Source organism: Tursiops truncatus, chromosome 4, assembly GCF_011762595.2.
Source record: "Tursiops truncatus isolate mTurTru1 chromosome 4, mTurTru1.mat.Y, whole genome shotgun sequence".
NCBI lineage: Eukaryota > Metazoa > Chordata > Mammalia > Artiodactyla > Delphinidae > Tursiops > Tursiops truncatus.
In genome coordinates this window covers 27,770,953-27,915,131 of record NC_047037.1, presented here as the reverse complement: position 1 = coordinate 27,915,131, position 144,179 = coordinate 27,770,953, and the positions used below count along the sequence as shown (strand labels likewise).

Here is a 144,179-nt window from a genome sequence, read left to right as displayed (position 1 = left end):
CGTCTTCTCCTGAGGCCTCCATGAAGAGAACCACACTTACTGCTTCATAATTTTTGTGTGTATAAATGGAACATGTGTTCATACTCTAAGTGAGAGTAATATTAAATTACAGTTGATCCTTGAACAACATGGGCTTGAACTGCATGGGTCCACTTATATGCAGACTGCTTTCAGTACTAAATACTACAGTAGTACACTGACTCTTGGTTGGTTGAATCTGTGGATGCAGAACCGCAGATACAGAGGAACCACAGATTGGGAGGGTTGACTATAAATTATACCCACATTTAAAAAAAAATTGAAGTAGAGTTGATTTGCAGTGTTTCAGGCTTATAGCAAAGTGATTCAGTTATATGTGTCTATTCTTTTTCAGATCCTTTTCCATTATAGACTATTACAAGATATTGAATATAATTCTCTGTGTTATACAGTAGGTCCTTGTTGTTTATATATTTTCTATATAGTAGTGTGTATCTGTTAATCCTCAGTTCCCAATTTATCCCTCCCTCCACTTTCCCCTTTGGTAACCATAAGTTTGTTTTCTATGTCTGTGAGTCTATTTCTGTTGTATAAATAAGTTCATTTGTATCATTGGTTTTTAGATTCCACATATAAGTGATATCATATGATTTTGTCTTTGTCTGACTTATGTCATTCAGCATGATAATCTCTGGGTCCATCCATGTTGCTGCAAATGGCATTATTTCGTTCTTTTTTTATGACTAACGTTCCATTGTGTGCGTGTGTGTGTGTGTGTGTGTATAAAATACATCTTCTTTATCCAGTCATCTGTTGATGGACACTTAGGTTGTTTCCATGTCTTGGCAATTGCAAATAGTGCTGCTGTGAACATTAGGGTGCATGTATCTTTTTGAATTAGAGTTTTCATCTTTTCCAGATATATGCCCAGTAGTGGGATTGCTGGGTTGTATGGTAGTTCTATTTTTAGTTTTTTAAGGAACCTCCATACTGTTTTCCATAGTGGCTGTATCAATTTACATTCCCACCAACAGTGTAGGAGGGTTCCCTTTTCTCCATACCCTCTCCAGCACTTATTCTTTGTAGACTTTTTGATGATGGCCATTCTGATTGGTGTGAGGTGATTCTTCATTGTCGTTTTGATTTGCATTTCTCTAATAATTAGTGATGTTCAGCATCTTTTCATGTGCCTGTTGGCCATCTGTCTTCTTTGGAGAAATGTCTATTTAGGTCTCTGCCCACTTTTTTTTTTTTTTTTTGCGGTACGCGGGCCTCTCACTGTTGTGGCCCCTCCTGTTGCAGAGCACAGGCTCCGGACGCGCAGGCTCAGCAGCCATGGCTCACGGGCCCAGCCGCTCCACGGCATGTGGTATCTTCCCGGACTGGGGCACGAACCCGTGTCCCTTTTATCAGCAGGCGGACTCTCAACCACTGCACCATCAGGGAAGCCCTCTGCCCACTTTTTTGATTGAGTTGTGGTTATTGTTGTTTTTTTATATGGAGCTGTATAAGCTGTTTATACATTTGGAAAATTAATCTCTTGTTGGTCATGTCGTTTGCAAATAATTTCTCCCATTACGTAGGTTGTCTTTTTGTTTTTTTTTTTTATCATGCCTGCATTTTTGACTGCATGGAGGGTCGGTGCCTCTCACCCCCATGTTGTTCAAGGGTCAAGTGTATTGGGAATATCCTATTGGGAGTAATCAGGCTCTGTGCCAGGCACTCTATCTTTTTGAATTCTTCCTATAATCCTATGAGATGCATATTATAATTATTCAGATTTTCCAGAAGAAGAAACTGAGTCCAGAGATGTCAAATCACATGTCTAAGAATATACACTCAGTAAGTGGCAGGGAGCTTAATCAACCACCTGCCTGCCCTCAAGGAGGCTGCCGCCTGTAAATTACCCTGAGGGAGAGCTAGCTTGGGGCACCCATTTCCAATTGTATATATTGTCTGGACTTATCACAGGTGTCTTGGAGTGAATTAGGGCTTAAAGTTTACCCTGGTAGGATTGGGGGGGTGTCATGTGCATGTGCGCACATGTGCACATGTGTTTTAGAAAATGATGCCCAAGGTAGAATCCAGAAGGTAGTGGCCCTTCCCTGAAAGCAGGACTATCCCTGCATGGTACCCAAGCTGGAGACCAGACCTCCATCACCCCTGATGGACTGTATTAGTCAGGGTTCTCCAGAGAAACCAACAGGAGGTGGATATATGTAGATAGACAGATAGATAGAGAGATAGACGATAGAGTTTTTTGTTTTTTTTTAAGGAATTGGCATGTAATTTTGGAGGCTGGCAAGTCCAAAATTTGCAGGATAGGTTGGCAGAGTAGAGACCAGGGGAAGAGGTTTCAATTTGCTTCTGAAAGCATTCTGCTCGCAGAATTTCCTTTTCCTCACGGGAGGTTAGTCTTTTTATTAAGGCCGTCACCTGATTGGATAAGACTCACCCACATTCTGGAAGATAACTTGCTTCACTCAAAGTCTACTGATGCAAATGTTAACCTCACCTAAAAAACGTCTTCACAGTAACATTCAGACATGTTTGACCAAACATCTGAGTACTATAGCCCAGCCAGGTTGACACATAAAACTAACCGTCACAGGGACTAACTGGCCTCTCTCCATCCTGGTCATTGGAAGACTTAGGAAACCTTTTCTGTGTGAGGGGGTTCCCTCCACAGAAAAAAACCCAGCAGGCAAAACAATATGGCTGACTCCCCACTGCCAAGAGAGAGCTGGGCTGTAACCAAGGGTCAGGAGGAAGAGCCTCTCCCAGGACCATGCATGCTGTAAAGTCCCCGGACCTGGGGCTGCTTCCTTTTTGGTGAGCTGGGTAGTGGGTTTGGTGGAATAGTCCCTCTAGATCAGCCGAGCAGCAGATGTGTTCTTAGGGAGCCCTGCTCTATTAATGGAAAGCCTGATGAGACTGCTGGGTGTTGGCAATACCTGCAGCCCTTTCTTCTTCCCACAGAGGGTTAATGGCACATGGGATTTCTAGCCCTGGAATGTCTTCTTTCCAATATATTCTCCAGACTTTCCTATTGGTGGCTGCGAGTCTGCTACACTTCCTGGTGGGCACTACCTTGCAGGCTCTGATATACTCTTGTGGCGACTAGCTGGAACCACTACAGGAACCTGGCCAGAGCCCTCTCGGCAGGAGGGGATGGCCTAAGTAGTGGGGAAAAGCTTTGGCTATGGTGCCTGACTCCAGAGAGTGGGGGATGCCTACAACCTTGCCTGCACAGCCCAGCCCAGCATCTTTGGTTCTCTGAGCCCAGTGAAGACTGGACATGCCACACAGATGCCGTGCCTTTGACGAAAGGCTCAATTGTGTCCTTATCTGGTGGAGACCATCACAGCCTACTAGTCATGTGTTCCAGGGAGGGGTCTGCTCCTATAAGCTCAACTCTTGAGGGCAGGTTTTGGAAGAACGGGGGACCCTGAAAGCATAGAAGGGAGGCACCTAGTGCAACCTGGGGATTCAGGGAAGGACATTTGAGAGGAAGACGCAGAGACAGTCATAGTCAGGTGAAGTTGTGCATATCTGAATGTCTGTGCATCCTTTGCAAAGGCCCTGAAGCAAAATGGAGGAAGCATGGCCCAATCAAAGCCCTGTGGGCGGCTCAATGTGGTGGGCGCCTAGAGTTGTAGGGGAGAGAGGCAGAGGGGGCAGGACAGAGAGCAGGCTCTTAGGCATGCGGGGTACAAGCCAAGGGAGTTTAGACCCCATTTATTGGCAGCAGTACTGGCAGCTTTAAGTTTTTGAGAGATCGCAGTGTGGAGTGAATGGGGTGATGCTGGGGGCCAGCAGCCGTGAGGCAGCTGTGGTGGTCACCCAGGTGACTGAGAAGAGGACTGTGGCCACAGAGGTGTGGTTGAGGGGACAGAGCAGGGTGTCATGGATAGGTTATACTGGTTGACTGATGGAGCACGTGCAGCACGATAAGACGTCAAGGGTGATGGAGGCCTGGCCTCTAGCTTGGGTACCAGTGGGCGGTTGGCGCTGTTTTCTTGGCAGGGCCACTGCCTTCTTCAAGGGTGTTAGGCCCCCCTTTCCCAGGGACACCCATCCTGCTCCCATGAATCCCCTTACTTCAATGGCTCATCTCATGAACATGAGCTTGACTGGGGTTGCGGGATGCCATTGTCAGCTCCTTGACACACAGCCCCAAAGTCCGTCTGGGCTTGGGGGCCTGACTCAGGGGTGAGTGGTTTGGAATGCGGCTCTGGGCAAGTCTAGCTGCAGCTCCACAGCTCTGCTAGGACACTGGGGCCACACACGGGCTGCCCTTCCGAGGCACTTAGAGCCCTTTCTTGCCCCCTGGCTCTGGTGCCCCAAGAGCTGTTGCATCTTCCAGGAAGATGCTGGAGTGCCTCTGTCTAGGCTGTTCTCAGAGCTTTTCCAAATTGTTACCTGGTGGCTGGAGAGTCTTGGGGTTGACGGTTGCATGTCAGGAAAATTTACATGGAGCGCCTCCTCTGTGTCTGTTCCTATGCTGGGTTCTGAGGGAAAGGAGGAACTGCAATGAGTTTAGAGTGAACAGGGAGACCAGCTCTCAAGCGGGACACATTAGGAGACCAACAGCTGGCACCCAATTATTAGCAATTGGTTTGGTTGGCAGCTTAGGGAAGGGACAGGGCAGTGTGGACTAAAGGGTTAAGGATGCCTCAGGTAGGAGGGACAGCCTGAGGTGCTTTGTCCAATGCTCATATAAAGGAAAGGGGTGGAGGAAGTGTTGTCCATGATGGGGGAAGGGCAGAAGCCAAGGAGTGGGCCATGAGTGAGGGGTAGGGAGAGACAGGCTTTGGGCGTGAATGTGCATATGTGTGAGTGTGTAAATTGCCCAAATAAAGTATAGCTTCTTTATATATTCTCCTAAGTCGACAATGTACAAATTATACATTTCTGGTTCTAAAGGGGTCCGGGTGAGGGCACAGTTGGGCGCACTTTTTCTTTTGAATCACAAGTTGAGGCCGACGGCTTCGCTTCCCCCAGAGGCCTCAGCATAGCTCTTCTCGTGGTGCCACAGACGAGAGCAGGGATGAAGAGTGTCAAGGACTCCTCGGCCCAGTGACAGAGCTGCCTCTACCGGCACCATCTCCAACTGGGCTCCGTAACCCGACACTCCCCACAAGGCCTCTCACCCCAGGCCAGGCCTGGAGCACTCCCGTGTCATCATGGCAACCATCCAAGATCTGGGTATATTTAGGGGCACCCGCGGGAACCTCAGAGGGGCTGAAGTCATTAGCTGGCCAGTCACGAAGACTGACACCAGGGAACTGCTCTCCAGCCCCGAGTCCACAGCTGGAGAGTTTATGGCCCAGATGGCTGTGGACGGCAGTTCTGTCATCAGGCAGGTGTGGGGCTGACACCCGGGGAGAGGCTTGCGGCTCGTTCAGCCCACGGTAGTGGCAGGTGGGAGGAGAGCAGCGAGGAAGGTCCTGGGTCACTTCTGAGATGGGAGAAGCTCTGGTCTGGTCCCAACAGGGTGGAAGGCCCAGCTGGCAGAGGCGCTGTGCTGGGTCAGATGTGGCCCACACTTTGCTGTCTCCTGAGGCCCGTCTGCAGCTGCTGCCCAGTGTGATGGCCTGTAGCCAGGGCCTGTGTAGTTGGGTCAGCCCAGGGCTGGGCTCACGGGGCCTCAGAGGGAAGCTGCCTCAGGAAGGAGGCCAGGGCTGTGGCTTATCCGACTCGCCTCTTAGGTAACTTGATTCCTGGACGTGAGACTTTTTCCATTTGTCATATTGGTGTTCCCCTCTGGTTCCAGAGTGAAGAAAAGCCTGGCCCAGCCGTCAGCAGGCCGCCAGGCTGCCCCCCTCCGTTGAACGGCTGCCTCCACCTCCCCCTGGTCATCAGAGTCCTGGCTCTCACCTGTGTGGTCCCTCTTCCTCACCCTGGCTGGAGTCATCTTCCTAAACTAAATCCACTCCAGAAGCATGAGCTCCTTAATGCTGCCCTGGAGACTTGGTCCTGCCCACAGCTCCTGTCTCATCACCTCTGAGCCTTTGCTCATCCCATCCCATCCGCCCAGAAACTGCCCCCTCACTTCTCTGTCTCCTCCTCCAGGAAGCTGTCCCTGGTCTCTCCTCTGTGCTTCCCAAAGCATCTGGACACACGTCTCTCATTGTCCTGCTTAGGAGGTGCTGGGTTTACCTGTCTATTGTCTCCCTTCAGAGTGAGCACCTTAAGAACGGGGGCTTGTGAAGGGTTTTCTGAACCAAACCCATCACGAATGGCACCAAGGAGGGGTGGGAGAAGCCCTCTGCAGCTGGTGATTGCTGAGTGGTCTGAGGAGAGGAGTGTTCTACATCTCAGCCTTCACATCTCCTGGGACCCCTGGGCAGACCAGGCCGCTGAAGGGCCAGTAGACTCAAGACTCACACTAGAGTGGGAAGGCAGATGGCGATACCACTAGCCTTCCATATGGAGCACGTACTCTGTGCCAGCGCTGGTTTCCAGTGTTTACACATCTTCTCTCTAACCCTCACAGAGCCCTGTGAGGTAGGTAGTATAAAAAATCCCTCTGAAGAAGAAACTGAGGTTCAGAGAGGTGAAGTGACTTGCCAGAGTCCTGATAACTGTTGGGGCAGGGATTAGAATTCACGTTGGTCTCATCTCAGAGTCCATTTCTTTCCATGGCTCCACCCAGGGCTTTGTAAGTCTGGCCCGTGGGAACAAGCCTACACCAGAAAGGTCCATTCCAGCCTGAAGAGCATGTGCTGTTTGTTTCTTACCCAGCATTCTGTCAGGGTCCCTGGCACGAGCATCTGACAAGTCCTGTAAACTCTTACGGGCATGAGCCCTGACGTCAGGGCCAGCTCTTCCTCTGTTAGTGTTTCCTAATTGGTATTATCTCAGCAGTTGCTTTAGAAATTGACTTTGATGAAAAAAATTTAATTACATAATGAATTACTCTCTGAAGAGCAGGCCATTGTGTCATGGCTCAGCCACTTGTGGGGCAGGGAGGAGACTGAAGTGGAGTGTTTGGGATGAGTTGTCATGCGTCCCCCCCACAGTGTGTGCCTCTGCATTTTTCCGTGGTGACTACAAGATGGATCTGGGGACTTGAATGGCCCGTGGGGATAACACACAAGTGTATGGGTCACAGGGAAACATCTGCACCATTTTGCTTCGAATGGACCAGAGAAAGTTGAGTGCGTAAGACGCCTTGTTTTGAAATGTGTTTTCAAAATAAAGGGTTTCATAACAACCACAATTGCAGAAACAACTGCTGATGGGAATAACTTCCTGGAAAGCAGAGGCCTCCATGAGAGTGAGGATTTAAAAGGCCAGGCCAAGTTACAAAACAGGTTTACCTAATCGAAGCTTAGCATTGCTCTTTGCATGTGAGACACACACACACACACACACACACAAACACTCAGACATGCGGTTGCCTGCCTCAGGCTACAGGCTTTGTTGTTAGTCTCTGATGCTCTGCCCAGGACCATGAAACCTCAGTTTCAAGGTCCGGGGCAACATGGGGGGCTGAGGTGGACTCCCTACTCTCTCCTGCCCCCAAGTCCCTGGTCTAAACAGAGTGTCTGGAGGCAGCTCCTTTTGCATTGGTTGCCTAGAGCTGAGTTGTATGTCCCTGCCCTCTGGCCACATGATTGGACCAGGGATTGAAGCTCTGCCAAAGACAGCATCTCATAGGCTAGCAAGTGGCCTGTGGGATGGCCTTCTACAGGATACTGACCAATAGAGATTCAGGATTTGGTATCATGGCTACTGGGCCCAACAGATCCTATCCTCTGTGGGTACCAGAGAGGAGTGATAGATGCCAGCAGGCAGGAAGAAAAAAGGTGGGAGTCAAGAGATTCTTGGAAACCCTGGGACAGTGGGACAGCAGGGACTATTGAGAGGGCAGTTCGTGGCAACAGGAGGAGACAAAAGATGACTGAGTCACGAGAATGTCAGAGCCCTGGAGCCACAGTGGCCTCCTGAAGGTAACGCCTGCTCCTCACGGCTGAGCACTTGAAGTGTCTCCACATAACCTTGCCACAAACACGAATCCCTGGGGGTTCCTTGAATCTGTTTATTTTCTTGCTCCCTAATGGAGCCCGGCTGGCCAAGGGCCCACCCACGTTCTTGCTGGTGGAAATGGTTCTGCTGAGCACCACAAACAAGCAGAAAGAGAAGATTCTGCCCAGGACAACTGCCAGCCTTGGCATGGTATCCATTCAGCCCTTCACTGGGCTTTTGGGTGGGGGAGGATGGCCGAGGGAGCTCCTGCTTTCCGGTCAAAAGGAAGTGGGTAGGGGGTGCTCTGCTGAGGCTGGGGGACTCTTGGCAACCCCAGGAGACCTGGTTTCCAGACCAGAAGAGTTTCCCACAGAGGTGGAAAGACACGGTTCTGCTTTTGATTTGGAAAGGGTCTTGCTGCATTTTTCCAATGTTGGTTCAACAAAACTCAAAACCGTTTTCCCTAACACTTTCCCCCCTTCATTCTTAAGTCACTCTGTATACACAAAGGCAGTACATGTGCTTTTGATTCATTTACCCTGAAATCATCACCCTGTCTCCCTTGAGAGATCCCATGTCTCAAAAGCCTTCGGAGACATTTAAGCCCTTTCACCCCCCTCTTAAAACCGGGACCTGCGGGTGCTAAAGCAAAGGGATGGAGGGTTTCAACCAAGGCAAGAGACAGTCCTCCCTGCCTGGTCCCAGTGAGGTCAAGGCCGACCTCAGCAGCAGACACGTTCTCAGGAAGCAAGTCCTAGGAGAAATCAGCACCTTGTGTGAAGACACTGCAGGCTGAAAAGAAGAGCACTGGGGTGTCAAGTTGTAAATGATTGTCAAGCGTTGACTTGTGTATGGTGTCCTTCAGCTGCAACACGCCGTGTTCTCTCTCCCCAACTCCAGGGACCGGAGGCTCGCACCCTGCACACTGGCCCTACATTCTGCCCTCAGCAGAGGCTCCAGGGGGACGGTAGGGCTCACCCTTCCTGCCTTGTGGACAGCAGCGCCTCTTAGGTAACCTGGTGGTGATGGTGCTTTAAAGTAACCTGGACATTGGGAAGTGGGTTGGGGTACAGAAGAAGCAGGACTAATCATGAGCTGACAGTTGTTAAAACTGGGTGACAGTCGTTAAAACACAGGTGTTCATTATATTATTCTTTCTACTTTTGTTTTGAAATTTTTCATGATAAAAAGTAAGAAAAAAATTTATAATGGAAAGTTATGGGCATGTGTATATATATATATATATATATATATAACTCTCTTTATATATATAAAAGAGTAATGTCTATAACAGGGCTTCATTAGATATGTTATGTGGTATGCAGTGCACAAGCTGATTTTAAGTGATATGGCAATGAACTTTTAAATTCAATCATTGTGTATTTAAAATTTAATTAATTATGGGCTGCGATAGTGCCAAGTGTTTCCTTTTAAGATAAAGTTAAGGAGAAAAATCAAGTTGATTTGATGAAAGGAATTAAGAAGATAATGTGAGAGGAAGAGATATGTGGATATGGCAAACATAATGGAGGTGGAAACTGAATTGCTGAAGTTTTGGAAAAGGGCTCATGTTCATTACTCTGAGTACACACTGTGTCAGCCTTATGGGATCATTTATCTAGAAGTTTCAGCATGAGGGGCACAACAGCAAGAGGCAGAAGTGGGCTTTTGAGGCACACAGACCGTGTTTCAATTCCTGACTCTGTCACATAACGGCTGTGTGACATCTGGCAAATGGCTTACCTGCTCTGGGCCTTGTCTCCTCATCTGCAGAACTGGGATGTTATTGTACATCTTGAAGTGTCCTTGTGAGTGCCCAGCATATACCAGGTGCCTAACAAATGGCAGTGCACTCGAGAAAGAAGTAGAAAAGGCGGGTGGACCCAGAGTCCACATCCAAGGTCTGGGCACCATCCTCACAGGTTCAGACTTTCATCCAGAACAACTTTACTCCTACTTTAGACACAATTCTATGAGCATGTTTCCTGTTTGTTTTGCTGTTTGCCTAGTCTGTGTGCCTCCTGAGAAATGGACAGGAGACAGGTGGGGACACGCTGAGCAGACGGAAGAGGGAACCCGTCAGTTGACACGGTCAACACGTCATTAGCCCCAGTCGTATGTATGGCTTCTTGGCTTGTTCTGATAACACTGTTGGCAGTTTAGCAACTTTGTTGCTTGAAACAGCTCCCCCAAGTCAAGCTAAACTTTACTGCCTGTAATTCACTAATAACAGCTTTTATTGAGTGTATACTGTGTGCCAGGGACTGTGCTAAGCACTCCACATTCATTGTCTGACTTAGCTGCCCTGACAGCCCTCCAAGGGAGGTGTTGCTGGTCCCCCCATCAGATGAGGAAGCTGAGGCTGAAAGGATGTAGTGACTTCCTGAGGGCACCGTGGCAAGCAAGTGGCTGGGTCAGGATGGGACCAGCTGTTATGCTGAAGCCTATGTACTTGGTCACAGGACTCCATCGGCCCTCTCTTGGAGGGGTCCTGTGCACTTCTGAAAAGTCCCTTGGATCCTCAGGAAGTGCACATCCTCCTGCCCCCAGTATGTGGACCCAGTCCTGGTGTGGTGGCATGAGGCAGGTCAGCTTGTGGGGAGAGCTGCCTGGTGGTGAGTGTGCCAGCCTGAGTGTGCCTGCAGCCTGGCAGAGATGTGACTCTTCCCAGCCTGGAGACCCGTTAGACATTTGCATTTAAAAGTACCAGCTCTGGACATCTTCAGGGGAGAATTAATGACAAGCAGGCTTTGAACATTTGCAAACTGTATTTTTAGGTCACAAGGACCTTCCCTTTTTGTGTGTGATTGGGGTAGGAATGGAAAACATATGCCTTGGTTTCTGCCACTTGTGCCCAGAATCCCAAAGATAATGGCTCTTTGAGCTTCATGGTAGTCTAACAGATTTTCAAACAATTTTCCATGAATCCAACAGTTCTCTGAAGATACTCATAGGCCTCTAGCACTTCCAAAGAGAAAAACAGTAGCCCATGGTTTAGAAATGGTAATATCCATTCACTGAATTGACCAGACTTCTAAACGGGACCATCTCCTGTACAGAAAATAATATTGTTGTTTCTAGCAGTCACACTAGGAGATACTCAGCAAATATGAAGTTATGACCACAGGTAAAGGGGTAAATATGCCAGCATTTACATGTCCACATGTGTGTTGCCTTTTTAAAAGCAACTCCCCAGAGGGCTCTTCAGTTATTCCAAAGATACTATCATTGCTCCATGCTTTTGGATAGTTTCTCCTAAGTGACTGCCTTCAGAACCGATTACACGTTCATTCAGTGTCTCTAAGGCAATTCTTTGTTCTTAGGGGAAGATGTGGCCTTTAGAAAATCCCCAAATCAATCCAAGCTCAGATCAATGAAGTGTGTGGGTAATTGTATAGGTTATCAATTGCCCAGTATTGCTGCAAAGGAACCAGACACAAAAACCTCAGGGACCCACAACAATGAATATGATTTAGCTCATGGCTCTGCAGAGGTTCAGCTGATCTGGGCTGGGTTTGGCTGATCTTGGCTTGCTCATGTGTCTGTGGTCAACTGATCTCAGATGAGCTTACTCAGATATCTAGAGAGCAGCTGGATGATGACTAATCTATAATGGCCTCATCTGGAATTCCTGGGGGACTCAGTTCTGACTTGTCTTTCATCCTCCAGCAGGCTAGCTGGGGCATAGTCTCATGGTGATGGCAGAGGCATAAAGAGAAGGAAACCTCAGTGGGCAAGTCTGTTTCAAGACTGTGCATCATTTCTGCAAACATCTTTTTGGCCAAATCAAGTCATAAATCAAATGATATGGACACAAGGAGGAATGCAGAACTGTGACTTTCTTTTATTTATTTTTTGCCATCTATTACGGTGATTAAATTGGAATGTGTTTTTTTCCCGAAGGGAGCTGTGGCATCAAAATCCTGACAATGATTTCTTGGGTAGTCAGTGAACTGCCCCAGATAAGCATTCCAGACAATTGCCTGAGGGAACAATTCCAAATGATCTATGACAACCGTGGCATCTTTAGAAGGAAGGGTATGGCCCCTGAGGTGACTACTGGGGAGGACACTGCGCTTTTGGTTGAAGTGCTGAGAGTTTCACCTTGGGCTTGTTGAATTGAACTGAATTTGCATTGAAGATCTTACCTTGCAATCCCCAGGTGATAAACTGGCCTCTCGTGTGTATATTGCCTTTTACTTCTCTCTGCAACAGCCAGGCCTTCAACAGTGAAGACTTAATCTCTCAATAACTCTTATTTCCTTGGCAATTTGAGGTTACTAGACTGCAGCAGCTAAACCATATCTTTTTCCACTTTGGCTGCCCAATGTAACCTGCAAAGAGTGAAGTTAAATAGGATTCATTATAAATTTGTCACCCATCTCCCACACCCAGCTACATTTCCTGAGCATCCTTTGTGCTCTGTGTTTTTGCTAGGCTCTGGGCATGCAGAGAGACACAGGAGGAGGAGGAGGGGAAAGGGAGTGGGGATGGAAATAAAAGGGAGAGGGACCTTTGTGGACCAGTGATGATGAAGTTCCATGAAACTGAGAAGCACATGAAGCCCTCTGCACCTGAGGTTAAACACATATTCACACACACTCACATACATGCTCACACACACAAAACAAAATGCCAAAGACAGATAAGAGACAGTCCCTTCTTCCAAGAAACTCATGATTAGTGGGGGTGAAACAGGCACATACTAAACTATTGCACTAGTGAGTGACAAAGGACATGAGAGAGGGCTCTAGGATTCTGTGAGAGTTCAAAGGACGGGCACCTATCCCTGCCTGGGAGGGTGAGGGAGGGCTTCTTAGCAGAGGTGACATTTAAACTGAGTCTTTAAGGATGACCAGGAACTCACAGGCAGAGGCTGGGGGCAGCAATGTAGGCATATGTGGGGTTGCGAGGAAGCAGGGCTCACTTAGGAAGGGGCAAGACTATGACAGACAAGCAGGTTGGGATTTTGTGGGGAGGGGATAAAGAGGTGACAAGACTGGAAGGACACTGAACCAACCTTAGCCACTGGGGACAGACACCAAAAATAACGGGAACTATGAACCTGCAGCCTGTGAAAAGGAGACCCCAAACACAGTAAGTTAAGCAAAATGAGAAGACAGAAAAACACACAGCAGATGAAGGAGCAAGGTAAAAACCCACCAGACGTAACAAATGAAGAGGAAATAGGCAGTCTACCTGAAAAAGAATTCAGAATAATGATAGTAAAAATGATCCAAAATCTTGGAAATAGAATGGAGAAAATACAAGAAATGTTTAACAAGGACCTAGAAGATCTAAAGAGCAAACAAACAATCATGAACAACACAATAAATGAAATAAAAAATTCCCTAGAAGGAATCAATAGCAGAATAACTGAGGCAGAAGAATGGATAAGTGACCTGGAAGATAAAATAGTGGAAATAACTACTGCAGAGCAGAATAAAGAAACAAGAATGAAGAGAATTGAGGACAGTCTCAGAGACCACTGGGACAATATTAAACACACCAACATTCGAATTATAGTGGTCCCAGAAGAAGAGAAAAAGAAAGGGACTGAGAAAATATTTGAAGATTTATAGTTGAAAACTTCCCTAATATGGGAAAGGAAATAGTTAATCAAGTCCAGGAAGCACAGAGAGTCCCATACAAGATAAATCCAAGGAGAAACACACCAAGACACGTATTAGTCAAACTATCAAAAATTAAATACAAAGAAAAAATATTAAAAGCAGCAAGGGAAAAACAACAAATAACATACAAGGGAATCCCCTTAAGGGTAACAGCTGATCTTTCAGCAGAAACTCTGCAAGCCAGAAGGCAGTGGCAGGACATATATAAAGTGATGAAAGGGAAGAACCTACAACCAAGATTACCCAGCAAGGATCTCATTCAATTTTGATGGAGAAATTAAAACCTTTACAGACAAGCAAAGCTGAGAGAATTCAGCACAACCAAACCAGCTTTACAACAAATGCTAAAGGAACTTCTCTAGGCAGGAAACACAAGAGAAGGAAAAGACCTACAATAACAAAACCAATACAATTAAGAAAATAGTAATAGGAACATGCATATCAATAACTACCTTAAATGTAAATAGATTAAATGCTCCAACCAAAAGACATAGACTGGCTGAATGCATACAAAAACAAGACCCGTATATATGCTGTCTTCAACAGAGCCACTTCAGACCTAGGGACACATACAGACTGAAAGTGAGGGGATGGAAAAAGATATTCCATGCAAATGGAAACCAAAAGAAAGCTGGAGTAGCAATTCTCATATCAGACAAAATAGACTTTAAAAACAAGACTATCACAAGAGACAAAGAAGGACACTACATAATGAACAAGGGATCAATCCAAGAAGAAGACATAAGAATTGTAAATATTTATGCACCCAACATAGGAGCACCTCAATACATAAGGCAAATACTAACAGCCATAAAAGGGGAAATCGACAGTAACACAATCATAGTAGGGGACTTTAACACCCCACTTTCACCAACGGATAGATCATCCAAAATGAAAATAAATAAGGAAACACAAGCTTTAAATTATACATTAAACAAGATGGACTTAATTGATATTTATAGGACATTCCATCCCAAAACAGCAGAATACACTTTCTTCTCAAGTGCTCATGGAACATTCTCCAGGGTAGATCATATCCTGGGTCACAAATCAAGCCTTGGTAAATTTAAGAAAATTGAAATCATATCAAGTATCTTTTCTGACCAAATGCTATGAGACTAGATATCCATTACAGCAAAAAATCTGTAAAAAATACAAACACATGGAGGCTAAACAATACATTACTTAATAACCAAGAGATCATTGAAGAAATCAAAGAAGAAATCACAAAATACCTAGAAACAAATGACAATGAAAACACAACAACCCAAAACCTATGGGATGCAGCAAAAGCAGTTCTAAGAGGGAAGTTTATAGCAATACAATCCTACCTGAAGAAATAGGAAATATCTCAAATAAACAACCTAATCTTACACCTAAAGCAATTAGAGAAAGAAGAACAAAAAAACCCAAAAGTTCGCAGAAGGGAAGAAGTCATAAAGATCAGATCAGAAATAAGTGAAAAAGAAATGAAGGAAACGATAGCAAATGTCAATAAAACTAAAAGCTGGTTCTTTGAGAAGATAAACAAAATTGATAAACCATTAGCCAGACTCATCAAGAACAAAAGGGAGAAGACTCAAAACAATAGAATTAGAAATAAAAAAGGAGGAGTAACAACTGACACTACAGAAATACAAAGGATCATGAGAGATTACTACAAGCAACTATATGCCAATAAAATGGACAACCTGGAAGAAATGGACAAACTCTTAGAAATGCACAATCTTCTGAGACTGAACCAGGAAGAAATAGAAACTATGAACTGATCAGAAGCACTGAAATTGAAACAGTGATTAAAAATCTTCCAACAAACAAAAGCCCAGGACTAGATGGCTTCACAGGCGAATTCTATCACACATTTAGAGAAGAGCTAACGCCTATCCTTCTCAAACTCTTCCAAAATATAGCAGAGGGAGGAACACTCCCCAACTCATTCTACGAGGCCACCATCACCCTGATACCAAAACCAGACAAGGATGTCACAAAGAAAGAAAACTACAGGCCAATATCACTGATGAACATAGGTGCAAAAATCCTCAACAAAATACTAGCAAACAGAATCCAACAGCACATTAAACGGATCATACACCATGATCAAGTGGGGTTTATCCCAGGAATGCAAGCATTCTTCAATATATGCAAATCAATCAATGTGATACACCATATTAACAAATTGAAGGAGAAAAACCATATGATCATCTCAAAAGATTCAGAGAAAGCTTTTGACAAAATTCAACACCAATTTATTATAAATACCCTCCAGAAAGTAGGCATAGATGGAACTTACCTCAACATAATAAAGTCCATATATGACAAACCCACAGCCTACCTGGTCCTCAGTGGTGAAAAATGGAACCATTGCTACTAAGTTCAGGAGCAAGACAAGGTTTCCCACTCTCACTTCTATTATTCAACATAGTTTTGGAAGTTTTAGCCACAGCAATCAGAGAAGAAAAAGAAATAAAAGGAATCCAAATAGGAAAAGAAGAAGTAAAGCTGTCACTGTTTGCAGATGACATGATACTATACATAGAGAATCCTAAAGATGCTACCAGAAAACTACTAGAGCTAATCAATGAATTTGGTAAAGTAGCAGGCTACAAAATTAATGCACAGAAATCTCTGGCATTCCTATACACTAATGATGAAAAATCTGAAAGTGAAATCAGGAAAACACTCCCATATACCATTGCAACAAAAAGAATAAAATACCTAGGAATAAACCTACCTAAGGAGATAAAAGACCTGTATGCAGAAAATTATAAGACACTGATGAAAGAAATTAAAGATGATACAAACAAATGGAGAGTTATACCATGTTCTTGGATTGGAAGAATCAACATTGTGAAAATGACTCTACTACCCAAAGCAATTACAGATTCAATGCAATCCCTATCAAACTGCCACTGGCATTTTTCACAGAACTAGAACAAAAAATTTCACAATTTGTATGGAAACACAAAAGATCCCGAATAGCTAAAGCAATCTTGAGAAAGAAAAATGGAGCTGGAGGAATCAGGCTCCCTGACTTCAGACTATACTACAAAGCTACAGTAATCAAGACAGTATGGTACTGGCACAAAAACAGAAAGATAGATCAATAGAACAGGATAGAAGGCCCAGAGGTAAACCCACGCACATATGGTTACCTTTCCTTTGATAAAGGAGGCAAGAATATACAATGGAGAAAAGATAACCTCTTCAATAAGTGATGCTGGGAAAACTCGACAGCTACAGGTAAAAGAATGAATTTAGAACACTCCCTAACACCATACACAAAGTAAACTCAAATTGGATTAAAGACCTAAGTATAAGGCCAGACACTATCAAACTCTTAGAGGAAAACATAGGCAGAACACTCTATGACATAAATCACAGCAAGATCCTTTTTGACCCAGCTCCTAGAGAAATGGAAATAAAAACAAAAATAAACAAATGGGACCTAATGAAACTTCAAAGCTTTTGCACAGCAAAGGAAACCATAAAGAAGAAGAAAAGATAACCCTCAGAATGGGAGAAAATATTTGCAACTGACAAAGGTTTAATCTCCAAAATATACAAGCAGCTCATGCAGCTCAATATCAAAAAAACAAACAACCCAATCCAAAAATGGGCAGAAGACCTAAGTAGACATTTCTCTAAAGAAGATATACAGAGTGCCGACAAACCCATGAAAGAATGCTCAACATCATATACCCTGAGAATACCATAATTCAAAAAGAGTCATGTACCAAAGTGTTCATTGCAGCTCTATTTACAATAGCCAGGAGATGGAAACAACCTAAGTGTCCATCATTGGATGAATGGATAGAGAAGATGTGGCACATATATACAATGGAATATTACTCAGCCATAAAAAGAAATGAAATTGAGCTATTTGTAATGAGGTGGATGGACCTAGAGTCTGTCATACAGAGTGAAGTAAGTCAGAAAGAGAAAGACAAATACCGTATGCTAACACATATATATGGAATTTAAGAAAAAAAATGTCATGAAGAACCTAGGGTTAAGACAGGAATAAAGACACAGACCTACTAGAGAATGGACTTGAGGATATGGGGAGGGGGAAGGGTAAGCTGTGACAAAGTGAGAGAGTGGCATGGACATATATACACTACCAAACGTAAAATAGATAGCTAGTGGGAAGCAGCCACAGGTGTGTAGCACAGGGATATCAGCTTGGTGCTTTGTGACCACCTAGAGGGGTGGGATAGGGACGGTGGGAGGGAGGGAGACGCAAGAGGGAAGAGATATGAGAACATATGTATAACTGATTCACCTTGTTATAAAGCAGAAACTAACATACCATTGTAAAACAATTATACTCCAATAAAGATGTAAAAAAAAAAAGAATGCTCAACATCATTAATCGTTAGAGAAATGCAAATCAAAACTACAATGAGGTATCACCTCACACCGGTCAGAATGGCCATCATCAAAAAATCTAGAAACAATAAATGCTGGAGAGGGTGTGGAGAAAAGGGAACTCTTATACACTGTTGGTGGGAACGTAAATTGATACAGCCACTGTGGAGAACAGTATGGAGATTCCTTAAGAAAGTGAAAATAGAACTACCATACGACCCAGCAATCCCACTACTGGGCATATACCCTGAGAAAACCATAATTCAAAGAGTCATATACCACAATGTTCATTGCAGCTCTACTTACAGTAGCCAGGACATGGAAGCAACCTAGTGTCCATCGACAGATGAATGGATAAAGAATATGTGGCACATATATACAATGGAATATTACTCAGCCATAAAAAGAAATGAAATTGAGTTATTTGTAGTGAGGTGGATGGACCCAGAGTCTGTCATACAGAGTGAAGTAAGTCAGAAAGAGAAAAGGAAATACTGTATGCTAACACATATATATGGAATAAAAAAAAAGATCGTGAAGGACCTAGGGGCAAGACGGGATAAAGATGCAGACCTAGTAGAGAATGGACTTGAGGACGTGGGGAGGAGGATGGGTAAGCTGTGGCAAAGTGAGACAGTGGTAGTGTATATATGGCCATATATACACTATCAAATGTATAATAGATAGCTAGTGGGGAGCAGCTGCATAGCACAGGGAGATCAGTTCAGTGCTTTGTGACCAGCTAGAAGGGTGGGATAGGGAGGATGGGAGGGAGGGAGAGGCAAGAGGGAAGATATGTGGGGATATATTTATATGTATAACTGATTCACTTTTTTATAAAGCAGAAACTGACACACCATTGTAAAGCAATTATACTCCAATAAAAATGGTAAAAAAAAAATACTGGAAGGGTGGGTGGAGGGTTGGTTGGGATGGGAATCCAGTGAGAGATGATGAGGACTCTCCCGGGCAGGGCAGGGGGGCTGGGAATGGAGAGAAGGGAATTGATGGGGGAGGAACTGGGGAGGTGGTGGGAAAGGACTCGGGGGCTGACCAAGGTGTGGGAAAGGTCAAGGTCAAGGCTGCCACCTGGCTTTGGATAATGGGGGGAATGAAAGAGATGTGAATGGAGAAGGTCTCATGGACAAGAAGGCAGTGATGGTTAGTTATGTGCAAAGATTAATGTAATTAGGGCAGTGGACCAGGAATAGCGGACGTTGGAATCAGGAGGACCTGGTATGAATTCTGGTTTCACCAGTGTGTGCCTTTGGGTGAGTCACTTAACCTCTGTGAGGCTCAATTTCCTTATCTGTAAAATGGAGCTAATACACAGAGGACTCTTTTGAGCGTGGGCTTAAATTACATTGTGGGTTTAAAGCTCTTGGCATGGTGCCTGGCCCATTTCAGGTGCTCGAGCCAACTGAGAGAGGCAGACAGGCAAGGGAGGAGCAATCTGGGGAGACAGGGCTTCCTACTGAGAACCATGGTCATAGCCAGGGGATCACCTGTGAACGCCCTGAGCTGCACCCTCAGCTTCGGCATGGGTAAGATGCGCCGAAGGCTGACTGGGTGGAGAAGACAGGTTGGAGGAGTGTGGGGTGGGAGGTATGACTTGTGCCAGAGTAGACAGAAGCACAGATGACACAGCCTCCGGAGGTGGTGACACTTGAGTTGAACCTTCAAGGCACAGCAGGATTTGGGGCAGGCTGCGGAGAGGGAGGGTGTTGGAGGGAGAGCCGTGAAGGGCGCAGGGGTCAGTGGTCTTGATGGTCAAGGCCAACCCCATCCGTGATCACTGATATACCGCCTCCCTCTTTCTCCTGAGAACAGAAGCAAATGTGGGAAGAGAGTAGGGTGAGATCACAGGAAAACTCCTCAGTCCTGAGGAGGTAACTGAGGTGGCCACCATGGCAGGGGCTCCTGGGCGGCTCCTAAACCACGCCCCAGGGCTCTGCTGAGATTCACAGCTGGCCAGGCCAGATCCCACAGAGATGGAAGGGACAGGGCCTCAGCCCCTGGGAGCTCACAGTCTGACCAGGCGGTTTTCAGAAGGGAGAGGGGAGAAAAGAGCAGGGTTGAAATGCTGGTTCTGCAGCTTACTACCTTGGGAGCAGTAGGCAAGTCGCCTCACCTCTCTGAACCTCAGTGCCTTTATCTCTAAAATGGGAACAATAATAACTGTCTTCAGAGTTCTCTGAAAAGATTGTTACAAGAGTTGAATGAGGTCACGTGTGTAGGACACTTACCCTGGGGTCTGTGGCGAGGCGGACGCTCACTGCCTGGTGAATAGCAGGACTCAGGTGCCGTGGGAAGGGCAGGACCTGTCCTGTGGCAGGAGACAGTGAAGGGAGAGCCAGCCAGAGTCTGCAGTGGGAGGGGTCCTTAGCCTGGATCTTCTTCAGGGAGGGGTTAATCAGGCAGCTTCTGCTTGCCCTCAGGTAATGGACAGAGGGGAGCCAGAGACTTGTAGTCCTTGCCCTCAGCGCTGCTCTCCACGGTAATTCGACTTGGAGAGCAGTGGGCGTTGGTATCCCTGCTTAGGGATCAGTTCCTGAAGCCCCATCCATCCTCAAAGCCAAGTTTGCAGTTACAGTGTTGTAGGTGGGCCAAGGCCTCTGGGGGCAGGAGACCACAGTGAGGGTGGGGCCTCTAGGGAACGGGATGAGGGAGAACTGTGGGCACCCTGGTGCTCTGCTCAGATCTCCTCTCTGAGGAGGACATCCCTATGTTCCAGCTGCTGGGAATATTGGCTGATGGCTCACAGCCATGTCCCTCACTGGGCTCTGCCCTCTGCAGTAGAAAACGGCTCCACCTAAGGTGATAACCCCTCTTAGGGACAGCCCATGGGCCAGTGACTGGCCAGTGCAGGGATACCGGGGACACGCCAGCAGGATCAGCTGAGGTGTCAGTTGCAAAGTATACTGTGGGTCAGCTTCTTCCTCTGCCCTGTCCTGTCTTCCTTACTTCCTACTCATGTCTCTCTCGGGAGCAACCCTAGTAGAATTTCTGCACACAGGTCTCTGTCTCAGAGTCTGTTTTTAGGGAGCCCAGTCTAAGTTGGTACCCAGAATGGTCTTGAGAATCGGGCTTTAAAATGTGACCCCTTGCCAGCTGGCTGGTAATGAGAACCCCATCACTGGTGGGAGGCGAGCACAGATGGCCCCTGGTGTGCTGTAGAGGTGCAGTTGCTAAGACTTTTGCCTCGGTGAACTGCGTTGGGATACCGATGGCAGGCAGTGCAGGCTGATGTACCATCTCTGGCAGTGAGGGGAAGGAAGAGGGAAATGGTAACTATAGGATTAGGTGACTGTTGCCGAGTGTCACCGATCTGTTGAGGAGAGATAATGGCGGGCTCTGGGTAATTAATCACCAATTTAAGGCAAAACGGGAAGGCAAGAGAGCCTCGCTGGCATCATTTAAGGGAACACTGATCTTATGCATCCAGAGGACAGAGAGAGCAGAAGGCTAGACTTAACTGTCGGAGCAGTAGAGGCTCGGAGGCTGAATTCTCGCTCCAGAGAGCCGGGCACAGCAAGTTGAGGGCACCGGAGAGAGGGATATCTGGGTAGATACAATTGAGAACCTTGAACTCCCAGGTTCTCCTGAAGATCATGTGAAGGGCTTGAAGAAAATAAGGCGGGTGCTTTATAAAATGATTCTTAACTCTCTTGGGATTGATCCCCCTTTCTCTTCCTGGCAACCAGACCAACAGCAAGGATCAAATCCCAGAGGGCATGAGTGGGGAGGGGCTGGGCCTGCTGTGGGCCAGGATCTGGCTGATCTGTTGTCTGAGTGGAAGGAGTTGGGAGGGTACACATGGGATTGGATCAAGATGCTGTATCAAGGGAGGTGGAATGGAAAGCTAGATAGACAAGAGTTTACTGATACGGTAACACAGACAGGATTGAACGTCCTGGCAAAGAACCTCAGGAGACTGTGCTAATATGCTGCTGGGTTGGCTTTGAGAACATTGGCAGATGTGACGGCCCCCACAAAGCGAATCGGGCACGACACATTGCCGTGGCAGACAGCATGGAAGGGACCAAAAAGCTTAGCGAATAGAGTGGATGTGCTGCATAAAGTTAGAGAAAGTCGGCTGTATTCCGCAGAGAGCTAGAAGGACATTCTGTTTCTCAAAGTGATAGGGAAGGCACTGAGAGGGGCACTGGCATCGCTGAGAAGCTCGGCGGACCCGGGCAGACACTAATAAGAGATGCTGTTACAGTACTGGGCTTCCTGTAGCAATGAGGAATGATAGAGTCCCAAATGCCAGAGGCCAGATGGTAGTGCTTCAATCTCAGGAGCCAGGTGGGCATAACTATGGCAATAAGTGGCAAAGTCTGAGTGAGGTAGGATGGCCCCACCTGTGTAATACTACAGAGGTGGTTAAAGGACCACAGTCTTCCTTACAAGACAGATGGGCAACCAACAAGGGGAGGCTGGGTGCCTATGAAGAAGGACCCTGTAACTCTGAAGCAACTGTAATCAGTAATAAGTACCCCAGACCTTTCTCAAAGTTGCTTATGGTCGTTTGCTCAGGGTAACCACTCACTGAAGAGAATACTCAGATGTTTCCAAGATATGAAAAAAATGTCAGGCTTTTCACAGAGCCTGAGCCGACATTGATACCCAGAGCCAAAGTGCCATGATGGGTCCCCTAGAAGCGGGGCACATGAGGTCCACGTAATAGATGGTTCCTGGACCAGATGTAGCCCACAGGGGGTCCCGTGGACCTGTGTATCCACTGATGGTTATTTCCCCAGGGCCCACATGTACAATTGGAGTGGGCTTGCTTGGTAGTTTGCAGAATCCTCACATCAGCTCCTTGGCCTATGAGGTAAGAAATTGTAGTGAGCAAAGCCAAGTGGAGTCTCTGAAACCACCCTCCTCCCGGCGAAGACAGTACGTAAAACAATAACACCTCATACTGGGAGGGCTGGCAGAGACTCATGCTACCCTCCAAGACCTAAAGGATGTCATATTCCCATTTCCTTCACCAGCCTGGCGCCGACAACACCTTGTTGGATTCTGATGGACAACAGTGGCCTATCCCATACTTAACCGATGGTGAGCTCTGACCTGGCCAGTTAGGCTGTCCACCTAGCCTGTTGATACTGGTCAGACACGACTGGGTGACATAACCCTAACTCAGACACATCATAGAGCAGCTGGACAGTGTAATCCCGAGGCAGGGACTGCAGATACTAAACAGAGGCACCTGGATGATGTAATTCCAAAACATGCACGTGTATACAGCGGACCACTTCCAATGCTCACACAACAGAAAAATCCATTTATTGTCGGTGAATCAGTTTCACTTAGACTTTGCTTTCCCGTTTAGGACAAAACCAACTCTCAGTCTTTTGGCTTTGACAGAGCTTCCCTATTTCTCTATCCTTGCACCTTATTTCCAGGAGCTTACCTAGAATTTGTGCTGAATCAGGTTCCCTGTTTGACAGTAAAAGCTTTTCGCTTAGCCGTCACATTTTGGCCTTGAATAGTTTTTATTTTAACACCAAGATGTAGCCCCATTGCAGCTGTTGAGGCAGACGTGCTCTCCTTGTCGGAGAAGATAAACAGCATCTCCAGCGGGTGATACATGAATATCAATCGGGCAATTTGTTCTTGTCCATACCCATCATGAAGCAGGAGCGGGATTCACATGGCATGATAGGCAACAGTACACACTTATAGTCTTGCCCCAGCATGATGCTACTTGTCTTACTTTGTGTTACAATATAGTGCAAAGGGGACCTGGACTTTCTGGACATTCGAAGAATGTTATATTGGTTCACTAGATTGATGGCAACCTGTTCATTGAACTAGATGTTCAAGAAATGGGAGGTTCATTGGAGGTGTTGGTATGACATGTATTCTCCATGTGATTAGGGTTAAATCCTGTGAAGACACAGGAACTTCTATATCCGTGAAATTTTTAGGGGTTCAGTTCTCACAGGCATGCTGGAGTATCCTTTTCAAAGGACAATTATTGTATCTTGCACCTTCCAGCAAAAGCAGCACAGTGCTTGGTAGGTTTTTGTGGGTTCTGGAAGTAGCATACATTGCATTTGGAGAGACTAGCCTGACCCATTTATTGAGGATAAAGAGAGTGGACAGCTTTTAGAGGGACCAGAGCATGAAAGGGCTTTGCAGCAGGTCCAGGCTGTGGTGCAAGTAGCCTGCCAGGTGGAACATTTGACCTGGTAGATTCTCTGGAGCTAGCAGTTGGGCAGCCAATGACGGAGGCTGGCTGATGCAAGATGGCCAAGTAATTCTTCCACTTGCTTGTTTAATGCCTCTTCAGTGGTACCCTGGGCCTGACATAGCCATGAGCCAGGACACCTGGCTTGGTAGGCAGAGCTCAGACCTGATTCCAGATTCCACTCACGCCTTTGTTCGGGTACCCTTGAGAAGTACAGCCAAGGATGCTACTGTATCCTTTGAATGCAAAGTGTTCACAGCCCTCTGTTAGCAGTTCACAGTACCTCTGTAAGGGAGGTACAGCACAGATCTGCGTTTCCACTTAGGTAAGAAAACTGAGGCATAACTGACTTGTAACATGAAGATGTTAAGGGTCCCGTTAAGGATAATCCAGTGAGTTATTCACTTATCCACTCACCAATTATTTACTGAGCAACTTTTGGAAACCACACTGTCCAACGCCAAGTTATCCCGGCAAAGTAGACCTAGTGCCTGTTGTCAAAGAACTCAGTGTGGAGTGGGTATAGGAGGAAAGGAAAGTGGGAATCAGCTGGTCATTCCACAACTTGGAATAAATGGAAGCAGAGGTATAAGTACCGGGTGCTGGGGGAACTGGGAATGGGGAGGGGGGAGAGGGAGAGAGAGGAGACTGGGGCACTTGATGAGATTTTGAGTGGCTGGAGTCGAGGTGGGGGATGCAGAAGGTTTTGTTTTTTTTTTTTTGCGGTACGCGGGCCTCTCACTGTTGTGACCTCTCCCGTTGCGGAGCACAGGCTCTGGACGCGCAGGCTCAGCGGCCATGGCTCACAGGCCCAGCCACTCCGCGGCATGTGGGATCTTCCCGGACCGGGGCACGAACCCATGTCCCCTGCATCGGCAGGCGGACTCTCAACCACTGTGCCACCAGGGAAGCCCACAAAAGGGGTTTTGAGGAAGGCCCTTCAAGTCCCAGACCCCCTTCCCTGTCAGGTGCGCCTGCTCCCTGGGCAGCTGTCCCCAGAGCTACAATCGTGGGTGAGGCCCCAGGCCATTTCATTAGGGAGGTTTGTTTCCAGATTCATCCCCTAAGCCCTAGTAAGTCTCTTACTTAGTGGGGAAGCAGCAAATCAAGATGACATTTCAAAAGCAGTGGCCCAGCCTATTCCTGGAAGAACAGCTAAATCCTCACCCATATTAAATACCTTCTCCTCAACAGCAGCGGCTGGGCCATTTAGGAAAATTAAAAGGAGAGGGACGAACGGAGGGTGGGGAGATTAAAAACAAGTGTAATAGTGTTTCCAGTCCTGTGGCCATTCAGAGACCTCACATATGGCCTTTTCACTTTATCCTTCTCTTGGCTTATTCAGAGGGTTGGTCATTAGGAAAGTGGTTTTGCAAAGAGGTGCTCGGGTTTCCAGCTCTCCATCATTAGGCCAGCCAGGTACCTGGCTGATGGCCGGCCCAAGACCGCGTGTCCCACAGCACACATGCTGGAGACTTTGTATGGAAAAAATCACCCTGTAGAGATTTCTGTAAGGCAGCACAATTCAGGGTTTGTCTTTACTCAAGTAAAGCCAATGTCCAGCAAAGGAACTGGCTGACAAATGTGGGAAAGAAGGTTTACCACTGCTGTTCATCAAACCGTGCTAAATTAAAAGAACAGTGACGTGGCGTTTTTAACACATTGGATTAACACAGGTTAAGAAAAGAGAAAACTTCAATGCTACTGAGGACAAAGAGCATGCTTGTGCATTGCTGGTGGAAGTATAAATGAGGCCAACTTTTTGGAGAGCACTTAGGGCAAATACATCAAGATTTTTAATAGGTATTAAGAATTTTAAAATGTGGCAATAGTTGGTATAATAATTCTACTTCTAAAAATAGGTCATAACGAGAGATCAGAAATGTGGGCAAAGAATTAGCCAGGAATGTGTTCATTGCAATGTAATTTCTAGCATTAGGAAAGAGAAAGATGCCTAACAATAAGAGTTTACTTATGTCAAAAGTGGTACATCTGTAAGAAGAAATGGTAGTCAGTTGTTTCCATTGATTGTTTTTTTTGGCCACACCATGTGGCTTGCGGGATCTTAGTTCCCTGACCTGACCAGGGATCGAACCTGTGCCCCTGCCTTGGGAGCTCAGAGTCTTAACCACTGGACAGCCAGGGAAGTCCCTCAAACGATCTTTATGAAAGATAGGCGTATGGGAAAATACTAAGTTAAAAAAGGGTATAAAACACTTTATATACTATGAATTCTTGCAACTCTGTCTCTCACATATCACCACACCTCTCTCCATCATACGCACACCCACACAATCAATCGTCTTTATAGACCTTCGCTTAACTGACCACTCAGTTGAACTGACTGACGCTCTCTATTTTTTCTGTAAACGAAGCAGCTGATGCCCAGGGCACTGGAAAAGATAGTGGAAAATATTGGGGAAAAGTCCCAAATATTTTGCTTTTGTGGAGCTTTACAAGGTGATTCTAAAATTTATATGGAAATGTAAAGGGACAAGGACAGCAAAGACAATCTTATAGAAAGAACAAGTATGTAACGCTTCTTTGACACATTATAGAGCTACAGATATTAAGACAATGTGACCGGCACAAGGATAAATAGATATGGTGATGGATCCAGAAACAGATCATGCATGTGTAGACATTGATTTATGACAAAAGTGGTACTGCAGAGCAAGAAAGAATGGTGCTGGGGAAATTGGGTATCTATATGAAAAATAAAAGAAAGAAAGAAATTTGACCTTTACCTCATATCACACACAAAAATCAAATCCAGATACACTGTGTATATAAATGATAAATGCAAAACAAAGAAGCTATGGGAAGATAAGATGGGACAATATGTTCATGACTCTGAGGATAAGGAGATTTTCTGTATGGCCCATAAGAATCACTAAACATAAAGGGAAAAGACTACGTTAAAATCAAGGACTTCAGTTCATCAAAAGATATTGTAAAAACAGAGGGAAAAGTGAAGTGACAGAATAGAAGAAGACACTTGACACACATGTAGCCGTCAAACAGTCAATCTCCAAAATTGATAAAGGACTCCTACAAATCAATAAGAAAAAACAGACAACCCAATAGAAAACTGAGCAAAGGACTTAAACAGGCACCTCACAAATGATGACACCCAAATGTCTAATACACGTATTAAAAGCTGGGCAATCTCATTGCTAATGAGGGAAATGGAAATTTAAACCACAATAAGACACCCACCAGAATGGCTAAAGTTAAAACATCTGGCAACATCAATCTTGGTGAGGATGTGGAAAAATGGGACTCCCTACATTGCTCGAGGGAGTGCTATATTAGTACAGCCACTGTGGAGAAGAGTGAGGAATTATCTAGCAGAACTGAAGATACTCCGCCTAAGACCCAGAAATTCCTTTCCCACAGATATACCCCGAATAAAGGTGTGCCTGTGTGTGCTATTGTGATATAATAAATACATATTTTGGTCTTCCTCCTCGGCTCCTGAATAGAGGTCTTAAAACCTTTGTAATTTCCTAAGAAATAAAGGTTCTAGGAGCATCATTTGTTCTAACAGTTGGTCTTTGACCCAAGTTCCCAATACAGAAATCCTAAATCCTTGGAATTTCCTGTGTAATAGCAGCATCATTTATTCTAATGAGGTAACTCTTGTTGGGCTCCTCCTGGATGGGAGGTGGTCACCACAGAGACCAAACAGTGATTAGAAGCTTGGAACTTTCAGCTCCACCCTGTGCCCCCCACCACCCATCCTCTGAGGAGGGGAGAGAGGCTAGAGATTGAGTTAATAATCATTTCTACATGATGAAGCCTCTATAAAAATCCCTGGGGCTTCCCTGGTGGCACAGTGGTTGAGAGTCCGCCTGCTGATGCAGGGGACACGGGTTCGCACCCCGGTCTGGGAAGATCTCACATGCCGTGGAGCGGCTGGGCCCGTGAGCCATGGCCGCTGAGCCTGCGCGTCCGGAGCCTGTGCTCCACAGCGGGAGAGGCCACAGCAGTGACAGACCCGCGTCCCACAAAAAAAAAAAAAAAAAAAAAAATAAAAAAATCCCTGAACAAATCCGTGAATGGGTTTGGAGAGCTTCTGGGTTGGTGAACACATCCGTATGCCGGGAGGGTGGAGCACTCCAACGCCATGGGGACAGAAGCGCCTGTGTGGGCCTCTTCTGGACCTCACCCTGTAAACCTCTGGCTGTTTATCTGTATCCTTTACCATATGAGAAACTGGTAACATAAGTATTTCCCTGAGTTTTGTGAGCTGTGATAGCAAATGACTAAACCTGAGGAGGGGTTCTTGGGAACCTTCAATTTGCAGCCAAGTTGGGCATAAGTGGGGGTAACCTGGAGACCCACTATTTGCAATTGGTGTCTGAAGTGGGGGCAGTCTTGTGGGACTGAGCCCTTAACCTGTGGGATCTGATACTAACTCGAGGTAGATAGTGTCAGAATTGAATTGTAGGACACCCAGCTGGTGTTGGAGAATTGGTTGGTGTGGGAAAAACACCTTCACATTGGGTATCCAGAAATGTTCTGTGTGTGTGTAGAGGAAGAAGAGTTTTTCCTTTCACCGTGCTCTGGGATAGACATAAGAATACTTATTAACAGCTGAATAAAAAATGATGGGGGCTTCCCTGGTGGTGCAGTGGTTGAGAGTCCACCTGCCGATGCAGGGGACACGGGTTCGTGACCCGGTCCGGGAAGATCCCACATGCCGCGGAGCGGCTGGGTCCGTGAGCCATGGCCGCTGAGCCTGCGCGTCCGGAGCCTGTGCTCCGCAACGGAAGAGGCCACAGCAGTGAGAGGCCCGCGTACCGCAAAAAAAAAAAAAAAAAAATGATGGTAAATTCCTATACTGGAATACTATGCAGCAATGAAAAGGGATTAAGTTACACATAACAACCAATCAATTTAAAACATATAAGGTGATCATTAGATGCTGGACATACTGTATGATTCCATATATTTATACTGTGAGGGTGAAAGGGAGATCTATGATTGGAAAGTGATCTATGGTGGCTTCTGGAGTCCAGGCAGTGTTCAATTTTTTTTTTTTTAACTTGGGTGAGAAGCACATAGATATTCATTTTACAGTAATTTGTTGTCATATATTGATACTTGGAGAATTTTCTGAATGTGAATTTTGTTTAACAATAAAAGTGTTTGAAAAAGTCTCAGTATTTTAGAAATACCTATTTCGTTGCCTGAGCCAGGTGAACTGTAGGAAGTGAGAGGCTGGACATGGGGCCAGGGGATTTTGCACAAGACTGATCCTTACAACATCCCTACGAAGCTGGTCAGTGGCATGCCTGTTTTTTAGGTGAATTAACTGAGACTCGGAGAGGTGAAGTCATTCGTCTGAGTTCGCACAGCAAGTTTGCAGCTGAACCACAGTTAGAATGTAGACCGAGGTCTGTGCCTGTTCACAGTAACACAAACTCCCCTGAAGCCTCCATTCACAAATACTTTCCTGTTTGTCAGTAGCACACTGACAGTTGCCAGAAATGTTATGACCGCAGCTGACTCGGCCTCTGCTAATGGCAGGTGGTCTGACAGGGCTATTGTTGTCTGCAGCTTCTGGCCCTGTGGAGGCTCTGCTAGCGCTCTTCTGCCCGGCTTGTGCCCGGCCCCAGCTTCGGGTCTGTGACAGGGAGGAAGGTACGTCTCACCTCATTCCTCCTGGTCGATAAGCTCGGTAAGAGGAAGGTGCTGGCTTCTGATACTGAGTTCTCTTCCAAATCCCCGTGGAGCCCCCTGACTTGCAGAGCCACTCTTTTTTTTGGAGACCCGACCTGGCCATGTGTTTATAAACAGCCCTGTGGCAGGTGGAGCCCTGCTGGCTGGTGGGGCCTGCCCGGTGCGGATTATACCTGTACTTGCAACAACGGATTCCCAGCCAGCAAAGCACTCCACACAAACCCCTGCCCCTTGGCCCCTCTGTTTGTTTTGCTTTGCACTGACCTGAAATGGATACCTTCACGGGTCCCTGCAGCAGGACAGACAGCAGTTGGGACCTGTGGGGACAATGGCTGTGCCCACCTGCAGGTCATGGGTCAGGCTCGCCAGGGCAGCCCTGTCAGTGCTTCAAAAGCTGAGGCCTCAGTCCTGCTGGGCTCCACCCATGGATCAGTGGCTGCCTGGCCCACAGGTGCGCCTGGCTATTCAAGTCCCGGTGACCAGGATGGGGGGTGGAGCTGGGCTGTGTGCGTGCGGCTTACCTGGGATTACAGCCCAGTCACAGGTGTCCACTCAATGCCCAGGAAGGGAAGCTGGGCTGGGGCCTCACATGCATAAAGCAGGATGGGGAGCAGACGGTATACCCGTGTCTCCCCGGAAAGAATATCTGCTCACAGGCTGTCCCTGTGTGGCATTTCATGGGACAACTTGGCAATTCTTGGTCCGTGTTTTTGAGAAGAACTTCTGGAAACTTTATAAATTTGAATATATTGTTTTTGGTCTAATGAGTCAATACTTACCAAGAGGTTCTTTTAGAAAAGTGGAAGGAGAGGGATGGAAAAGTGTGTGTGTGTGTGTGTGTGTGTGTGTGTGTGTTGGGAGGGGCTGGTCCTGAAAAAAAAACCAAACATAGAAGGCCAGTGGACAGGTATCTTATTCAGGGGTTCACACAGCATTATTCACTGTGCCCCGACTACATGCCAGGATCACTGGGACACAGACATCCTGCTGTTCGTCCATTCGTTGGTTCATTTTGCCAACGGACCAACCAACAGGCATTTCCTGAGGGACTATTATACTGTGTCCCAGATTCTGGGCTGGGCACTGGGGATACAGAAAGAAACAGATGGTTCCAACCCTCAAGACCTCTCAGTCCTGCAGCAGAGACAGGGATATGAACAGACAATTGTAGGAGACTATAAAACAGGCTTCTCAGGGTATCTGGGGAGGCGTGCCGCAGAGCGGACCGGAACTGAAGCAGGTTTCCCAGGATGGAGAGCTTTGCACAGGGCACAGGGGAGAATGAGCTGCAGGCAGAGGTGTACAGACTGGAGCATTTGGGGGGCTGCAGGCTCTGGTTAGGGTGGGGAGCGGATGGGGGTGATGACACGGTTGGAAGGAGGCTGGGAGCGTGGGTCTATGACTGTGTAGGGTGTGCTAAGTAGCTGTACTTAAGAGTTTGGGTTTATCTTCAGGACAAGTGAAGGCAAGGTTGGGTTTTAAGTATGGAAGTGACCTGTCTAGATTTGAATATGGAAGGCTCATCTGGGGAGAGGTGGTAGGGGGACTGATTGCAAAAGGATTAAGAATTGTTAGAAGGTAGAAGTTCCCTGGGAATGACATGGTTTTAGACCCCCGGGGTGAGGAGGTGGGTGGCAACAGGATGGTCTGTGAGCGCTCTGAGGGGCACACTTCTGAGGCCCAGCTGAAGGCTGTGTCCTGGGGTGGGCAGGCCCTGGTGGGCATGTGTCTGAAGCTAAGAAAGTCTGTGGGGATGAGTGGGTGACCTTGGACCCAGCCTCACCCGGACCTGCTCACTGCCTGCCTTTGGGGCCTCCAGGACCTTGAGAAGCCCCATGACACAGGAGGACCAGCCCCTCCAGTCTGCCCATTGTAGTTTCATACAGTAGACATTAGTTGAACACCTCCTATGTGCCAGGCCCTTTGCTAGACACTGGGGCCGTGAGATAAGCAAGTTGAACAGTTTCCTGCCCTGATGCACTGGTTGGCAGTCTAGTAGGAGATCTAGATAATTAAATGAATGATAATGCTAATAGTAAAATTTATTAAATGCCAGGCACCGTTCTAAACACTTTATAAGAATTAAGTTGTTTAATCCTAATAATAACGCTTTGAGGTAAGTACTATTATGATGCCTATTTTACGGATGAGATAACTAATGGACAGAATACTTTCCCATGTTCACACAGCTTGTAGGTGGCGAGAGCTAAGATCTGAACCCAAATCTGTCCTACCAGCGTCTGTGGTCTTAACTGTTATGTAATACTGCCACTTCCTTGGGGACCACACCTGCTCAAGCCTCCCCAGGGTTCCCCAAAAGCTTCGGACTAATGCACAAATTATTTAGCTTGCCCACACCCCCCCGCAAGACCCTCCATGACCCGACTGTGCTCGCCCTTGGCTCTCCACCTCCCTGCTTGCGGTTCCCTACGCCTGCACGCTGCTCCACCCTGCCCTACCTTTATCCATGCTCTTCTCTCAGGAGGGAGTGAAAGGCAAGTGGGTTCATCTTTCCAGACCCAAGTGTCCTGTCCCCTGAGGAGGCTGACCTCTCCAGGCAGATGAGTGATCCCTTCTCTGAGTACCAGTGAGGTTGGTTCATCCATTGATTGTAGCCCGTTCTTACAGACATCATATAGACTTGATGTGCCTGATCTTCCCCACTAAGCTGTCAGCTTCTTGCAGGTGAGACAGAGTCTGACTCATCTCTGCACCCTCCATGGGTTTCAGGCAGCACATAATATTGATTAGTGAATAATCACAGAATTAAGTTAAATGACTGACATGGTTTTTCCTGCATACTTACTGGATGCTCGAAAGGAACGACCACCCTGTCCTCATGGACTAACATGCATATTAAATAATTGATGAATTGTGACAACTTGTTCCACTTAGGGCTGTGGTGGCCTGTGATCTCCTTGGAGGAAGTTTGCCCATTTTACAGATAAGACAACTAAGGCTCAGAAGCCTTAGGTAACTTTCCCATGTTTACATAGCTTATCCTCTACTTTTTGAAGCATCTCCTGCTTCGCGGTGGCCAGCAGTTAGCTGGCATATGGTTGGTGCTCAAAATAATTGAATTTGAGAGGATAAATGAATCTATTCTTTTGGGAAGATAATTTTCATGTTGGAAAGCTCACTTGGGCAGAGGTCTGGAGGATGGGATGGATGGGGCCTAACTGCAAAGGGGCTGGGAATTGCCAGTTTGTTTGAACAGCAGATAACAGAAAAGCAGAGGGTTCCCTGGACACAGGATAGGACCATGGCTCTGGGAGGACTGGAGGGCTTCCTAGGGAGGGTCCCCGGGGGAACGCTGATGTCAGGGAGGATGAGCAGAGGCCGGGGGGGATGCTCAGAGCCCTTCTGGCTCTGGCTGGACCACCCACCAGTAGTCCCTTTCCCCTGTTATTGGGGGTGGCAGACACAGTTTGTCACACACGTATCCCTTGACCTTTCCAATGTCAGTAGGCAAGCAGGGGCCAGACACAGTAGGGGCTTTTAGTTCAAGGATAAGGCTTTCCACTGAGATGGAAGCATTAGAGGGGTTTGGGGCAGAGAGGAGTGATTTCATGGGATTTATGTGTTGCTGTGTGCATTCACACTGTGGGTGTCAAGGGTAGGAGGGGGAGACCCACTGGAGGCAACTGCGATGATGCAGGAGTGAGCTTTGTGACTTGGGCCAGAGTGGTGCTGATGAAGGTGGTAGAAAAGTGATTAGAGTCCAGATATATTTAGAAGATAGAGCCTGTGGGAATTAATGATTTGAAGAATTTGGGCCTGAGCAAGTGGAAGAATGGAGAGGTCATTAACTAAGATGAAAGGACTACAGAAATAGCAGGTTCGGTGGCTACTTGGGACATGTTAAGTGTGAGATGCCAATCATCTCATCAGATCCCCATAACTTCCTGCCAGACACAATTATCCCCATTTTACCAACAAGGAACTCAGAATTCTAGGAGGAGGGGCTGCTTCCTCGAGGTCACTGAGCTAAAGAATGGTGGGGATGGGAGGTTTTAGGCCTGCTTCACATCAAAACCCCTATTTGTTTTTGTTTTTTTGGAAAGGAAGAAATAAAACTGCCTTTATTTTGCAGACAACATGATTGTGTATAAAATCCTGTGGGACCATCCAAAAAGCTACCAGAGTTTAGCAAAGTGAAGGATATAAGATCAATATATAAAAATCAATTGTATTGTTGTGAACCTAAAACTGCTCTTTTTTTTTAATTTATTTTTTTTACATCTTTATTGGAGTATAATTGCTTTACAATGGTGTTAGTTTCTGCTTTATAACAAAGTGAATCAGTTATACATATACATATGTTCCCATATCTCTTCCCTCTTGCGTCTCCCTCCCTCCCACCCTCCCTATCCCACCCCTCTAGGTGGTCACAAAACACCAAGCTGATCTCCCTGTGCTATGCGGCTGCTTCCCACTAGCTATCTACCTTATGTTTGGTAGTGTATATATGTCCATGCCACTCTCTCACCTTTCCCCTCCCCATATCCTCAAGTCCATTCTCTAGTAGGTCTGTGTCTTTATTCCTGTCTTACCCCTAGGTTCTTCATGACATTTTTTTCCCTTAAATTCCATATATATGTGTTAGCATATGGTATTTGTCTTTCTCTTTCTGACTTACTTCACTCTGTATGACAGACTCTAGGTCCATCCACCTCATTGCAAATAGCTCAATTTCGTTTCTTTTTATGACTGAGTAATATTCCATTGTATATATGTGCCACATCTTCTTTATCCATTCATCCGATGATGGACACTTAGGTTGCTTCCATGTCGTGGCTATTGTAAATAGAGCTGCAATGAACAATTTGGTACATGACTCTTTGAATTATGGTTTTCTCAGGGTATATGCCCTATTTGTTTGTTCAAAATCCCTGTTTGTTTGGGAAGCTGGCTTTCCTGTAATTTGTCCTAAACTTCCCTCTCTCAAGAGTCCTCTCCCACCCCAGAGCCCCCATATTATGGACAGCCCCCCTTTGTACACTACTGCTGTTGACCCCGCCCACTTCTCAGTGGTGGGTAACTGAGTTTGAGATTCCATGGGTGGGGTTTTGTTTCCACTACTTAATGCCTGTGGTTGTTCTGTCCTGCTTTTTCCAGCTCATTACTGGTCATGGATATCTTCTCTTTAGTTCCTGGTTCTAGCTCATGAACCCAACCTAATTTTAACACTGCTCCTGGGGAGAATGCCATTCCCATTGCAACAGTCTGCTTTGCACCCAATTTCCTGGAATGCCCCATGGACAAATGAAGGCCATAAGGGTATGGAATCTTCTAAAGAATCTCCTGAAGAGGAGCCATATCCTCTTGGAGTTATGACTGATTTCAGATCTAGGACAGGAAAGGCACCCAGATGATACAGAATCATCTTACCATATTGCAAAGAAGGAAAGCATCAAAGATGCATGGGGTCGTGTCCAAGTTATAAACTAATATTTTGAATTGTTGCCATCAGGAAAGAAAAAATTTGCATAAGCTTTATTGGCTCATGGGTAGGATGCTGTTGCAATAAATCTAACAGTTTTGAAAACATCAACTCAATCACAGAGAACTGATACCTGCAAATAAACGAAGAGGTTCAATTACACTTAGTTCCCCTAACCGACTCTCTTCATCCAACTCTGCAACTGCATTTTTATGGCAATGATCACGGCAGTAAAATCATTTCTCAGCTTTTCCTTGCAGTTGTTAAGAGTATTGACTTTGAAAAAATATGCTAAATAAAACATCTCAGAGCCACTTGACATTTCAGTGAACAAAGACTTTTATTCACCTTGATGAGTTTTTTGCACTTAGTCGTGGCACGGTTGATATTTTCCTTTATGACAAAATCAGCCTCAAGTTTGGAAACCTAGACCAGCACCTTCTTCCTATTAAGCCAGCACACATATGCGGGGTGAAGCAAGTTTAAAAAAAAACCACACACAACTTTTTATTTTGTTATAAAGTGGCCTTGAGAGACAAGTATGCAAACTGTTAAATTTTCTAAACTAAATTTGATGAAATGTTTACCACTTAGAACTCAAGAGCAGACCTTTAGAAGTACACTCCGTGTGTGAAGCAGGTTCCAGGAACACTCACTGTGTGAAGTAGTCCCCTAGGCCAGTTTTCTGCCAGCATTTTGCCCATCAGAGTTTTGGCTCACCTGAGCAGGAGGCTGAGCTGCTTATTTCCAGTTGATATTGTTCCTTTTGGACTTACACATCTTGTTGAGATGTTTTCCCTTGTTACTTTACCATCAACCACTTTAGGCATTGACATGTCTTCACAGACACTCATTAGCGTTATGGTGAAGAAAGATGGATAAACGGGCCAAATCATCAATATCTGTTTTCATAAAGTCGTTCTAGTCTATCTTTTAGAAACCACTAAAATGCATTCGTGGATAGTGCCACTCTGTAAGGACACCTTTTCCAAATCAGTTGCCTCATTTTGATGCAAAAAGAGGTGTGGTCCTATCTACAGTGAAACCGTTCAACTTGACTCCTACTACTCAAGCTGTGATTTCTGAAACAGACTAAAGAAATCTTTAAGAGACCCTTGAATTTGCTTTTTTTTTTTTTTTTTTTTTTTTTTTTCGGTACGTGGGCCTCTCACTGTTGTGGCCTCTCCCGTCGCGGAGCACAGGCTCCGGACGCACAGGCTCAGCGGCCATGGCTCACGGGCCCAACCGCTCCGCGGCACGTGGGATCCTCCCGGACCGGGGCACGAACCCGCGTCCCCTGCATCGGCAGGCGGACCCTCAACCACTGCGCCACCAGGGAAGCCCTTGAATTTGCTTTTTTGCATTTGTTTTTCACTAATGTTCTCAGTCAAGTCTTCTTTCTTTTAGGTTTTAAAATTATTTTGTGATTTTTTTTTTCTTTGAAATTGCATACTTGACTTTTTCAATGTCGTTGCATGGGAGATGGCTTTTATCCATTATTTCATGTGCTCATCTGTAACTCCGTTAAAATAAAACTTCCCTAAAATAAAAGCCATCTCAACTTCCACTGTTCAGTATTTTAGGGAGTTGCTTGCCACCAGTTCACTAGGTGTGGCTAGGGTGGAGCTCTGGCCCTGGTAGCTGTCATGGGCATGTGGTGGACCTCGAGGTCAACAGCTCATCTGTCATAACCACGTGACTCATTTTATTGTGAATTTGCCTCCATAGCTTCATAGTTTCACTGGTTACAAGTTTATGCTTCCGATCTCCTATTTTTAACCACGGATCCGTGTTCTAAATTGAACACATAATTTGAAAATTACTATACTTTAAAAAGAGAAACGAAAAATAACCAACACCCCAGAACTTCTGGTCTCTTTGCGTTTGGGGAAAATTTGCTGTGGTGGGAAGTGGAAAGATGCCCGGTGATGTTTGTAAACAGAGCATGTGATCAAGAGGAACAAGAGTAGGGCCGCTGAACAGATTTAGGAGCTTCATGGCTTTACGGAGTCAAAGTGAAAATAAAACTGGTTTCTAAGTTGGCAAACTCTTTTTTCAGAACATTTCAGAGCATTGCTGAGAAAATACATGCCCTGCCCAGCCCTGGCCTGCGGCTGAGACATTGGCCGAATCTGTTTTTGCTGCAGCAGTGAACTTGATTCCCTTTAACTAGAAGGCATTGGCTTTCCAAGAGAACTGAATTGCTCCATGTCTCACTGCATATACCACTTTTCCGTTATCTAGCCTTTGGCAACAATGACTCAGATCAGCAGAGATCAGTAAGATTTTGCTGATTTTACTTGTGCATATAGGACTTAAATCCTTTTCATTTTGGAATTTGCTTAAAACACATTCAAGTTTTTAAAAAAGAATACAGGCTTACTGTTAAAACTCCATACAGAACTCTGTAAGGCAAAAAATTGAAATTCTTCTCTTTCCATTCACTTACTAATCTCATTCCCCCCCATCCTCCTCCTTCAGATTAACCACTGTCAATAATTTGCTATTTATTTGTTCAGATCTTTTTATCACTCCGCTTTCTTTTTAATCATACACACAAACACATGCAAGTATATCATCTTAACTTAGAAAACAAATATAGGATCATATTATTTTACAATTTGCTTTTTTTACTCAGCTATATGTCTTGGCAACTCTCTTTATTGTCTGACTTATATCAGTGTACCAGAATTTAACCATTCCTCTACCCATTGACCCTTGTTTCCAAGTGTTCGCTATTACAAAAAAGCCCTCAGTGGACATCCTTTGTTTTCATGTTCTGTGTCCTTGTGTGCACCTTTTTTCTGTGGGCTAGAGTGCAAAAGTGGACTTGCTGGGTCAGGGAGTGTGCAGACTTAAGAAACTGATAGATGCTGCCAGATTGTCTTCTGAAATCATCGTATCTATTTATGTTGCCACCAACAACGAATGAGAACATCATTCTTCCCAAACCCTTGCCATCTGTAGTTATTATCAATCTTTAAAATCTTCCCAAGCTGATAAGAGAAAAATGACATTTTCTTGTTATTTGGATTTGTGATGATCTGTTCATTCAGAAAGCCGAGCCTATTTTCATATGTTTATTAACAGTGGTTCTCAACTGGGGATGATTTTTGTCCCCACAGGACTTTCGACAATGTCTGGAGACATTTTGATTGTCATGACCCCGGGGTGGGGGGTGGAGGTATTACTGACGACTAGTGTGTAGAAAGAATTACTGGCCTCAAATGTTAATAGTGCTGAGGTTTAGAGATCCTGGTTTATTAGCCATTTGTGTTCCTTCTGTGAATTGCCTATCGATTATCTTTTTGTTGGGAACTCTTTATACACTGGAGATATCAATCCTTTGTTTATTTGTATATATTACAAACATTTTCCCCAGCTGATATTTGCATTTAATTCTGTTTTTGATGTCTTTTGCACTAGAGAATTTAAATTTTTATGTAGGTAAATCTACTTGTTTTTTTCCTTTGAAAGGGCATCTTAATTTTGTCCCATCCTTGGTTTTCTTAACCCAAGTGTATATAAGCATACTCCTATATTTTATTCTAGTATTTTCAGTTTCATTCATGTCCATGTTTAGTTCTTTAATCTATGTGGAATTTATTTTTGTGTCAGTATGACAAAACCTTTAAGAACTTTCTAATTAAAAACCTTTCACTTTCAAATCTATAAGTAAGATTGATACTATAGGAAGATAAACCATGTTTATCCAATGGTACCCTCTGAGTATGCCTTCAGAGGGGACGAGTGAAGGGACAAATTTAAGCTCCCAAGCAGTGCCTTGGAAGCCCTGCAAGGTCTGTCTCCAAACCTCCTTTCCAATTCCTTCCTAACGTGTCACCACCTTCAGAAAGCCTTCAAGGATTCTCCAACTTGCAAGGATGCCTTTTGCCTTTAATCTCTTAGAGGATTTTTTTTTTTTAACATCTTTATTGGGGTATAATTACTTTACAATGGTGTGTTAGTTTCTGCTTTATAACAAAGTGAATCAGTTATACATATACATATGTTCCCATATCTCTTCCCTCTTGCGTCTCCCTCCCTCCCACCCTCCCTATCCCACCCCTCCAGGCTGTCACAAAGCACCGAGCATGTTGTTAAGTGCACCTGTTCTGCCTAGTTGTTTTGCTTTGTTATTATTATTTTTTAAGGAAGGCTTTTCCATCCAACCAGCCAGCCAGTTTCTGGGGGACGGTTTCCGTGCGCCCCAGTTCAGTGCTCCTGTACACGATTGGTATTCAAAGCATTTCTCCATGTGAATGAGAACACACTGCCATCCTCAGAGCCTGGGGGTAAGTGCAGACTCCAGGCACAGCATCTGTGTGTGTGTGTCGGGGGAAATGGGAAGCTAGGATCCCTTTGCTGCTTCTTTGAGGGAAGGACAGGCTGGGGAGGGGACAGTGAAGGAGCTCTAGCCAGTTTTGCCACTGACCCTCAGTATGGCCTTGGGCAGCCCCTTCCCTGTTGTTTCCTCCCCTGACAAGGAACTTTAGAGATGGCAAATATAAACTCCGTGAGATCAGGAACTGTGTTTTTTTTTCTCCTCACCGTACCCCAGCCCCTTGCATGGCGCTTGACACTCACTAATCATTTGCAGAATGAATGACGAATGGATAGAGGGGCCTCTTGTGCCTCATGCCCTGTCCCATGCCCCTGCCAGGCATTGCTAATCGATTAGAACCTTTTTTCCTCTCAATTAGGATGTGGCTTTTTTTTTGAGTATGGCTACAACAGACGCTGGTGGTCAGTTTGTGCTGGTGTCAGAGAGGACACCTGTGTGCCAGCTCTGGGTTGGGGGTTTCCGAGCTCCCTTGGGGCCCTTCCTGAGAGGCAGAAGTTATCTTTTGTGTTCTGGTTGCTGCTCTTCCAAAGCACAGAGGTGCGGGTCCCCGGTGCCCCTGCAAGTGGTCACCACTCATCCCACCAGGGACCTGCTTTTCTTTATAAGCTTGGGTTTCTCATAAAATCAACTCACTGCAAGGGGCCCCTGGGGCTGGGCTTTACGTAAGGAAATGGGAACAATTAATGGGCTTATCTGATGAAAAGTAATGCTGCTAATGATTTATTAATTATCATGAGGCTTATCTTTCCACTTCTTATTAATCAAAGATGTCCTGGAGCTCTGGGGCTCCACATGAGGGGAGCAGACCTAGACGCAGCCTGGGGGAGGGGGGCGTGGGCTGGAGCCAGGTGCCCCTAGCTTCCCTGATCCTTCCCTGGACCATTCCATCCTGGGGGTTAAGACCCTCGGATCGTGGGCAAGGAAAGCCGAGAGGGACATTGGAGAGGAGCGCCATGTTGGGTTGGTCACCTACTGTGTGCCCGTCATCGTGCAGGGTACTTTATAGTCATTCCTCATTCCAGACCTACAAAGGAGGAATTATTATTCTCACTGCTTTAGACGAGGAAACCGAGGCCAAGAGATGTTCCGGAGTTTGCCCAAGTTATACTGTTAGAAATGGTAGAGCTGGGATTTGAACCCGGGTATGTCTGCCCCCAGACTGGATGCCTTTCAATTGGAAAGGCTTAAATGAGAATCGAAGGAGTCTGGGGCAGCACCCCTGGGCAGAGCTGAGCTGAGGGCCCAGTTCTACAGTGTGTGTTCCGGGGCCGCAAGAGAGCGAGGGTAGGGAGACCGGGGAACAGTGCTTTCCTCGGGCCTCAAGGCTTTTGCTGTCTCATGAATGACACAAGATTCATACCCAGGAGACAGGTGGGGACCCCTGGGCTCAGGGCACACCTGCATGGGTGAGCACTCTTCCCAGGGCACAAGCTTCCTTACACGAGGTTAGTGCTTCATGGGAACAGGGATGTGTTGGGGTCTTGTAGGTTGGGTAGAATTGGGTAGACGGGACACTATGGGGAGGGTTTTTGGGCAAGGGAAACAGCTTGATGAAGGTGAGAAGGGGCAGAAATGACCATACTTACTGAGGGGATAGCAAAGAAGAGCCCAGACTAACCGCCACTGGGAAAGGAGGGAGTCCGGGGGAAGCAGCCATGGGAGGAAGGGAAGAGGGACCCTTACCAAGTTGAGGCCTAGAAGCTGGTGGCTCCTGCCCTCCACGACCCCTTTCTGACCCCAGTGAGGAGAGAAGCAGATATCTTGAGTGGTAAAACATGTGAGGTTGTGAGTTTGTGTGTGTGTGTGTGTGTGTGCGCGCGTGCGTGCGTGCACGAGTGAACGTGCATGTTTATGGGTGAGGGTGTGTGTTCCTCTCTAAGAATCTAGAAGGCATGTGAATAACCACTTGGGTGGGAATATTTTATGTGTCTAAGTGAGAGCATGCAAACATCTGTGGGTTCGAGTGAGTGTGCATTGGTGTGAGTGTGTTTAAGAGTTAGAGTGAGAGGGAGCTCTGGGAACATGTGTGGGAGTATATGTGGACAAGGCAGTGTGTCTGTCAGTCTTTGTTCTGGTGTGAAGGTGTGTTTGCGGGGCGCTGTGGGGCTTAAGGCAGCCCGAGCCCTTGTCTGGTGTGGCAGGAAGGGCAGGCGGAGCTGTGGGTGGGCGGGGAGGAGGGACAGAGGGCTCTGCCGGGCTCTGGGCAGAAGAGCTGAACACCCCGCCCTTTCCGGCGCTTAGCTGAGGTGCTGCTGCGGGCAAGGAGCCAGGGCAGGGCTCCTCAGTCAGCGGAGCCGCGTATTCTGCCCATGAACTGGGAGCCTCTGCAGCCTTGGCCTTTTAGGTGACTGGTGGACACTCTGGGGGCCCCCAGGGAAGGGAGAGAGGCCTGCCTAGGAGCTCAGAGCCACCATCTTTGGGCTGTGACTCAAACTGGCCCCATCGCCTTCCTGTAAGCCCCACCCCCCATGGCTCCAAGGCTGCTGCCTCCCTGCCTCTGGTGTGCTGTGAGTAACCACATGGCCTTTGTGGCAGAAGTGAGCTTCATGGGACTTAGCTGGTGGCGCAGTGGTTAAGAACCCACCTGCCAATTCAAGGACACGGGTTCGAGCCCTGGTCTGGGAAGATCCCACATGCTGCAGAGCAACTAAGCCCGTGTGCCACAACTACTGAGCCTGCGCTCTAGAGCCCGTGAGCCACAACTGCTGAGCCCACGTGCCACAACTACTGAAGCCCGCGCGGTCCACCCGGGCCGGGCAAAGCCCTTGAGGTCACCTCTGTCAGCCAATCCCTATCCACATGGAGGTCAGCTGGGTCAAAGACCCCCACGGCTGAATCCCGCTTTCTCAAGAACACTTCTTCCCACAATGGCCAGCCATCCAAAACATTTCCTAGGATGATAACTCCCTTTTATTCATCAGAGAACTTAAACACTTCCTGAGAGCTCATCTCGTGGAGAAATAGAAGGTGGGGTAGGAGAGGCTTTGGGAGCAGGACCGCGGGGGCCCCTCCTAGAGATTCATGGCAGGCCCCCCTTCGGCTCCATCCAGGGCCCTCTTGTCCTTTCTTCTTCCGTCTGTCCCCGTCCCCCTGCTGTCTATGGGCCTGGCCCCCCTACCCGCTGCATCCTACTCTGAGCCAGCCTTGTTGACTCAGGATCTGGGTCTGCTCCAGTTGGCATGGGGTGTCCCACGTGGAGCGGTCCCGGGTCCACCGGCCCAGGTCAGGTCCCCTGCTCTCAGAGATGCTGCCCCGTCTGCTTCTGGCCCAGAGGCAGGAGTGGGAAGGGCTGCCGCCCACCTGCATCCGGGTGGGCCTGGCTCTCTTCAAGCAGTTGGGCTCCAGCTGCAAACTCCCAAACACATACTTTGGGAGGTCAGCCTGGCCCGCGGCTGGGGCATTCCATTATTTCGGTGACATATCTTTGAACATGCTGCAATTCCTGCAGCCCCAGCTCAGGCCCCAGTCCCAGCTGCAGAGCTGTCTAGATACTTGGGGAGCGTTGGAGGAGTACTCAGCCTTAGACTAGTTCCTAGGCAGAAAGAGAAGGTACTGAGGCATGGGGACTGTGCCCTGAAGCCCCTAGCACCCTCTTTTGGCCTGAGCACTGTCCTTCGCTCTTTTTTTCAAACGCAGATTCCTTGGGGGAGTAGCAGATGAAAGCGACATAATGAGATTCTTAATATCTGAGCATGGGAAACATTTTCTATCGTTTCCTCCAACAGTGGGAAGATGAGGGAGCCCTAGACAGGGAGGAAGTAGCATTGGCCTGCTCTATGGTTTTTATTTTTCCTTTTCCTTAATCCATCCCTGTTTTTACTTCTGATTCCAACAGACCTATCTATAAAAAGTCCTTTCCAGGTGGTCTATTTTGAAGTATTTGAAAACGGTACCCCAGACAGGGAGGCCAGGGAAAGGATGGATAAGTCTGTTTTTAAGCCCTGCCTGTTATTTGCTAGGTGACAAGCAACCAACTCCTTAACCTCTCTGAACCCCGGTTCCTCAAGCTGCCGTATCACCATTGCCAAGCCCCCTCCTGTCTGTTGTGTCTTAGGACCACCATACGCCAACTGTCTGCACTCATGGGCCCACGGCACCCTTGCTTGTGATCGGGGTCCCTTCTGCTTGCTGGGCTGGAGGGAAGGCGTGCTGCCTGATGAGTGTGCAAATGCACTAATGTGAGAATGGTGGTGACCACAGCCCCAGCCACAAGACCCTGGCCAGACTGGCGGCTCCTATGTCCCTGGGGTGTGCCGAGCTGGGGCTGGTTGGGAAGCAGCTCTTTCCCTGAAAACTCATCATTTTTGTGTAATAAAAGTGCTAGAATTCTGGAGATGACTCCCTACGGTAGACAGGGTTGCTTTCTTCTGAGCAAAGGGAACAGATTGATTCAACACCTGCTATTTACTGGGTGATTTACACGCTCACTGAATCCTCATCACCAAACAGATATTTGTGCTTTCAATTCACCGGTGAGGAAATTGAGGCCCAGAGAGGTTACATAATTGGCCTGGCATTATCTAAGAGGGCATTGGCTGGAATAGGATCTGAACCCAGGTCGGCCTCACTTTGTCCCTCGTGATTTCTTTGGGACTATCTGATACCCTATCAAGCTGTGACTTGAGAAGAAAGGGAGAAATCTGTCTTCTCCCATGGTGTCTGTGCCTTCTCCTCCAGGGTTTTATGAGCACCCACTGTGGTGCCTCTTCATCCCTAGGACAGTAGCTCTCAGGCTTCCCTGGGGTCCTCTGGTCTGGGAGGAGGGTTTTGGGCAATTTCTTCCCATGATGGAATTAGAGGTATAGGATGTCACTACCACCCAGTGGCGTAGCATTTTATTTATTTATTTATTTATTTTTATATTTATTTTTGGCTGTGTTGGGTCTTCGTTTCTGTGCGAGGGCTTTCTCTAGTTGCGGCAAGCAGGGGCCACTCTTCATCGCGGTGCGCGGGCCTCTCACTATTGCGGCCTCTCTTGTTGCGGAGCACAGGCTCCAGACGCGCAGGCTCAGTAGTTATGGCTCACGGGCCTAGTTGCTCCGCGGCATGTGGGATCTTCCCAGACCAGGGCTCGAACCCGTGTCCCCTGCATTAGCAGGCAGATTCTCAACCACTGCACCACCAGGGAAGTCCTGGGGTAGCATTTTAAAAGAAAAGTCTGAAGAAGGAGGCAATGTGTAATCTAGGAGAAAGATACTTCATTGGTGGAATTTCAGGTAGCAGAAAAGGCAGAGGAGATTGATTCGGACAATGTGACTTTCCCAGGCTCTCAGATGACACCAAAGCACTTCACCTTCATGGAAAGCTAGTCTGTTCCTGAGTGTGCGCTGGCCTCCTTCGGCTGAGTCTCGGGAAACTTCTTTCCACTGTTTCTCCCCTGCCTAGAATTCTCATTCACACGCAAAAATCAGTCAGTCTTAGCAAATTAAAAAAAGGATACGGAGAAGTTAAATATGCACAGGTCATTGCTATGGAGAGCTGGCTCCTAGTCGTGGCCCCCAACTGGGATCCTGCTGACCTTGGGTAATGCTCCTTCCCCTCTCTGGGCTTTAGTATCTTCCTGTGTAAAATGCAGGGGTCGGATCAGTCACAACGGCCTTGTTGACAGATGACAAAGTCCATCCAAATTGGTCTGGAGAAGGAAATTGCATTGGCTGATGTAAGTGACACATGCAGGGTAGCTCCGGCTTCATGCATGGACGGATCCCAGCAGGCTCCCGCCTATCCTCTTAGAAGACCTAACACGAAAGAGACCACCTCTCCCTGTCCAGTCCCTCTAGCAGAAGTCTTGGGAGTATCTCTGATTGACCCTACTGTGGTCACCTTCTATCTCTGAACCAATCACTGTGGCCGGGGGTGGAACGTGCTGATTGGCCAGGCCTGGGTCATGTGCCCTCTGATTGGCTGGGGAGTGGGGGAAACGGAGGCCTGCTCCATCGCAACCAGATCGAGGGAGAGAGGGAGGGCTGTGAGCAGAAAAGGGGAGAATGGATATTGGGCAGGTCCAACCCCTGGCACCCATTACTGCTGGGTTAGTGGTTTTCCATCTCTGCTCTGGGGAGCCCAGACCTCTGAGGAGGAACTTCAGGGATATCTGTGAGCAATAAAGCATTTTCCAAAAGTCAGTAAGGATTTAAAGGATCAGAGCAACCTGTTTATCACTTTTGGCTCCTTTGATATTGGGATTTCACTTAAGTTTTCATTTTGGTAAATTAAAAAAATTTTGATGATTAAAAAAAAAAGCCTGGAAACCATTGGACTAGATTATGGCTAAGGTTTCTGTTTAGAATGTTCTAGTGGATTATATGCCAAAGTGAATACTTTTCTTCGATGAGGGGCACACTTAAATAGTGAACCTTTAGCCCTGCTTTTCCCACTTTCTTGACTCTGCATTGTCCCTTCTTCTCCTAAGTGATCCTGCTGGCTTTAATGTCTCTGTCAAAGTAGACATAAGCCTGCCCTCCCACACTCCCAAGGACCTACCTGCTTCATGCTTTGCAAATATTCTTACAGACGTGAAAGGAACACCCTTTTAGTGCAAGCACAAACCAGGTGCTGGTTCTTGCCTGATTGCTGAGTTACTTGGAGATGTAGGTAGTTTGTAAATGCCGTTTTCTGCTCTGAATAACATGGGGCGAAAAGAAAGGAGCTCTCAGGGGAGGGGCACTCCCAACATTTGGAAGCCTATGTTTTTTGGGTTTTTTTTTTTGTTTTTTTTTTTGCGGTACGCGGGCCTCTCACTGTTGTGGCCTCTCCCGTTGCGGAGCACAGGCTCCGGACGCGCAGGCTCAGCGGCCATGGCTCACGGGCCCAGCCGCTCCGCCGCACGTGGGATCTTCCCGGACCGGGACACGAACCCGCGTCCCCTGCATCGGCAGGCAGACTCTTAACCACTGCGCCACCAGGGAAGCCCTGGAAGCCTATGTTTATAAGTTATAAATCAAGCTAACAAAGTTAAATAAAATATGTTTTTCTCCTCTACCTTGACACATGCTCCTTTGTAATGATCTAGAAGGCTGGATTTAAATTTAGAGTTTTCAGCTTCCTTAGAATTCTGCACTGGAATGCAAGCAGACTCGAGCTGTTCTCTTCGCACCCTGGCTTGACCCTGCTCTATGAGGGATCTTGAATACAGGCATGTGGACACTCTGGTCCCCGTCCAGGCTCTGTAGGCACCCTCGCACAGCCACCCTTGGTCATCTCATGGGCCAAGAGGTATACACGCCAGGGGCTTATTTTGCCTTCGGAGGACAGAACCCGGGAAGACCCTCACTCAGGCCCTGGAAGGAGGCTCAGGGAATTCCAGATACCTGGGGACCCAGAATGTGTTCTAGAAGGGGGTCATGTGTGGGAGGTCATGTCCTGTTGGACCTGTGGACTCCTCACTCTGGGAGCAGGGGTGCAGCCAGAGGAGGGTCAGAGCAGTGCCATCTAAAGTAGGGTTGGGGGGCCCAGTAGGAGCCCCCCTTGCCTGAGTCTAAGAGCACATGGGTGGGTGGACTTGGGGTGACAGAACCTAGCCTCTCAGAAATCTGAGATGGAGCTCCAGGAACTATGGTGACTGTCAGTTTTGGGCGTTGACCCCCAAACTGGTCATCAGCGTTACCATTCAGTGTTACCAGTGACATCCAGGGCTTGGATCGTGTATTTACAATTGTCCATGGTAACTGGGTCTCAGTGAACTGCTAACAATAGCAGATGACCAGGATGGAGATAAAATACCAAAGTGAGTGGTGAGGCAGCCCAGACTGTATACAAATTTTTCAAAGGGAATTGGAGAACTGGTTTCATAACTCTAAAAACACTTCATCCTAGAGGCAGTAGGAGAGGAAAGGGAGATTTTGATGAGGAGGGTTTTGGAGAAGCCCGCTGGAGTGGGTGAGCCCTGAGCAGGATGGTAGGGCATGTCTGTCCTCACCTGGAGCTGGTGGGAGGGCTTCAAGGCTCACTCAGAGAACCCAGAAGGGCCACGTGGCCTGTGGCAGCAAGAGGGGTTTGTGTCTGGGAAGTGTCAGGTCAGGATTTGTGAGTGCTTCTTGTGGACCAGGTTGTGCCTGGAGCCATTTGGAGTGCCGCCCAAGGGCTCTTCCCGGAAGGGGTCTCTGAAGTCAGCCCCAGTTATGGAATCTAGACCTCATCTCCTGGGCACAATCCCCTCAGCAAGTCTGGGGACAGAGGCTGCTAGTTGTCCCAGTATCCACTCTACTCTTATTCCACAGCAGTAAGATTTGTAGTTGGGGACATGACAATACAACTGGAGACTGTATTTCTTAGCTTCCTTTGCAGCTAAGGGGTGAAATGTCACTAAGTTCTCACCAATGGATTGTGAACAGAAAAGATGCATGAGGGCTATGCTCTTCAGGGAAAATAAAGCCCTGATTGTAGTGTTTGCCAATTTCCATGGTGTAAATAGTCCCACCACAGCTGATTTCGAGCTATGCACAATCATCTCTTGGAACGAGTGAGATCCAGCTCCGGCACATCATTGAAGCAACGTCTGGCTCATGCCCTTAAGGGCACAGCTGTGCCCTTCTTCCCGCTTCTTCCTCCCAGCTGGCTGGAATGCTGACACGGTAGACAGCCATCTTGTACCAAGCAGATGAGGGCAACTCTCCAGGGATGGCAGACCAACAAGAGAAAAACTTGGGCCCCAGTGACTTTGGGGAGTAGAGAGGCCATTTGGGTTCAGACCTTTACACGAAAGCAAAATAAATATCTATCTTAAGTCTTTTAAATTTTAGGGTCTCACACACAACTAGAAGTATGAAATGTAATTTACCTAGGAGCCCATAACGTCAGAAAGAGAGGTTGTCTTTAAGTGGCATCTGCCTGTCTAGCAACATACACCTCTCTCGAAGATACGAAGGGGACACCAGGTTTAGGGCCAGGCCTGGGGAAGGAGAAATGGAGTGAGAGGAAAACGTGGACTTTCTGTCTCAGTAAAACATGTTGCCCTAATTGCTTGTAGTTTATCTCTCCATTAGACTTCACGTTTCTGGAGAGACCCTGATACTCAGAAAGTGTACCTGGTCGCACCCTAGACACCAGGGATAGGGGACAGATCTGGGTTTGGCCTCATTATGCTTCATGAGGAGAACAGGCTTGACCTTTTCTTTGTGCTGCAGAGTTCAGTCACTGTGTCTCTTCCCACTTCCTGTCTTGGCCCTGTCTCGGTCTGTCCTTCCTCAGGGAACAGCATCCCTGACTGAGGTCTCAGGGCACCCCCATAAACTCTGCTCACGATCACGCAGCAACCCTACGAGCTGGATAACCATGGACCATTCTTACCACTTGACATATGAGCACACTGAAGCCCCGATCGTTCATCTCGCCCTTGCAATCTCTTGTTTAATAGTCTGATTTCCTCAACCGACTGTGGACTCTGGGAAAGCAAGGATCATGCCGGGTGTGTTTGATGCTGCAGTTCAGCTCAGAGCCCTTAATGAGTGTTCGTTGATTCCCTGACTAAAATAACCCCTCATCACAAAGGGTCAGGGGTGGTTTGCAGAGTTCAAGCTGGAATTGTGGTTTTCAACCTGTTACACCTTTAAACGCAAGAATTTTTGGCAACCCATTGGAGGTGTTAAAAGATTCAAACCACACTAAACATGCCAGCAGTAACTATGTCAGTACTGTGGTGGTGTCCTCAAATGCTTGTGAGGGCCCCAGAGCAGAGTGTTCTGGACTCCTTGCATGCCATGTTCCTTTATGGCTGTGCTTTTGGGAACTTCTTAGTCACAGATACGCTTATCATGGGTGTCGGTGGATGCTCCGTCTTTCTTTGATGCCAGTCTGCCAGACAACCTTCTCACCGCTTACAGCCCTTTCTACCTCTGGTTGTACAACCTACCCAATTAATTCTGCACTGAACCCAATTCTGTGCTTCTTTTTTTGGAATTGAGCTATTCCTTATGCAGGTGATAGGTTAGGCCAGTGGTTCTCAGTCGGGGCTGAGTTGGCACCCCCAGGGGATGTTTGACATTATTTAGACATTTTTGGTTGTCATACCTGGGGAGCAGGTGCTACTGGCATCTAATTAAGTAGAGGCCAGAGATGCTGCTAAACGTTTTATAGTGTGCAGGATATCCCTACAACAAAGTTTATCCATGCTCAGACATCAATGTGCAGAGGTTGAGAGACCTGGGCTAGGATTTGCAGCCTTTGGGGATGGGAGCCTCAACAGCAGCTGCAGTAGCAGGAGTAGCAGGCCTTCTGCCATCAGAACCGGTCCCTCCAAGGCTCAGATCACGAGCAGGCCTCCTTGCCAGGGCAATCCTGGGCACAGTGACCTTGGACGGGCAGTGGCTGACTTAGCCCCTGCTTCAGGAAGTGACCCGTAGGTCATCCTGACTACCTGCAACTGGTAGAAGTCTCAGTGGCACAGTATACCTGCATGGCCATTTAAAAGATGCATTAAGAGGTTAAAAACAAACAAATAGAAAATCCCGCAACCTACAGTAGTCCCCCCTTATACGCAGGGGATACTTTCCAAGACTCTCAGTGGATGCCTGAAACCACAGGTTGTACTAAATCTTACATACACTGTTTTTTCCTTATAATACGTACCTATGATAAAGTTTAATTTATAAATTTGGCACAGTAAGAGGTTAACGATAATTATAAAATAGAACGATTATAAAAATATACTGTAATAAAAGTTATGTGATTGCAGTCCTTCTCTCGCAAAATGTCTTAACGTAGAAATTTAATGCCTTTTCCAGCTTAACTAAGCGCTTATCATGCACTGTGGCCATAACTTTTGCAGTTTGAGGTGCAACAGCAAGAATAGCACAAATTTTTTTCCTTCTTCACATTTTCACAGAAAGAAGACTTGTTCTCACCATAGATCTTAGCAACCTCAGCATAGAATTTTGTTTTCTTCCCTTATTAAGTCTAGAACTTTCACCTTTTCATTTAAAAGAGGCACTTTATAGCTTCTCTTTGGCGTATCTGAATTGCCAAAGTCACTACTCTTGCACTTTGGGGCCATTATTAAGTAAAATAGGGTTACTTGAACACAAACACTGTGATACCATGATGGTCTATTTGACAACTAAGGTGGCTACTAAGTGACTAATAGGAGGCAAATGCTAGACAAAGAGATGATTCACGTCCTGGGTAGAACAGAGATGGAGGCTGTGAGATTTCATCGTGCTACCCAGAATGGCGCGAAATTTAAAACTTATGAATTATTTCTGGAATTTTCCATTTAATATTTTTGGACCACAGTTGACCACGGGTAACCGAAGCCATGGGAAGTGAAAGTTCAGATAAGGGGAGACTACTGTACCTACCCTTTGGACCAAGAATTCCTTTTCTAGGAATAAAGCCAGAGTAAATAATTAGAGAAGTGTCTAAAAATGTGTTGAGGGATATTCACTACAATGTTATTTATGGTAGCAGTAAATCAGCAGTGAATTTTAATATTACATTGTGATACATTCATATCATAGAATGCTATGCACTTGGGTTGCATTCATCTGCAAGGAATTGAAAGTGTAACTACGGTAGCTTTAACACGCTGGGATTTCCTCAACACCCAATTACAAGAAGTCTAGAAGTAGCCAGTTCCAGGCTAATGCAGCAGCCCAAGGATATGGTTAAGAAACCAGACTCCATTTAGTTTCCTTCTTTCATCCTTACAGTCATGGGATGGTTGCTGCCCCTCCGAATATGCCTTTAGCATTCCAGAAAGGAAGAAAGAAGAAACAGCAAAAAGGCGTGAATGAGTCTATCCCTTTTTATAAGGACCCACCCAGTGAGTTCTGCTTATTCCTATTGGCCAGAACTGTGTCAAATGGCCATTCCTAGCTGCAGAGGAGTCTGGGACGGTAAAAATTTGTGACTTTCCAGATTCTTTAATGAGGAAGTTAAGGGAGTGGCCGGGGGGGAGGGGGGCGGGTTGTGGGATCATCAGACCAAATGGCTATTGAGTAGCCAATCTGCCTTGTCTGCTACACAAAGCAGGCTTCAGAAACTGTTAAGTAACATGACAAATTTCAGGCAATGTAAAGTTTATTAAAAAAAAAAAAAAAAAAAAAAAACCCGGAGGCTTCCCTGGTGTCCGTGCTTAAGAATTCGCCTGCCAAGGCAGGTGACAGGGGTTCGAGCCCTGGTCTTGGAAGATCCCACATGCCACGGAGCATAAGCCTGTGCACCACGACTACTGAAGCCCGCGTGCCTAGAGCCCGTGCTCCGCAGCAAGAGAAGCCACCGCAATGAGAAGCCCACGCACTGCAACGAAGAGTACCTCCCACTCGCCGCAGCTAGAGAAAGTCTGCGCACAGCAACGAAGACCCAATGCAGCCATAAATAAATAAATAAATAAACAAACAAACAAATTTGTTAAGAAAAAAAGTGGGCACAAAATTGTAGCCACAATATTATTCTAATTTTTAAAACAAATGATATCATTAACCCCCCAGTTTTATTGAGATATAATTAACATGCAGTATTGTATTAGTTTCAGGTGTACAACATAATGATTTGCTACATGTGTATATTGCAGCTGATTGCCACAGCAAGTTTAGTTAACATTACAATTTTTTTTCTTGTGATGAGAACTTTTAAGATCTACTCTCTCAGCAACTTTCAAATAAACAATATAGTATTATTAACTTTAGTCACCGTGCTGTACATTACATCCCTAGGACTTATTTATTTCATACCTGAAAGTTTGTACCTTTCAACCACCTTCACTCCTTTCATTCACCTCCCAACTCCCACTTCTGGCAACCACTAAACTGTTCTCTGTTTCTATGAGTTGTTTTTTTAGATTCCACATATAAGTGAGATCGTACAGTATTAGTTTTCTCTGTCTGACTTATTTCACTTAGCATAATGCTCTCAAGTTCCATCCAGGTTGTTGTAAATGGCAGGATACCCTTCTTTTTTGTGGCTGAATAATATTCTATTGTATGTGAATACCACATTTTCTTTATTTATTCATCTGTCTGTGGACACAGGTTGTCTCCATGTCTTGGCTGTTGTAAATAATGCTGCAGTGAACATAGGAGTACTGATATCTTTTAGAACAATAAGGAGTGTTTTTATTTTTTAATCTCAAACTGATAAATCTTCATCTACCAAAAGTCCTGAGACCAGACACCATCCCAGACTCAAGGATTGGTGGTATTTGAGCTGGTGGCCCCGGGCGTCGACATTCCCAGGAGCTGGGGCTGGTCTGGGGAATTCCAGAAGACCTTCCAACCACCTCTGCCCCTGGGATGCTCCTGGGAACCCTCTCTTAGAACTTTACCCCCTACCTGTCTCCAGGACTGATGTGATCCTACAGAGAGATCTCGCTAAGCTGTGGTCAGTCACTCTACCAGAGGGGGTGGGAATCCTGTGTTTTCCTGAGAGGTAGGGCCTTTGACCTTGGGGAGAGGAAGTGAGCCCAGGAGGAGTCTCCAAGGCAGAAGGGGAGAAAATGAGGAAAGCAGGCAGGTAATCGGTTGCCCTTCTGGCCTCGGCTGGGGCTACCTTGAGCTGAATGAATGGAGGGAGCAGCAGAATGGAGGTGGGGAGGGCACTGCTGTCAGGGTTGGAGACCTGGGTCTGCTACCTCACCCCTCTGAGCCTTAGTAGGAAGGGGAAAATGATAATGATAGTGAGACAAAGAGGTCACACCCATTGAACACGTCTGTGTGTTGCATGAAGTTCTCTACCACCCATCTTATGCTCACAGCGACTCCCCGAGGAGGGCGCTCTGCTTATTTTCATGTCATATATGAACAGCAGCTCTGGAGTTGTGCCGGGTTGAAGTTCCCCACCCATTAGCAGCAAGACTTGGAAAGTCATTGGAACATCTGTGCCCCAGTTTCCTCTCTATAAAAGGAGACAAGAATAGGATTTTCCCAGAGGATTGTTGTGAGGATGAAGTGAACTGATACATGTAAAGAGCCTGGCACAGAGTCTGGCTAGTAGTAGACCCTCATAAAACATCAAGCTCTATTAACAGAAAGTTTTTATACAGATCAAAAGAAATAATGTACATAAAACAACAGGTACATAGAATGCATCCAGGAAAGTATACATGTACTTTGTTACGTATAATACCTGCTTCCTTCACTCCTGTATTTGATACCTGCGTAAACTGAGGCCTGGAGAGCGAAAAGGGAGCTTCCGAAGGTCACACGGTGAGAGTGCGGAAAATCTAGGACCTGAACACACGTTTCCTGGCTTCTAGCAAAGACCTAGGATACACACGGCAAACCTCCCTGGAAAACTTAAAGAAGGTACCAGAGGCACTTAGCAGAGCATCTGGGGGCAGGATGGGAAGTGGGCCTCAGGAAAGGCTGGGAAAGCCCTTGTACCACAGGGGCCCTTCCTTTCATGGGGCCTCCCCCCAGCGCCCCCTTAGCCTCAAGTGGCCCTTTCCTGGAGACACACCAGGTGTCTCTGAGCCATCTCAGACCTGGTCTCTCCTGGAATGAAAGGAATGCTCCTCGCTGTACTCCTGTCCCCAGGCAGCTGCAGACTTTCGTTCTCCACATCCTGTTCTCTCAGGCTCAGCCCTGGCCGATGGGCGTTGGCTCAGACGACAGTCCCAGAGCCCCACCACCTGGCCTTTCTCAGTGGCCTGGCCAGGAAGCCAGATGGAAAGTGAGATTCGCAGCCACAGGCTTCAAAGAGACCAAACTGGTGTTGAGTGAGAGAGCTCTGGGGAAGGCTGGGTCTGTCCCCAGCCCTGGCCCCAGCCCTGGCCCTCCCCAGGGCCGATGGCCACAAGACTAACCTCCTTCTGTGGGACACATGGCCCCATGCTGCATGGTTTCAGGGCTGCCATCCACAGTCTTCACACGCTCCGGGATTGCTGGGCAGTCCCTGAGGTTGGTTAGGCCAGGCCCGAAATGCTTTGGGGCTGATGAATGGAAATAAATGTAGCATGAAGCTGTTTTTAGCATTTTGAGAAGCTGGTCAGAAATCCCGTGTTTAGCCCAAAGGAGGAGTACCAGGTTATCTGAGTCAGTTTGGTATTTGGCTGAAATTGTACCAACCCTGCACCGTCCCAGGGATTAGCCTGTCCTAGTCACCAGTGCTGACTGGCATCGATGTCATCAGCAGATTTCCTAGGAATAATAAGAAGGGCCCTTAAGATGACAAGGTGATGACTGTTATACTGAGTGACCCCTGAGAGTCTTTCTATTTCTGAGATTCTAAGCCCTAAAATTGGTTCTGAGCCATGGCCACTCCACCAGAGACGCAACACACACGAGCACGGAGAGGTTCTCCATGATCATCTGTCTCCGGTGTCAGATGTACCCGGAGATAGCTGGTTGAAAGTTAATTAACTGTTAGGTCATTAAAAACATGATTTTTCTATTAAAACTTAACCCAAGTTCTACCTTGGAATGTTTGAAGACCTTCTCATCCTTTTAAAATACACTGGCCCTTCACCTTTTCCCTAACCCCTCAGAATTACCCTAAAGAGAAGAGCTAGCTAATTCACATTGGATTTAACCCAAAGGAAAGAATTTCACAAAGTGAAATTTCAGGCTCCCATCCCCTCCTCTCTGCAGACCAAGGGGTGGGTATGTGGTTACCTCTAGCTGGGGTGGATGTTGGATGCCCCTGTCTTTCCATGGTGGTCGCTGGGTCCAGGGCAGGTCTTAGGGGGAGCTCTGGGTGTTTGATGAACTCCCCCTGGGCTCTGAGGTTCAGCCCCTCTTCCTCCCTCCTTTTGGGTGGTGAGAGGGAGATCCATTTCCCTGAAGGGGCTTTAGGGCCTGGTTAGTGCTTCCTATAAGGGGCACTCTATATGGAGCTCCTAAAAAGAGCCTCTCAGCTCAGCTCATACCCAGTCATCAGCAAAAGGCCAAGAGAGTTGGCTGGGTTCATGCCCAGAGTTGCCTCAACCCTGTGGGCACCTCCCTGATGTAGCTACCAACCATCCCTGTGTCTCTCACAGAGGGCAGGCAGGCTTCTCTCAGAAAGGCAGGGGGACACAGGGAAAGGACGCCGGACCTACTACAGAGAGCTGGGGCAGGACCAGTGGGACGCACTTCTCTGGGAAACAGAGTGGCAGGGTGGGTGGGAGAGGAGGATGGAGTGCTACCAAAGCACTTGCTGGCTCATCCCTGTCTACACCCTGGGATGTCTTCTGAGGGTTTTGGTCCTGTAGATGGAACGTGCAGGGTCTTCTCAGGGGCAGAGGGGCCCAGTGTTTTAGCACACAGGCTCTGAGGCCGACTGATAGGGTTCACATCCCACACTGCCACTGGTTACAAGTGTGACACTGAGTAGGTTGTTTAATGCTCTGTGCCTCAGTTTCCCCATGTGGGGGTAAAATAGTGCCCTGCTTCACCATTAAGGATGGGGAGGATTGCTTGAGATAATTCAGCTGGAATATAACATGGCGGCAGTTCCATAAATGTTGACCCCACTAGCCTGACCACTATGCGTAGCATAAAGAGGGCCAGGACTGCAGCGGCACAGCCCCTGTTGTCCTCCGTGTGGATACAGCCTCCTGGAGCCACGTGATCCAGTGGCCCAAGTAGGTGCTAACAGCAGCTCATTGGGGATGGGCATCATGCTCCCCTGATTTCTAGATGAGGTCCTTGGAGTCTATTATGAGCCAAACAGCATGCTAGATGGTGGGCAGATATGCCCTCTGCCCTCTGCAGGGTAACTGGGGAGTCTGGACCACACTGAACACTGAAGGCGTCAGATAAGGCATGACAGGCATGGGTCAGATTCTCTGTTGGCCCAAGAGTTCCCTGGTCAGGGGAAGGTCAAGACAGGCCCCTTCCCCCTGCCAATGCCTCCTCCTTCAGATTGGTTTCCTTTCTCAGCACCGGCAAGGAGCTCTAGGCTCTTACGAGGCAGCTCCTGGACGCACAGGAAGAGAAACCTCTTCTGCTCCTGGTCATGACTGAGCTTGGATATGATGCGCAGAATGATGGCAGTCACTTTTCAAGGCAGCTTGAAGACAAGGCGATACCAAGAATGGATGCACAGAGAGTGGGAAAGCACCTGGTCCTTGATGTTGTGCTTTCCCACTTCCCCACGTTTGCTCAGGCCTTTCCTGCCGCCTGGAATGCCATCTCCCCATCTCAGTTTGTTTAAAACCTAGCCCGTGTTTCAAGGCTCAATTCCAGCACGTCTTCTTCCACGTTGCCTTCCCCGATCTCCCAGCAGAGGGGACTTCTGACCATCCGAAGCCTCCACGGCGACATTCTCAGCATGTCTGCATCCAGATGGGACGTCTTCCTGCACACACTGAGGCTTTCTAGAGGGCAGGGGGCTGTCTAGCCCATCTTCTGCCCTTCAGATGGGACTCTGTTTTATCTGGCAACCTCACAGGGAGGGGAGGGTGAGAGTGGCTGTCCCAGAGGAAGCAGGGTTTGTACTCTCACTGATGCTATTTGCCACCCTGAGAGTGCGTACGCTAGAGGTGCTGGCCGCCATATTACCATTAGATCAATGGCTACAGCCTGGATACCTGAGAACATGTTTGACTAGAAATGTCTTCTCTGCTCCCAAGCCACTCTCCTGCCCCAGACTCTGCCCATGGGGCCCAGGCAGGGGCACTGAGGTATGTCCCGGCCTTCTCTGCGACCCTAGCCGTGGCTGATGGGAGCTGACAGGCGGCCTAAAAACACGCAGCAGCCTGACGCCCCACTAATCTCCACATCATCTGTGGGTGAATGTTTCCAACAGAAGTGGAAGAGACAATAAAAGGAGCAGTGTTCCTGCACTCAGCACTTTTACTGAAGCACGTTTGCATGGTGATTCACATCACATTTTTAATATCCATAAACCCATGCCGGCAAGGACGGGAGCAGCCTTGTGCCAAAGCTCCTGGCTTTGCAAATGTTCTGGCCTTAGGAGACAGTGGCCAGTGAGCGGGAAGCCTGGCTGTCTTGCTGGCTGGATTCCTCTGGCATGCTGTGTGCCACATGCGATGTCCATGCCACACGCCCTTCGGGGGTTTCCTGAAGCCTCTGGCCCAGCCCCTCAGACTTGCCACACCTAGACGAAGGCTTATCCAAATAGCCACTCCTGGAGTTTGCTCCCAGGCAAAGTTGTTCCTCACCCAGAGTTAGAATAACAGCTTCCCACTGCTTGATTAATGGGTCTGACAGTCAAAGGACCTTGCTACCCAATGATGGTGTGTATCCAAGGTGCCAGCCCACAGGACATCCCAGGCACGGCGAGGGGGCAGGAATGATCCAGGAGGCAGTACCTAGTCTGTCAGTCTTCCCATAATGTTCCAAGAAATGTTCAAGGAGCAGAAGTTGTTACCAAGAATAGGAAAACCTGGCCCCTGGTCTCAAGAAGCACAAATAGAACAAAACAAACAGGACAGTTACAGGACAGTGTGTATTACGGGAAGAGAATGGCTTGGTCCCTGAATTCAGGGAGTGGGTTGCTGCCGCCACTGAGGTTATCAGAGAAGATTTTGGGGAGAGGGACCTCTGAAGGATGGGCCACATTCCAATGTCGAGGAAGAGGGGTGGGGCTCATTTGCTGAGGATGGGCAGCTACCAGTTGGGACCCTTGGCTCAGTGTGGGTATTGGGTTGGGATCTGGGAGAAGGGATGGTGATAAGCGAGGAGAATTCCCAGCCCCAGGATCTGAGGGTGGACATATAGACTGTACCAGCAAGACTGGCAGCTCCAATAGGAGCTTGTCTAGTTTGGTTCAGTTTGGACACCAGACTCTTTCCTGTAACACACAGGTAGGACCCACCTGGTCCAGGCATTGTATTTAACAGTGTCTAGAGGGAGAGGCTCTTTAGGTCAAGACTTGATGAAGATGACAAATGGTGTAGTTGGGAGTTACTGAACACGGAGTGCTATGGGGTCAACTCCCAGTGGCTCAGAGTGAGTTTATGTCAGCACCCAGACCTTCCTCACTAAGAAAGTGCTGGTGGCCTTGAACTAGCAAAGCCTACAAAGGAGCTCTGATTTGGTCGGGGCAGGAGGTCTTGTCCCCCCAATTCTGCTGACCCTCTTTGGTCTCTCCTAAGACAATTTATACCCAGATTGCAGCATCTGAAGGTATAAGGAGGTTGATTAATTGATAATTCTTGAGCCCTGCTAATGAGGTTGTTTGAAGTTCCCTCAAGTATGACATGATCTCAGGGAAGAAAGTGTTCAGGTTCCTGGGTCTGGGCTGGGAGGGGCACCCTGCATGGTAGGCTTTCCTAGACCTCCAGATCATTCAGCAGTACATCCCATCCCACCCCACTCTTGTTCCCACCCCACTAAGTGATGCCCATCTCCCGTGTCCCGCTCTGGGTGAAGGGAGGTGAGGGAGCAGGAGGACGGGGCTTGCAGAGCCCATTCTGAATGCTGAGGGGGCACCTGGAGGTCCCGGGGACCTTCTGGGAGGAAGGGGAGGTCCTTTCCTGATTCTTCTTCAGGCACAGTTCAACCACCTGCCTCAGGGGAGGCTGGTGATGGGGGAGATCTGGGCCCCTAGAGAATCCAGTAGCCTTTTTTCCCAAGGGCAGGGAGACCCAAGAAACACAGCTCTGGATTTAATGCCTGGGTAACACCAACGTTAGCACAAAGTAGTTAATTAAAAACTGACACCAAGATAGTAATGTTTGAGAATTTTGGACTGGAAAAAGGATACTTCTTCTTAACCTCTAATAGGCAAAGTCCTCTCAGTAATAGACTTTCACTGATGCTCTCCCAACTCCATCATTTAGTTTTTCCATGTCCATAAAGACTAACATTTCCCAGCATCTTTCATTTTAAGGCCCTCCAAAGAGTTTATCATGATGTGAATTGTGGTACTACTTATGCTCAGTAGATGTAGAAAAAAAAGTATTTGATGAAGTTCAGCATCCATTCATGATAAAAACCCTCAGCAAACTAGGAGTAGAAAGGAATCTTCTCAATCTGATAAAGGGTATTTACAGAAAAAACCTATAGTTAACAAACAAACAAAAAAACCCAAACCAAACAAAAATCAAAAAAACTCTGTAACATTATTCTTAGGGATAAAGTGTTGGACACATTCCTCCTGAGGTTGGAAGCAAGACAAGGGTGTCCATTATCATTACTTATTTCACCTCTGTACTGAGGGGTCTGGAAAGCACAAAAAGACACAGGATTGGAAAGCCAAAGAAGATAGGTCTTTACTTGCAGATGAAGTTACTGTATATTGGAAAATCCAAAAGAATCTATAAAACATTAATAATCATTAGTATAATTAATAGTACATTTGGTAAAACCACAGGATATAAAGACATATAAAATCACTTGTAATTCTATAATCAGTAACCAGCAATTGGAAGATGAAATTTAAAGAGTGATACTATTTTATAATTGCATCAAAAATTAAATATCTAGATAAGTCTAAAATGTATAAAAATGTATAAAACCTCTAAACTGTAAAACAGTCCTGAGGAAACTTAAAGAAGACCTAACTAAAAGAATAGATGTTCATGGATTGGAAAACTCAATATTTAACAATACGTCAGTTCTTTCCAAATTGATCTATAAATTCAATTCAACCCTAATCAACTTTCCAAGAGAATTTTTTGATGTGAATATTGACAAATTGATTCTAAACTTTAAATGGCAAAGCAAAAGACCTAGAAGAGTCAAGCAATCTTGAAGAATAAGAACAAAGTTGAAGGATTTTCACTACCAGATTTCAAGATTTACTGTAAAGCCACAGTAACTAGGACAGTGTACTATTGGCATAAGAATAGAAAAATAAACTAATGCAACAGAATAGAAAGACCCAGTATGTTGTTCCTTGATTTACAACAAAGGTGCCACTGCCATTTGGTGGTGGAAAGGATCATGTTTGCCAAAACTGTTGCTAAAGAAATTGTATATCTGTATAGAAAACAAAAATAAAAATAAAAACTTGCTCCCTACATCACACCATGTAAAATTAAGAAAGAGCAGCGACTGGGCTTCCTTGGTGGCGCAGTGGTTGAGAGTCCGCCTGCCAATGCAGGGGACACGGGTTCGTGCCCCGGTCTGGGAAGATCCCACATGCCGCGGAGCGGCTGGGCCCGTGAGCCATGGCTGCTGAGCCTGTGCGTCCGGAGCCTGTGCTCCACAACGGGAGAGGCCACAACAGTGAGAGGCCCGCGTACTGCAAAAAAAAAAAAAACTTAAAAAAAAAAAAAAGAAAGAAAGAGCAGCGACCTCAATGTGAAAGGTTAATCAATAAAACTTCTAGACATCAACAAAGTGAAAAAGCACTCTACTAAATGGGAGAAGTATTTGCAAACGATATATCCAATAGGGCATTGATACACAAAATATTTAACAGCTTTTACAATTTAACGGCAAAAAACCAAACAACCCAATTAAAAAATGGGTAAGAACCTGAACAGATGTTTTTCCAAAGAAGACATACAGATCCCTAACAGACACAAGAAAAGATGTTCGGTATCACTAATCATCAGAGAAATGCAAATCAAAACCACAATGAGATATCACCTGTCGCCTGTCAGATAGCTATTATCAAAAAGACAAGACATAGCAAGTGTTGGCAAAGATGTGGAGAAAAGGGAACCCTCATGCACTGCTGATGGGAGTGTAAATTGGTAGAAACACCATGGAAAACAGTATGGAGCTTCCTCAAAAAATTAAAAATAGAACTACCATACAATAGAACTTTCCACTCCTGGTAATTTATCCGAGGAAAACAAAAGCATTAATTCAAAAAAATATGTGTACCCCTATGTTCATTGCAGCATTATTTACAAAGACATGAAAACGTGTCTCTCAATAGATGAATGGATAAAGAAGTTATGGTATGTATACAATGGACTATTACTCAGCCATAAAAAAAGAATGACATCTTGCCATTTGTGACAGTGTGGGTGAGCCTAGAGGGTATTATGCTAAGTGAAATAAGTCAGAAAAAGACAGATACCATTTATATGTGGAATATGCTTTCCTATTCCACATATAAATGCTTTCATATATATGCTTTCATTTATATGTGGAATAAAAAACAAAATGAACAGACAGAACAGAAACAGACTCATAGATACAGAGAACAAATGGGTGGGTGCCAGAGGGGAGAGCGGTAGGGGGACAGGTGAAATAGATGAAGGGGATTAAGAGGTACAAACTTCCAGTTAGAAAATAAATAAGTCACAGGGATGTAATGTACAGCATAGGGAATGTAGTCAATAATATTGTAACAACTTTGTATGGTGACAGACGGTAACTAGACTTATTGTGGTGATCATTTCATAATGTATAAAAACACTGAATCACTATGTGTACACCTGAAATGAATATAATGCTGTATGTCAGTTATAATTCAATAAAAAATAAAAATAAATCTTCTAGAAGAAAATAGAGATTTTCATGACGCTGGAATAGGAAAAGTTTCTTAAACAGGACACAAAAAGCTCAAAAAAGCATATTTGTCAAAAGAAACCCCAATATTTAAGCCTTAGATTGGGAGAAGATATTCATACTATATATATATATATGAAATATAACAAAGGACTTATATCTAGAATATATAAAGAACTCTTTTAAATCAATAACAAAAGACAAACAATCCAGTTAAAAAATGAACAAGACTTGGGGATAGATATTTCTCAAAAGAAGGTCTTCAAATGGCCATAAACATATGAAAAATTTGAACATCATCACTCATGATGGAAATGTAAATTAAAACCAAAATGAGAAAGCTCTTTACACCCCCACCATGGCTAACAAACAAACAAATAAGCAGATATACAAACAATAATAACAAGTTGATCATTCCAAATGCTGGCAAGGTCGTGAAAACCTATACTGCTTGGTAGGAGTATTCGTTGGTTTAGCTACTTTGGAAAACTATTTGTCATTATCTGCAACAGCTAAGCATGCATACAGATGGCCAACAATTTTACTCTGAGTTATACATCCAAGATAAAGAGAAGTACAACAACATTCATAACAGCTTTATTCATAATAGTGCAAAACTAAAAAAAGAAAACCCCTAAATATCCATCTACAGAGAGGAGAGACAAGTAAATCAGAATATAGTCAGACGAGGGAATACCACACATCAATAAAAAGAGAGTGAAATTTTGATACACAAAACGACATGGATGAATCTCACAGATATTATCTTGAGTCAAAGAACTCAGACATAAGAGAGTACATGCAGTATGATTTACATGAAAGTCAAAGAAGAAGATAAACTGCTCTGTGGTGACAGATATAAAAATAGTAGGTAGCTCCAGTGGGACGGAGAGTATTAACTAGAATGGAGCATGAGAGAACTTTCTGGGATGCTGCAAGTGTTTTATACCTTGATCTGTATGGTAGCCCCAATGTGTAGACAAAAGTAAAAATTCAAGAATAATGGACTAATCCCAAGACTTGAATTTCCCATGACAAAACTCCAGAATGATATTTTTGGGGTGGTCCTCATGCCTGATCATTATTCCAAGTAGATGATCCCATATCCACTGAGAAGTTAGATTGTTTCTAATTATTACAGAGGTTCGTTTTCTTGATTCATAGAAACACACTTCTAAAATGTGAATAGATAATGTCCAATTACACCCCCCCCCACACACACACACAAAAAGGATATACAAATTTGTTCCTCCACCTCCTGTGTGAGAATTGGGTGGCTCTGGTTAGAATTCATAATGCCTGGCTTTGGGGTGAACCACGCGCAGGGCTCTTCGCAACATTCCTGATGGTGTCATCTCCGTGCATGACCAGCCCCTGAGTGGGAATGAAGAAGGAAGGACAGGAATCAGACTCCATGGCCTGAAGATGCATTCCTTATGTAAGCTTCAGATACCTGAAAGCTACACCACTCCTAACAAGAAAGTGAGGGCTGGGCCTCTGAGAAAAATGCCTCTGTGGGAAAGAAAAGCATTTTCTAAAAGGATCAGAATAAAGAATAAGGGCACCACCTTTGGGATTGGCATAGACTCAAGCAAATGAAGAGGTTGTTTTACGTGTTTAAAGATTTACTTGCTATCCTTTCAAAGAGGACATCAGAAATTTGACAGGATCTATTAAATTGAAAACTGCCTTATCCTTCGATTCAGGAGTTCCATTTCTAAAAATACTCACTCAAGGGTAGTCACATATATGCACAAGTACGTCCAGGGTTTGTTGGAAAAGTGAAAAACTGGAAAACCCCTAAATTGTTCGTCAATAGGGGAATGAAGAAATACATTTTAATTCGTCCATATACTGGAATACTATGCAACTGTGAAAAATAATGGTGTTGAGGTATATTTGATGACATTTTTCTATGTCTACACCTTCTTGTGAGTAAGAAAGCAAGTTGCTGAGCAATGTTAGAGCATGTTCCCAAATGTGCAAACGATATAATTTATAGTGCAAACTAAAAAAATGTTCCTAAATATGCAAACTATATAGTTTATACTGTTAATTTTAGTTTGCATATTTGGGAACATTCCCCAGTATTACTCAGCAACTTCTTCCTCACAATACATAAAACATGTGCACTAAAAATATCCAGTGTTCATGGTAATTGTCTTTGAGGGGTGTGGTCACAGGGGACTCACTTCCTGTCTGATCTGTTTCTACATCCAACGGATGTTTTCCAAAGAGTGTGCACTATCATACTTTTGTAATAAAAAGCAAAAAAAAATTGAGTGAGAGGGTGTGACATGTCTAGGTTTGTTCTTCTTTCTCAAGATTGATTTGGTTATTCATGGTCTTTTGTGGTTCCATATGAACTGCAGAGGTTTTTTTTTTTTTTTCTGTAAGAAATGACACTAGAATTTTAACAGGGATTACATTGAATCTATAGATTGCTTTGGGTAGTGTGGCTATTTTAGCAATATTAAGTCTTCCAATCCATCAACATCAGATATCTTTCCATTTTTTTGTGTGTCCTCTTTAATTTCTTTCATCAATGTTTTGTTGAAACATCAGTACCCAAGCCTTTCACCTCCTAGCTAATTTTATTCTCAAGTATTTCATTCTTTTGGTTGCTATTGTAAATGATATCGTTTTCCTAATTTCCTTTTCAGATAGTTTGTTGTTAGTTTATAGGAATGTTAGTGTATGTTTATTTTGTATCCTGTAACTTTACTGAATTTGTCAGTTAGATCTAACAGTTTTTTTGGTGGTCTTTAGGGTATTCTATACATAAGATCATGTAATCTGCAAACAGGGACAATTTTACTTCTTCCTTTCTTATTTGGCTGCCTTTTATTTCTTTTTCTTGACTAATTTCTCTGGTGAGGACTTCCAGTACTATGTTGAATAGAAGTGGTGAGAGTGGGTATCCTTGTCTTCTTAATTTTAGAGGATAGACAGAATGGTACTGGCATATAGACCAATGGAAGAGAATACAGAGCCCATAAATCCACACACGTATGGCCAACTGATCTTCGACAGCAGTGCCAAGAATACACAATAGTGAAGGGATAGTCTCTTCAACAAATGGTGCTGGGAAAACTGGATATCCACATATAAAATAATGAAATTGGACCCTTATCTTACATATACACAAAAATCAACTCAAAATGAATGAAAGACTTAAACATAAGACCTGAAACTAGAACTCCTAGAAGAAAACATTGGGGAAAACTTTCATGACATTGGTCTTTTCAATGATTTCATGGATATGACACCAAAAGCAAAGGCCACAGAAACAAAATAAACAAGTGAGACTACCTCACACTAAAAAGTTTCTGTACAGCAAGGGAAATAATACAGGTGAAAAGGCAACCTATACAATGGGAGAAAATATTTGCAAACTGTATATTTGATAAGGGGTTAATCTCCAAAATATATAAGGAACTCCTACAACTCAGTATATAAGCAACAAAAGTAAAAACTCGATTAAAAATGGGTTAAGGATTCGAATAGACATTTCTCTGAAGAAGACATACAAATGGACAACGGTTATGTGAAAAGATGTTCAACTAATCAGGGAAGTGTAAATCAAAACCACAATGAGATATCACCTCACACCTTCAGGATGGCTATTATCAAAAAAAAAAAAGACAAGTATTGGTGAGCCTGTGGAGAAATTGGAACCCTTGCACACTGTGGCTGGAAAGGCAAACGGTGCAGCCACTGTGGAGGGTTCCTCAATATTTTAAAAGTAGAACCAGTAACCCCACTTCTGGGTATTTACCCAAAAGAATTGAAATCAGGATCTTGACAAGATATTAGCACTTCAATGTTCTCCCCAGCACTCTTCACAATAGCCAACAAGTGCAAACAATCTAAATGTTCATTGACAGGTAAATCAATGAAGAAAGCATGATATATACATACAATGGGACATTATTCAGCCTCAAAATAGAAGGAAATTCTGCAATGTGTGACGACATGGATGAACCTAGAGGACATTACGCTAAGTGAAATAAGCCAGCCACAGAATGACAAATACTGCATGATTCCACTTATATGAGGTATCTGTCATAGTCAGATTCATAGAATCAAAGAGTGGAATGGTGATTGCCAGGGGCTTGAGGGAGGGGAAATGACGAGTCACTAATCAACAGGCATGAATTCACAGTTAAGAAAGATAAATAAGTTCTAGAGGTCTGCCGTATAACATTGCACCTATAGTCAACAGGTCAGTCTTGTACACTTAAAATTTTGTTAAGAGTGTAGTGTCATGTGAAGTGCTTCTACCACAATAACAAAGCACACAACTTTTGTTTTTAAGGGACAGAAACAGGGAAAAACAGCATAGGTGGCCCCTCTTCCCCTCATCTGAGGTCTCTGGGGGTTGGGAACGTGGAGACCTGGCCGATGACTTCTGACTGGGAGTGTCCAGTTAGGTGGGGGGAAGGGCGATGGCTCCCTCAACCCCACCCCTACCATCCTCCCACCTACAGAGGGAAAAATAAGAACCAGAGGCCCCAGGCCCTCCCGGGAGGTCTGGTCCTGACAGCTTCCTCCTGGAACAATGAGCTGACACTGGATAGTCTGCAATCACCCGCCAGTTATTCTTCCTGTCGCAGCTCAATCAGCTTGTCAGGGCCTGGGAAAGGAGGTGGGTCGCTGGATGTGCAGGTTCCGTCTGGACAACCTCAGAGCCCCTAAATGCATTCCAGCTCCCCGGGTTCTGAGCCAATTGCTTTGCCTGCCTGTGTTTTAGAGGGATGTTAAAAAAAAAAAAAAAAAAAAAGGTGGCCAACTGAGCGAGTTGGTTTCAATTTCCTTTGTGTAAAGATGTCATGTGTTGTGTTCATGCTGGTGGTCTCCAGTGCTCGGGTGGTTGCAGTCACATGCTCGTCGGGAGAGAAGGGGTGACTAATGGAGAATGCCCACCTTGCACTGCAGTTTAGGCTTCCCTTTCCAGGGCTGATTTAAGCGTTCACGTCATTCTTCCCAAGTCTCCGTCTGCTCGTGCTGGTTGCCGGAGATAGCAGTGAAGGGGCACAGTCTCTACCCTCCAAGAGCTCAGAGCTGAGTGGAAATGAGCATGCGCAATAGCAGGGGTGTGGGATAGTGGGATGGGAGGGAGGGCAGGTGCCTGCCTCTCTAGTTAGTGGGACAGAGCTCTGGAGGGGCACAAGACTCCTGGGTTGCAGGCCTACATCTGCTACTTTTTATCCATCACTGTGCAATCTGAAACGGATCGCTTAATTTCTGAGGGCCTCAGTTTTCACCTGTGTAAAGTGGGAGGAAACCCCCTGTTCTGGCAACCCTCTAGAACCATTATGAGGGGCAAAAACCAGCTGTGAAGTTGCCTGGGAGAAGGGGGTACAAATGTGGCTTAGGTGCTGCTGTTTATGTTTGTTCTGTTTGCTGCTGCCAGTGAACAAAAGGCTATGACTTTGCACTTGGAGAAACCATACCTGGAACTTCTTTGTTTCTCTGAGTATACCCAGAGACCCCCCCCCAGATCCCCAAGACCACTGTCAACTCTAACACAGCCCTGTTGCCCTTCACGATGAAGGTATGTTTGGGTAGTGCTGGCTGGTGGACCAGCTGTCCCGATTGAGCCCTCCTGGGAGCAACTGGTGCAAGCCCACTTGACTTCAGACTTGATGGTACCCACCACAAGGATGGAAACTGGGAGCAGAGATAAGAAGGGGCTTTGCTGTTGTACAGAATGAGTCCTAGCCTATAAGTCTCATAGTTCATAGTAGAGCCTGTGTTTGTTTCCCTGTTCCTCTCCCTGCACCTTGGATGAGTATTAGAATGTCCCTACCTGGATGTAGCAATATTACAGGAAGGTGGAGTTGGAGGGTCACAGAGTAAGCAGGGTGACAGGATGCGGACAGAGGCATCCCGATAGGGGGTGAGCCTCAGGTCACAGGGTTCAGGAGGCAGGGGCTGGCTGTCCTCCCCAGGACACTATTCTCCAGCCACTGGAACCCATGCACTTGCTGCCCTACACTTTGCTCATCACTTTTCTCTCTCTTCTCCTCACTTCTCCCTTTTCTTTTCCTTCCTTTTCTTCTCCTCCCTTCCCCTGTCTTTCTGTCTTCACTCAATCCCAACTCTGCTCAGGTATCCCATCGTCTCCAGGTGCACCCAGCCCAGAGGCAGCAGTGCAAATTTCTGTTCCCATCTTCATTCATTACTAGCGTATTTTTTTTTACATCCTTGATCATAATTATAATAACCACCTTAAAATCCTTGTCTGCGAATTCCAACATCTGGATCTCCATTAATTGTCTTTTCTCTTGCAGGTTGATAACACTTCCCTGTTCTTCCTATGTTGGGTAATATATTTTTAATTGTATCCTACAAATTGAGAGTGTAATATTGTGGAGTGACTGGATTTTGTTACATTCTTATGGAGAGTGTTGATGATTTTTTGTTTTAGCTGGTCATTAACTTGTTTGGATTCAAACTGCAGACTCTTTTTTCTGGGGCAGCAACACAAATCTCACTGAGTTCTTTTATCCCCAGCTGGGCAGCTTTGAGCCTGCTCCATGAATGCATGGGTCAGCAGTCACCAGAGGTTTGAAAGAGTTTAAGTATAGAATTCAGGGCTCTTTGTCTTCAGATCTCTCCTTAGGAAGGAGATTCCCCTTTCACTTTCCAGCAGCTAAGGTGTCCCTGAGCTTTATTCTTTGGTTGTTTAAGTCAGAAAAACTATGCATTTTCTCTAAGAACTTTGGTCACACCTCATGGTGCTTACTGCTCAGTGTCTGTTCCAGCTGACCTTGAACTGTCTTCAAGCTAAAAGCCATAAAAATGGGAAACAGCCTGTGTCCCATCCCTTCTTCCAGATGCCAACTCCCTTCCTGAATCTGCCTGCTTTTGTTCACTCTCCAGTGCCTTTAGATGGTTGTATTTTTACTTTGGTCCAGAGTTAATAGTTATTATCACTGGGTCCAATAAGAGTTCACCTGGCCGTATCAAAGGTGGAATCCCTATTTTTCTCTCTCACCATTTTTAGAATGTGGCCTTCTTTTTAAAGATTGTCTCATGGTTGCAGGATGACTATGGCAGCTCAAGCCATCATATCAACATTCCAGGCTGGAAGGAGGATGAAAGAGGAAGGGCAACATGTGCTTTCCAGCTGCATCAGCCACCCTTTAAAGGATATTCCCATAATTCTCCCCCGGCAACTTCCAGCTACATCTCATTGGTCAGAATTTAATGGCAAAGTTATGAGTGAAATGTAATTATTAAGCTGGGCACATTGGTATTCCCAACAGAATTAGAGTTAACTTAGTAAGGAAGGAGAGAGGATGACTCAGGAAGGCAGCTAGAAGCTATCCCATTTCATAGGTATATTACAAAGAGTAAAAACGTTAATACATGTTCACTGCTCAGTACCACTCCTGGAACATAGGAAGCGCTCCATAAATGTTGGTTTTAGTATTGCTACAAGTTTCACAATAGACATAACCCAAGACACAATGGAAATCCTAAAGAGAGACACCTAGCCCGACTAGGAAAGGAAGGGTGACAAAGAAGACCTCCTTGAGGCAGTGGCACCTGAACCAAACCTGAAAGACTGACCAGGCAAGAGAGGAAAGGAATTCCAGGCGGGAGGAACAGCTCTGAGTAAAAGCTTGGCAGTGAGAAACAGCCTGTCGTGTGTAGGGATATTTCATAGAAAGTACAGAAGGGTGCGTGAAAAGGCACGAGAGGGAGTCAGGACTAAGACATGGAAAGGAGCTCGTTCATCTCCAGTGTCCAAAAGAGTGCCCAGCATATAATGGGAGATATATTTTTTTTTCTTTTGCGGTACGCGGGCCTCTCACTGTTGTGGCCTCTCCCGTTGCGGAGCACAGGCTCCGGACGCGCAGGCTCAGCGGCCATGGCTCACGGGCCCAGCCGCTCCGTGACATGTGGGATCCTCCTGGATCAGGGCACGAATCCGTGTCCCCTGCATCAGCAGGCGGACTCTCAACCACTGCGCCACCAGGGAAGCCCGGGAGATAGTTTTGTATGTGGTCAAGTAGCAGCCAAGTTGGAGAGCGCCTGTGTGTGCGCATGCGCATGTGCCCACACCCACACTCACGCTCACATGCCTGATTTACCTAACCCTGCAGGCCTCCTGTGGGAGAGAAGCCTGGTAGGAAACAAGCCCCGTGGTCCAAGAGCTGCAGACCTTCCCGTCTCCGGGCGTTCAGGGCAGAGGTGCAGAGCTGTGGGCTGGATGGTCACTGTGGCCCACTGAGAGAACAGGACCCTCACTGCCCATGCCCATAACTCTTCCCAAAGATGGGGGCTTTCAAAAACACGCTCGGCAAGTTTGGTCAAGCAGGAAGACAAGGGCTGATTGTGTGGGGAGGAGGCGAGGCTGGGGCGTGCTGCCTGGGCCTCTTCTGGCCTTCCCCTCCCGCCCTCACGCCAGCCTGGGGCTGGTCCCCCCAGTGCCCAGATCCTCCCGGGTGTGGGTTTGGGAGAAGTATAAGCACCTAGGCAGCAGACGTGCTTGGGTCTGCGGGTTTCTTCTCTGATTCTGCCGCTTCACTTGGGGACAGAGCATCCCCATAGCATCAGGCAGGGACTTCTTCTCCCGTCTTATTCTCTTGCTGCTGGAAGCTTCTCCTGGCTCATAATCTCTGTTTCTCCTGACTCCTGTCTGTGGTACTTCCCCCAACTCAGTTCAGTTCGGTTTGCATTCATCGCACAGCTGTGAAGTGCCAGGGTCCTGTCCTGGGCCTGGGAGAGCGTTGCCTGGGATGTGTGGTGTGTGCGTATGTGTGTGTAGGGTGAATATTTGATATTAGATATTAGAACATAGTAGATCTACCCTGTCTTCCTTTCTACTGTGGAGAAATATTCTATGTTATAGATAAACTGCAGTTTGGGCCATTCTTCGTTCATGGGTATTTAGTTTGTTTCTGGGATTTTGATATTCACATAATGCTGCAGCAGCATGCCCGTATGTGCCCCCTTCCCACACTTGCACGTAGGTGAATGGCTTGGGGCCGGGAAGTGAGAGGGGAATTCCAGGGATGCCAATGGCAAGTCACCCTCCCAAGCAACTGCATCAATTTACCCGCACGTGAGCTGTGACTATCACAACCCATTTCCTCAGTTTCCATTTTCTCATCAATGCTTGACCTTATCACATATTTAAAATGTTGTCTGTAGAATTATGTCCTTATTTGCTTGCCCCCTGCACTCAGAGTCCCCTTGAGGAGGCTCTGAGCTCCTCAAGGACAGGGACTATTCATGTCTTGCTTAACTTTGATTTAGATTTTTAAAAAATTCCATTTTCTTTGTCAATTGATTTAGGAAGTTTAACTCTCATTTTAGTGGTTACTCTTGAAGTTTTAACAGGTACCTTTAATGCTTGAAGGTAATCACCTACCTTCCATCTTTCATGCCTTACTTATTCTTGTCCACTAATTCAGTTCCAAATTTTTCTCAATATGGCCATTATTATCATTTAATAGAATAGATGCTGTTTAGCTTTGCCTGCATGTTTACTGTTTTCTTTGTTCCCAGTTCCTTCTTGTATACAAGATCTTCTTTCTTCTTTCATTTTCCTTCTTCTTTTGGTCTTTTAGAGAAGGCATATAGTTGTAAACTCAGTTCTTTTTTCTGAAAGGCTATAGTCCTCTAATTCTTATTTTTACCCCAGCTCTATTGAGGTATAATAGACAATTTAAAATCGTACCTATTTAAGATGTACAACTTGATGATTTGATATACATAACACTGAAATATTCACCACTATCAATCTAATTAACATATCCATCGCATAGCTGTTATTTTTGTGGGTGTGGGTACATGATGGTAACACTTAAGATCTGCCTTGTTAGCAAATTTCAGATATACAATACAATATTGTTAACTATAGGCAATTGTTGTATGTTAGATTTCCAGAACTTAACTTGCATAACTGAAACTTTGTACCTCTTGACCAACATCTTCCCATTTCTCTCTCCCTCCCAGTCCCTGGTAACCACCATTCTACTCTCTGTTTCTATGGGTTTGATTATTTTTAGATTCCACCTGCAAGTGAGATTATGTAGTATTTGTGTTTTGCATAGCATAATATCCCCTAGGTTTATCCATGTTGTCGCAAATGGCAAGATTTCCTTCTTTTTTAAGGCTGAATAATATTCCAGTGTGTGTGTGTGTGTGTGTGTGTGTGTGTGTGTGTGTGTGTGTGTGTGTTTCTCACGTCTTCTTTATCCATTCATCTTTTGACAGTATTATCCTCTTATTCTTGAGTGAGAGTTAAGCTGAGTTTAGAATTCTGGGTAGGTAGTTCTTTCCCCCAGCATGCTGAAGATGCTATTCCAACTGCTTTCTGGCTTCCATTGACAGTTGTTGGTCTGCTTGTCGTTCTTTGATAAGTAATCTGTCTTTTCCCTGTGGCATTTTATTTATTTATTTATTTTTCCCCCAACCCTCACTTTATTTTTTAAAATTTTTATTGGAGTATAGTTGATTTACAATGTTGTGTTAGTTTCAGGTGTACAGCAAAGTGAATCAGTTATACATATACATATATCCACTCTTTTTTACTTCATTTCCCATATAGGCCATTACAGAGTATTGAGTAGAGTTCCCTGTGCCGTACAGTAGGTCCTTATCAGTTATCTATTTTATATATAGCAGTATTTATATGTCAATCCCAATCTTCCAATTTACCCCTTCCCCCACTAACCCCCTGGTAACCATAAGCTTGTTTCCTATGTCTGTTACTCTATTTCTGTTTTGTAGATAAGTTCACTTGTACACGTTTTTTAGATTCCCCATAAAAGTGATATCATATGATATTCATCTTTCTCTGTATGACTTACTTCACTCAGTATGACAGTCTCTAGGTCCATCCATGTTGCTGCAAATGGCATTATTTCGTTCTTTTTTATGGCTGAGTAATATTCCATTGTATATATGTACCCCATCTTCTTTATCAATTCATCTGTCAGTGGACATTTAGGTTGCTTTCATGTTCTAACTAGTGTAAATAGTGCTGCAGTGAACATTGGAGGTGCATGTATCTTTATGAATTATGGTTTTCTCTGGATATGTGCCCAGGAGTGGGATTGCTGGATCATATGGTAGCTCTGTTTTTAGTTTTTAAGGAATCTCCACACTGTTCTCCATAGTGGCTGTACCAGTTTACATTCCCACAAACAGTGTAGGAGGGTTCCCTTTTCTCCACACCCTCTCCAGCAGTTATTGTTCGTAGATTTTTTTGATGGTGGCCATTCTGAGTAGTGTGATGTGAGACCTCTTTGTAGTTCTGATTTGCATTTCTCTAAAAATTAGTGATGTTGAGCATCTTTTCATGTGCACATCTGTATGTATTCTTTGGAGAAATGTCTATTTAGATCTTCTGCCCAATTTTTTTGATTGGGTTGTTTGTTTTTGATATTGAGCTGCATTTCCATGTGTCATTTTAAAACACACTTTTCTACGTCTTCTTCAATTTCATTGTGATGTGTCTACATGTGAGCTAATTTTTACTTATCCTGCTTGGATTTCTTGTGATTCCTAAGTCTGATGACTCATGTCCTTTAACAACTTTGAAAAATTCTTGGCTGTCATTTCTTCAAAGATTGCCTGTCCCTAAACTGCATCTTCAGGAACTCCAATTAGACATAATTTAGACCTTTTCATTGTATCCTCCGTGTCTTTTAGTGTCCCTTATATTTCTCATTTACTTGTATCTCTCTGCTACACTGTAGCATTTCTTTAGATCTGTCTTCTGGCTCAGGAATTCTCCATTCAACTGTCTAACCAATCCACTGGGCTTTGAATTTCAATGATTCGAATATCCATTTTAAGAAGTTTTATCTATCTATGTATCCATCCGTCTATTTATCTAGCAAATAAACCTGGTCATTTTTATTAGTCTCTGCTTGGGTTTCCAATTCCTTGTTTTGCTTTGTTAAACATTTTAAACTTACTGATTTCATATTTTGTACCTAATCATGCCAGTGTCTCAAGTCCTTCTGGGTACACTTCTCCTCCTTGTTGTTTCTGATGATGCCCACTTACTGTCCTTCATGTGTCTTACACCTGATTCTGATTGCAAGCTCTATTGACCACTCTAAACCTGGAGGGAAACTACGGGGCCTGGGCTGATGCTGTGCTCCTCCAGCGGGAATCTGCTTTTGCCTCTGCCAGGTGCCACAAAGCTCTGCTGGTCTGGGGCCCCTTTAATTTCTTGACTTGGGGTTTCCTGATCCAAGCAGATAGTATAAATTTGACCCCAGATCTGTGGAGTTCAGGGCTATGGTTAATGAATTGTCAGCAACCTTTATTCCTTTATTTTTCCTTTTCCCCACTTGGATCCAAGCCTAAGATCGAATCTTGGACCTAAGTTATCTTTGATGGTGGGCAGATTTTTTTCTAGTTCATCTTTTCACTGAGGGTGTAGCCCTTCAAAGACCCTCCTCTGTGTATGGGAGAGGAGCTGGGTAGGGGATCCAATCACACATATGCCTAAGGCCTTGTCTTAGCCCTTGTCTCCTCTGTTGCCAGTAAACCCTGCCCTGAGATTCCAGTGTCCTGGTATCAGCAAATACCTGGGAGCTGCCCGGTGCAGCACTGTCTCTCTAGGCCAGAGGCCTGTCTCCTCTTCACCTTTGACATTTGGAGAGTCCTCGTTTTACTCCAAGTTCAGCTCTGTATTTAAAAAGATTGGGTGATGTATTTCATCCAGTACTTATTTTTTAAAACCAGATATTTGCTTGTTTGTTTTTAGAATGTTGAATCCATAATACGTACAGTAGCAGGAATCCTTATCAGGATTTTGAAGTAAGAGTAGGAGTTCAGTACTGACCGTGCCACAGTCTAGCACTCAACCATTGCATCTGTAATTGTTTCATGTTGTGGACATGTTGCTCAGCCTCTCAGCCTGTTTTAGCTCTTTGCAAATTCCTCAGACTTGGTGCCGGGTTCTAGGACAAGCATGGCTTCCTGCTACAGAGTGTTTGCATGACTCAGCCCGTGCGATCCCATCCCAGGCTTCTCTGCCTGCATTTCCACTATTGGCTCTATTACCAACACTGTTGCAGGGGATGGTAAGTACGTGGCCCCTCAGCACAGGGACGTATCCTTATAGCTTGGCTGGCTAGCAAGTTTCTGCCCTCGCTCTGCCTCCTCTGACTTTCTGAGACATGGACCTTAGCTTTAGGACCCTGTGTTCCTGCTGGAATGTCTGCCCTACCACCTTCCCACACCTGGGAACCAGGCTAGAACCTGCTGTAGCACATGAGATGCACGCTTAGAGATTTGTTTTCTGGGACTGGCCCTTCTTAGAACCCTTCTAGAAAAGTGACCTGCTCATCATCTATTAAGACTTTGGTGTGAACGAGCTTATCTGACAGTTTAATGATGGTAACAGCCAGAGTGTATCAAGTTTCCACAGTGCAGTAAGTGATTTTTATTGAGACCCCATACTGAGAACAGAGATGGGGAAAGATCACTCCATAGATCAAGATATGGCCTAGAGTCCATGGCTGGCCAAGGGGGTACTGGATGGGTTCTAAGGTGTGATGGGGTGTATGAGAGTCCTGAGGGCTTGGAAAGGGAAGTCATCACTGGCAGGGGAGAGGGACAGATAGACATTCATCATTCAGTCAGTCAACAAACACTCCTGGAGCACCTACTGAGTGCCAGGTGTTGTACTGGGTGCTGCGGATACAGATAAGAATGAGGTCTGGCCTCAGGGAGCATAGAAGGGCCTGGCTCAAGGCAGATCCCTGCACATCACCCAAGAACATCTACCCTAGCCCCTCACTGTACAGATGAAGTAACTGAGGCCCAGAGAGGGGAGGGAACTGCCTCCAGGTTGCACAGCTAGTGCTTTTATCACAGAGATAGTGAGGATGGCCATGAGGAAAGAGAATCTAAAGTGAGGGGGGCCCTGTATCTCTCCACGTCCCTGGAAATCACCTGCCCACTAGGTGACCTGGCCAGTCACAGACTCTACTCTTTCAGGGTCCTGTGGTAGGTACCTCTGTGGCTCCCAGAGACTGCTGGGGCTGGGGTGGGATGGGGAGCCCTCCATTTCCCCTCATTCCCCAGGCAGGGGGGGCTGCTGGCCGAGAAGTTCCTGCTGCAGCATGGGGAAAAGGGGGTCCTCTCTCTCCCACCCCATCAGAAACCCATGGGACAGAGCAGACTTTATCAGACCCCAGCTGTGGCTGCCTTGGGCTTGCTGGGAGGTGCTGGGCCTGGGAGCAAGGCTCAGGACGGGCTGACACAGCCGAGGGGAGATAATTTCAATCTGCAGCCTCAAGATTGAGGGAGAAATGTAAACACGGGCTGCTGGGCCAGCAGCCATGAGGATGGCGGGGCAGAGGGCACCCTGCTCACTAGCCTTTCTTGCCGAGCTCACTTTGAGGGGAGCTCCCATTGATTTTCCATGACCTGGTCCTTCACAGGGATGTGAGGGAGCAGCTGCTTTGGCTCCCGAGGTCCCTTTGGGCCAATCTCTCCACCAGTTAGCCTCAGTGGGGAGGGTCCTGGCCAGACAACCCTAGCTGTGTTTCACAACTAGCTGTGAGACATCCTTAAGCAAGGCACTTGATTTCTCTACACCTAGTTGCCTCATCTGCAAAATGGGGATGAGGAAACATCCCCCCAAAAAAACACAAAAGAGACTGTCCCTTTATTCAGAGCTGAGAGTGAAGCTTCAATGAGGTAACGTGGCTCAAGTGCTTGCCACCGGTCCTGGCACAGAGAAAACGCTCAGAGACGGTAGTTAATTATTGGTTGTGGTGGTTGTTATTGTTAATTAATTAATTTGACCTAGTTCAGCCTGGGTCCATCTCCCTGCCTCCTTACCCCCTCACATGGCTAACTCAGGCTCAGCCTTCAGTATATAGGTGTTCCCTCCTACAAGAAGCCTTCCCTGATTTGCCAAGGCTTGATCATCTCTCTCCCCACTCCTTCCACTGACCGCTCACCCCCTTCCCACGCTTCATTATAGCATTTATCAGAGACCATTGTCACCATCAGTTCCTTTGGTCTGTGCCTGAACCCAGCTATGTGCTCTTCAAGGCAGGACTGGGTCTTTTCCCATCTCTGGTTCTTCAGGACCCGGCACACTGTAGATGCTCATTAGATGTTTGCTGAATGAATGAATGGTTGTGAGTTTTAACCACACCCCTGATGCTCAGGCACGTTGGGCTGCCCCTCAGAGTGTGGGAAGGGAAGTTCTCAGCCCATGGCTGAGAATCAGTGATGAGGAAATCACAGGTCAGCAGTGCAGATTCCTGTATATGTGGGTGTGTGGTGATGATCACGGACATCTACTGAGTACTTACCGTACCTGGATACTGTTAGGTGGATTTAATCTTCAGCCCACACCTATGGGATGCAACTATTATTTTTCCCATCTTGCAGATGAGGCTCAGAAATTTTTCCCATTTTGAAATAGAGGCTCAGAGTGGTTGAATATTTTGCCTAAGATCACCCAGCTTGTAAATGTGGGTGCGGTCAGGATTTGAACCCAGGAGGAGCACCTCCAGGGCTAATGCTCCCGGCCCCTCACCCTACGAACCCCCAGGCCTGTGAGTGGCATGGGGCCAGGTGGGCCCACCCGTACACGACTGTGGCAAATCTCTCCTGGGTAACCCCTTTCATCCTGAGTGAGCTGTAGCTCCGAGCAGGCCTTGCTGCTGGGAGCTGCAGAAAGGAAGGAGCTGCAGTTTCACGTCCAAGTGACAGAACAAGGTAGGCTAGAAGCCTTATTATTCACATGAAACCGTGAATAATAACCAGCGGGACCTGAGAAGCCATCCGCCTGCCTCTGGGGACACTTAGCGAGGCAGGTGGGTTGGGAACCCTCAAGCCTGCAGCCGTGGGGAACTGCTGTGGGTCTGAGAAGTCACAGCTTGATACCACGTATTTATTTTCTGGCTAATTTTCACATTTTTTAGGTACTGTATTTCTGGCGACCCCAATGACATGCTAAGAGGCACAATTCTTCAAGCTTTCGTTCTGTTTGTTTCTTTTTTCCAAGCTATGGTCAGAATGATTTTTCGGAAATTGGTGAATGCCTTTTGGGCAGAGGAGAGGTGCCTACGTGTCTTTGGGGTGTCTCTGTTTGGATGTATATCTACGTCACCGTCAGGAGCGCCTCTGTGCGCACCTGGCTCCACCTCCCCTGGCAGGGACTCTGACGTTATTACTCAGGAAGAAAGAGGCTTCCTTGATGTTGGTTGTCCTTTGTTTGTTCGAGGAGTGTTCCCTAAGAACTTGCTGTGTGCCAAGACTTGTGCTGGGTAGTAGGGATGAAATGGAGAATGAGACCCAGGTGCTGCCCTCGGGAGCTGACAGATTAGTGGGAGGGGCAGGCCAGGGGACAGATGATGACCGCCCAGGATGGAGGGGGCTGTGCTGGCGGGGAGTCCAGAGGGCACTCTGCGGAAGAACTCCTAACGCAGCCTGGAGAGAGAGAGCTTCCTGGAGGAAATGGCAACTGGGTTGCCAACCCAATGGGCTGGGTTTTGAAGGATGCATTTAAGTGGGAGAATGCTTTAATGGATTGTAGAGAGTATAAATGCCAGTAGGGAGAGAGGGTCAACGGTGTTCAGGAAACACTAAGTAGTTTGGTTTGGATGGAGAGTCGTGTGTGTGTGTGTGTGTGTGTGTGTGCATATGCATGTTTGTGTGTGTGTTTGTGGATGTCAGTGTGTGTGTGTGCATTTGTATATCAGAGAAGGTAGTGACTGCAGAGTTACACTGAAAATTTCTATTTACATGTTTTCTGTGAAAAACTTCTATGAAGTGTAATGTATGAAGAACATTTAATCATTCACATTTTAGTGTGAACAAGTTTATATGTTTCTTTCTCGAAGAAGCTTAGACCCTTGAATGAGAACGGGTGCCGAAAGACAGGGCAGGACACCCAGTTCACAATTAGTCGTGCTCCCCACTCTGTCACATTCCATGCAACTCTCAGAATCATCCTGGAACCTGTTGATATATTCAGCGTGTATCCCCTCCGAGAGGTAATAATCTTGTCATCTGCCCCGCACTGCAGGAAGCTGAGAAATCTGATATTTGTCCCACACTCACCCCTGGCTAACCCTGTGGGGAGGAAGGGACCCTCCTCATTCAGAGGCGTGGCTTGGGCAGGCCCTGAGGGGCCAGAGCCTGGCTCGGAGGGAGTGAGGGCAGGGCTGGGCAGGCTGCTGCCAGACCACCTGGGCCCAGCCCCTGTTCACTCTCCCTGTGCCCAGACCTTGCCATGATCCCAGCTGTGGTACCCTCCTTTGGACAGATTAAAACCATAGATCACCCCATTCAGAGCAGGCTCCAATGACCCAAATCATGGAGGCTCCAAAGAAGGGGGTTGTGAACTGTGGGGTGAAAAGTGCACTTTTTGGGGGGGAGAGAGGCAAGAGCTGTTGTGTCAGTGGTGTGTGTCCTGCCTGCAGAGGGCCTCAGGGTAGACTTGTTCAATGGGCCTGCCACCTGAGCAACAGAGCCCCAGGCCTCTCCACCCACTGGCCACTGGATTGGCTAACTGGCCAACTGCCTGGTAGGCCAGCTCTGGACAACACTGGTGGACCCGCTGCAGGCAGGTCTCTGGGTGGGGACTTGTAGGTATATAGCCTCTTGGAAGTGGCAGAAACAGAACCTCTCCAGCGTGGAACTGGCTCGGTCAGGACCTGCTGGTTGGAGCTCCTGGGATGGCAAGTCCTCTCTCAGAGCAGAGCTGAGTTTCTGAGGGGGCTGGGGTTCAAGGCCAGGCCCTGAGCCACGGAGGGCAGGGACCCGAGGGTGAGGACTGTGGACAGTGTGTTCCTGGACAGCCAGGGCGCCTGCTTGCTGGGGACACAGTGGAGGGTACACTCTCAGGTGGGACCATTGCAACTCATCCATGAAGAAAGTGCTTTGGGTTCTATATTGTATAGGATACCTGTGCACTGTCCCTTTTCATCCTAGAGCAAGCCTCAGTTGAATTAAGTCACTCCGAAAGGGGACTTGCCCAGGGCACGGCTAGGAAGTGGGGAAGGCAGGTTTTGAACCTAGGCCTAAGCCCATTGCCACCCCATCCATTGTGAGTCTTTGCTTCTAAGGGTCATCCGCAGGCGTTCAAAGCCTGGCTGGGCCACTTTTATGCAGAGTGAACTTGGGCAGATGACGTAACTCCGCCGTGCCTCAGTTTCCTCATCTGTCAGGATATAACACTGATCTATAGGATCCCAGCGCGGCTCCACGAGGTAACACACGTGAGAGCCTGAGGGAGGACCCAGTGACTAGCTGCTCACCCGTGGCGGCTGCCAAGGCTGTCGGTGGTCCTGCTGAGGTCATCCCAGATGGCGGAAGGGCACGTTGGGGGCAGTTGTGGCCGTGAGCACCCAAGGCCTTGGACCGCGGGGTGCAATGAGCCTGGGCTCTCAGGCCTCCCAACACACTCATTTAAGTCCCAAGGATGACTTAGATGCTGGGCCCCATCAGCCACTTCTCCAGGGTCGCTCACCTGTCAGGAACAGTGAATGGCAACTGAACAGTGAATAAACGATGCATGGCTGGGAGCTGGGGGTGGCTGCTCAGGGGCTGGGCACCACCTGAGAGGTCAAGAGGCACCAGCGAAGGTCATTCTGAAAGGTGGACGTAGCGTAGTTTATATCAAAGGAATGCTCTCTTACATTTCTGTGTTAGGGGAGTGGGCTGTCAGACCCAGAATGGTCTGAGAATGGGTAATCATGCATCCTGGGGGCCAACACAGTCCTGGATATGCATGTGGTCCTAGAGTAATTCTTATCAGTGCCCCCTTTCACTGCTAAAAGTGTCCTGATTTGGCTAATAAATTATCCAGTCACCCTCTTCTGAGCCACAGTCCAGATTTGCTCCACCAGAGCCCGCTACCCGCTGACTATGAAGGCAAGTTGGGAAGACTCCCTCCCTCCCTGGCAAGGTCTGATCCTGAGGGGCTACCAGAACCTAGGCTGGTGAAGCCGGTCTGGGAGACTTCCATGCACGGTCACAGCACTTGGGACCCTGGGTAGCACCCCCTGAACCTGGAAGGTAGGGACATGAGGGGAGAGACAGAGGATGGCCCAGTCCTGCTGGCTGCATGGAGCCTGGGCTGGCAGCCAGAGACCTACACTGCTTTGTCACCTGGGAGGGAGTGGAAGATTTTAGCTCAGAGAGATGTGAGATACTGGTCTGGCTTAACTTTTCCATTTTCCTGAAAATAATGAGAGCAGTAATCATGACTACCTTTAAATAAGTCCCAAATAAGGACAAGACATATGTGTGTGTGTGTGTGTGTGTGTGTGTGTGTGTGTGTGTGTGTACAAAATATCTATGTACTCTATATAACATATATATGAAAAAACATATTTCTTTAAATAGTCCAGTGATACGGGGTGAAACAAAGAAGGGAAGGGCCACTTTTCATGTTACAGCACTAGTAAGTGGTCAAGCAGAATCAGACCCAGGTCCGTTTGACCTTGGAGCCTATGTCCTTTGCTGTTCAGCCCACCATCCTCTGTGCTTCGGGACCGGCCCACCGCTTGCATGACCCTGCAACCCAGGTTGGGCTTGCAAGATTCAGAGCCAGGGGAGGACGGCCTCGCAGGGGACCTGTCTGTCCGTTGCCCTCCCCCGGCCAGCTCCACCAAGGAAAGGCCAAGCTTGAGGCCACATGAGGGGTTCCCGAGCTGTCTTTCATCCGGTCCCGCGGTTATTTGTTCAGCATGCAGTGCAAATTTCCCTGTCTCAAAACATGGAATCTGGTACAGCTTTGCCTGGATCAATGTCCAAGCCCTTTCAAGTTCTGGAGAAAGTTACTCCTCTCCAAAGTTCAGACCTGCCAGACTCAATAACTCCACAAAAATGCTTGGATGAAAATTGCTCCAAGCAATCCCAGCGGAAAGCCAGCACCTCACCCCTCGTTTAAAGTTATGATCCTTATCATAATTAATTCAATAAAGAAGTAATGTGCTTCAACCTAGGCAGAGAGAATAATTTTCTGTCCTGACTGGTATAAACTTTCAGCTAGGGACATTTAAACTCTGGGTCCGAGCTCTCTCAGCAAGTAATAAATTGCAGACCCAGGCAGGGCTGCAGAACCCCGTTTAAACTGCGGTAAATAGGCCGCTATTGAAGAGAGGAAGATTTGGATTCGGGTGGGCAGCTCCAATAAATAGCAGAGTGTTGTTTATAAACCCTGCAGTCCCGGCTGGCCTCTGCCTTGAGTTAGGCAGTAGCATTTGCTTGGTGAAAGCACCAGAGCGTTTGATCCTTGCACTCAGAGGATCCACCTTGAGTCTTGAATCTAAAATCCGTTTCCTTCCGTAACTGAAAGGTAGGATTAGCCTGGCTTCTAAACAGACTAACACATTCTTGAGTGGAGATATTGACTTGGAGACCAAGCCAGTCCGCCCCGGAGTTGCATTTCCTACTCTTTCCTTGGAGGTGGAAACGATTAAAGTTGCTTTTGGATTTGTTTTGAACACGTTCAGAGTAAATAAGGCTCCTGTGTTGTCCCAGAAGCCCATTAGGTTTACAGAAATTATGAGTTTAGCCATCAAAGTCTCTGGAAACAAGTAAAAATAGAAGGAAAGTCAGTTTTCATCCAAACAGCCTTCAGATTGCATATGATGGGAAGAGATGAATTCAACATCCATCGTTTTCTGAAAAATAATTCAGTGATGGGGAGGCAGGGCTCTTTAAAGTGATTAAATCTGGGAACATCAAGGCGGTTGTCTGACTCCTATTCTTTCGTTCCTGGCTTAAGATTTTGGATACCTCCTTTGTGAACCGACAGCAAGCATGCATTCCAGAACTCAAGAGGGCCTTTCTCGTCAATTTCGTGGGTTGAAAACAATTGTGTTATCCGCCCACATTCCGCTCCATGGGCTCAAGCTTGCGCAGAGATGCCCTGTGACAAGGCTCACTGCCGTGGTAACCATTCCAAACCGCGCAGCCTTGCAGGGCGCTATATCCAAGACAAATAGCCGGTTCTGGAGAAGTGACTGAGCATACTCATGGATGTTAGCCATCAAAACACACAAAACACACACACTAGACAGCCTACACTCTTTTTATATCATAAAAAATGCAAAGGGCTGCCTCCGGAGAGGGAGAACAGCCTTTTGAAACCTAGATAGATGGAGAGGAGAATCCAGGCAGGAGGATGGGGCAGCTAATTAAATATGTGAGGTCTGGGTACTACCTCTTTACATCCTTTCTGAGGCATGGAGAAATAGAAATAAATATGTGGATAAATAAAATAATAGTAATAATTGCATGCCACAGATGTCGACCATTCTCTGTGGATTTGTAAAGAAACAATATAGTCGCCTTACCTCTATTTGCATCACCCATTCAAGGCACAGAGTGTAAAACTTGAAGCTGAGGTTGCTTCAGCTCCTGACACCAAATATTTCTGGTGCTGGTGTCTCAGGGTCTTTTCTTTCCCGTCAATGTTTTTTAAGTGAAGAAAACATACAGTTCATGATCTGTAGTGCTGGATACTCAATTAAGAGATAAAAAGAGTAGATGCAAACCACTACATTTAGAATGGATAAACAACAAGGTCCTAATGTATAGCACAGGGAACTATACTCTATACCCTGTGATAAACCATTGTGGAAAAAAATATAAAAAAAGAATGTCTATATGTGTGTAACTGAGTCACTTTGCTGTACAGCAGAGATTGGCAAAACATTGTAAATCAACTATACTTGAATTTAAAAAAAAAGATAAAAAGAAAGAACGACTCAACAATAGGTAAGTACTCAAGGCTGCTTATTGGCCGGGTGCTGTTTCTAAACATCCCACTCTGAGCACTCCAGGCCCTTTCGTGGTCCAGTTGGGTCCCCTAAATGGCTTGGATGTCAGTAGTGTCTGGTGGGTTCTGTGTCCCTGACGTTATCTCCCTAATGAGAAATGGCCTTGAAGATTTGGGGGCTTCCTCGTTCAAATCTGGCCCAGGACTACTCAATGATTTTAAACAAACGCAATAATGAGGCTGAAACTGGGCACAAGTGGGTACCCCCGGGGATGAAAGCGCAGGTTAAAGCGGCAACTGAAATACACAAAGCTGGGGCTCAGTTGCTTTCACGACACACACATTTGAGCCAGCACATTTGACCAACACTCACAACCCCTGCCCGTGCCCCCTCTACCCCCCAATCCCTCTTGGATTGATTAAATTGGCTCAAGATGACACCAATAATTGGCTCAAGATGGGGCTTCGAAAGGCCCAATGATCCATATCTTCACATTCCCTAAAATCAGTCCTTTCAGCTCTGTGTTGGATTTAGGATGGTTTACATTGGCTCCGTCACAAACATTTTAATAAAGTCCCAGAGAAACCGCAAACGGGTGACATCATTGGATGGTGTTAAAAAAAAAAAAAAAGAGTCCCATTTTGTAAGAGAGGCTGGGCCCCCGGAGTGTGATCACGGTCTGTCCGCCCTGTTTGGTCATTCAACAATCATCTGCTGTAATTAGGACCATAATATTTAAAATGGGGTGTGACGGCGGGGGGGAGGGTGACCGGCAAAGGACATTAGTTAATAAGTCAAAAACAAGTATGAATATTTTGACATAAAGTAGCCAAGAAGATGAACGACCATAGGGCGGGTGTGCGGCCCCAGGGCTGAGGGGCTCGCAGCCTGGACTCGGTGGTGGTGCTTGGAGCATTGATGTAAGGACAGCCCCGGCGTCCCCTGTCCCAGGACACAGAGGCGGATGGGACAGCCAGGTCCTGCAGCCGAGGACTCAAGGGCTGGAGAGGGGAGCAGTTCCGAGCCCAGGCATTCTCATTAGGAGGGCTTCTTGCCGAGGGGTAGGCTATAGGGTATTTTCATTTTCTTCTCTGTGCTATTCTGTTTACTTACCCTGAACTTCCTCTAAGGGCTTATACTGGTTTTATCATCAGAAAAAAATATCAACGATGCTTTTTCAAAAATTAGTGTAGCAATTTTGATTATGTCCAATGATTATAATTATATATTAGATTGAAAATGTCTGGAATAAAATGCACTATTAATGTTAATCGTGGTTCTCTCTGAGTGGCTAGACTGGGAGAGCCTTTTGTCTTTTACTCTTCTGTGGATTATTTTTGTAGTAGATAAAAAATTTTAAAGGAAAGTGAAACACTGAAACCTGCAGAAAATGAACTTGATTCATTTGGACATGGATTAAAATATATATGTCCCCCCGTCCCTCTGCAAAAAACACAAGTTGCTGTTTTAACTTTAGTTTTGTATTGTGTTTTAAAAATATATTTCACTTGGGTGATTATTAACTTAAAAGGAGCAAGATATTTTAAAGTGGCAGAATTCAACTTCCCAGCTGAGGAAGGGACGTATGCTATCTCTCTGAGTGTCGGGACCACACTGTCCAAGGTGAGTTGCTGTGCTCATAGGTCCTCCACACCTTGCTGTTTCTCTCTCAGAAAGAGCCGGTGCATTTGATGTGCGTCTCCCTGTCAGCCTGCTGGGCTGAAGTCATGTCGGAGATTTCCCAGAATAATCGATCCATTATGGCCATCACAATTAATTGACTTTTCTGTGACTCAGGGTCAATCTGATGCCAGAACCTACCTTGGTCGCTTTTTTTAGTGAGAGATTTCAGGATTGTTTTGTTTCATTTCCTTTGTAAATGTATCCATAGTCATACAGTTCACACTGGAGGGGGACCTTAGAGTCCATAGAAGAAATAAAAGAGTGAAACATAGGCTGTATGATGTTTATGTGTGCGTGCCCGAGTGTGTGCCTATGCGTGTGTGACTGTTTTGGGTTGTTGTTGTTTTTTGTTGTGTTTTTTTGCATTTATTTTAATGCATCTTTTAAAGGCCAGATCTGGCCACGACTGCTTGCTAACGCCGTGCCTCACCTGGCTGGTTGGGGATCAGGCACGTGGAAAATACCTGTTGGTTTAACTAAATATAGTACACCTAATATGAAATCCTATGCCTCATGCTAAACAAAGGCATGAAATTTGCACAATGCAAACTCACTGCTTTAACTCCTGTTTGACCCCCGAATATTGCTGGGATTATTGTTTCCTTCTTTCTTCCCAGACTTATTTCTTCTCAGAGGGAAAGTGGAAAGAGGATGGACTCTGGAATGAGACAGACATGAGATGAAATCCCTTTTCTGTTGCAGGTTGCCTGACCTCTCCGAGACACAGCTTCTCTTATCTGTAAAATGGAAACAGCATCCATTTCTGAGGGTCGTTTACAAATTGTGTGGCGTGATGGATGTAAAGCACCTAGCACAGACTCTGTTTTGTTCAGGTTGACGGAGGAAGGTGAAGTTTAGAGGCAGAGACTTTGTGGCGTAGGAGAAGAGCATCGGGTGACGATTAAAAAAGATTGTAGCTTTAGTCACAGCTGATTGATTCTGGGAGAGAGAGTCACTACTTCTCTCGGGAACTCAGTTTTCCCACTTATAACATCGGGGAGGCAGAGGTGCGGGCTGTGTGGAGTGGTCAAGAGCCCGGGTCGGGAGCCCAGCTGCCCAGGTTCGAATCCCAGCCACGTGACCATGGGTCACTTCACCGTACTGTGTGAATTTCCTCCTCTGCAAAACAGCATCGTCGTTGTGAGAATGAACTTGTGGATGTCCTTGCCGCAATGCATCACGTGTGATGAGCGCTGTGTGAGCATTAGCTTTGCCATTATTCTTACAAGGATGTTCTCTGGGGTCCCTGTTGGCCCTTTTGATTTTTCATTTCTGCTTCCTCTGACCTCAAATTTTCAGGGAAAGGCAGATTTTTATTTTATTCTTCAACATGAAGGTAACTGCAAACATATTGTTGAGAGAAAATAAAAGGTACTTTTCAGGCTTTAGTCTGCAATAACTTAAAGAAAAGGACCCAGAAAAAAAAAAAACAAACAAAAAAAACCCAAGGACCCAGCACTGTCTTGATTCTGTACAAATGTTCGCCTCCTTCAAAGAGGCAAGAAGGCAAGTGCTGCCAGATCTGATTGTGCAGACCCGGAGGATCTGATCGCCCGTCGCTAAGGCTACTAATCAAATTTCCATCCAATATGCTCACGCAGGATTTCCTGATCAAACACTTAAGCCTGCCCCTCTGCACCCCCATTAGCTAACATGTTTTATATGCAGAGGGGTCATCAAAAGTGTAATTGCCTTAAAGAAACTTAATCCTGCATTCTTGTCAACTTGAAGATAGCTAATAATGCTCGCTAGCTGATAGTTTTCCAACATCAAGAGCTCACCAGAAATTAGGATTTTGTTCTTAATCTTCCTCGCAGCAGATGTGGAAACCTAGGTGGATGGGCCAGATAAAAAAAACGATGAGTTTTCTCTGAAATTAGTTGGCTTTTCTGAGAAAACACATTGCTGCCACACAATGCTAGAAGGCTAGAATGGGCTGGGAAGATCCAAACCCAGTGGTTTTTCAGGGTCGATGTAACATTATTCTGGCCTCCAAGTTCAGACCTTACATATGAATGTTTATGAGGATATTGCATCCATTTTACGTCTATTAATTTGATCAGCGAACGTGTTGGAGGGCCTGCAAAAGAAGTTTGCTAGATGCCCGATGAGAAAGTGCCTCACAAAGTGAAAGTGCAGCACAAGAAAGGAATGATGGGATTATTGATCTCAGTGTTGGCTATTGTATTTAAAAAGGTAATTAAAATTGTGTGATCGATATTAGTAAAGTATGTGGATATATTCTAAACATATCAAATGCCTAACGGTTCAGTATATTGCTATGTTTTATGGCTTCTAATATTCTTGTTTGGTCAGTGTATGAGGGAATTATTTTCTTGAAAATTGAGGTTTTTTTAAAGCTCTTATTTCACAAAAGTGTTTCTTATATTTGAAGCTGATTTTCTGATTCTATTTCAAATAATCACTAAGTGCAAATGTGTTTTGGGTTATCTTTGCTGTGTTTTTCCCCCTTTTGTTAACAGGTTGAAACTAGCTTTGGCCTGAGAAGCTGTCACGTTTGTCATGTCCATGTGCAGACATGTGTGTCTGCACATGTGTGCTTGCACACACACACACCCGCACGGACACACCAACGACCCTCGTTGGAACTTGCAGTTTGAATGAGAAAGGGCCCCAGTCAGGCTGGGACAAGCAGGTCAGGAAATTTAACCTGACTCTCCCAACCCCAGTCATCATCGGCAGGGTCTGAAAAGGCCAGGTTTGTCAGGACTCAAGGATCCTTGGTGTCTGAGTGGCAAAACCGATTTGAGGTCCTGTCTGTTCTGTCCTAACATTTGCCCCAGACCCCTCCGCATGCACTGACTTTCCCCTCTTCTGTGCACAGTGCCCCGGTGTCTCTTGATGGGGGTACGGGGTGAGTGTGATTACCCCTGACTCCACTCTGGGGTAAGGTCAGGGGTCATTTTCATGGACTTGTTCGATTGCTTTGGGAGGACAAAGAAAATGTGTTCCTTGTGTTTGTGGGGGAGAACAGAGCCTGCCACGAGGGCCTGGGGAAGCCAGTGTGAAACAGGCCCATATAACAAAGAGAGGAATGAATGGGACACGTTTCAGCCATTTGTGGAGATCTAGGTACAAGCCTGTGGGGTAGGGAGGGGTTTTCCTTCTTTACAGATGAAAGATTAAGTGGCTCAATGTCATAAAGGTCTTTAGCAAAACCCGCCCCCAATCCCTAGGATAAAACCCAACCCGACCCACCTCTGCAGCCCTTGTTCTGTTCTGTCCACTACTCCACCCTTCCCGCTAAGGAAGCACTGTGCACTGGCCCCTGCAGGCGACACGCATGCACACACAGTCACCCCAAACGCAGGGCTCCCTAGGACTTCAATGACTGTGCGGTCCGAGCTGTGCAGACAGGAGAGAAAGGACGTTTCCCGTCTGTCCTAAATACCTCTGGGTGGGACACCCTGCGAGGAAGTCCTCAGGCATCTCAGCATCAATTGTCCCGGGTGGCCTCAGGGGGAGGCTTGGGGAGAGGGCTTTCCAAATTCCCGTCAGCACCTCCCTCTCAACCACCGGAAGTAAAGTCTCAGTAGATAAATACATCAATTAAATAATAAATAAAGAAATAAATTACACTCTAAGTCAATTCCATGTCCTTGCTGAGCAACTTTAGCTCTAAGACAAATCTCCTAGCCACCTCCCTGTCTTCTTAACAAATTTCTGCCCTGATCCTTCTTCCATATAAACATCAAGGCACCCTCTGCTAACAAGGGTCTAGATTGGCCATTTCAACATATCTCATTTATTCCATAAAGTTACTCTGCGTCTTCTCAGGCTCTGATTTAAGAGCTGATTTAAGGCTGATTTAAGGCTTTCAAGGGAGGTTAAATGCTCAGGCAGCCCTCGGGTTGAAAGGGTGGTTAAGATGCTTCCTACATTTGTATTTGCAGAAAAGACATGCTACCATGAACTACCATGAGAAAGCAATGCTTAGCCCATTTTCATTACAGAACGGCATCTTTCTTTATTCTTCAACATAATCAGGACTTTGAATTGGGCTTAAACCAGGTTGGGTGGGATGACAGAGGCAGAGAAACGGTTCATTTCAGGACAGTTTGGGCTGCTTGCGGAAGACTGGTTGTTAGTTGATGGCGCTGGATGACCCGTATCTGATTTGAGAAATCAGTCAACAATTTGATATTTTGGTAGTTTAAAAAAAAGGTCCACAGCAGTTGAAAGCAAATGTTAAATGCCATGTTAAATGCCATGAACGTGGAGAATGTCCCTAAACATGAGGGACCGCCTCCCCATTTGACAGATGGGAACACTGAGGCCTGGAGGGTAAAGGGCTTACATGAAGTGGCGGTGTGAAACATCAGGCAGCAGATGATGAGTGTTTCTATCACTGGGGCATTTTCCAACGAGTTTATACGGATAGAATGAAATGGCCACAAATAGAATGGTCTCAGTTACCCCGGGCAGCCACAGAACTTGACACAGCTCAGGAAGTAATTCCAATGTCAAGAGTTTCACATATTTTTCAACTTTGTTTTACCAAAATGCATCTGCTGTTCAGAAACATCCTCACGTCTCTTAGGAGAAACATCTCGAAAGGACAATGGGAATATTTTCTATTTTTATAATGATGTCTGGTCTTTTACCTTTGGGAGGTTTGTATTTAAACCAACTCAGCTTGCCAACTTCCCTTAAAGAAAAAGTCATTAAATTTCCAATTGGAAATTTGAGCATAAATGAGAGATTTCAAATGAAAACAGCAAGGAATTCTGCGAAGGCATCTGATCCTGCATCATACTCCCAAATCTTCTTTAAATTAGCTCTATGTCAAAAGGCTATGGGGAAAGACCTTTTCTTTTGTCTGATAAAGGAAAAATTGGAACAATATCGCTTCACTTTAGGATTCAGGCGATCATTTGGTTTCATTCCAAGGGGAGTTTTTTTTTTTTTTAAACTTTGGTCTGTAACTGCACATGTGTATGACTTTAATCAGTTTCTCCCATAACTTTTTTGCCATGTAAGCTATTCTCTACTTACTGACCTTCCTTCAAATCAGATGGGTGGATCTTGTCTATGATAGGGCATTTAGCTCCATCAGCAGAGAAATATTTTAGTTCAATGTATATAACATTGCTTTGGTAGAAGAAAAGAAAGGTTCTTCTGAAAAGGCAGCTGGAGAGCAAGATGAGTTCATTGCCCCAGTGCCTCCTGGGGCTGTTCCTTATCAAAGCATGTGATTCCATATCAAAAAAACGTGACCATGGAAAAACACTTAAAGACCCATGACTCCATTAGAATCTCCTCCAGTTTCACCCATTGCTTTCTTCCAGGATCTCAATGACCAAGATATTTCTTTACGAAGACTTAGAGCCTGAGTCTGTGCTCAAGGGAAGTCCTCCCAGAGAGGCTATGACCCTCCTAGCCTGATGCCATCTCCCATCCTAAGATCAGCCTGGCCCCTCAGTCCCTCTAGTGATGTGAGTGTCTCTGCTGCAGGGCTCAAGTCAGAGGGGGCGAAGATCTTAGTGTCACAGACTTCCTGGGAACCAAAGACAGGCGAGGCTGCAGCCAAGACATTAGGCCACGTCAGAGACCGTTGTTTCTGGAATCTGTGCTTCATTCCTTCATCCCTCCACTTGTTCTATCAACAAACATTGATGAGTACCTACTCTGCGTCAATCCATGCCAGGAACCGGGCCCCATGCTGTGGGTCCTCATGGTGAGTGAGCAAACTCCAACAAGGAATAGATGTCCCAGAATTGAGGGAAAGGGCTACCTTCTTTAAGTCCAGGAATTGCCCAATGTCCTTTCCATGAAGCAGTGCCCTTTCCATCATGTCTGAATCTTAGACCACAGTGAAGTGTTGGGGATTCTTGAACTAGTCGAGAAGTAATGAGAGAATACTTCAGACGTTTAGAACAGAACCAAAATCGTTCACTAATTACAGGTACATTTTCTCAGAAAATTCTCCCTAACAGGAAGAGATGTAGTGGGAGGTGTGTGGGATGGAGCCCAATCCAAATCTTTATGTTTCTTTCTTATTAGGGTATTCGTAAGTCTGTTTCTTCTCTCTTCCCCCCTCCCCTCCCCTTCTGCCCTCTCTCCTTTTCTTTCTTTTCCTGTTGTGCTCCAGAATGTTTTCCAGAATGATTTTAACTTGCACTCCAAACAAGATCTTCCCCGAGTAACTGTAGCATCTTGGATTCTGGCTTTCAGCATCCTCTGCGGTCCTTTCTGGCCTTTCTCCTCTGTCCACATTTCCTCCCTCCTCTTCCTCCGACTCCCCTCCATCTCCAAACCCCTTGCCTTATAAAACCTAACTTTCATCAAGAGTTTAGGAACTTTTCTGCCTTTCTCCAAGAAGCATTTGGATTTTAAATAAGAACCAAGGAGGCAGTGTTCAGGCAAGCCCCAGGGGTTTATTTTGGAGCTCTTGTGTGAGGACAAAACCAGAATCTCTAGGTTACTTTTCTGCTGTCATTTCCAGGGAATAGAAGAAGACTTTCTTGGTACCCATGCCATATGGGGCATTGCTTTCTCCTCCTACTCTAGACTGTGGGCTTCCTCAGGGCAGGGACTGTGTCATGTTCATACTTGTGTCCCTAGAACCCAGACCAAGTTGGTGCTCAGAGAGGGCTCCTCAGGAGGAAGAAGGAAGTTGTGCATAGCGTCAACCCTCCTCTTTGAAACTCCTAGAACCCATATTAAATTACGGCACGGCTTCTACTTTCCTGCTTCTTTTCTCTCCTCTTGCACCTTCTTTTTTTCCTCACTTTGCTTTTCTAGTAACTAGTAAACCAGTGAATGAGATCCATATGATTTTTTGCTTTTTGGAATTTTGAAAAATTTTTCTGTAGCATGATTAATTTCCCCTAAATTGTTCCTGTATGTTTGGGGAAAATGGATATTGTTGGTTTGTTGATTATTAAGTTCTATTTATAATTATTAGAGCAAGAGTGTTATTCATTTATGCCCCTACTTATTTTTTTCTACTTGATTTGTTGATTTCTGAGCGAGAAGTGTTAAAGTCTCCCATTTTGATGCTAGATTTGTCTGTTTCTCCTTTTGGTTTCTGGTTTTGCTTTATGTATTTTTAACCTTTGAGTTACGTGTATAAAGATTCATGATATATCTACATCTTCTAGGTGTTTATTTATCAGTATGAAATATCCCTCTTTGTATCTTTAAATGTTTTCGTATTTGTTTTATGTCGAGCATTCTGCGTTTTCTGATATGAATACTGCTACATCTGTTTTCTTTATCGTTTGCTTTATATGTATTTTTCTTTTGAGAAGGTTTCCTTAAAAAAATAGAAGAGTACAAAGATATAAAGGGCACATGTATTCACACAACCCAGAATTAATAACCGTTGACATTTTCTTCCTTTTTCTCTTTTGTTAAGCAATAAAACATCACAGTTAGAGCTAAAGGTCTCTTAACCTACCCTCCTGTCTCTCCCAGACTTCCCTGAAGCTCCCGCTGTCATGAATTTGGTAGCTGCTCCTCACTGTATTCCTTGAGTTTTACATACATGCAGGTCATTCCTAAACAGGATACAGTAAGATTTTCGTAGTTTTAAATCTACAGAAATGTTGTTATACTTGATGTAGCATTCTGCCCGTTTCATTTTAAACTCACACTTTAAAAAAAATCCACCTTGTTGGTGTATACAGGTCTTCTTTTCTTTTAACTGCTGTATAGAATACTATCTTATAATAAAGCACCACCTTTTATTTATATATATATCCTCATTGATGGACATTTATGTAGTTTCCCATTTTCTGCTCTTACCAACAATGCTGCCAAATACCTCCTTGTGCATGACTAAGTATTGCTAGATTTTTCTCCAGACGCTGCACCATTCCACATCTCTGATTACACACGGGAGGGCATTTCTCAGGTGTGTACCAGTAAGTGGGTCTCTGAATTGTGGAATATGTGTATTTGCATTCTTAGTGGATTCTGGCAATGGCAGTACCATTGACACCGCATCCCCCCAGCAAAAGGGGACCCTTCTTTCCACTTCCTCATCAGTACTCGATTTTGTCACTACTTTAAAATATTTGCCCATCTGTCAGGTGAAAAGCAAAATACTATTTATTGTTTTCATTTGCATTTCCATGGAGTTGAACATGTTTATTGGCCTTTAAACTTTCCTCTTTGGGGACAGGATATGTGGAGAGGAATGTCATTTTTCCATTCCTTTGATACTTTTCAGTTTTTTTTGCCACCTAATCTGTGACTTTGAAGAGAAGATTTTAATTTATTAAATTATTTAAATTTCTGAATACATTCCTGACATCTCATTTTATGTTTTCATTTCCAGCACTTTCTTAATGTCTTTGTGTGTGTGTGTGTGTTTCTTTCCTATACTTTGTTGTACTGATAAAGTTTACTTAGTTTCATTTTTATTTTGTGGTTGCATGTAAATTTGTATTATCAATATGTAAAGATATTCCATTCATGTCTACAATTAGTAATATATTTCTTTTGATCTGGAGTCTATCCTCCATTATTTAGAGAGAGGTTTATAGATGGAATGCCTTCTGAATCCTTGAATATATGAAAGTACCTTTAGTCTGCTTTCACATTGGAATGATTGTTTGGCTGGGTATAGAACTTTAGGTGCAAGATCTTTTATTTGATTTAATTTAATCCTCAAAACATTTGTTATTTCTCCATTATTTTCTTGCATTTAGTCTTGCTTGTAAGAAGACTCTTCTTAATACAGTTTTTATTCCTTTCTCTATTATTTATTTTTCTCCTCTCTGGTAGTATCTAGGAATAAGAAGAATTCTTTTTGAAACTATGAGGTATGAATTATTTACCATTTATTTATTATTTATCATTGAGTTCACTGATACTCATTTTCAGCCAGATTAGGGCTTGGTTTATCTTTTTAATTTTGGGGTCTTTAACTTTGGGAAATTGTCTTTTACTATTTCTTAATTTCTTCCTTTTCTTTGAACATCTGGTGTTTAATTTCACCATTTCCCCCTCTCTTATCACTAATCTACACTTCCATTCCGCCTCTCTCTCCAATGGCATCTGTTCTACTGCTTTTGGTGTATATTCCTGCCATATATAGTGTTTTTGATTATGTACATATTTTTTCCTCTTTTTCTAGACCTCAGGTGCAGAAGTGAGTTTATCAAACTCCTTAGTTCATGAACATTGTCATTATTTGTCTCTTCAGGGCACCTCTCTTGTTTCATTTATTCCATTTTTTCCCCTCAACTACTCCAACTCCTTTCTCATCATCCTCGGACATTTCTATGTGCTCTTATAAAATGCGTGGGGTTGTTCATCTGTGAAGATGTTTTCAACTTACACACATTTCACTTCACAGCTTGTACGTCTTACACTTTTCTCTGAGCACTGGCTTTAAAAAATTTTTTTTAAATTGAGTTACAGTTGATTTCCAATATTATATTAATTTCAAGAGTACAACATAGGGATTCAAAAGTTTTATAGATTAAACTCCATTTATAGTTATTATAAAATATTGGCCATAGTCCCTGTGCTGTACAATATATTCTTCTAGTTTATTTCTTTTATACATAGTACTTTGTGCCTCTTAGTCCCCTACCCCTATGTTGCCCCTCCCCACTTCCCTGTCCCCACTGGTAACCACTAGTTTGTTCTCTATATCTGTGAATCTGTTTCTTTTTTACTGTATTTACTAGTTTGCTTTACTTTTTAGATTCCACATGTAAGTGATAACATATAGTATTTGTCTTTCTCTGTCTGACTTATTTCACTTAGCATACTACCCTCCAGGTCACTCCATGTTATTGCATATGGCAACATCTCATTCTTTTTTATGGTTCAGTTGTATTCTGTTGTACATATCTACCATATCTTCTTTATCCATTCATCTATCGATGGACACTTAGGTTGCTTCCATATCTTGGCTATTGTAAATAATGCTGCTATGAACATTGGGGTGCATATATCTTTTCAAATTAGTATTTTCATTTTCTTTGAATATATACCCAGGAGTGGAATTGTTGGATCATATGGTAATTCTATTTTTTAGTTTTTTGAGGAAACTCCACACTATTTTCCACAGTGGCTACACCTGTTTACATTCTCACTAACAGTGTACAAGTGTTCCCTGTTCTCTACATCCTTGCCAACTTTTGTTATTTATGGTCTTTTTGATGATAGCCATTCTGACAATTGTGAGGTGATATTTCATTGTTATTTTGATTTGCATTTCTCTGATGATTAACAGTGTTGAGAATCTTTTCATGTGCCTGTTGACCATCTGTATATCTTCTTTGGGAAAATGTCTATTCAGGGCTCCTGCCCATTTTTTAATGGGGTTGTTTATTTTTTTCATATTGAGTTGTATGAGCTATTTGTATATTTGGTTATTAACTCCTCATCAGTCATATCATTTGCAAATATTTTCTCCCATTCAGTAGGTTGTCTTTTCATTTTGCCAATGGTTTCCTTTGCTGTGCAAAAACTTTTAAGTTTAATTAGGTACTATTTGTTTATGTTTGCTTTTGTTTCCTTTGCCTTAGGAGACAGATCCAAAAAAATATTGCTACAATTTATGTCAAAGACATGTTTTCTTCTAGAAGTTTTAGGTTTTAGGTCTTAAATTTAGGTCTTTAATCCATTTTGAGTTTATTTTTGTAAATGGTGTGAGAAGATATTCTAATTTCATTCTTTTACATGTAGCTTTCCAGTTTTCGCAGAACCATTTTTTGAAGAGACTGTCTTTCTCCATTGTATATTCTTGCCTCCTTATTCATAGATTATTTGACCATAGTGCATGGTTTTATTTTTGGGCTCTGTCTCCTATTCCATTGATCTTTGTGTCTGTTTTTAATGCCAGTACCATACTGTTTTGATTACTAGAGCTTTGTAGTATAGTCTGAAGTCAGGGCATGTGATACCTCCAGCTCTGTTCTTCTTCCTCAAGATTCTTTTGGGGTCTTTTGTGTTTCCATACATATTTTTAAATTATTTGTTCTAGTTCTGTGAAAAATGCCATTGGTATTTTCATAGGGATTGCACTGAATCTGTGCAGTGCTTTGGGTAGTATGGCCATTTTAACAATATTAGTTCTTCCAATCCATGAACACAGTATATCTTTCCATCTGTTTATGTCATCTTCAATTTCTTTCATCAGTGTCTTATAGTTTTCTGAGTACAAGTGTGAGATGTCTATTTATTCAGATCTTCTATATGTCCTTCAGTAGTGGTATTGTACATTTCTTGTTAAGATAATTCTTAGGGGAGAGTTTTTGTTGCAATCCTGAGTGACGTCTTATTTTCTTGTTACGTTTTCTAGTTTAGAGAACTCTATTGAGTTTTGTAACTTGATATTATATCTGACAACTTGCTAAACTCTCTTTCAGTCTTAATATTTGTCTATTGTTTCTGTTGGTTCCCCTTGCCTGGGGCTTTTGGAAGGATAGGCCTTTGAAATATTTAGCAGTTGTTGTGTGATTATGTGTGCGTGTGTTTGAAATTTACATAAGTGATACGGTGCAGACCTCTTTCAGTTTCTTTTCTTTTTGTCACTCAACACATTTTCAAACAATATCCAAATTACTATATATATCTCAACATGATTCCTTTTGCTATCTGCATATGTTTTATTTATCCATTTTCTTAGTGATTAAATCTTAGGTTGTCCCCATCCCCTGCTATGAGAAACAATGGTGTGATAAGCATCACCATATATGGGGTTTTTTGGTTTTTTTTTTTACTTTTAAAATTTTTTATTTTATCTATTTTTAAAAATTTTAATTTTATATTGGAGTATAGTTGATTAACAATGTTGTGTTAGTTTCAGGTGTACAGCAAAGTGATTCAGTTATACGTATACAAGAATCTATTCTTTTTCAAATTCTTTTCCCATTTAGGTTATTACAGAATAGTGAGCAGAGTTCCCTGCACTATACAGTAGGTCCCTGTTGGTTATCTATTTTAAATATAGCAGTATGTACATACTCCTATATATGTTCTTGTAATGGAGTTGTGCACTGATTTCTCCAGAGCAGTATCAGGAATGGAGCTGATAGTTGATAGAGAATATGCATACTGAATTTCATTAATTGCTTCCAGAATGTTCTCTCGCATTACTGTACCACTCTACCCATGCATAGGTGCTGAAACCAGGTTTCTTCCCTTGTACACACCATCATAGTCATTTGTTATTATTCAGTTTTATGATTTTTACTACTCCGATGTCTCTCTTTTATTTCGTTTGATCTTTTTCTGATTACTAATGAGGTCAAGTATCTTTTCATAAAATTGTTAGTCATTGCCCTCTTTGATTTGCAAGAATTCCTTTAAAATTCTGATATTAATTCTTGCAAATATCTCCTCCCAACCTGCCACCAGCCTATTCACTTTGTCCAGGTTATCTTTTGCTATATATTATTTGCCAGGATAATTCCTGGATACTTTGCTCTTTCTGCTGCTACTATGAATGACATCTTGTTTTCTATTATAGCTAGAGAATAGTACTGATTTTTTTGGAAATTGATTTTGTATCTGGCAACCTTTCCAAACTCTCCTATTATTTCTATTGTTTATCCAATTCTGTCGCATTTTCTATGCTGATAATCAAATTGCATGTAAATGCTGAGAGTTTTACATCTTTCCTTCCTACCTTTTACCTCATTTCTTTTTCTTGTTTTACTCTGCAGGCTGCGGCTTCCAGAACTAGGTTGCACCCAGTTAAAGCAGTGATGGTGGACATCTTTAATTGATTGCTGGTATTAGAGAGAAAGTGTCTAAAGATTTTCAGTGGAGTATAATGTTTACTCTATGTTTTAATCTACAATCATTGTCAAGATAAGGAAGTTCCAGCTCTTCCTAGTTTTCTGAGAACATTTATCTTAAATAGTTAGACTTTTATCACAAATAATTAGGCTGTGGTTTTTTGCACCTAAATACAGAATCATGTAATTTTCTTCTTTTGTCCATTAATGTAGGGATATATTAATTTTTAAAATTTCACTATAATGTCTTATTTTAAATATACATTTGGATTCAGATTACTATTATTAAGTTTCTTATTTTCTTTCCTTATAAGGTCCTTATCTGGCTTTGGAATCATGGATAAATGATTCCAGTCTCATAAAACGAGTTGGATAGCCCTTCCCTCTTTCTGTTTTTTAGAACAACTTGTATAATACAGACTTTAACAGTTTCTTATTTGTGTTGGCCTCTTCTTAAAGCCATTTAAGTCTCAGATTTTTCTTGGTAGTTGAAGGGGGCAGCAGTGACAAGGGTATTTTTTCATTATTTCTATTTCTTTATTTTATTTCCAGTTTGCCTTTTACCACATTTGACACTATAAATTCTTTCCAAAACTTTATCTATTACTGTCACATATATTTTTAATTATTAAAAAAAATTTTTTAATCTCTGTTATAACTCTAATTATTTCTTCTTTTTCATCCTGCATTTTGCTTATAATTTTCTGCATTTTCCTTTATTAGTCTTGATTGATTTGTCCATTTTATTTATGTCTTTAAAAACCAGCTTAAATGTTTTCTATTGTCTTACATAAGTGTTCTCTATTATTGATTTCTGCCCTTATTTTTTCTTTCTTATTTTTCTTTTGGAGATATATATACATATATTTGTTACTCTTCAAGCTTCTTAATTTTAATGCCTACTTCATTTGTAGTCTGATAAATGTATTTAAATTTATAAAAATTTCTCTAAGTACTATTTTAGCTGTGCTCTATGTGTTTTACAGGTAGTAGGATTCAGATATAAGTATTTCATAAAATTTAACTGTAAATTTTTAATCCTTAGTTCTGCTAATATTTTTTCTGCTTGATATATCAGTTTCTGAGAAGAGTTTATCAAAATCTCCAACTAAAATTGTTGACAGGGCTTCCCTGGTGGCGCAGTGGTTGAGAGTCCGCCTGCCGATGCAGGGGACATGGGTTCGTGCCCCGGTCCGGGAAGATCCCACATGCTGCAGAGAGGCTGGGCCCGTGAGCCATGGCCGCTGAGCCTGCGCATCCGGAGCCTGTGCTCCGCAATGGGAGAGGCCACAGCAGTGAGAGGCCCGCGTACCACAAAAAAAAAAAAAAAAAATTGTTGACATCTATTTTTCCCTATAGTTTATTTGGCATTACTTTATATATTTTGAGGTTATATCTTTAGCTACATGTATACATATAATGTCTTATAGATGTAATAGTCCTTCTACTAGGGCATAGTTTTTTTTTCTCTCTTTATGAATTTTTTGCCTTAAAATCTATTTAATCTCATATTAAAGTTGCCAGTCTGGTTTACTTTTACTTTTGGTTCGCATTTGCATATAGTATCTTCTTCAACCCCTGTATTTTCAAGTGTTATATATCCTTCTGTTTGAAATATTTTCTTCTGGGAAATATATTTGAGTTTTTTAAGTGATCCATTCTGATAGTCTGTCTTTTGATGGATGAATTTAATCTGAGTATCAAGCTTACTACAATTAATATTATGTTGGGACTTAGTTTGACTTTTTTGTTTCCTGTTTTTTAATTTACTTTCCTTTTGTATTGTTTCTATTTTCTTCTTTCCTAAATTCCCCTGGATAGATCAAATTTTCTTCTGCTGTTGTAAAAGTTGTGCGTCCTGTATTTATTCTTATGTGGCTGCTTCTAACTTATCAGCTTATGCTTATTATCATCTTCTCCATCTTTCTCATGAATGTGACAATTTCCTTAGCCCTCTTTTGCTCCCTTTTGGTTTTCTCTCTCTACCTCTCATCATATATTTCATCTAGAATTTTAGTTCTGCAGTTTCATGGATATCCCTTTTGACTTATTAGGGGTTTTCTTATTTAGACTATAATTAAGTTTATTAATTGATTTACCCATCTTTGTATCCGATACCAACAGTTGCCAGATAAAATGCAGGATACCCAGTTAAATTTGAATACTGTATGGGAGTTACTTACACTAAAAAATATTCATTACTTATCTGACATTTGTATCTAACCAGATGTGGTGTTGTTGTTTCTGTTTTTTTTCCTATCTCTGACAACCCTATCCTTATTTTATAGAATCCTCCAGTATCTATTTCTGTATTTCTGAGTATGTCCTCCAGGAGTTATTTCAGTGAGGGTTTGTGGTAAAGCATACAGATTTTGTAAAACTGAAAGTGTCTTTACTCCACCCTCACATTTAAATGATAGTTTTGCTGGGTATATTATTCTGGGTTTAGGTTCTTTAATGTCAGCACTTGGTAAATCATGGTCTTTATCTTCTTGCATTGTGTTGTTGTTGAGAAGACTGATGGCAATTTGATTCTTGTTTCTTTGCAGGTGATTTTTCTTTTCTCTCTGGCTGCTTTAAAATTTTTCTTTTTGTCTTTTTCTTTTCTTTTACTTTTTCTGGCTGCACCTCACAGCTTGTGGGATCTTAGTTCCCTGACCAGGGATCTAACCCCTGCCGCCTGCAATGGAAGCTCTGAGTCCTAAGCACTGGACTTCCAGGGAATTCCCTCTTTTTGTCTTTGATGTTCTTTATTCTCACTATAACGTGAAGAAATTTTTTTTTCTTATTTACATTGTTTTCAATTTGTGGGTCCTTTGCATCTGGGGTCTTATCTTTCTCTAATTCTGTGAAATTCTCAGTCATTATTTCTTCAAGTATTTCTTCCTCTGTTTTTTTTTCTGTCTCTATTTATGGGAGTTCACTAATTCTGCAAGTTGACATTTGTTCTTCTTACTTTTTATCTCTGTATTTGCCAATTCCTTCATGAAGGCTTCTGGGAGAGTTCCTCAACCTGATCATTGAATGTGTAGATTCTTTCTTCAGCTGTAACCATTCTGCTATCCCGCCTGTCCATTGAGTTCTTTGTTGCAATTACTATGTGTTTCATACCCAGGATTTTCAGGTGGTTCTCCTTTGTGCCATCTGGTTCCTGCTTTTTGTTTCCAATATCCTCCATATGTCTTTGAGGAAATTTAATATACTTATTTTAAGTTGTTTTATTTGCCCATCTTTTTGTTTTGCCTGGTAGAGATTGTTCAGTCTGTCTTTCCCTTAAAGAAGTCACACTCCTAAGATACCTCTGTATTTGTCTTTGTGAATCCCTGGGGTATTAGTTACCTACACTGAAGAGATGGGGAGATAGTAACTGAGGACAGAAGTTCTGTCCCTCCTCCTAATGTGTTTGGACAAGGAAGAGATGAGGTGGATGTGTCCCAGTGTGAGGGATGTCTGGAGTTACAATCTCCATCTGTACCCTGGCAGTGCTGGTTTGTCAAGACCTGACCATGTAAACTGCAGCCATCTGGTCACTGAGCTGTGGAGGGTAATGGTGGGAGGAGAGAAAGCAGAAGTCAGCCAGTATTTCTTCACCCCCTACTACTACTCCACACCCCAGTGAAAAGTTATCTTAAAAGTACCTGGTTCCTGTCTTTCTGCCGTATAGGAGCCAAGGAAAAGACACGTTATTCCCAGAGAAACGTTGGGGAGAGAAAAGGACAGTCCAAAACCTCTTGCCAACCCTGTCTCCCATTCATGGTGCTTCATCCTTTTATGTGCTGAACTGCTATTTTTCATCCTCCTTCTCCCAACACACACAGCATAATATTGCCCTGGAGAGGTGCAGTCATCTCAGAGTTTATATGCTGGTTTGGACGTCTTACACCCAAAGAAATTGAATGTCTTTGACTGGTGTTCCTTCCATTGGTCCAATCCCATCTTTGTTCTGCCTTTCAAGAATTCATCTTCAATTTCTCCAAAGAAGAAATACAGATGGCCAAGAGGCACATGAAAAGATGTTCAACATCGCTAATTATTAGAGATGCAAATTAAAACTACAATGAGGTACCACCTCACACCAGTCAGAACGGCCATTATTAAAAAGTCTACAGGGCTTCCCTGGTGGTGCAGTGGTTGAGAGTCCGCCTGCCGATGCAGGGGACACGGGTTAGTGCCCCGGTCCGGGAAGATCCCACATGCCGCGGAGCGGCTGAGCCCGTGAGCCATGGCCACTGAGCCTGCACATCCGGAGCCTGTGCTCCACAATGGGAGAGGCCACAACAGTGAGAGGCCCGCGTACTGCAAAAAAAAAAAAGAAAAAAAAAGTCTACAAATAATAAATGCTGGAAAGGGTGTGGAGAAAAGGGAACCCTCCTACACTGTTGGTGGGAATTAAATTGGTGCGGCCACTATGGAGAACAGTATGGAAGTTCCTTAAAAAACTAAAAATAAAATTACCATATGATCCAGCAATCCCACTCCTGGGCATATATCAAGACAAAGCTATAATTCAAAAAGATACACGCACCCCATGTTCATAGTAGCACTATTCACAATAGGCAAGACATGGAGGCAGTCTAAATGTCCATCGACAGATGAAAGGATAAAGAAGACGTAGTACATATATATAGTGGAATACTACTCAGCCATAAAAAAGAATGAAATAATGCCATTTGCAGCAACATGGATACAACTAGAGATTATCATACTAAGGGAAGTAAGTCAGAAAGAGAAAGACAAATACCATACAATGTAACTTATATGTAGAATCTAAAATATGACACAAATAAACTTATCTATGAAACAGAAACAGTCTCATGGACATAGAGAATAGACTTGTGGTTGCCAAGGGGGAGGGGGAGGGGGAAAGATGGTGTGGGAGGTTGGGGTCAGCAGCTGTAAGCCATTATATACAGGATGGATAAATGACAAGGTCTTACTGTATAGTACAGGGAACTGTATTCAACATCCTATGATAGACCATAATGCAAAGGAATATTTATTAAAAAAAAGAATGTATATATATGTATAAGTGAATCACTTTGTTGTACAGCAGAAATTAGCACAACATTGTAAGTCAACTATACTTCAATAAAAAAAACATAAATTTAAAAAAAAAGAATGTGTCTCCATTTCTAGTCATCACTAGAGCCACTTCTAGTTCTCCACTGCCCGTGTGTGTGTGTGTGTGTGTGTGTGTGTGTGTGTGTGTGTGTGAGTACCCATGTGTGTGTTGATCATTTTTAAGGATTTATGGAGGGACAGGCAGACATATGTGCTCAATGTGCCATCTTGATACAATCTCCATGGATTATTTTATTATTAAAAATTAATGTATTATTTAAAAATATTTTTATTAAATATCGAGCATATAGAAATGGCACAGAACAATAACCAATAAGTACTGATCAGCTGTGAACTGATGTACAAAACTTGAGGACCAAGAAAGGTCACTTTTCATGGGTTCAGTCTCCTTCTCCCTCCCCTGAGAGGAGCAGGACCCCAGGGCTCTGGCAACCCCAGAGCTCATGGCGACGAGGCCTCTCGTCTGCAGACCCCATGGCAGCTGCCCAGACACCTCTGGGAAGACCCGCTAGGTCTGTTCAAAGGCAGCAGCTCTGCTGACTTGTATCAACTGCTTCCATTCCCCCCACAGCAAGCCTGGCCGCAGGGACCTTCTCTATGTTTGGCAAGGACACAGGACTTAGAACTCAAAGTCTGGACAGCCCTACGGCCACCCCATGGCCTGTCACTTTCTGGGCTTTGTGCACCCGTGGATCTAAGTCCTTCCTCCCACGGAACTCTGACCACCAGGTCTCAGAACCTTTCCTCGCCCTGCCCCTCTTCCTCTCCCTTCTCCTCCTGCCCTTCTCCCTCCTCCCCTCATCCCTCTTCCCTCTTCCTTTCCTCCCTTCCTTCCCTCCTCGTGACTGTCTCCATAAATGGAGACCTTTAAAACAAAGCTCATTGGATGCTGACTCCAGGCAACTTCTCTCTTCATTTTTCGTACCACACCACTCTAAATTCCTCATGGGAGCGGAAGCCCAGCACGCAAAAACTTAAGGCCTGCTACCTGCTTATAAGAGGCAAGGTAGAACTCCCTCAATGGCTTCACCACAGCCAAGGTGGAGACGCAAGCCCTCAGTTCTCTATTACTCCCCAGCCGCACTACTGTGATCGCTGTTGTTGCTTTGGCGGTGCCCTACAGGCTGCCCTCCCCTCCCCTCCCCATGGACACAAGGCTGTTTCTAGAGGCAGCGGGGCAGCCCCTTTGCCTGTTGTTGTCTGTCCCCTGTCTGGTCACTCAAAGATGGGGTCTGCCCCTTCAGCTCTCTCCTGGGATTCTGAGGGGTCCGTCCTGGCTCAAGAGAATAATCAGGTAGTGGCCTGGTGTAGGGACACCCCTGGGTCGTGGGACCTTCTGGCCTTTCCTTCCAGGACAGCTCTTAGAGAAGGGCATGTCTTCCCTCTTCTCAGATACAGCCTTCTGAGAGGAGCTGGGGACAGGTTTCACCATTTTTATGGGGGAAGAAATATGACAGTTCTGACATTTCCACTGAGTCGGGGCACTGCTGGGGTCTGGAGAGGTGAGAGGAGTCAGGGCCAGACCTCCCTACTTCGGTGCTCTTTCCACCGCCCCAGGCAGGGTGCTCTTCCCAGAAGCAGCCAGGGATGGCAGTTGCCAGGACTGCACTGGCTGAGTCTTCAGAGACTGGAGGTGGGCGGACTTCTGGGTCAGCAGTGGACCCTTGACTGTCCATCTGGATGAGCGATCATCTAATCATCTGGGCTCTAGGGGTTTGCTCTGTGGCCATCCCTGCTGGGAAGCAAGCCTCAGGGCTCCTTCTGACCCCAGGTCCTTGAACTCAGGCCAGGCTCACCTCGCTTCACAGGCACACAGGGACTCCTCAGGGAACTCAAAGGCTATGGCTCTGGTTACCATTTTTATGTCCCCCTAGCCTGACACAAGTCCTGCTCTGGTCCCCAGCAGGTAGGACAGGTGTTTTGTGGCTGAGGGAGTCCAGCTATCGGCAAGTATGTGCTGAGCGCAGCTGAGCACGGAGCCCTGGGCCGTGGGACATAGAACAGAAGCCCAAAGCCTGTCCCCTGGGGCCAGAGCAGGTGCCAGAGGTACCCACTCACCGGTGTGGCCCCTCACACCCCCTGGCCTCCCTCCACCCCACTGCTGCCCCAGTCTCTCTCCTGGGGACGGCCCGGGTGGGGTCCATGGGAACGTGAAGCTCTCCTGGCTCTTGTTTGCCTCGGCTAATCTCAAGAATGCACTTGTTTTCCCTTTTGGTTTGGGAAGTCCTCAGCTCTCCCCTTAGTGTCGATAGAGCCGGGAATGGAGGCCGTGGGAGCCAGAGGGCAGTGATCCCTGGCTTGTTCTCTTGCTGGCTAGATTTCTGTCTTTCCAATTGTTTCTGTTACTTCCTGCCTCCATTTCAGTTTCTCTTCAAAATTCCCAGAAACTGCGGAAATAAATGTCCTGAATTTTGGACATTTCAACCATCTCTTCTTCCTGTGAATCTCCTCCCAGTGAACAGTACCTGGGAGGTATGATTATCTCTATTTTACAGATAAACCTAGAGCTCAGCCAGGCTAAGTTATTGTTCATGGTCCACAGCAAGTGAGAGCAGAACTGGAATAGAACCCGGGGCCCTCCTACCTTCATTCCAAGCTTCAGCTCCAGGGCATAGCTCACTGGGCGGCCGTTGTCTGTTATTTGCTGTTTCCTTATTTGAACGGTTAATTCCCTGGGAGAAGGAATCCTGCTCTTCGTCTTTGTACTTCCAGGCTTGGCCCAGTGTCTGGAAACATAGGAGACACTCAGTGGATGTTTGTTCAAAGAATGAAGAGTGGGTATGAAGCCAGGAGCTCTACTGGGTGCTTTTTAATACACATAATCCTTGGTCTTCTAAACACCCTGAGAATCAGCTGTTGTCCTCATTTCATAGATGGGGTCATTAGGGCTCAGAGAAGTTAAGTAACTTGCCAAGGGTCACAGAGCTTGCAAGTGGCTGAGATGAGATTCAGACCCATGGAGTCTATCTCCAGAATCAACACTGTCTCCCGGCACAAATGGGATAAACGGTCTGGAGAGGAAGGACAGTGGACAGAAGTACTGCGGGGGCCCCCCCTTCCTGCTGGGTTTGGAGTGATCTCTGACCAAGGGAGGCTGCAGTGGGTGACTGAGCTCCCTAAGCAGGAAGCAGTTCTCAGCCCCTCTTTGCACGCCTTTCAATCACAAACTCACATATACACTTTTGTTGAATGACTGAATGACCAGCCCTGCCAATGGCTGTGCAGCTTCTTCACCCCCAGAACTGGCCTTTCTGGCTGCTCTTTCTTCATCAGCTTTGGGGTCTGTCCTTCTCTGCCCAACCTCAAGTTGTGGGATTCCTCAAAGGGCTCCCTGAACTCTCTTCCCATTGCTACACCTTCGCTGTGGGATCGCATTTCTAGTCCTGGCTTCAGTTACCGTCTATGTGCAGGTAGCTCTCAAACCTCTATTTCCAGCTAAGACCTCCCCTCTGAGCTCCAGAACCTCATAGGTTTCCACTTGAATGTCCAGCAGATATCTCACCTCCACACTTCCAAAACTTTCACATCATTTCCTCCCCCTCCTCAGACACAGGGACTGGGGCCATCACTCACCCAGCTGCTCAAGCTTGAAACTCAGGCTCGTCCTTCACAGTCCCTCCCCCTCACTTTCTCACATCTAATTTCTCCTTGGCTAATCTCCAAGGTCTGGTGCTACCCTTGTTTATCCTCTGGATTCCTCAGTAAGTTCCCAAATGATTCCATAAGCTCCCATCTCCTCCCCTACCTCCACTCCATCCAACCTCCATAGAGCAGCAAGAAAAATCTTCTAAGTCACGTGTCTGACTATAGAACATGCCTGCCTAAGACTCTGGACTCAAGGAGAAAGCCCACATGGTCAACGTGACACCCAAGGTCCCCAGGATCTAGCCCCCATCACCAACTTCTTTAATCTCAGCCTTCTCCCTCCCCCCACGCTGCTAGACCCAGTCACCAAGCTTTCCCTCCTGAAGTGGTTGTGAGGCCTCTGGACGTGCCATCCCCCAGGCAGGGATTTTCTTCCTTGACCTCTGCACCTGCCGAATTGTCATTAAGCCATCGGAACCCAGCCTGGACGTTGCCCCCTCCTAGAAGTCATTCCTGATCCTGAAGGCTGAGCAAGGGGCCCCTTCTCTGGATTCCCCAGGCACCCCCCGCCCCCAGCCTCCCTCTTTGGTAACGGCCTCCATGCCTGGGCTCTGCCTGGGTGGGGACAACGTCTGATGTATTGGTGGCCCCAGCGCTTAGTCCAGGGCCTGGCCCATGGACGCTCCATGAATGTCCATTGATCGGGCCTGAATCCTGGGTCACTGGAAGGAAAACAGGGCCTCTTTCCTTTACATCTTGGCTTTAACCAGCTGGTTTATGATTCCACCACCTCCCACCTCTGTACCCAGTTGTCTCATTTGTCTTGTTCTCATCGGACAGGAAACTCCTCCTTGGGCACATCCTCCCTTGCCCCAGTTCACGGTCCCTCCAGGACTACACTAGCACCAAGAGGTCCCCCAGGGTCCCATTTCAAGGCCCTGGGGTAACTCTCCATGAACAGTTCTTCCCTCAACCATACCTGAGGACTCAAATTCATTTCTTAGGACATAAGAAATTTCACTGGAAAGTTAAAGATAAATATTAGATGTGAAATCCCTTGGAGAGAAAAAACATTTAGGTTAACTTCACACTAAGGTGCAAATGGCCAGCAGAGCACATTTACCTGGGAACAGGTGTGGACAGGTGGGACGGGGCCAGGAGCATAAGTTCTCTGGCTACGTGCAAGGGGATAAGAACTGTGGGAAAGGAAGGAACACTGTCAGGCTGCCTGGCCTACACCCTACAGTGAAGCACTCAGTTCACACCTGTATCGGTTACCTGTGTGTGTGTGTGTGTGTGTGTGTGTGTGTGTGTGTGTGTGTTTGTGTGTCCATCCTCTAGTACAACAAGAGAAGCTGAACAGTTCTCTTGTTGGTCCCGTAGCCTCATCAAGGAACTGGACACACAGTGGGTGCCCAATAAATTCCCGTAGCTATCTCGCTGGCCCAGAGCTTGGCCGGTCAGCTATCCCTGCTGGGGGCACGCCCATCAGCCACCTCCTGCAGGGGACTGGGAAGTGTTTGCAGCCGGAGGTGGGGGATCCTTCCTCGTTTCTCTTGAGGCTCCAGACAGCTCCTTTCCCATGACCCCCCTGCCCTTCCGGCACTCACACTAATAGAGGGGAGCAGACGCCTGGAAGTGCCTCCAGGGTCCCAGCCCCTTTCTGGGGTCAGAGCCCCTCTTGGGAACTGTGAATTTGCTAGAGATGACCTGAGACATATTCTTCTTGGCCTCCAGCCCCGTTGCTGCCTGATATTCATTCAACAAATGTATATATTTGCCAAACACTAATCTAGGTGCTGGGGGTGCAACGGTAAACTGACAAAAATCTCTGCCTATAATGAGCTTATATTCTAGTATTTTTTTGATGGGGTGTGGGAGACAGCAATAAACAACAAAAAAGGTCAAATGCCATAATGTATTTGATAGTCATAAGCACTAAGAAGGAGAAATAAAGCAAGGAAACGAGTTGTGAAATACCTTGTCGGGGGAGGCGTGGGACTTCTAGAGAGTGGCCAGGGAGGGCTTCCGTGGGAAGATAATTTTTAAATTTATTTGGTTTTGTTGAGGTAAAATATACATAACATAAAATTTTAACCATTTTAAGTGGACAGCTCAGTGGCATTCAGTACATTCACATTGTTGTGTGGCCATCACCACCATCTCCAGAACTCCGTCGTCACCTCATGCTGAAACTCTGTACCCATTAAACCCTAACTGTCCGTATTCCATTGTGTGTATTTACCACATTTTCTTTGCTCATCTGAAGAGGGTCATTTGGATTGTTTCCACCTCTGGCTATTGAGAATAATGCTGCTATGAACATGGTTGTACAAATATCTCTTCGAGCCCCTGATTTTAATTCTTTTGTGTATATACCTAGAAGTGGAATTGCTTGATCATATGGTAATTCTATGTTTAACCTTTTTAGGAACCTTCAACCTGTTTTCCACAGAGGCTACACCATTTTACATTCCCACCAGCAACGCACAAAGCTTCCAATTTCTCCATATCGTCATCTACACTTGTTTTCTGTGTGTGTATATATACACAGAAAACAAGTGTGTATGTATATATACAATATATGTATATGTATATATACGGTGTATATGTATACATACTATATGTATATATACAATGTATATGTATTGTATATATACAATGTATGTATATATATATATACAATATATGTATATATCAGAATTTTATAGATTTTATAAATATATATATATATAAATTAGAGTCATCCTAATGGGTGTGAAGTAGATTTTGTGGCTTTGGTTTGCACTTCCTTTATGATTAATGATATCGAGCATCTTTTCGTGTGCTTATTGGCCATTCATATATTTTCTTTGCAGAAACCTCTATTCAAGCCCTTTGCTCATTTTTGAGTGGAGTCGTTTGCTTTTTTTGTTGCTGCGTTTTAGGAATTCTTTATATATTCTGGCTATTAATCCCTTATTAGATATGTGACTTGCAAATACTTTCTCCCATTCTGTGGGTTGTCTTTTCATTCTACTGATAGTGTCCTTTGATGCACAAAAGTTTTTAATTTTGATGAAGTCCAGTTAATCTACTATTTCTTTTGTTGCCTGTGCCTTTGCTGTCATATCCAAGAGATCATTGCCAAATCCAACATCATGAAGCTTTTCCCATCGTTTTTTTTCTAAGAGTTTTATAGCTTTAGCTCTTATACTTAGGTCTCTGATCCATTCTGAGTTACTTTTTTATATATGGTGTGAGGACAGGGTCCAACTTCATCCTTTTGCATGTTGATGCCCAGCTTTCCTAGCATCATTTGTTGAAAAGACTATCCTTTCCCCATTGAATGGGACACTTGTTGAAAATCATACAGCCACATATATGAAAGAGAAGGTAAATTCTGTGTAAAGACCTAGAAGTGAGGAAGCTAGCCATGTGGGGAAGAGCATCTGTCAGGGGAACAGCCAGTGCAAAAGGGGGACATCAAGAAGAGCAGGTTTGGCTGGAGTGGAGTGGATATGGGGGACAAGGGTAGGACATGAAGTCAGAGAGGTGGGGGAGGCGGGGAGCAAATTGTGGAGGGCCTGTGGGTCACAGAGAGGACTTTGCATTTCGTCTGAGCAAAATTGGAAGCCATTGGAGGGCTACTTATGTTTCCACTCTGGCTCCCATGTTGAGAATAGACTTATGGGCCGGGGGCAAAAGCTCTGGCAAAAGGAGATAGTGACCTGAGCCAGGGGGTGACAAGTGGTGAAAATCTGGATGACAGGATTTGATCACACACCAAATATGGTGATGGTGGAGTGGCAGGGGTGGGGGGGGGGAGAGAGAGAAAGAGAGAGAGAGAGGGCAGAGAGGGGGAGGGAGAGTTACTTAAGGATGACGCCATGTTTTTCAATTTTTGTAATTGGAAAAGTGAAGTTGACATTAACCAGAGTGAGGGGAAAAGAGTGAATCAGGAAATGTTTTGGGGAAGGATCAGGATTTCAGTTTTAGATGTGCTAAATTTGAGGCACCCAACTGGAGGTGTCAGGTGGGAAGTCAGAAACGAGTCTGGAGTTGAGGAGAGAGGTCTTGGAGCAGGCAAGGAAGTCCTTACATGGCTGTGTGACCACAGTCCAATCCCTTTCCCTCTCTGGGCCTCCATTTTCCCATGAGCAAAATAAAGTGGCTGGATCTCTAAGCAATGCCTTCTAGTTCTGGTATTTTCTGATTCTAACTGGAGAGAAATGGAGCCAAGAGCTTTAGGATGGCTGCATTTCCCTCACAGACCCATCTCCCCTCCCTAGATGATTTCGTCTTAAGATCGCCTCCCCCAAAAGATTGCCCAGTAGCGAAGACTCAGGGTTCAAATCTTGCAAACGTCATAAGGAAGGAGCACAGTCAGGCCCCACTCCATCCAGATTCTCTCTGGGCACTTTAGGCTTCTTTAGAAGGTCAGTATGGGAGCCACCTAGTGAAGGCACATGGGTGAAGAGAGGCCAGCTGTGCAGTGGTTCGCAGTGTGGGCAAAATCCCACCTTAAATTCTAACCACTCTTAGTTCCTGATCTTTGTTTGCGACCGGAAATATATTCAATCTAAAGAATTTAATAAAAATAGATGAGGAAATTGGGGCTAAGGGGAAAAAAATCAGCAAAGGAACAGAAAATAAGGCCCTATAACACTGAGAGTGAGATGAATATTGACTCAGTTTCCTAGCAACCAAGGCAAAGAGGGAAATATGATCAGATATAGGATTCATAATTTCACAATATTAAAAACTGTAATGTTCCCGGTGTTAGGACTCAGAGGATCGTTGGAAGTCAGTGTCATGAGGATGAGATGTGACGTGACCTGTGTTGCCCTCAGCAACAACATCCCTCAACAGCGACAAAAGGAGGTTTCGTGAGGAGGCTCCTCACAGTGCCCTTTGGTGGAGGTCAAAGCTCAACTTAGGAAAAGCAACTGCAGGGAGGGATAAACAGGGTGGTAAGAGTCAGACCCTTGGGAAGAGGCTGTCTCTGCTGCAAGGAGGTCATCCCATAACCTCAGGCACACAGAAGGGCCCCACCAGGGATGCGGGACACCCATGAACTGTTGGAATAGGGGGGCGGGGAAGGCCCTTTATTGCTTTCACAAGTCCACGAAGCCCCCAAAAGGCCAGTCCACTCTCCCTCTCAGGACCGGGCTGACATCATTCCCTGGGGACAGATACTACTGTGGAAACCCTGGTTCCCGTCCCTCCATCTGTGCAGGGCTGGGGAGCCCTAGATCAGGACTCCAACCCCAGCCCTGCCCACTGGTGTGCAGCCTCCAGGACGTCAGTGTCACTGCTGCCTCTCAGGCACATCTTTCCAGGGAGAACCTGCAGCCCTGGGAGCACTTCCCCAGAAAGCTCTTGGCTGGGAGACAGGCAGTGACTTGTCCTTCTAAAGCATAGAGGGACACAGAGCCAGGTACCCCCTTGTCCAGAGTACTGCTCCATAAATAGCTATGGAAGGGGCGGAGGGAAGGAAAAGCCTGTTGGAAGAGACTGCACATTTTTGTCATGCTCTCTGGACCTTCTCCGTGAGTGTGGGCTTCTGACCTTCCTCCTTTGTGCTCACAGCTCAGAGCAGGTGCACTGTCTCTGGGAAGATTGGCCAGTGCCTTGGGAGGTGGGGCTGTCCTCTGGCCTGGGGACAGGGAACTACACCTCTGGGGCTGTGTGTGGGTGAGGGGAAGCGTAGGAGGAGGAGAGTCCGCAGATTTGATTTTGAATCTCACTCCAGGCGTCAGCTAAGTGATGGATGGGAGATGCCACTCCTCTGGGCCTTTGTCTTCTATCCTATAAAATGAGGACAGCACTACCTACTTCGTGGGGGGTGCTGTTGTGGGGATTAAATGAGGTGCAGCCCCTGCCTGACACAGCAGAGGGTCAGTACAAGATCATTCTTCTTGGGCAGAAACTTCTGGCTCAGGCATTACAAATTGTGTGACCTTGAGATGTCACTTTACCTCTCTGAGCCTCAGTTTCCTCATCTGTAAAATAGGAATAATAACACATACAGTGCAGGCCTGTTGGGAGGACTGAAAGGAATAGTATACATAGCCACTACCGTGGTGCCTGGCACATAGTAGGTGCTCAGTAAAAGGTGGTTATAACTATTACTATCATCAGGGACTAAACTGTGTTGCATGGGGTGGACGTCCAGAGAAGAGACAGGTAACCGAGGGCCAAGGCAGCCATGTAACACTTCTGGAGGAGGTGGCCCTGATGCTCAGCCAGATCAGGCGGGGTTATGTGGGTCTCAACGAAAGAGCAACCACCCTGGGGGCAGAGCCTAAGGTGAGTCAGGGTGGAGCGCGTGTAAAGGGTCGAGGGGCTGACCTGAAACGGAAGAGAGCATCTGGGGAGAGAAGCAAGAACAAATGTCTTTCTAGTCAGCTGTGGAAGCTCAAGGGGGCCAGAAATGCCAGCAAAGGAAAATAGGAGGCCACTTGGGTTAGGCGAGAATTAACTCCATTCTACAGAGGTCAAACTGAGGCCCAGGGGAGGCAGGTGGAATAACTCTCTCAAAATGAGTGAAGATCTTGGCACTGGAATTGCGAGCTAGTGCTCAAGTGTGTGCTTTCCTGGGTCTTCAACTAACACAAAGACAGAGGCAGGGGTGGGAGATGGGGGTGGCTGGGGGCACGCGGGTGGAGCTGACTGGTGAAGAGTCACCGAACGACAGGCAGAAATAAGGAGGGTGTGGAGCTCAGCCAGGCTGTTTGGAAATGAACACAGATGAGACTGGGTCTCTCTTGGGCTGCTATGGAAATTAATGGCCACAGACAAGAGCCCTCACGCATCACTAGGGACACGATTTCAAAGACCCTTAAAAATCATTGGGAAACATTTCAAAAGGAAAACGCTCGCAAAGCAGCCAGAGGCTCGCCAAATGCGCTGGCGTATAGCTCACCAGGCAATGCTTGTAATCTAATTGCCTATGAGCAAGAGTTTAAAACAATATTTACGATGTGGAAAAATAGCCAGTGATTTAATTTGTACAGAAGAAGCACGCCTAATGAGTAAATTAGATTTTGATCTTGCTGGCTTGGGTCCTGTGGGTGGAGCCTAGCCCACTGGAGGGGCGAGGCTCTCCTGCCCTACCTCTCCCTCCTCACACTTCACCCCCGCCCCGCCCCCTCCCCACCCCCCCCCCCCCCCCCCCCCCCCCCGCCTCCACCCCCGCCCACACACACACACACAGAGTCCTGGTAGGACATTGAAGGCCAGTACCATTCCCCTCTTTATCTTGGACCTGCTGGTCCTTTAAGCCCCACCTCCCCCTCCAGGAAGACTTCCTCACTGTTCCAGCCTTTCTGTTCATCTCCAGCAATTGAAGGCCTGTGACACACAGCTGGGCTTCCTTTAGATAGAGTTGGCTCTTACTTAGACTTTAACTAGCTTGGATTGTTTTTTCTCGGTGTGCTGTCTCTTGAAGATTGTTGGATGTTCCTTTGCAATCTAGACTTGTTACTTTTCTCGCCTTGTTTAACGGAGGCGCTCTGGCGAGTATTAATTGCTTCTGCCTGTCCACGGTCCATTCTCGTTATGGAAAGAGCATCCTGATTCCCCTTGGGGAAACTGCCCAGCCCTAGGTTCAGCCCACGTGGGCAGGGCAGACGAGACTCCTCCCAGCTGTGGGTGTCAGAAGTGGGCACGTGACCCAGACACGGCCAATCAGAGCACTACTCCCATGGCCACAGTGATTTGTTCAGGGATGGGCATGTGACCCACGCCAGGCCAGTGAGAGGCCTCCTTGGGTGGCTACTTGAGCTATTAGAAGAGATGCAAGTTCTCTGGAATTGCTAAACGGGGAGAATCGAAAGCTGAAGCTCCTGGTGGCCATCTGGTCATTTCATGGGAGAATCTCCCCTGAAAGTGAAGCCAATACATGGGAAATGGAGATGAGGAACGTAGAGAGATTCCTAGGTTCGCAGTCAAGAATCCAGCAGTGGGTGACTCATACGCACACTTTAATCCCGTACCTACCCCTTTCGTTTGTTTCAGCCAATGTGAGTTGCGTCTCAGTCTTTTACAGAGACGTGTAGTTCTGATTTACACCGTAGGCGCAGGACTGGTGTCCAGGAGTGACGAGTAGGCACTTCTAGAACTGAGTGAAATTTAGAGACTATTGAAACCAAAAAAAGATTTCTGGATATAGTTCTGTGACTGAAGCCAGTTTTCCAGACTTTTCCTGACTGCCTGCTCTGTATTGGCTCTTCCTCTAGGTGCTGGGGACGCACAGAAGAATCAGAGCCGACCCAGCCCCGAGGAGCCCACAATCTTGGAGAGAAGGTAAGAGAAGCAGCGGCGACCTGCAGCGGGGGGCTGAGAGGAAGAAGTGGTACCATGTGCCATGGAGAATGGCGCCAACCACAGGGCTCCGGGAGCGCAGGCAGGAGATATGAGGGTGGGCAGGGCTTCATCTGGGAGCTGAGAAAGGCCCCCAGGGGAGGGTGACGGGGTGAATGGTGAACTTAGTGGCAGTGCCAGGACTGTCGGGGTGAGGAGCATTGAGGCCCCTTGCCCCAGACCTCTGGGAAAGAGGACCCAGAGCTGCTGTTCAGCAGCTGACGGAACAGGCGGAATAGGGCAGTGGTCGTCTGGGGACACCGATGGGCATTTGGAGCTGAAGGTGACGGAGCTTTCTGACCACATGGTGAGGCAGGGACACAGGTGCCAATGCTTGTCTGTATGAGCCAGTCACGTTCACCACAGCATTTATTATTTAAGTCCTTTGTGGCGTCAACACCAATTTTATGACATTTGTCTGGTATTTCCGTGCTGGGGTCTTTACACTCAACCTTTGTGTCCTCACTTAACAGGCAATCACCCACCTTGGCTCTCATTTTTCTGATGGTGCTTAGAAAGGCTTTAAAGCCCTGAACCACCTGCAGGTCTGTCTCACCCAGGTGAGAGGGTCTGCTTGGCAACGATGGCGATGGCTTACTGTACTGTAAATTGGGCTGAACTCGCGTGGCTCAGTCACCAAGTGTCTACTGTTTACTGAGCCTGCCTCCCTCTTCACTAGGCTTCCAGAGATAGAAGAAGAAGCAGGCCATAGAGGGAAAAAAGACACGTCCACCATCATTTCATAGTGAGGGGTGCATTCGGTGATGTGTGCATGCATCCTTCCATGACAGGTACAGAAACATGTACATAGAAGAGTAGGATTGGATATATGGAATCTAAAAAAAAAAGAGGTTCTGAAGAACCTAGGGGCAGGACAGGAATAAAGATGCAGATGTAGAGAATGGACTTGAGGACATGGAGAGGGGGAAGGGTAAGCTGGGACTAAGTGAGAGAGTAGCATGGACATATATACAGTACCAAACGTAAAATAGATGGCTAATGGGGAGCAGTTGCATAGCACAGGGAGATCAACTCAGTGCTTTGTGACCACCTAGAGAGGTGGGATAGGGAGTGTGGGAGGGAGGGAGACGCAAGAGGGAAGAGATATGGGAACATATGTATATGTATAACTGATTCACTTTGTTATAAAGCAGAAACTAACACACCATTGTAAAGCAATTATACTCCAATAAAGATGTTAAAAAAGAAACAAACAAACAAAAAAGAAGAGTAGGATTGGTACTTGCCTGGTGGCCCAGTGGTTAAGACTCCTCACTCCCAATGCAGGGGGCCCGGGTTTGATCCCTGGTCAGAGAACTAGATCCCACATGCCACAACTAAGACCCAGTGAGGCCAAATAGATACATATTTAAAAAATAAATAAAAATAGTATTAATATAAAAAATGTTTTAAAAAGAGTAGTTTTAAGAAGCAAACCGAGGTGCTGATGGCCAGTCGGGATGTGGAGGCTGGGAATAAGTGTTGTCCTTCAAACAGGAAGCTTGTTGCACAGCAAAATCTTAACAGTAGCAGAGCTGGCATTAAGATGGCTCCTGTATGCCCTCTCCTATGGGGTAGATTCCATCACCCCATTTTACAGAGAAGGCAGTTGAGGCTCCGTATGCTGAAGCAACTTGCCAAGGCACAGCAGGACCAGGATTCAACCCCAGGCTGGGTAATGCAAAGTTCGGGCTGCTTTCTCTATGCCTCACTTCCTTTTGGATATCTTTGGCTCTTGGAACTCCTGTCTTCTGGGCTGTCACCTTCCAATCCTGAGTAGACGCCAAGTGTCATGGCACTGGGGGCGGAGGCAAAGGTACCCTCCTGCACCCCACCCCCACTTCACAGATATAAAGGAGGCAGGCTGGGGGGAGAGCTGGGCTCCCGCCTCTTGGGCTTGGCTTTCCACACTGTCCCACTCCTCCTATTGTGGGGATGGATGTCAGACTTCAAAGGCAGTAGCGCACTGTCTCTCCAATCTCCAGCCCATGAGAAAGCGCCGAAGTCCCAGAACAAAGGCCTTTCCAGACTCACGTCACCTGCTAGGCACTTAGCACAGGGCTTAATTAAAGGAAACAGAGCTTCTTGGAGTGAGAGTGAGGAGTGAGTGAGAAAGTCGATAACGCTAAAGACACCGCCATTAATAAAGCCAGACTCGCGGCTAATATCCCACTTGAATTCAAAACAGGACAAATAATTGGAAATCTGAGCAGGGTGAGTGGTAGGGCCAGTGGTATGGATGACAGAGGTCTGGCAGCTGTGGGAGACCTTCTGTATGGGGACAAAGCTCCTGGAGGGAATAATTCAGTCTTGAGGCCCAGTGTCCTCTTGGCCGACAACCATAGGCTGACACCTGGATCATGGCAGTACCTCGCGCTGAATGGCGCTTGATATGTGCCAAACACTGTTCTCAGTTCTTTACAATATTAATTAACTTAATCCTTAAAAAAATACAGATCTCCTTTTTACCTGTCTCTCTCTCTCTCTCTCTCTCTCTCTCTCTCTCTCTCTCTCTCTCTCTCTCTCTCTCTATGTATCTATCTATCTATCTATCTTCCTATCTATCTTTCTGTCTTACTAGTTAGGTACTATTATTGTCTCCATTTTGCAGATGAGGAGACTAAAGCACAGGAGGTTAAGTAATTTTCCCAGGCTGAGCTGGGATCTTGAACTTGTGTGCTATGACCTAAACGTCATAACCACTAGACGACATTACCTTGAGTGAGCTCGCATCCCCTCCCTGGCTTGCTGGATAACGGCCATGCATTCAGTCAGCAAACATTTGTCAGGTATACTGCAGTCTTGGCAATGATAGGAATAACCACTGTGTGTGGCTCTTACCTGCCAGGTACTAAACACTTTACATGCATTAGCTCCCTTCATCCCCCTGATAACCCATGAGGTGGGTGCCTTTACTGTCTGCATTTTACAGGGAGGGGAACTGAACCTCAGAGAGGCTGGGTGACTTCCCCCCGGTCCCATGGCTAGTTAGTAGCAGAGCCAGGATTCAAACCTACATCTTTTGGCTCAAAGCACAGTCCCTAAATGACGGCTGGTATTGAGTGCTTATTCTCAACGGGTCCTCATCTGGAGCCTGGGCAGGTGTCCTCACAGGCAGTCGTGACACTGGCTGATGGATGCTGCACGCACCTAGATGGGAGCAGCCCCAGAGATGGGCAGGAACCAGGTATGGCCCACTGAATACCATTCACTTATGTCCTCAGGCCATAACCCCGGGGCACTGCCCTATCCCTACCCAACCCCTTCTCTTCCTTGTCTTTATCGTGCCTGCTCTCCCACCTGTTTCCTAAGCTGCAGGTAGCTACCCTGGGAATTATTCTGGGCCCTGCGGGGAGCATGGGGATGCATTCTACGTAAGAATATGACTCCCTGATGGCAGGAAACAGAGTGCACACCTGTTCAAAAGGCAACTAGTGGAGTGGAAAGGGCATGGACACTGGAGTCAGACAGGCCTCAGCGTGACTCCTGATTTCTGAGCCTCAGTTTTCCTATCTGTGAAATGGGCCTGCAGGTCCAGAGGAAGGGTGGAGAAGGCTGGCTATATGGAGGCCCAGTAAAACCTGAGGTCCCCTCCCTCTGGAGAAGGATGAAGAGTAGGGAGAGAGTCAAAGCCTGTGAACTCTGGAGAGCACAGGGAGGGGAGTGCAAACTCCTTCCCTTAGCCTATCATATTGGAATGAGGGGCTCCTTAGAACTGGAGGTGATCATATTTAGGGAAAATGAGAGAAGAAGTGGGCACTGGGATGGAGACTCAGGACTTCACTGCTCTGACAGTGCTGAAGGCTGGAATTGTCGCCTAATCCAGGAGATACAGGTCGTCTCAGGTATAGGCCTCCTGGGTTGTTGAGATGGGTCAGGGCATGGTTCATCTTTAGGATCATTATCGTGGAGGACTCCAAGGTCAGTAGCTTAGAGAGTCTCCCTCCCCTGTGATCCTGTCTCTTTGCTTCTACTGGGCCTAGAAAAAGGTTCACATTTCTGATCTGAAATGTTCTCATCTCACCTACACAGAGATGCTGACGGGGCTGCCTTGGGGGGGTTTTGGTGGGCGAGGGACAGAGAAGATGAGAGAGTGAAGGGGCTACAGTGGAGAGGATGGTCAGTGCACAGGTGGAAGGCTCAGAGATCACTGCCCTAGAGCAACGGTCCCCAACCTCTTTGGCACCAGGGACCGGTTTCGCGGAAGCCAATTTTTCCACGGACAGGGGCCGGGCAGGGAGCGGCATGGTGCAGGCGGTAATGCAGGTGGTGGGGGCGATGGTTCAGGAGGTAACATGAGCCATGGGGAGCGGCAGATGAAGGTTCGCTTGCTGGCCGCTCACCTCCTGCTGTGCAGCCCCGTTCCTAACAGGCCCCGCATCTGCGGCCCCGGGGGTTGGGGACCCCCGCCCTAGAGAGATGTCTCCGAATTTGATACTGAGTCTAATGACTTTGACCTCTGAATAATCCAGCTGTGATGGCCAGTGATGGGGACTTTGTACCAAGGACCAGAACTGGATTTATACTTTAGCCATAAATAGAAGCGGATTCAGTGGCATGCTGGCAAACGTTTAATAGCCGCTTTCTGGGGATGTGGAGAAGCCCTAATTTGTAGCGTTCGGCAGCTTCTCTGGTGTAAGTACTCCCACCAAGGCCGATCACAGGCTACCAACACGACATCACTGAACGTTGAGTTGGGAAGCGGTGCTAATAGCTGGTTCTCACAAGCCTATACGCACTGGTTCCAGCACACTCCCGGGCAGGTTCACCACACGGCAGAGGAGGTTCAAGCTTCAGGGCTCCTCATTTGTGGGGATCCTTCCAAGGCCTGTACAGTGTGTTCGCGTGGTCATATGTGTTGTACAGTTTGCAGAAGTTGGATGTCATAACTGCATTGGTTAAGATTCTTGCCTCTTTCCACTCTGACTTGTATTGAATGGCTTGGAGTAGCCATGGACCTGTGATTTCTTTTTTCATTTTAAATATATATTCATTTTTGTACCTAACGATGATTTATAATTTTATTTTCCTTTTCCAAAGAAGGCCTCAAAACTTATATATACTTCCAGCTGCAAAGCATGGATCCTCCCTGGGAGTAAATTAGGTTGCAACTCATCCTCCAGAAAATTTTGGTGACGGTTACTCTGTACCTCAGAGTCACGTTGGTGTATGTAAATTTGTCACTGGATAATTTGATCTAGATTAACTTCCTAGAATACCACTTGCATTATGTCAAAGCTCTGCTCTAAACCCTCGTGGCTCCCCCGTGATCCCTTAAACTGGCTTCCAAGGTTCTTCATAGATCGACCCTCTCATCTCCTTTCTGAAAACATCTCCTTTACTCTTTGTGTATCTCCCAGATAAAACTTTTTCCCTTGTGACTATGTTTAGGTCGTTTCCTCTACCTGGAGACTTTTTGGCTCACCACTAAATGCTTTTTCTGTGTCTATTGAGATAATCATGTGGGATTTGTTTTGTTTTGTTTTTATTAATATGGTGTGTTACATTAATTGATTTTGAGATGTTAACCTAACTTTGCATTCCTGGGATAAATCCCACTTGATTGTCATGTATAATCCTTTTTATATGTTGCTGGATTCAGTTTGCTAGTGTTCTGTTGAGAGTTTTTGCATCTATATTCATTAGAGATATTGATCTGTAGTTTTCTTGTGATGCCTTTGTCTGGTTTTGGTATTGAGGTAATTCTGGTCTCACGTAATGAGTTGGGAAATGTTCCTGCCTCTTCTGTTTTTGGAAGAGTTTGTGAAGGATTGGTATTAATTATTCTTTAAATGTTTGATAGAATGCACCAATTAAACCATCTGAGGCTGGGCATTTCTTTGTGGGAAGTTTTAAAATTACTAATTCTCTTTTTTTGTTATACATCTACTAAGATTTTCTATTTCTTCTTGAGTCAGTTTGGATGGTTTGTCTTTCTAGGAATTCATCTATTTCAACTAAATTATCTAATTTGTTGGCATATGGTCATTTATAGTATTTCCTTATCGTCCTCTTTTTTTTTTCTGTAAGGTTGGTAGTGATGTCTCCTCTCTCATTTCTGATTTTAGTTATTTGAGCCTTCTCTCTTTCTTGTCCTGTTTAGCTAAAAGTTTGCCAATTTTGTTGGTCTTTTCAAAGAATAACTTTTGGATTGTTGATTTTCTCTGTTGTTTTTCTGTTCTCTATTTCATTTATTTCCACCGCAGTCTTTATTGTCTTCTGCTGGCTTTGGGTTTAGTTTACTCTTCTTTTTCTAGGAGAAAGTACTGGGAAATACCCTAAAAACTATGTAATACAATATTGATGTTTTAGGAGATTGACTGAAGCCAAAGCTGAAAAAAATACATTATAAGGTAAGGTGGCAGCCATACCCGTCCAGATTACTGAAAGGTAGCAGGAATGGTCCAGTGAATACTCGCCTTCATCATCTACCTCCAGCCTATGTAAAAGAAAATGGATATTTGAAAGGAATTTAGGAGTCTTTGTGTCCTCCCTGTCCACTGCTCTATGGGGAAGAGGGAGGTGCTGTCCCCAAACAGGTTAATAGGACTTCAAACGTACTTGCAGAAATTGGGACTGGGAGGTCAGAGCAGTCTAGCACTACCCACTGGCAGAATATTTGCTGAGTTTCAGAAACCCACAGGCTATTTTGCTGCATGAAGTAAGGGGAAAAGCAGTGAGCGTGACTTTGGTGTACGTCTCCTGGAGTTTGGGGATGATTGTGAACATGGAGCCTGCTGCCTGCTGTTTTTCAGGGTCTTGAAGGGCTGGCTGGAATGGCTCATGGATGCAGGGGGAGGGGTAAGGGCAATGCAGTAGAGCGGTCTCACATGAGAGTTTCCTATAGGTCAGGTGGACACCATGGGAGGTCCCAGGGCTCAAACTTTCTTGACAGGATCTGCCTACTGGGAAGAGGGAACCTGAGCAGTAAGAGGCTGTGAGGAGGACCACTTAGGAGAGTGCTGAGAAAGGGGTTGAAGAGGTCAGCCAGGGGGTGCGTAGCCATCCTCAGGAAGCTGTGCTGTGCAGCGCAGAGGGCGGGTGTCTGCAAGGGCCTACAAGTGCATTCCCAGTGGGTGGATGGGACGGTTAGCATTTTGATATCTGATGTTACAGAAGGCAAAATAGCCGGCCAGTAATGTCTTAGAGAGAACTACAAACAGGAGTTTCCTCCTCCCGTCTCTAGTCACCCATGTGTACCCCGCTCCCACTGAGCCCCTTCAGTATCCAGGTAGGTTATATGACATAATTAGCAAGTCCTCTTGTGAGTTCTGTGTGACAAAGAACATCACACAGAGGGAGTTGATTTCGCGCTGTTTGCTGTGCCCCTCATCCACTGACTGGGCGCGATAAACAGGAGATCCTTAGGGCCGGTCTCTCCATTGTACAGACAGGGCAGCTAGGGCCCAGAGAGGGGAAAGGCTTTGCCCAAGACAATACGGGCATGCTGTGTGGGAGGCTCCTGACCCCTCCAGCTCCTGGAAATTAGGAAGCTATGGCAGTTCCCTAGTTATTCCACACAGACAGCTCTAATTATAAAAGGACTCGAGGGGAAAAACAGGGAGAGGATGAAATGTAGACGCGCTGAATTTCATTTTCGTCATCAGATGTTTCTCGGGGGAAATGATAGTTCCAGCCTAGACAGGGAAGTGGAAGTGGCCTGTGCTAATGTCTGGAAGTTGTGGGAAATGCTTTATTTTAACTCTGTTCCCCCAGCAGTCACACTCGTCTCTTCGAAACTGCCAATCAACCTTCCAGCAAAGGAAAACACACACACACCTCTGCACAAATGGCTTTGATTAGGCTTAGCTGTAGGTTTAAGAAAATTTAATCATCTTAACCTGTTTAGTCTTTTTCCCTGATGAAAATCATCAGTCAGATTCCAGCATGAGCCAGTTAGAGCTGAGCTGCTGTCAGCACTGTTGTTTATGTTAATACGTTATAGGCATGAAATGGAGGAAAGCAGAGTTATGAGAAAAGGTCCTGGGTGAATTAGGAGAGTAGGAGTCTGTGGCAGGCCCCTGAGGCTGACAGGCGGGGCTCTGGAAGGATTGTTTATTTACCAGTCTCAGGATAGAACCTCCTCTACCTGTTGGAAAGGATGTTGAGAAACTCTAAAGTATATTTTTCTCCATGGTCGGAACCTGCCTTCAACAGAACTGAAGGTCCATACCCAGAGGTGCCATTTGCTAGCTGTGTGACCTCAGGCAAGTTACTTAACCTCTCTGAGTGGTTTCCTCATCTGAGAAATGGGGCAAACAGAAGTGACCAGCCTACTGGATGGCTTTATGATTAGCCCAGCCTGGTGCTTAGTGAATGCCCAGTCCAGTGCTCCCTGGTATCAGCGTTATCCCTCCTTCCTGAGGCCAGCCAGCTCCTTCACGTTGCTCTTGCCCAGTACCCACACTCTGTGGGCATTGGCCAATGGGGAATACCCACTAGATGTGAAGTGGCCTGCTGGGGACAGATTGAAAAGGCCCTAAATCTGGAGCCTTGACTCACCTCTGTCATGAGGACCTGGGTGACTTCAGGGAAATCACTGCTTCTTCGGAGCTTGGTTTCTCAGTCTGTCAAATGAGCCCACTAGTTGTACCCAGCATCTACCCTCCTCTTCCTCCTAGAAAAAATCCCATTGCTACCCAACTAAAGAGATACATTTCCAGGTGTGGCCACGTGACTATTTTGGGCCATTGAAATCCAAAGGAAATGTTACATGGAACTTGTAGAAAGTCTCCTAAAAGGGAAGGAGAAGAAAGAGGTGAGCGTCTATCAGCAGGTGAACAGTGGCCCATCCATACTATGGATTATTACTCAGCAGTAAAAAGGAACAAACCACTGATACAAACAACACCATGGCTATACCTCAAAAACATCATGCTGAATGAAAGAATCCAGACACAGAAGAGTAAATACTGAATTACTGCATTTATACGAAGTTCTAGAACAGGAGAACTAATCTATAATAATGTCAAAGGGGGGCATTGACTGCAGGAACAAGAGAGAACTTTCTAGGGAGGTGGAAATGTTCTATATCTCAACTAAGGTGGTGGTTACATGGGTGTTTTAAATTTGGCAGAACTCATAAAACTCTATGTTTAAAATGTGTGCATTTTATTTTAGGTAAATTGTACCTCAATAAAACTTTTTAAACTAAAAAATACGAAAGAGAGCTGCCTTGTTTGCAGATGTGATGGCTGGAGCTCTAGCAGCCATCTTGGACACGAAGATGATTGCAGAACAGTGAACTAGAGGGATCCTGGGTCCCTCTAGACTTCGTGGAGTCATTTTACCAGACCTAGACTGCTGGACACTGAATTTCTTTTACGTGAAAGAGAAACATTTACCTTGTGAAAGTCATTGTTAGCTTTTGCTGTTGCTGTTGATCATGTGCAAATGAACCAAGTCCTGACAGAAGGAAAATGCCTGTAGGGCAATAGGAGGGCAAAAGGAGAATGATTAAAACAGTCCTGAGACTGTTATTACTACTCTGATTAGTATTTGTCCTCTCTTCTTTCTCTTCCTGGTGTGCTGCTGGGAAGTAGGCGAAGTGGAGATGTGGTGCTAGGACAGCTTTCCCTTGGGACCATCTTCCAGACTGAGCACAGGAAGACCCAGCTTGTTCCTCACCTCTCCACCTCCTCTGCCTACTCCTTCCAGCTCCTAACCCCACTAACGGGGAAATAGACCTGAAACTAGAAAGTGGGTCTCGAAGAGTTTTGTGTACATGTCTTTGGGGTGGGGTTCCCTGACTCACATGGGAGGGAGTCTCTTCTTCACAGGGTGGGTCCCCTTCTCACAATGAATTCTGAAGCCCAAAGATGGGCAAGGGCTGGTCTAGGCTGCAGTTGGCAGTCCAGTCTGATCAGCGGTAGGGTCCCTTCCGGCACCCTTCTCTCATGTCACCCTGAGCTTGGGTCAGACACAGCTCCAGCAGGGGAGGCAGGAGGTCCCAAGTATGCCCCAGCAGCCTGGAGGAGGTGGTGGACTGGTTGCCTTGAGGCTGGGCCTGGAGCATGCCTCCTCAGTGCCACACACCAATCACAGCCATGTCAACACATGCCTGCATGGGGAGCTAGTGGTGTGTGTCTACTCCCGGCCAAAGTGCCAAAGGGAATGGGCCATGGGTGCCCTTGAGATGTGTGGCAGCAGGGGTGAGGGTGCTGTTCCCTAGACCTCTGGATTGCAGAGTGGGGACACTTCATCAGCTTAGGGTAGGTGCAGAGGAGGTTCTGGTGTTCCTACAAACAACATGCACACACACATGCATCCGTGCACTCACATGTGCATGTACACACATAGACTCGCACATACTTCCCATGTGCACACGCAGATACACGCACCCAGGCGCATACACCCCGTGCACATGCAAGCACACACCAAACTGAACATCTTTGAAGCCCAGAAGAGCTTCTCACTCTTTCTTGCCTCTGAGCCTTCACATGGATGGTTCTCCCAACCAGCAATACACTTCATTCCTCCCCTCCATCTGCACAAACTCCTACTGAAGGTTTCTGCTTGAATACCTCTTTTCTAGGGAGACAGTGACACATCTGCCTGCCAGAGACCCTCCCTGCTCCATCCATGCAGCTGTGCTCTGAGCCCTCACCGCACTCTTGTGATACCAGCTTTGATGTCCGACTGCTCTGACAAACTGTGACCTTCATAAGGACAGGGTCTGCCCAGCTTGGCCACCCTGTGCCTCAGCACTGGGCCTGGCACTTAATAGGTGCTCAGACAATGTAGGTTGAGTGGATAAATAAATATCCACATTCATCCATCTGTGTCTGCATCTCCCACATGACTGGGAGCTCCTTGAGAGTGGGGAACGTGTCTTGAACAACCCTGCGGACATGCGCAAAAGTGCTTATTGAAGGAATGGGTAAATGATTGCCCATCCCCAACATACACACACACTCTGAAATTTTAAAACGGTCCTGATCACCCAGACTCATGTGTAGTAAATTAAAGATGGCCGCATCTTCTTTCTTAGTCCCAATTGAGAGTGGCACTGATTGCCTTTTCCTTGAGTCTGGGTTGGCCATTAGTGACTTAGGATATAGCAGAGATGATGTCCTGGACTTCTGAGGCTAGATCATAGGAAGCCTTGCAGTCTCTGCCTGGATATCTGGGAACATTTACTCTTAGAACCCAACCGGCATGCTATGAGGAAGCCCCAGTCAACAGATGACACCAACTTCCCAGCCGTGTAGGTTATCTTGGAAGGGCTGGTTATCTCCAGCCCTGGTTGAGTTGCCCCAGCTAATGAGCAAAGACGAGATTTCCCCACCAAGCTCTACCCAAATTGCATATTCATAAACAAAATTAATGATTGTTGTGATAAGCCAGTAAGTTTTGGGGTGGTTCATTATGCAGCAATATATAACTAGAACACCATCGATATGCGTGAGAGGAAGTGCTACCTGAGGTCCCTCAAGGGAATGCTGGAAGTTTGCCCACATTGCATCCCTGGATCCCTCCTATAGGGGAAGGAGCAGATAGGCCAGCTGTCTAGAGCCCCGAAGTTTGTCTCGTATTGGAAGCCAGGATGGAAGAGAGGGCAGCACCCCACGGGGATGGGCAGAGGGTATTTGGGGCTCTTATCGCTGTCTGGGCCAGAGGTTGTGTGAGAGCACTGTGCATGCTCCCAGGATCTCACATTCACACGTGTACTTTAAGCATTACTCAGAAGCTAGAGTTAAAAGCTTTCCGTGCTGAAAACACTAGAATCCATTTTTCTTCCTGCATCCGTCAGTGACTCTACCTCCCCAATACCCCACTCCCTTCCAGGAGCAAGAGGATGGGAAGTGCTAGTGAGAGCTGGGGGAGGAAAGTAAGCTGTGAGCGCTTGTAAAGAGTCATCTGCTGTGAGCTCAGCGTCCACCAGGTTTGGCGAGATCCAGTGTGTTAATGTTCACAGTTCCATGGCAGGTCTGCTGGGTTAGGGGTCTGGATGCCCCCAGGAACCTGTGGGTGTGGCTGCCCAGTTCACAACTGAATGTATTAATTCCTTGGCCTGCGTTATACAGCCTGGTGTCTGGAGTACAGAGGGGGCTTTCTCAAGGGAGGGGTCTTTATGCAGTCCAGCCTGTGGGCAGGGGGAGGGGAGTCCCTGCCTGACAGCATCCTGGAATTTAAATCAGAGTCACTCCTTCACTCAGATGCTGTCCTCTCCAGGATCCTTCAAAATGTAAATCTTTAAGGAAGAGAAAAATTTAAGAAGCTTCCTAATATGTAACATAATAAGTACGATATGTGATATACCAGGGGATGGGGGTCAACTGTTTTTAGTCATTAATATATTAGCATTAATTAGTTTATTCATTTATTTCTATCAAGGGGAGGGAGAGAACAACAATGAGAATTAAGGATGGGGGAGAGTTACTGAAAAGAAGAAAGAAAATGGAAAATGGTGTTTTAGAAAAATATTTGCCGGCAGCCCAAATTTGCTTAAATCTAGCTTTGAGACAGGAAATGTTTTATATTTTACCCAAAATGTCTGTGGAGGACTCATTTCTGAAACAATGATGCCTTTTTTTTCTAATTACAAAATAGTTTTTTGGCCACACTGCGGCATGTGGGATCTTAGTTTCCCGACCAGGGATCAAACCCACGCCCCATGCAGTGGAAGTGCGCAGTCCTAACCACTGCATTGCCAGGGAATTCCCAATGATGCTTTAAATACCCTGAACAACTTTTCAAATGATATATATATATATCAATGATATATATATGATATATATATCAATCAATATATATATATCAATCAATATTGATATCAATATATATATCAATATTGATATATATATCAATCAATATATATATATCAATCTATATATATATAATCAATCAATATATATATATATCAAATATATATATATATCAATCAATCAATATATATATATAACAATGATATATCAGATAAAATGTTTTAAAAATTATAATATACTACTGAGTTGGCAAGAAAGTAGGGAATCACAGAGACTGAAACTGAATGGAGAGTGTGGACATGGGGATGGAGCACAGTGCTGGCTTTTGTTCCAGGATCTTCCAAACCTGGTGGTGACCTTAAGCCTCCCTGTTGATGCTGTGCTGGGAATGGGAGAAAATAGGTAAATCCTGGGGCCTGCCCAAGTGGGCAGTTTAAAGGAGCCCTGCATAAAGCTGGTGCCCCAGAGGCTACACCATCAGTATAAGAGTAACCAAGAAATAAATTCCACTCCATAGAAGAGAGAGCAAGGACAACTTGGCCCTGTGTGGATGGGCAAAAATACCTCCTATGGTAATCAAAAGCTGGCTCTCACATGGATATGTGGTCCAAAGTAATGTGTAGTCTGAAATCCTTAAGTAGAGAATCTAGTTTAAGATGGTCCTGAGTTAATGCTTCCCACAGGTGACCAGCAGAAACAAAGGCAGATTATCTCTGCAGGAAGCCGAATTCAACCCAGACTCAAAGATTTCTTATAGATGTATAGTTCCAAGGAACATTTCAGTTCAAGTCAAAAAGTCACGAAATCATACCAGGAAACAAGGCACCATGAATAAGAATCAGCAGAAACAACAGGCTGCAGAAGCAGACCTACAAAAACTAAAGATATTAAAATGAGCAGACATGAAAAATAACTATGCCTAATGTCTTTTAAGAAATAGAAGAAAGGTTTGGAAATATTAAAACAGCACAGGACACTATTTTTTTTTTCTGAGAAGAATGGTTATTTTATTTTATTTAATTCTTTTAGTTTTTTTTATCTTTAGCTGTACCGTGTGGCACGTGGGATCTTAATTCCCCGATCAGGGATTGAACCCGGGCCCTTGGCATTGAGAACACAGAGTCTAACCACTGAACAGCCAGGGAATTCCCAGGACACTTTTTTTTTTAATGCAGATTTATAAAAGACCAGAAAGAACTTCTAGGAAAAAATAATAATTGAAATGGAAAATTCAGTGGATGCATATACAATAGACACAGAAGTAGATACAATAGGATTAGATGCAGCTGAAGAGAAAATGAATGTACTAAGAGAATTCTTAAGAAACTGTCTAGTATGAAGTCCAGACAAAGATATGAACAACAAGAGGCAAGGTTAAGAGACGTGAGGGGTAGAGTGTGAAGATCTAACGTATTTACGTGGAGTTCCAAAAGGAGGTAATTGTAGACATAATGGGGCAGTGGCAGTCTTCAAAGAAATAATGGCTTGGAAACATTTTCCAAGAATTGTTAAAAGACACCAAAACTCAGATCTAAAAAGCACAACAAATTTCAGACAAGTTAAGTAGAAATTCACAGCCACATAAATTTTGATGAAACTGCAGAACATCAAAGACAATACTTTTAAGTATATACATTTCATTGTTATTCCTTTTGTTAAATACTTATGTTAATATGCTCTTTTGTATGTATATTTCACAATAAAGAATTTCCCGTGCCTTTGAGCTTCTGGAAAGATGTGGCTCAACTGAGGTGGCTAGAAGTATCTCTAAGTTCAGTTTTAGAGCACCCAGGGCAGTGTGGTGTACTGGGAAGGACTTAAATTTGAAGTCAGAAGACCTCATTTCAAAGCTCAGTTCTATTGCTTCTCAACTGTATGATACTTAGCAAGGTACTTTGCCTCTCTTAGTATATTTCCTCATCTATAAGATTAGGATAATAATATTCACTTTTTGATGTGTTTAGGAGATGCTATAGATTCAAAGAATTCTTGGGCAGGGAGACCTTAGTGACGTGTAGCCAAAGTCCTTTCTCACAAAAGGGACCAGGAGCCCTGCCTCCTCTGCCCTCTCGGGAGGCCTCCATGCCCTTGTTTCTCTTCTCAGCCAAGCCAAATTATACCTGCCCTGAAGCTCTGTAAAAATTATTACTGTCTACTTAGTGCCTGCTAGGAACCAGGCCCAATGCTAAACATTGTCTGCATATGTCCTCACTTCTCCTCATAAGAGCTTTGCAAAGGAGGACTTGAAATGGAGAAGCTGGAGGCCAGAGAGGCTAAGCCACTTCCCCCCAAACTGTGCAGCTACAGAGTGAGAATTCCAGCCCAGGTCTGCGATCATTCAGAATTTGGACTCCATCCTGCCATTTCTCAGAAGGCCTTGCCCAGAAGCTTAGGTCTGAGGCATGTTCCGGGGCCCTTGCCCCACGTCATGTGACCCAGCTTGTTCTGTGAGACTGTGGTCTGTGAGAATTCAAAGCCTACCCTCTGTGCTGTTGGGTGCCCAGGGAGCCTCACCCAGGGGGTCAGAGCTGGGTATACCCAGAGGCCTGAAGGAGTCCCTAGTCCACTTCTCACCCCCCAGGGACCCCAGCCACAGTGCCTTGGCTGGCAGAACCAAGAGTAGGAGCGGGAGCTTTGGAATCAGCCACATGAGGGTTAGAATTCGGCTCTAACTCTGCCCAGGCTGTGTGACCCCAGGCGGGCCTCTTCCCTCCTCTGTGCCCTCGTTCCTCATTGTCAACTGGGGAGAGTGATCTCCATGCCAGATCCTGGTATACAGTAAGTGCAGTCAGTGGGAGCTTTGATTGTTGAAGGTTAGGAAGCCCCCTGGAGGAGAGCAGAGACACTCATGAAAACTTCAGCGTCCTGGATGGCCTGCTGCCTCCCCTTGGGGCAAAACATCCCAACTGCCACAAGGACAAGGTCCCAGCTGGGAGGAGTCTTGGAATACAGGCTTCCCAAGGCCGCCTGTACACTGTCCTGTCTGAGCTAAGTGGGCAGGGGCATTAGTCCCCACCAGAAGAGGAGAAACTCAGCCTCAGAGAGGCTAGGTGGCTTCTCAGAGGCGTGCGGCAAATCTTTATCGCTAAGGATTGTGGGTATAATGGTGAAACAGTCAGACTCAACAGCCTTCTTGGACCCTTTCTTCATGGTCACTCCTGCCTTCTTTCTTCCCTTTCAAATCACCACTTTCACCCTCTCCTTAGCAGCTTCCATTCCCGCAGTGTTCTGTTTCTCAGCTCTGTTCCTCCTGACTGGCCTGATGAACTAATTGACACTAGAGTGTGAATGACCCTCCTTGCCTTTCTGTTTACTCCTCGGAGGGGCCTGCACTTTGTAAAAGATGGGTGCCAAAGAGCATACTACTCATGGTAGAGTAGCAGGTCCCAGGGCAGGGAGAGATTTGCGGGGAGGCAGGGGACCTTCCCAGAGTGTGCACATCACCTTAAATATTGGCTGAAACATAAGAAAACCACTGGGTAGTTTTCAACTTTTGCCTGGCAAAAATGGCCATCTCATATGTTCCACTTAGTAAACGCCCACCTTCTTGCTGACACATTACTGACTGGCTTTTCAGTGGGAAAATTCTAGACCCAAAGGCCAGTGTGCCCATGGGCTCTGGCTCCAGTTCCCTCCCCCACTTGTGGTGTGACAGGCGAATCACTGAGTGTCTCTGAGCTTCCAATTTTTCATCTGATTACGGGGTTCACAAGCCCCTACCTACCCCCGAGTGGATGATATTAGATCAGGTGTGATTGGCGAGTGTGAGCTGGTGTGGAAATTCCTTTCACTTTGTGCTGCTCACTTCTGGGTTTCTCTTTCCCAAGTTTGACAGCTCCAGTTGCTTCGCGTGAGAACGTAGCTCTTTATTTCCTCCTGTCTTGGGCCAGGCCCTGGCTTGGGTGATGCCAGACTCCCAGAGATGGCTCAGCTGTGCACCCACCATGGGTGGCAGCCTGGTGGGGCACACATCCCACTGCTGCCTGCCTGACACTCCCTCTTGCCACCCTGGAGGCCCAAGGCCTCTGGTCTTGAGGCCCCAGGAGGCTGCTTCTGACAACCTGGTCATGTGCGCCCAGAGCAGCTCCCACGTTGGTGGCCTGGGAAGCAGGTACTTCTGGACTCATGTCTCCCTTTTAACTCCTGCGAAGACAAACCCCTGGCCTAAAGTAGCCCATTTCATCTGGGGGACAATGGCATTTTTCACAGAGAAATGGATGGAGAGTGCCCAGGGGCCCAGCTTGGGGGAGTGTGAGAGGCCGTATTCTCCTGGGAATGAGTCCATCCAACTTGGCTCTGTCAGTGGGACAAAGACGACAACGATAGTAGTGACAGCGACTCTTGTCCTCTGCTGAGCCCTTAGCTCTGTGCAGGGTGCTGTGCTGAGGGCAGTTAACCCTCTCAACAGTCCTGGGAGGGAGGCATGGTTATTATTCCCATTTAAACTCGATACACTGAAGCTAAAGAGGGGTAAGAACCCACCCTTTGAACCAGAAGCCCCCACTTTTTTTGCAGGTGGTGGTGGTGGGTAGTTTATTTTACAATGAAAGGAAAATGACACAATGTAGTATTTTAGCAGTTTGAGGATACCTATGTCATTGTAACATCTCTGAAATCATGATGTATCCTATAATCTGTGGCTCATTACGGTTTCATTGGGGGCATTTTTTTGGTGTGTTTCTTCATGGTGAAAAAGAATGGTGCATTTAATCATCAATGATACCTCAGATTCAGTGTAATTAATATATTCTTTTTTTCCTTCCGTAAAAGTGAGATTATTGAATAACCTGTTTGATGCCCCCAGTTTTGAGATATAATTGACATGTAACATTGCATTAGTTTAAGGTATACAACATAATGATTTGATACATATATGATCAAAATGATCACCACAATAAGTTTAGTAAATATCCATCATCTCACAGAGTTACACACTTTTTTTCTTATAATGAGAACTTTTAATATTTACTCTCTTAATGGCCTTCAACTATACAATACAGCATTGTTAACCAAGGTCACCACGCTGTACATTACATCCCTAGAACTTAATCTCGTAACTGGAAGTTTGTATCTTTTGTTCACTTTTACCCACATTTCCCCTGACCCCTGCCTCTGGCAACTAACTGCTTCTGTTTTCTTCTTCTGTGAATTCAGTTTTTTATTTTATTTTATTTTTTAGATTCCACATAAATGAGATCATATAGTATTCGGCTTTCTCTGTCTAACTTATTTCACCTAGCATAACGCCCTCAAGGTCCATCTGTTTTGTCGCAAATGGCAGGATTTCCTCCTTTTTATTGCCGAGTAACATTCCATTGTGTGTGTACCACATTTTCTTTATCCATTCATCTGTTGATGGACACTTAGGTTGTTTCAGTGTCTTGGCTATTGTAAATAATGCTGTAGTGAACATAGGTGCAGATATCTCTTTGAGATAATGATTTCGTTTTCTTTGGATATATACCTAGAAATAGAATTGCTGGATCATATGATAGCTTTTTGTTTGTTTGCTTGTTTGTTTTTTGAGGCACCTTCACACTGTTTTCCATAGTGGCTGCACTAATTTACCTTCCTTCCAACAGTGCACAAGGGTTCCCTTTTCTCCACACCCTCCCCAGGACTTTGTTATCTCCTGTCTTTTTGATAACAACCATTCTGGCAGGTGTAAGGTGATATCTCATTGTGGTTTTGATGTGGATTTCTCTGATGATTAGTGATATTGAGCACCTTTGCATGTACTTCTTGTCCACCTGTATGTCTTCTTTGGAAACATGTCTATTCTGTTCCTTTGCCCATTTTTTCATCAATTCATTTGTTTTTTGTTTTGCAGGATTTTTATTTTTATTTTTTATTTTTTTGCTATTGAGTTGTATAAGCTTTTTATATTTTGGATATTAATTCTTTATCAGATATATGATTTGAAAATATCTTCTCCCATTCAGTAGGTTATCTTTTCATTTTGTTCGTGGTTTCCTTTGCCGTGCAGAAGCTTTTTAGTTTGATGTAGGTCCACTTGTTTAATTTTGCTTTTGTTGTCTTTTCTTTTGGTGTCAAATTTAAAAAATCATCACCAAGACCAACATTCAGGACCTTACCCCCTGTTTTCTTTTATGAGTTTTGTGGTTTCAGGCCTTACATTCAAGTCTTTAAACCAGTTGGAGTTGATTTTTGTGTATGGTGTAAGATAGGGGTCTGGTTTTATTCTTTTGCATGTAGCTGTCCAGTTTTCCCAGCACCAGTTTTTGAAGGGAGTATCCTTTCCCCAATGTACATTCTTGCTGCCTTTTTTGTAAATTAACTGACCATATATGCATGGGTTTGTTTCTCAGATCTTTATTCTATTCCATTGATCTATGTGTCTGTTTTTATGTCAATCCCATCCTGTTTTGATTCCTATAGCTTTGTAATATAGTTTGAAATCAGGAAAGGCTTTATTCATCTTTCTCAAGATTATTTTGGCTATTTGGGGGTCTTTTGTGGTTCCATACAAAGTTTTGGATTGTCTGTTCTGTTTCTGTGAAAAATGCCATGGGAATTTTGATAGGGATTGCATTGCATCTGTAGATTGTTTTGGGTAGTATGGAAATTTTAATTATTAATTCTTCCATTCCATGAGCATGCAATATTTTTTCATTTATTTGTGTCTTCTTTAGTTTCTTTCATCACTGTCTTATAGTTTTTACTGTACCTATCTTTTACCTCCTTGGTTAAATTTATTCCTAGGTATTTGATTCTTTTTATGAAATTTTAAATGGGATTGTTTTCTTAATTGCTCTTTCTGTTGGTTCATTGTTAATGAGTAGGAGTACAGCTGATGTTTGTATATTGATTTTGTATTCTGCAATGTCACTGAATTCATTTATTAGTTCTAACATTTTTTTGGTGGTGTCTTTGGAGTTTTCTATATATAATATGTCATCTGCAAATAGAGACAGTTTTACTTCTTCCTTTCCAATTTGGATGCCTTTTATTTATTTATTTTTCTTGCCTAATTATTCTTGCTAGGACTTCCAGACTATGGCTAATAAAAGAGGTGAGAGTGGCCATCCTTGTCTCGTTCCTGATCTCAAAGGAAAGGCGCTCAGCTTGTCACCATTGAGTATGATTTTAGCTGTGGGCTTGTCATACATGGCCTTTATTAAGTTGTGGTACGTTCCCTCTAGACACAGTTTGTTGAGAGTTTTTAATCATGAATGGATGTTGAATTTTGTCCGGTGCTTTTTCTGCATCTGTTGAAATGATCATGTGATTTTCAGCCTTCATTTTTTTCAGTGTGGTATATCACATTGATTGATTTGCAGATGTGGACCATCCTTGCAACCCTGGAATACATCCCATTTGATCATGAGGTATGATCCTTTTAATGTGTTATTGAATTCAGTTTGCTAATATTTTATTGAGGATTATTTCATCTATCTTCATCAGGGACGTTGGCCTGTAATTTTCTTTTCTTGTGGTGTCCTTGTCTGGTTTTGGTATCAGGGTGATGTTGGCCTCGTAAAATGAGTTTGGAAATATTCCCTCCTCTTCTATTTTTTGGAAGAGTTTGAGAAGGATTGGTATTAATTGTTCTTTAAATGTTTGGTAGAATTCATCAGTGAAACCATCTGGTCCTGGACTTTTGTTTGTTGGAAGGTTTTTGATTACTGATTTAATCTCTTGCTAGTAATTGGTCTGTTCAGATTTTCTATTTCTTCATGATTCTGTCTTGGTAGTTTGTATGTTTCTAGGAATTTATCAGTTTCTTCTACGTTGTCCAATTTGTTGTCATATAATTGTTTATAGTAGTCTCTTATCCTCCGTTTTTCTGTGTATCAGTTGTAATCTCTCCTTTTAAATTGTTGATTTTATTTATTTGAGTCCTATCATCTTTTTTTCTTGGTGAGTCAAGTTAAAGTTCTGTTTATTTTGTTTGTCTTTTCACAAAACCAGCTCATAGTTTCACTGATATTTTGTATTGCCTTTTGCATCTCTATTTCATTTATTTCTGCTCTGATCTTTGTTTTTCCTTTCTTCTCCTAACTTTGGTAAAAATCCCCCACTTTTAGTCACTGTTCCGTCCTACCTTTCTGGCCAGGGGATGAGGGGATAGCTATTCATCAAAGACTAATTTATTTAATAAAAATCAGAAAGACTTTTATTAAAATTGAGTTATGTGTTGATTTATAAACCTTAGAGAATACCAGAGGGTGTGAAGAAGGTCATAGAAACAGACCCCCCCGCCCACCACAGGGGAACGCAGCCCGGCGTGGGGAGGCCCAGCTGGGGGCCCAGTCCTGGAAAGTTGGAGGAGAGGACTGTGGTCACTTCCCAGCAGTGTGAAACATGAGAGGACACCCACAGACGCCCAGAGTCCTATGCTTGGTGGGCTGTCCAAGTGGGGCCTGCTGCTGGGCTGCTGCGGAGAAGGGATGCTGTCTAGAGTAGACTGGTAGTCAGGGCAGGCCTCCAGGAGCAAGGCTCTGAGGGGTGAGGGTTGGCAGGGTGATGAGGGGACAGGGAAGAGATGTGGGGCAAGAAACACCAAAAGACTCCAGGCGTGGTACGAGGAAGCATCTGCGAACATGCTGAGCCCCGCAGGGGTGAGGGAGTGGCTGAGAGCAGGGTGGGCATCAGAACATCCCGCATCAGAACAGGAAGGACACTGAGTGACCACGTGTACTTGGTGAGCTGAGACCAGTGGCAACAGCAGTCACAGCATGGCCAGAAGCCAGTGGACAAAAACCAGACAAGGAACGTCCAGGACCAGTACCAGCATCGGGCAGAGGCAGCCAGGGGGAGAGGCAAGAGTCCCTCCCTCTAATGCCTGCAGCTTTCATCTCCCCTGGGGCCAAAGAAGGGAGAAAGAAGGAAGGAGTGCTACGTCGATGGACAGTTGATTAAGAAAGTCCTGCAGAGACTGGGTCTCCTGTGAAATGGCTGGATGGTTGCCTGCCAGCTGTGGACACAGGCGTCAAGAGCTACGTTGGATTGTGAGATCAAGAAAGGCACAACTTTGTCCCCTGGGGTCCGGGCGTGTAAATTCACACTTTCCCCTGCAGTGTGTTTAGCTTAGTTCTACTCCGAGGCAGGTCTCCTCCCCTATTACAGGTGGGAATCTCATTGTCTGTGGCCTGCTCCCTGAGGATCCTGGGACCACATATCAGCTGCGTCCCCGGTGAACGGACCCACGAACCCAGAGAAGCACCCCTAGCCCATGCCTGAGGCCTGGTTCCCAAGCTGCTCAGCACCACAGCCTGCGGACAGAGCTGGAAATCATGGCTACAGGAAGCAAGTCTGCCTGGGCCCTTTTCTCTCCACCCAACACAACACTGAGCACTGATCGGAAGATATTTCTGGAGTGTGCTCAAGATCCAGGCCCCGTGCATAAAACACCAGAATGACTTGTCATCTGAAGGCCTGAAAACATGGTGGAGAAGTCTTGATGAGTTGATCATGGAAGATGATGCAAATCCCCCGGCCTTTGGTGAGGACATCGCCAGCCAAAAGATACCACCTTCAGATGTGGTACCCTCTAAAAATAGCAGGTGGAGTCATCTCCCCTGGCTAATTGTTCTAAGTGGGCCCTCAGCGCCATCTGGAAGTGGGTCTCGTCAGTGTACCAGGACGTCACCCCAATTATCTGCACGCCTGCTCTGCACCGCCAGCACCGCAGCAGAAGGGCGGCAGCTGTGTCCCCTCACCACCCCCAGCCCCGCGGCAGCCGCTCTGTCTGCGACGTGCATCACACACCCTTGCCCCGCGGGCCCTGCCAGACGAAGCCATCCCCCCTGGAGGAAGATCCTGGGAGCCTCCCGGAGGCAGTATCCTGGCAGAACGTGGCAGTTTCCCTCTCCGGGGCCGCAGGAAAGCAGCTAGAGCGGGTGAGGATGGGGGCTGTTTCTCTTTTCTTCACTGGGGGAACGTGGGCCAGGTCACGTCACCGGCAGATGCCGCCGCTCTGAGTGTACGGCATCCGCTCTGGATGGCTTTCCTGCCAGGAGCTCTGGCAGCCAGGACGGGAGATGGGCCTGAGGGCCCATCTCTCCCCTGGCTTGTGGGCCTTTTAAGGGAAGTGCCCAATGCAGACAGGTCTGGGACAGGCTCTCAGCTGGGGACCTGGACACAGTTGGTCTGGGACTTTGGGCGGGGCCTCTGAGCCAATTAGCTGGTCTCCCTGTTCTGTCCGCTGGTCCGTTCTGAGGAGTGAGAGATGGCAGAGTCCTCAGAGGGCGCCTGACTCATGATGAAGTGCTAGGCGTGCAAGTGCGTGCTTGGGAGGCGCACAGCCAGAAGGGGCGAGATCCAAGTCAGTGACTGAGCAGGCATCGAAGAGGAGAGAGAAAAAGGGCCTCGGCTCCTGACTTGGGGCCCTTTAGCTTGGCGCCTGCCTGCCCAGCCCTGCCTTGGGGAGACCATGCAGGGAGGGGGCAGAATGTCTTGCAGAGAAGCAGGGGGTTCAGGCTGCTAAGCGTGGTCCCTGAGATCAGAAGCGCAGAATGTTGGAACCAGAAAGGTTCTCTCAAGGCAGCAGGTGGTTGTACCAGTTATATCTGTGACAGTCTTCAATCAGAAAGGACTTCATTGCAGTTTGGGGGAACTAGGGTTCAGAGGCGGGAAAGTGACGTACACACTGCCACCCAGAAAAGTAGAGGAAGAGCTGAACATAGAACAAGGGGCTTGAAACGTGCAGCCCTGGGCTGTTTCCACTGGTCCCCCTGACTGTTCCCCCTCTTCTCTGAGGGCCTGCGTCTCCAGTGGGGCCACACCGGGGGCCCTCCTGGCCTGGAGACGTGGCCTGCTCCCTTGCTGAGAGGAGCTAGCAACGCCCAGCAGCCAGGCCTCCTCGGTTCAGCTCATTGGCTCGGCACATGTTCCTGAGCGACGAGCCTGGGCCAGGACTGGGCATGTCATAGGCCGTCTGTGTCCTCAGGGGACTGTGACCTGGCAGGGGAGGCCGTCACAGCAGAGCAGGCACCTCGTGTAGTTCCGCTTTGGGTGACTTCACGTGTGTTGTTCCCATGCCTCCCTGGAGAGCTTCTACTCAGCCTACAGAACTCAGCTTCACCTTCGCCTCCTCCAGGAAGCCTTCCTCACCTCTCTCTCTGCTATGCCCTCAGAGCCCCTTCTTGGCAGGCGCCCACGCACACACGTACGCCGGTTTCCCTGTGTCGGGTCAGGCCATCTGTCTCCCAGCTAGACTGTGAGCCCCTTGAAGGGAGTGACGTTTGACCAGCGTGATGTCTGTGACACATAGACACTCAGTAAACGTCGACCGAGTAGATATCGGGGAGCTGATGAGGGAATCACCAGCGAGTGGCTACACTGTCCTTTCCCCACTGTGATCAGGACAGTCTTGAACTGTAACAGGAGGGGTTCCTGTGATTCAAGGAAGGACTTCCTGCTGGTGAAGGAGCAGGGGTGACCCCGTGGCTGAGGTCACCTGGCCAAGAAACTACAGGGAGCCTGTTCTGTGCCAGACCCGCCTGGGCCTTGGGGGTGGGAAGCAAGTATGGCCCAGTCCCCGTCTTTGGGGAACATGCAGTCTGGTGGGGTGGAGAGCAGCTGGGCTGACAGGATCCCCCCAGGCGGTGTGTGACGACCATCGCAGATGGCTCTAAACGTCAGAACGGCCTGAGTGGGGAGAGCTGGTGGTGGCTTTGGGGCCTGTGTTCCAGGGGAGGGGGCACTAGTAGAGTTTCAACGGGCTTGATGAGCGGGAAGGGTGTTCCAGGTGGAGGGAACAGCATGGACAAAGGCAGGGAAGCAGGAGTCTGTAGAGCACTTCAGGGTCAGAGAAGCTGTATGGGAGCCCAGCTTCCACAATCCCAGAGCAAGGCGTGGGAGAAGGATGAAGAGGTGAGGTTGGCATCTGCAGCTGCCCGGGCCTGAGGGCCCCTTGCATCCAAGCCCTCCTCTGCACACCTGCCAGGAGCCTGGCCCAGACTGGGGGGCTTTGAGCATCCCCATCCCACCTGCTGAAGCCTACCCGGGGGGCATCAGGGATCTTCACACAGGGCAGGAGTCTGGCCGCACAAGCGTGAAGGCAGGGGGCTTGGGTCTCCTGTGCAGGGCCACGTGAACTTTGGAAGGCCCCTGCGCCCCACATGTCTCTGCCACTCCCCCGTCATGGTGCCTTGGGCTCCCACGCAGGCAGTGTTCCTTTGCCTTAAGGCACTGACTCCTCTCGCGATGCCAGCGCTCCCAGAAGGGGTAGTGCATCAGGCCTCACATACCTCCACGGGGGTCAGTGGGACTGGGCTGCGGACACTCAAGCCGGCTTGAAGGTCCTGGGAGGCTGGGAAGGGGTGAGGCGGGCCAGGCAGGAGGACACCAGGGCTAGCGTGGCCACGAGGGAAGCCTGGGCCTCAGGTCTTGCCTGAAGTGTGGGACAGCTGTCACTCCATTAGCCCACAGCTACATGGGCCATGGCCGCTGCCCAGGGCTGGTCTCTGAGAGTAAACTGACCACAGGACTCGCATTAATGGATAGCCTCTGCACCCCTGAAAAGGAACGTGGTGGGAGCTTTAGGTACTGATGTAGAACCCTTTGTAAGAAATGTTAAGTGAGGGGCTTCCCTGGTGGCGCAGTGGTTCAGAGTCTGCCTGCCGATGCAGGGGACACGGGTTCGTGCCCCGGTCTGGGAAGATCCCACATGCCGCGGAGCGGCTGGCCCGTGAAACATGGCCACTGAGCCTGCACGTCCGGAGCCTGTGCTCCGCAACGGGAGAGGCCACAACAGTGAGAGGCCCGCGTACCGCAAAAAAAAAAAAAAAAAAAAAAGAAATGTTAAGTGAAAAAAGCAAGCCATAGACCAACAACATATATATACGAATATATATATATGTGAAACATTTCTGTTAAGAAGCAACAGAACCCCAAACCTAGTGTCCAGGTGCTTGTAGATGTCTGTAAGTGCATAGAAAAGCTCTGGAAAGAGCCACGGCCTCTGATGACGGGGGTCACCTCTGGAGAGGGGAGAAGACTTGGCCAGGGGCATGTGTGTCTCATGCTCTATGCTACACTGCACGGTTTGTAGTTTATTTAAAATAATGTTGGTTAACACCCTCAGGACAAAAAGCATACTCCCCGCCACCTCAGGACCCCTGGCTCTACTCACATCTCAGCTCATCTGAACTCAGGGCATCTGTCCATCTGAGCTGGGATCCCATTTTAGCTTCCCCACTTGCCAGTGGGGCAGACCTGGGCAGGGTGCCTCCCTGAACCCGCTTTCCCATTTGAAAGTGGGAACAATGATGGTGATAACCTCTGGCTCACCTTGGACGTGATGGTCACATGTGGGCTTTGTGGGCAACCAAAGATCCAGTGCTTCCACGTGGCTGCCAAGGACAGGGCCAGCTCCCCGCACGCTGAGGACGCAGGCCAAGCGGGTGTCCCGCAGGGGCAGGACAGGGGCCCCCTGACCACAGCAGAGGCTGGTGGGAGCACTGAGGCTTCCACTTCTGGCCGCTCTCTGACCCTGCCACATGGGGCCCCATGCAGCTTCACTTTCCTCCTTGTGACGGGGACGGCAGCCCCTACCTTGACAAGGGACCCCGAGGGTTAAGGAAGATAATCTACGTGGACGTGCTTAGCACACGGTGGTGTCCCAACGTGGTTGGGCCCCCGTCCCTCCCCACGGATGCTTGGGGGCCCGCCCTGTTTCTCACGGTGACCCCACCAGGCCCCGAGTCCTGGTCAGCCCCCAGCATGCCCACCGGCCATCGTCAAGTAAGCTGGATTTGGAGGGTTAACCCTAGCATGTTGTTCTCCCACACTACCTGCCGTGCCCCTGCTCCAGTGTAGGATGGAGTTCACAGGCCTTCACCCCGCTCACGTGCTCCTGAGGGGCACCCCTGTAACATAGATGCGCATAGATGGGGGGCCTGGGGCCTGGCCATGGCAACACAGGGCATTGTGGCCGCTGGAGAAGGGGGATTGCAGACCTCGCCTGAATCCCGGGAGGGCACGTGGTGGCGTGAGCAGCTCCATGCAGTCTAAACAGCAGCACCCTCACTGGACACCCGGGTCCCATCTGGCTGTGCTCTACTCCCACCTGGCTGTGTTCCCCCTCCTCCAAGTTGCTCATGGGTCCGGGCAAGTGTCGGTCCCAGCTCTGAGCACATGTTTCTACTGAGTGGAGACGCAAGAGATCAGGCCAGAACAAATGCAGTTCAGACTCAGGCAGGGGTTGGGTGGGAGTGGGTCGGCTGGGGCCAGCCTCCCCCTCAGGTTGCCTCGCAGAAGGGTGCCCAGCGTGGCCCCAGGCTGCTGGAAGGTGGGGCTCCTGCAGGAAGGGCTGCAGGACAAGCCCAGCCCCCTTCCCCCTTCCCCCTTCCTCCGCTGGAGCTCTGGGCAGCCTCCCCCGACACACATTTTCTGGCCGAATTGTTCCTTGGTTTATCTTTGACCTCCATTGCAAACCAGGCTCCCTCTGACAAGGCTTTGAAGTCAAGTGCCTGGATCTCCCCCTCCGGGGCTGGGCCAGGCCCAGCTGGACACGGGCTGAGTGCAGGGCAGAGGTTAGGGTGCACATGGCTGGAGGCGGGAGCAGGGAGGGCGCCGGCATATGGGCTGTGGAGATTGAGGGGCCGGCCTGGGGCAAGCAGGTTGGGAGCAGGTGTGGTAACCAGGAGGGGCCCAGACCGCCACTGGCTGTGGAGCCCAGGTGCTATAGTGCTCAGGTCCTAACCCCAGAGTCCAGGGGTGAGCATTTCTGGGCAACGGCCGTAGAAAGCTAACAGAAAGCAGGTGTCGGACCTACTGCCTAAGTGGCGTGCACCAGCCTTCACCAGGGGTTCTCCACCTTGAGTCACCAGAGTCACCTGGAGGGCTTCTTAAAACACGCAGTGCTGGGCCCCATGCCAGAGCCTCTGACTTAGTAGGTCTGGGGTCGGGCCCAGAATCTGCATTTCTGAGTAGTTCCCAGGTGATGCTGCTGCCGCGCGTCTGGGGATCGCACTTTAAAACCACTGCCTGAAGTCCCCTTCATCCCCACCCCCTGGGAAGCAGGAAGAGCCAGGCTGCGTGCACTAAAGGAAGTGAAGGGGGCCTCGAAATTGATTGAATCAGGGTTGACTGCAGGAGTAGTAACGTAGTAACGTTTGAGCTTTTATTGGGTCCCAGTCACTTTACCTACATTATCTTATTGAATCTGAACCCGGGCCACGGCAGTGAAAGCCTGGGAATCCTAACCACTAGGCCACCAGGGAACTCCCTCTTGAATTCTTACACGGACTTTGCCACATGGAATGATCACTCCCATTTTAGAGAAGGACAAACTGAGACAGGGTGGAGGTCACACCCTGGCCAGTAGCAGAACTAGGACTTGAATGCAGGCAGTCTGGCCCCAGAGGCCGTTTGCTGGGCTGCCATTTACCCGGGCCCCTCAGGACGCACAGGTAAATGGCCACCGACCGTGGGATCAGTTCAGAGCCTTCTCGTGGAAGAGACAGGGAAGGCCTGGGCATGTCCGTGGCAGGACTGCCTCTGCCCCATGATGCTGCTGACACAGACCAGGGTCTCCCCAAGTCCAGCTGAACTGGCCTGAATTATGGGGCAGACAAGTAGCGGGAGGAAAGTGAGGAGTGAGGAGGCCCTGGTTACCATCCTAACTGCCGCTGGCTTGCTGGGCTACGCTGGCAGTCTCTGCCCCTCTCTGGGCCAGCCTCTGCATTTGGGAAATGAGGGGCTGGCGGGGGCTGGAGCGGGCCCCATCATGCCCTAATACCTAGAGGGGCTGCACTAGCCGCCTTGGGCTGGGCAGGCTCATGACAGCCCTGGGCCTCTCCCTGGAGCCACATCCACTCCATGCATGGTCAGGGGCACAGGCCTTAGAAGGAAGTGGGGACTGAGGCCAGGCCTTGACTTGCACAGAACACACTGCTGGGCCCTGTATGGTAGATGGCCGGTGTGCCCCTGAGGGAACATCTCTCCGGGGAGCGGGGCTGAGCGCGTGTTGACTCAGTTCTATCCGATAGCATCAGGAGTGCTAAGATGTTGGCTTAGCTCCTTCCATTTTTTTTTTTTTTTCTTTCAAAGCTGTTTCTGAACCTCCTTAGCCTATATTTTATTTTTCAGTTGAAAGCGCTTCTCCTGCCTCCTCCAATCTACTTGGCTGTATAATTCCTGGACTGAACGTGTTCTCAATGATGTGAGCATATATATGTGTTTCTGCATGTGCACAGGGACCCGTGGGCACATGTGGGTGACTGTGGTGTCACGTGTGTACCCTGATGTACCCAGGCCCGGGTACGCATGCATGGGGGTCTGAGCATGTGCTGCCTGGCCGTGCTTCCCAGATGGGCACTGACCCCTAACTGTGAACAGATGTGCCTCGCAGGGCCAGGCGGGGCTCGCAGCTGTTTGGCTGCTAGAAGGCGCCGGTTCTGGGGGCCCAGAAAGG

At 46.1% G+C, this 144,179-nt stretch overlaps 1 long non-coding RNA gene across 2 annotated transcripts; it reads left to right on the top strand.

Annotated features, from left to right (window-relative positions):
• Positions 1-39,552: 39,552 nt before the first annotated feature.
• On the top strand, positions 39,553-115,833 carry LOC141278455 (uncharacterized). Of its 2 annotated transcripts, none has more exons than XR_012331206.1 (4): positions 39,553-39,582; positions 114,965-115,031; positions 115,562-115,648; positions 115,768-115,833. It is a non-coding gene; the product is annotated as an uncharacterized lncRNA (long non-coding RNA). The 2 variants fall into 2 exon arrangements; XR_012331207.1 differs by lacking the exon at positions 39,553-39,582 and adding an exon at positions 114,552-114,687.
• The last annotated feature ends 28,346 nt before the right edge of the window (positions 115,834-144,179 follow it).